Source organism: Siphateles boraxobius, unplaced genomic scaffold, assembly GCF_051911475.1.
Source record: "Siphateles boraxobius isolate OS27281-9 unplaced genomic scaffold, OSU_SipBor_1 6, whole genome shotgun sequence".
In the NCBI taxonomy this organism is placed as follows: domain Eukaryota; kingdom Metazoa; phylum Chordata; class Actinopteri; order Cypriniformes; family Leuciscidae; genus Siphateles; species Siphateles boraxobius.
This window is the reverse complement of record NW_027509186.1, coordinates 14,911,027-15,048,694: the sequence shown is the minus strand read 5'-3', so window position 1 is coordinate 15,048,694 and position 137,668 is coordinate 14,911,027. Positions and strand designations below refer to the sequence as shown.

General features: G+C 40.5%; 5 protein-coding genes across 12 annotated transcripts in view; 1 reads left to right on the top strand and 4 right to left on the bottom strand.

Moving 5' to 3' along the window:
- Positions 1-15,994: 15,994 nt before the first annotated feature.
- On the bottom strand, positions 15,995-18,800 carry irgq2 (immunity-related GTPase family, q2). The gene is made up of 2 exons (XM_077207807.1): positions 18,689-18,800; positions 15,995-17,530 (listed from the first exon to the last, which is right to left on the bottom strand). Exon 2 carries the CDS (start codon positions 17,507-17,509, stop codon positions 16,370-16,372), a length of 1,140 nt encoding a protein of 379 aa, XP_077063922.1. The 5' UTR covers positions 17,510-17,530; positions 18,689-18,800; the 3' UTR covers positions 15,995-16,369.
- Positions 18,801-20,046: 1,246 nt separating this feature from the next.
- LOC143715905 (sialic acid-binding Ig-like lectin 14) lies at positions 20,047-50,318 on the bottom strand. 3 transcript variants are annotated; one of them, XR_013195912.1, is made up of 11 exons: positions 29,423-29,462; positions 29,181-29,263; positions 28,529-28,912; positions 27,890-28,183; positions 27,408-27,668; positions 27,118-27,207; positions 26,753-26,870; positions 26,560-26,614; positions 21,942-23,640; positions 21,539-21,820; positions 20,047-21,443 (listed from the first exon to the last, which is right to left on the bottom strand). XR_013195912.1 is itself a non-coding variant. In XM_077207804.1 (10 exons), the coding sequence occupies exons 2-10, from the start codon at positions 46,041-46,043 to the stop codon at positions 23,272-23,274; spliced, it is 1,665 nt and encodes a 554-aa protein (XP_077063919.1). In that variant the 5' UTR covers positions 46,044-46,065; positions 50,271-50,318; the 3' UTR covers positions 23,179-23,271. The 3 variants fall into 3 exon arrangements, 2 of the variants coding, with proteins under 2 accessions (XP_077063919.1, XP_077063918.1); XM_077207804.1 differs by lacking the exons at positions 20,047-21,443; positions 21,539-21,820; positions 27,408-27,668; ... (2 more) ...; positions 29,181-29,263; positions 29,423-29,462 and adding exons at positions 44,089-44,114; positions 44,315-44,575; positions 44,798-45,091; ... (1 more) ...; positions 45,983-46,065; positions 50,271-50,318 and having other exon boundaries at positions 23,179-23,640; positions 27,118-27,184; XM_077207803.1 differs by lacking the exons at positions 20,047-21,443; positions 21,539-21,820; positions 27,408-27,668; ... (2 more) ...; positions 29,181-29,263; positions 29,423-29,462 and adding exons at positions 44,089-44,114; positions 44,315-44,575; positions 44,798-45,091; ... (1 more) ...; positions 45,983-46,065; positions 46,252-46,283 and having other exon boundaries at positions 23,179-23,640; positions 27,118-27,184.
- Positions 50,319-52,777: 2,459 nt separating this feature from the next.
- Positions 52,778-67,631, bottom strand: chrna10a (cholinergic receptor, nicotinic, alpha 10a). The gene is made up of 5 exons (XM_077207718.1): positions 67,408-67,631; positions 64,067-64,212; positions 63,402-63,556; positions 61,089-61,621; positions 52,778-54,043 (listed from the first exon to the last, which is right to left on the bottom strand). The coding sequence occupies exons 1-5, from the start codon at positions 67,472-67,474 to the stop codon at positions 53,331-53,333; spliced, it is 1,614 nt and encodes a 537-aa protein (XP_077063833.1). The 5' UTR covers positions 67,475-67,631; the 3' UTR covers positions 52,778-53,330.
- Positions 67,632-71,674: 4,043 nt separating this feature from the next.
- rhoga (ras homolog family member Ga) lies at positions 71,675-76,003 on the bottom strand. Its single transcript, XM_077207717.1, has 2 exons — positions 75,852-76,003; positions 71,675-72,844 (listed from the first exon to the last, which is right to left on the bottom strand). The coding sequence occupies exon 2, from the start codon at positions 72,815-72,817 to the stop codon at positions 72,242-72,244; it is 576 nt and encodes a 191-aa protein (XP_077063832.1). The 5' UTR covers positions 72,818-72,844; positions 75,852-76,003; the 3' UTR covers positions 71,675-72,241.
- A 16,230-nt stretch (positions 76,004-92,233) lies between these two features.
- Positions 92,234-137,668, top strand: part of stim1a (stromal interaction molecule 1a) — a 58,358-nt gene continuing 12,923 nt past the window's right edge. Inside the window, exons 1-7 of one of the 6 annotated variants that reach the window (XM_077207791.1) lie at positions 92,235-92,593; positions 94,519-94,649; positions 109,878-110,008; positions 120,816-120,930; positions 124,522-124,633; positions 126,237-126,352; positions 135,179-135,356. In XM_077207791.1, coding sequence (XP_077063906.1) covers positions 94,529-94,649; positions 109,878-110,008; positions 120,816-120,930; positions 124,522-124,633; positions 126,237-126,352; positions 135,179-135,356 — 773 coding nt within the window. In that variant the 5' untranslated portion in view covers positions 92,235-92,593; positions 94,519-94,528. Of the gene's footprint in view, positions 92,594-93,693; positions 93,779-94,518; positions 94,650-109,877; positions 110,009-120,815; positions 120,931-124,521; positions 124,634-126,236; positions 126,353-135,178; positions 135,357-137,668 lie in introns of those variants that run through there. The other 5 variants (XM_077207793.1, XM_077207795.1, XM_077207796.1 and 2 more) reach the window with 5 other exon arrangements.

Below are 137,668 nucleotides of genomic sequence, written 5' to 3'. Positions count from 1 at the left end.
CACAAGGAGACACCCCTATCTTCACCATGAGAGCATACCACATAAAGAAAGGGTAGAATGGCAGTGAGCATAAATCAGGATCCCAAAAGTGTGTAGGACATTGATTGTTGCTGTTTTGCAGTTAAATTCAACATGATTTACTGTAGTATTCAGGACATTTTATGTTGTGTTCATTCAGATCCATTTGACATTATTCGTTCCACCTGCATACTCACTGTAATGTTATGTTGCAACTTTCAAAATGAGGTTGTGCAACTTGCACATCACTCATAGCCTCTGTGTTTGATGACTTTGTGAGCCATTAAAGGCTTAGTTCACCCCAAAAAAATTAAATTTTGTCATCAATTACTCACCCTCATGGCCCAAACCCGTAAGACTTTTGTTCATATTTAGGCCTATTCGGACGGTAATTGTTTCTCGTGCCAGTGTTGGACAAAGAGCATGTAGGACGTGTCTCCCTTTTGCTCCGCGAGTTTGTGTTTATTTTAACTTTTTAACACAGTTTCTTTTCACTAATTTGGCCAGTGTACATTTGTGACAAGTATTTGGTCAGTTTTGGTGTGTTTTGGGGGAATTTCAAACGAAAATGTCAGCTGCAAGTGGAAACTCGGCTCGCACAGGCCGTGCTAAGGCTTCTCCCTCAACTGAGCCCGCATCTCTGCCGAAGGTGGTCACGGACTCCGAGTGTGCGCCCAATTTGGATTTGTTAGACCAGTTGAAAGGGGACATTTGCGGAAAAATAGACTCGCTGTCTTGCGAGCTTCGAGCGGACATTTCTTCGGTAAGAGAGGAGCTTAGACACACAATTGAACCGATGCAACAAAAACTTAGCTCTCATGATCAAGCTATCGCAGAGTTGCAATGCGCGTGCACTGACCATACTGACCTGCTAACTTCACTGGATTCAACCGTTTCCACGCTGAAAGCCGAGGTTAAACTGCTGGCCGACAAATGTGAAGACTTGGAGGGTAGATCGAGGAGGAACAATATACGGCTGGTAGGCGTGCCGGAGGGGGCCGAAGGTGTGCGCCCAACCGAATTTACTACCCAGCTGCTGATGCACTCCCTCGGTCTGGGGGAGTTGCCCCTACTCTTGTGCATCGCACAATCCAAGCCCAGTGATGGTAAGCCACCCCGACCCTTTGTGATTCGTGTGCACTTTTTTCTTGTGAGGAATGACATTTTACGACGGGCTAGCGAGGCACCTCTTCTTTATCGAGGCAAGAAACTGTTTCTCTTTCCTGAGTACACTTTGTCAGTTGCGAAGAAACGCGCTGCATTCATGGACGTTAAACGTCTGTTACATTCGTGTTCTGGAGTGAAATTTGGATTAAGGTTTCCCACGACTTTAAAGATCACTCTTCCCAGGGGGAGTTACACACACCTTTGAGGACCCAGCCACTGCAATGGACTTTGTCAAGGTGAACTTAAAGTCTGGTGTCTCCTCTGGAGCTACGGTTTGAAAGCGGCTGGCAGTTTGTTTGGTAAACAGGGGGTTATTTTAACCCGGTTTCTGATGTTAAACTGCCCTGTTTTCAGTTCGTGTCACTTGGAATAGTCACTTTTCATATTTTGCTACAGTGTTTGTTTATATATTTATTTTATGCTTTATTACAAACTCACATGAGCACTAATGGTCTGTGCTGTTAACGGAGCGTGTTAGGATGTTTTTGGTAGTTTGTGGGATTTGCACGTGTCTTATTTGGGAAGACGCTTCAGCTCGTGGGGTGGTGGGTGGGGGTGTGAGGAGTTCTTTTTCTCTCGTTGTGTGTTTTGTGTAGTCAGGTCGCATATGTTTTAATTTATTTCTGTGACTGTTATACATTCCATGCTGCAGTGTACACTAATACTTGACTGGCATGTAGCAGTCTAGGATGCCTCGACAATCAGGGACAGGACTCAAATTTGTTAGCTGGAATTGTAATGGTCTAAATCAGCCTATTAAACGTAGCAAAGTTCTTCACCATCTTCAACAATTAGGAGCCCATATTGTTTTCCTTCAAGAAACTCACTTAAAATCTTCCAGCCATATCAGATTAAAGGGGAGGTGGGTCAGTCAAGTTTTTCATTCTAGTTTTAATTGTAAATCTAGGGGTGTCGCAATTTTGATTCACAGATCGGTTCCTTTTATGTGCTCTAATGTAATAGCTGACCCCAAAGGAAGGTTTGTGTTTGTAACAGGTCAGCTATATAGTAATTATGTGATTCTGGCTAATGTCTATGGTCCAAACTGGAATGATGACTGTCACAAGCTGGGCTCGAACTCGGGTCTTAGATGTGGAGAGTTGAGTGATCTACCACTTTGCCACAGAGGAGGTTATGTTGGACCCAAACAAAACACTAAAGGCAAAAATCCAGGCAATGTAGATTTATTTTTAAAAAAAAGGATACTTTGCAGGTAAAAAAAAAATCCAACAAAAGTTCTTCTCAGAAAGAGGTATTCCTACAGTTGAGATAATGCAAACATTAACAGGAGATAAATAAAATAACTCCACGAGGGGAGAAAAACAAAATCAAATAACTAAGAACAGCTTACTTGGGATAGCTTGGATAACTTGGAAGGACTCGGTGGGACACAGCAGGAGACATAGCCAAGACTCAAAACCGAGTGAGGAACAAGGAGAAAAACACACAGCTAAAATAGTCTAGGGGAAACAAGGCACAGGTGACCTGGATAACGCTAACAAGGACACACGAGGAAGAACTAAGGCAGAGGGGAACACAGGTGACCTCTAGAGGCCCGGAGACAAACAACAGGAGGCAAGATGCTGACAGGACCCCCTCCTCTAGGAACGGCTCCTGACGTTCCTTCCAGAACGACCTAGCCTCAGGGTGCGAAACTCTCGGATCAAACTAGGGTCCAGGATGTCCTTGGCTGGAACCCAGGAGCGCTCCTCCGGCCTGTAGCCCTCCCAGTCCACCAGATACTGCAGTGAGTTCTGGACCCTCCGGGAGTCCAGTATCCGGCTCACTGTGTATGCTGTCTGGCCGTCAATGATCCTGGGAGGTGGAGGGGTCTGCGGTGGGGTGGGGGGGGCAAAGGGAGAATACAAGACAGGTTATAGTAATGAAACATAATTCTAAGTGAATGAGGGAGAAACAAACGATAATAAACAGGATTAACTTTCCTTGCTATGCGAAAAGGGCCGATGCATTTCTGGGAAAGCTTCGACCCGGAGGAGCAGGTTCTTAGTGGCTAACCAGACTCTTTGACCAGCTCGGAAATTGGGGGCCATCCGGCGGTGGCGATTTGCCTGGCTTTGATATCTCTGGCAGGTCCGACGGAGGGTACGCCTGGCCTTCTTCCAGGTCCGCCTACAGCGTAGGACAAATCGCTGGGCAGAGGGAACACCAACTTGCACCTCTTCCTCGGGAAATAATAGAGGGGTGTATCCAAACTGGCACTCAAAAGGGGACAATCCGGTGGCCGAGGACTGGAGAGTGTTGTGGGCATATTCAGCCCAAATGATATAGGTGGCCCAAGACGTGGGATTACTGGCCGCCATACACCGCAAGGTGGTCTCCAGATCCTGATTAATCCGTTCCGTCTGCCCATTAGACTCTGGATGGAACCCAGACGATAGGCTGGCAGTGGCCCCAATAAGCCTGCAGAAGGCCCCCCAAAACCGGGACGAGAATTGGGGACCTCGGTCAGAGATAATATCCAGGGGAATTCCAAATATCCGGAAGACATGGTTCATTAGGAGCTCAGCAGTCTCCTTGGCCGAAGGCAGCTTGGGCAGGGGAATAAACAGGGCAGCCATAGAGAACCGCTCTACAACCACCAGAATAACAATGTTGCCCTGGGACGGAGGAAGTCCTGTAACAAAGTCCAGAGAAAGGTGTGACCATGGCCTGTGGGGAACAGGTAAGGCACGGAGCAGTCCCTGGGGTCGCTGACGTGTAGACTTTCCCTGGTTGCACACAGGGCAGGCCTCCACATAGACTTGAACATCCTTCTTGATGGACGGCCACCAAAACCTCCGCTGGAGGAATTCCAGTGTGCAAGCACTTCCTGGATGGCAGGTCAAGGGCGACTCATGACCCCACTGCAAGACCCGGGCCCGAACCTACAGGGGAACGTACAAGCGTCCGGCGGGACTACCGCCTGGATCGGGCTCATAGACAAGGGCCTCTGGTACCCCTTTTTCTAGTTCCCACTGCAGAGGTGCAATTATCCTAGACCTCGGAATAATCGATGCTAAGGGCTTCTCCTGTATTTCAGGAGTAAACTCGAGAGAGGGCATCCTGCTTGACATTCTTGGTGCCAGGTCTATAAGATAAGAGAAACTGGAAGCGATTAAAAAACAGGGACCATTGTGCTTGCCGAGGGTTCAACCGCTTAGCCTGCTGGAGATATTCCAGGTTCTTGTGGTCCGTGAGAACTTGGAAAGGATGCTGAGCCCCCTCAAGCCAGTGGCACCACTCCTCCAAGGCCAGTTTTACCGCAAGCAACTCTCGATCCCCCACATGGTAGTTACGCTCGGCCTCAGACAGACGGCGAGACATGAAGGCACAAGGGTGTAATTTTCCATCCTCACCCCTCTGTGACAGGATGGCCCCCACCTCTGAGGCGTCCACCTCCACCACAAAAGATCTTTCTGGGTCATGGATCACGAGAATCGGAGCTGAAGTGAAGCGGCGCTTGAGATCCTCGAAGGCCCCCGCTCCCTTTGGACCCCAGTGAATCTTGGTTCCTCCTCCCTTAGTAAGTGCTGTCAAGGGGGCTACCACAGAACTGAAATTCTTAATGAACTTCCTATAGAAGTTCGCACTGTGGAGGCCCAGGAGAGCGCCTTGTCTGAAAGAAGGGTAATAATGTAAGCAATCTTGGAACGGTCTGTGGGAATCTTGAGGGTTGGAGCTCGAAGGTGAGGGAGCATTGGGTGAGGAAACCCTGGCAGGAACTTGGATCTCCAGCAAAGGGCTTGGGAAGTGGAAGTCGGGGCTCCGCCACTGGAGAAGGCCTATCGCCACTCGGGGGTGATCTGGACGAAGCCGAAGGACCAGGGAGGTGTTTAAAGAGCTGGCGGATGGAACTCATCATATCGGCCAGGAGTTGAGAATGACTGGCCATCAGCTCTTCTTGTCGGCTGAGAACGGCTTCATGGCGCTGGAAAGATGCCTCATGTTGAGCGATCACCGCCAACAGGTCCTTGGAACTGAGTGTCTCTGGGTCCATGACTGACTCGGTTTTTCTGTCACAAGCTGGGCTCGAACTCGGGTCTTAGATGTGGAGAGTTGAGTGATCTACCACTTTGCCACAGAGGAGGTTATGTTGACCCAAACCAAACACTCAAGGCAAAAATCCAGGCAAAGTAGATTTATTTTAAAAAAAAGGATACTTTGCAAGTCAAAAAAATCCAACAAAAGTTCTTCTCAGAAAGAGGTATTACTACAGTTGAGATAATGCAAACATTAACAGGAGATAAATAAAATAACTCCACGAGGGGAGAAAAACAAAATCAAATAACTAAGAACAGCTTACTTGGGATAGCTTGGAAGGACTAGGTGGGACACAGCAGCAGACACAGCCAAGACTCAAAAACCGAGTGAGGAACAAGGGGAAAACACACAGCTAAAATACTCTTGGGGAAACAAGGCACAGGTGACCTGAATAACGCTAACAAGGACACACGAGGAAGAACTAAGGCAGAGGGGAACACAGGTGACCTCTAGAGGCCCGGAGACAAACAACAGGAGGCAAGATGCTGACAGATGACAATTTTTTACATCAATTGTTCGCCAAATTACCTGACATGTCCACACATCTACTTATTATGGGGGGTGACTTCAACTGTTGGCTTAATCCGGTATTAGATCGTTCTTCTACCAGTCCAGGAGTGCTCTCAAAGTCTTCTAAGACCATTTTATCCTTTATGGATGAGTTCTCGGTCTCTGATCCATGGCGTTTTCTTAATCCGTCTGGTAAAATGTATTCTTTTTTCTCTCATGTACATCACTCCTTTTCTCGTATTGACTATTTTCTCCTGGACAACCGCTTTCTCCATTCTGTTCAGTCTTGCTCTTATGATACTATTCTAATATCAGATCATGCCCCGACCACACTGGAGTTATTCATACAGGAGCGTGAACGTACGTGCCCCTTGACTTTTTTTTTGACTCACTGGAGTTGGTTAAGGTAGATGCTGATATTGCTGAGCAGTTAGAGGGCCCAATCACCATAGATGACCTTAAACGGGCAACATTTTCTATGCAGTCTGGATGATGAATCAGTTCCAAATGAATCTCTTACTCTTTCTAAGTTACCTCAGACTCTAAATCAGGCCTCCATATCATTACTCTTAAAAAAGAATAAGGACCCTCTGTCCTGCTCAAGTTATCGTCCAATTAGTCTTTTACTGTATCTGTAGGTGTAAAACTTCTGTCCAAATTATTAGCTATGCGACTGGAATCAGTTTTGCCTTTAATTATATCTCCTGATCAGACAGGTTTTGTCCAGAACAGACATGGGTTCTTTAATCTCAGACGACTTCTCAATGTTGTTTATAATCCTTCTACGTCAATGGGGCCAGAAGCCGTAATCTCAGTAGACACGGAGATGGCTTTTGACAGAGTGGAGTGGAACTACCTTTTCTACGCTTTGGAGAAATTTGGTTTTGGCCAGGAGTTCATTTCTTGGATTGAGTTGCTCTATTCATCCCCTGTGGCTTCAGGCAGAACTAATGACACCCATTCAGAGTATTTCCCTTTGCCCCGCTCCACTCGTCAAGGCTGTCCTCTGAGTCCTCTTTTATTTGCTGTTGCTATTGAACCTCTGGCTATTGCGCTTCGTACTAAATCTTCGTACTAAATCTTCGTACTAAATACTAAAATACTGCGCTTCGGCTTTAAATACCTTGGTATCCGGATTTGTGACCAATTTGAAGATTTGTTTGATCATAATTTTGCCCCTTTGTTAGATCAGATAAGGATGGACTTTTAACGGTGGTCACTGTTGCCTCTTTCCCTTGTGGCCAAGGTCAATTCGGTTAAGATGAATATCCTTCCCAAATTGTCTTATCTCTTCCAGTGCATACCTATCTTTCTCCCTCAGTCTTTTTTTTTTATAAATTAGACAAATTAATCACTGAGTTTATCTGGAACAGGAAGGTCCCTCGTTTGCGAAAGGAGCTGTTGCAGAGACCTAAGACCCTTGGGGGCTTGGCCCTTCCTAACTTGAGTTTTTATTTCTGGGCTTCCATCCTTAGAGTAATTCAGCTTTGGATTTCTCTGGAGGGGGCACCAGTCTCTCCTACATGGCTGAGAATGGAGATGTTTTCTGTTAACCTGCTTCGTTGACTGCTCTCATCCACGCTCCTTTTAGGTTTTCTCCCTCCCTTTTTTGCAATAATATCTTAGTTAAATCTACTTTTAAAATTTGGAAGCATTTTCAACGCTATTTGGGTCTACAGACAGTCTCTTTCCTAGCACCTTTATCAGTTTTTCACCCTTCCTTAATTGATGGGGCTTTTTCTTTGTGGTCTGACTACGGCTTCAAGGCATTTAGGGACTTGTATATTGCTGTACATTTGTACATTTGCATCATCATTTGTACATTTGCATCCTTCAAGCAACTCTTCGAGAAATTCCATTTGCCTAGGCAAAATTTTTTTAGATATCTTCAAGTTCGAAGTTTCATTTGAAATCTTAGCCCCAACTTCCCAAATCTCCCAGAGGTCTCTCTAATTGACTCATTTTTAACCCCATTGCCTACCATTAAGGGTGCTATTTCATGTTTATACAATCTTATCTATTCTTTGCAGCTTACCCCGCAGCAAAAAATTAAAACCGAATGGGAGGAGGATCTAGGGGAGGTGATCTCGGCGGAGTTGTGGTATGCCATTTTGCGTCGGGTTCACTCCTCATCAATTTGTGCTAGACATGGTCTGACCCAGTGAAAAATTCTACATCGTACCCATCTCGCTCGAGTTATGCTTTCCAAAATCTATAATGATGTCGATCCCATGTGCATTAGATGTCGTCAGGCGCCAGCTACCCATGCCCATATGTTCTGGTCTTGCCCTTCACTACATATTGTGTGGACGCAGATATTTAATTCTATTTCTGTTTGTACAAGGGTTCAATTTGATCCAACAGCATGTACCGCTTTGTTTGGGGTTTTACCTCCAACTTTGAAGCCTTGCAACAATCCCCGTGGGGGTGCGTCACCGGCAAAAATGAGGAAAGAATGTGTTTTAGTTCAGTTCAGTTCCAAACAATTTGACTGTTCCAGTGTATTTTGCAGTAAACAAGCCAGTACCACAGCCCGCTTGCCTGCACACAAACGCCATTTTTACGGCGACCCAGATAAATCCCAAAAAGAGTGTATTTTCTGGAATTCCGGCCACGGCCGATGGTGTTATGAGTGTTGTAAGAATGCCCACGTCTCAGTGCCCATTCTCACACACAGACACAGCCTGCCACAGTTCAGGGCTAGTACAAATAAAATCGATTCATGTGGATTGTGCAACAAAAAAAAAAATGTAGTGAAGATGCCCACGACACAGTGCCCACAAACACTACACAATGCGTGTCTCACGGTTTCTGTAAAAGCGAAACAAACACACATTCAGTCAGCACAAGCCGATGGTGTTCTCAGTGCAGTGAGTGTGCCCACTGTTCCGCGCCCACATTCCCTCACAGTCACGCTCAACCCCACGGGGTTTGTCCCGCTTGCGATCTCCACAATCTGTCATAGAGAAATCGAGCGCGACCAGGCTGCCAGCTGTGATCGGCGTGCCCCCCTGCCTCGCACACTGTAAACACAGTGTTTATGTCTCAGCACACCGAAGCTCTGGCGCGGCTAGAGCCCGGATTTCATTCTACCTCTAGCTATTCACGCAGATGTGTGGGCAAAGCTTCCCGGGGTATCAGAATGGGTGTTGAACACTGTAAAAAGAGGCTATTCGCTGCAGTTCACTCGACGTCCCCGCCGTTACATGGCGTAAGTCAAAACCACGGTAAACAACGAAGTACCTCATCTACTTCCAGCCGAAATAGCGAAACTACTGAGCATAGGGGCCATAGAACCTTTATCTCAGAGCGAAGGGGGGCTATACAGCAGATATTTTCTGGTACTGTAAAAAAAGACGGGGGTCTCAGAACCATTCTAGATCTACGGCAGCTGAACAGAGCGCTTGTGAAGCGGCAGTTCAAAATGCTGACAACCAGGAAAATCCTCGCGCAAGTTCGCCAGGACTGGTTTATGTCAATAGATCTGAAAGACGCCTATTTCCAAATACAAATAGCGTCACGTCACAGGCAATTCTTGAGATTCGCCTTTGAGGGCCAGGCATATCAATACACAGTCCTGCCGTTCGGCCTGTCCCTAGCACCCCGTACATTTATGAAGTGCATGGACACGGCTCTCGCACCCCTGAGACTTCAGGGCATGCGGGTCTTGAAATACTTGGACGATTGGCTGATTCTAGCTCGATCACACTCAGAGCTCATAGAACACAGAACCACATTACTCGAGCATCTCGAGAATCTGGGTCTCACAGTCAATTGGGCGAAGAGTTCGCTGTTTCCCAGCCAGAAAATTTCTTTTCTGGGAACAGTGCTGGACTCGCTGTCTATGACAGCACGTCCGTCGCCGGAGCGCGGACTGGACATTCAGCGCGCCGCTCTATAGTCCCGCTCAAAAGGTTTCAGAAAATGCTGGGCCTCATGGCCTCAGCATCTTCGGTACTTCAGCTGGGCCTGCTTTGCATGCGCCCACTGAAGTTATGGCTGAAAGTGCGAGTTCCACCCCGGGCATGGACCTCTGGTCTGTTTCGCCTTAAGGTCGACATGGAATGCGTTTCGGCTCTGGAACCTTGGAAAATAGTCAACTGGTATCAGTCAGGCGTGAGTTTGGGGACTCCCTCGAGTGTGAAGGTGGTGTTCATGGACGCCTCCATCTCGGGATGGGGAGCGCTGCTCGAGGGCAGACCGTTCTTTGGCCAGTGGTCAGAACGGGAGAAGCTTCTACACATAAACTGTCTAGAACTGTTGGCAGTCGACAACGCGCTACGGCGCTTTTGTCCCCAGTTAAAAGGCCCCCACGTCTTGGTCTGGTCGGACAACATGTCAGTGGTGGCATACATAAATCGCCAGGGCGGCGTCAGGTCCCGAAACCTTGACAGGCTGACGGAACGCCTCCTGGTCTGGGCTCAGCACAACCTGCTTTCACTGAAAGCAGCGCATGTGCCTGGTCGCCTGAATCTGGGACCAGACAGTCTGTCCAGAAACAATGTCCCAGCAGGGGAATGGTAGCTGCACCCGCAGACGATCCAATTGCTGTGGGAGACATTCGGCAGAGCGCAAGTGGACCTGTTCGCGTCCCAAGAGAACGCTCACTGTCCGAACTTTTCTCCAAGAGCAGGGATGCGCTGGCCCACGTATGACCACGCTGCCCCCTCTATGCTTTTCTCCCCGTCTCGCTCCTGCCTCAAGTGCTGGAACGAATCAGGGAAAACGGATGCCCAGTGCTGCTCGTGGCTCCGCTCTGGACGAACCAGATTTGGTTCCCAGTCCTAAAGCAGCTGACCAGCACTCCCCCATGGCCTATACCGGTGAGGAGAGACCTCCTTTTCAGGCAAAGGGCTCGATTTGGTATCCACGCCCGGAATTATGGTCCCTGCATGCATGGGCCATCAACGGGTACCCGCTAACCTCCTGGAGGGAGTGTTAAACACGATCACCCAGGCTAGAGCCCCGCCTACTAGAGCCCCGCCTACTAGACGGCTCTATTCCTCGAAATGGTCAGTGTTCTCTGCCTGGTGTCAAGCTCAGGGCTTTTCACTCGTAGACTGCAGGGTCACGGAAGTGCTCTCCTTCCTTCAGGAGCTGTTGGATAAGGGCAGGACCCCATCCATGCTCAAAGTATACGTGACGGCCCATTCGAGCCAATCCATTTGTCAGACATGAAACATCTGTTTTTCAAAACGGTGTTCCTTATGGCTCTCGCCTCAGTGAAGCGCATAGGGAACTTACAAGCGCTCTCAGTAAGCGAGTCATGTATGGAGTTTGGGCATAATGACTCAAAAGTCATACTCAAACCAAGGCAGGGTTACGTGCCCAAATCCCTCAATACACCGTTCAGGGCCCAGGTTATTTCCCTGTGCGCCCTTCCGGTTCATGATGAGAAGGAGGATGCGAGTCTCCTTTGCCCTGTCAGGGCACTGAGAGCTTATGTATCTCGCTCGTCTGTCTTCAGACAGACCGCGCAGCTCTTTGTTTGTTCGGCGGACGCTCCAAGGGACTGGCCGCATCAAAACAGAGCCTATCCAGATGGATAGTCGATGCCATAGCGCTGGCCTACACTTCTAAGGGCCTGCAGTGTCCTTTGGGTGTCAGAGTGCACTCCACGAGAGGCGTGGCCTCGTTGTGGGCGTGGTCTAGCGGGATTTCCTTGCAGGATATCTGTATGGCGGCAGGCTGGGCCTCGCCGACTACATTTATAAAGTTTTATAACCTAGAGGTTCCCGCCTTGCAGGCCAAGCTGCTGTCGGTCTAGAATTCAATACTATCTGCCCCGCTGCAGAATGCTGAGTTTTGCTTGTGCATCACTCACTGATCGATAGAACAGCTCCATGGGTGTTGAATAACCCATACTTATACCCAGTTCAGCCTGTATGCCGTGCATACAACAGCGCTGGTTCGCTTCAGTGATGAAAACCAGTTTGTATCAGGCTGTCGAGCGTATTTATAGGCCATTTTTGCCATTGGACAAGTTGACATGTGCTTCATACTCAATCACGCAGGATCGTTCCCAAAGTTTCATCAACGCATCACGAGTTCCCTCGAAAGGGAACTGTAACTCTTCATGCTCGCCCACCCCCTGCTGGAGTCTTCCGGTACAGCACCATAAGAGACTACAGGAACCAATGAAATAATAATAATATTCTATTATTATTAGTTATACCCATTACATTGACATCCGTAAAATTAAATTTGGATGGCACCTCACTCAGTGATGAAACTAAATTGGCTTGGAGGAGCGAGTTTTGTGATCCTATGAACCAGTGGCCGCTTTCACAAAGAATTTTAAGGCTAAAAGTAGCTCCTAACTGGCGAATTTAGGAGCAACTCCTAAAAATAATAGGCGTGTCACTCCTAACTTTAGGACTCCTAATTTTTTTCACTAAGAGTAATTCACAAAGCATTTTAGCCCTAAAAGTAGCACCTAAGTCTGGGACAGCTTAAAAGAAGTCGAGAGGACTCCTAACTCACTAAGACCTATTCACAAAGGATTGTAGCGCATGCCACCGCCTCTCGCAGTCGTCCGGGGTCCGCGACACAAGCGGGAATGCTGCATTGATCTGCAAACAAATCCTCTCCCATGTCTCACGCTTAGTTTTACCTGATATCCCAGTGTCGAATTTCCCTTTTATTTTAGTTTTTATTTAGTTTTTCAGCACCAACTGGGCCAGTTTTTCAGCACTAACTGATCCTGCGTCCAGTTGGGCTTTCTTTTCGGTTTTGGCGAGTTCATAATCCACCGTCATTCAACTATTATATTACTTCAATAGGAGCAACATTTCCTTGCTTAAAGTAGTCTATTTAGGCTATGGAAGCTTGTTTCCGCCACAGAATGAAAAATAAAAAAGGTAATTGCGACTTTTTATCTCACAATTGCGACTTTATTTTTCACAATTCTGACTTCATATCTCGCAATTTTGAGATAAAAAGTTGCAATTATTTTTCTATTTTTTTATTCAGTGGCGGAAACAAGCTTCCATACTAATAGGATGTCAATTAACCAAGCAAGTGTTAATGCAAGTGTCGTTTTTCATTATTAGGCAAGTGGTGGTTTCATTAGGCTACCTTCATTTAATTTAATTCACCACTTTTCTCTCTCTCTCTGCCTTTTTATAATTACACTTCACTGTGGCCTGCACAAACATGTCATAATATATGCATTTTGATGACATTACTATTATTATTTTGTGTAGGACACAGATTTAGATGTCGTAATTCCATGATTTGTTGCGTCTGTGTTATGCTCCGCTTGATGGCCCTGTCATCTAACAACCAATCACCGTTATCATTTTGAGGAAACTCGTGCATGAGAATTGACGTCATCCATAGCAACGAAGACTCACTCTTAGTTTAGGAGTTGTCATTTTTCCTTACTAAGAGTAGGTCTGAAAGGCGTTGTGAATAACTTTTAAGAGAAAACTCCTAGCTAAAATATTTTAGTGTGATTTAGGAGTACTCCCAGTGGTAAAATAAAATTCTTTGTGAATACTGCCCCAGATGTGCTGTGTACTTGCTCAGTCACATGATTGGCTGCTGTAAATAAAATCTCATTTGCTTGGAATAAGAATAATGTCATATTTATTTTAATAATAGAAAAATAACATCATATTTATTATTGATTATTTTAATTGTTTAAAAATAAGAAGATAGACACATTAAAGTTAAAATGTTTTTATCTGTCTTGTATTTTATCTTAAAATGCCATTTTAAGAATATGGAAATTAGCGTAATAGTGGAAAATGTGGAAATAATAATACAGCCTCTTATTTACATGAGGTAAACGATGGACTTTTGGTTTGAGTGCGGCAACTTTTCCAACGGGGGGGGGGGGGGGGGGGCGGACTTTTGATTTGAGCCCGGCAACTTCTCCAACAGGGGGGGGGGGTGGGGTTGGGGGCGACGGACTTTTGATTTGAGCGCGGCAACTTCTCCAAGCGGGGGGGGGGGGGGGGGGGGGGGGGCGACGGACTTTTGATTTGAGCGCGGCAACTTCTCCAAGCGGGGTGGGCGGACTTTTGACATGAGCTCGGCGACTTCTAAGGGCCCCCCCCCCCTGCCTCGGGCCCTGGGTACTCTGTACCCTTTATCCCCCCGCTACCACGCCCCTGCTGTAGCTTGTTCAATTGGAATCATTATATAAAGATATTAAAGTTATAAGGATATTAAAGGCTCTGAAGAAGTCTAATTTTTGCTACTTGCAAAACAACGTTAATTCTTGATCATTGGGCATGTAAATCTTCCTGTTTCAGTGTTTAGTTTGTGGCTGTGACAAAAGAGAAAAACATGCATTGTGGCCTGTGGCATTGCATTTCCTCATGTATACTTACTGTAATTCAAATGAAAAGGGGTTTGATGTTGAACAACAAATTGAACTTTTGACTGTTTTGTAAAACCGAATTACCACAGCTGTGAAGTATAAAAAGGAAATGAAATCTGGTTTCATGTGTTCATGACCACTAAGACTGTGAAAGAGAACAACAAAGAGCAATGTAAGAAAACAGAACTGATCTTTAATGATTTGTTTTTTTAAGTGTACCATTTCTCTAAAACATGCTTATGGTAAATCAAGTCTTGATATAGAGTTTTTACACACATACAGGGATGCAAACTTGTCAACTTAAAAACAAAAATGTAACATTTTCCAGAATCATTAGTGTGATTTGTATAGATCTGATAGGATTAGTTTTTCACAGTACAATAGTATTATTACTATAATAATATATTTCATTGTTGCTTTGATTATTTATTTTATAATTTCATAAAATAAAAATGTTTATTATTATTATTATTGAATAGGTTGCATAAAACATGTGGAACACCCCCCCTTGATGTTTTTGCATCCCTATATATATGACAAACTAAGGAGCATTATAACTATTAAAAATTAACTGCATTGAAATCTAATTTTATAATGCATATTAATTAATTAAATAATACAAATTATATTGTTATTGACCATAGTCAGGTTAGACGCCATATTGAATTTACCGCAGATACAAACTAGGCTGTGAGAGATAGTCGTACAGACATTATAATGGCATGCACTATGTAAAGGTCTTACATTAAATAATTTTCAAGCACAAAAAAAAATTAATTTAGAATACTAGGCTAAAGTAGGCTACTGTATGTTTCAGATGTCATGCTTTCATGAAGGTTGACAGGGTGAAACGTGCATTTAATATTATTATCCACGTTGAGACATTTCCCCGCAATGTATGGAATACCAGGACACGACACACACACACACAAGTGCGCGCATACAAACACACACACACACACTGATCCACTATCTTTGTGGGGACGCTCCATAGACGTAATGTTTTTATACTGTAGCCTCAAACAAACTGTATATTCTGTCTCCTTACAGTACACTAACCCAACCCCTAGAACCTACCCATCACACAACTTTCTGCATTTTTACATTTTCAAAAAAACTTTTTTGTATGATTTATAAGCTTGTGTACCTCAATTGAGGTCCTCACAGTGACACGAGTGCCCATGAGTATGTGTGCATTCAGGTTTAAGTCCCCACCAGGATAGAAAAACATGCACACACACACACACACACACGCACACACACACACACACACACACACACACACACACACACACACACACACACACACACACACACACACACACACACACACACATACACACACTGCATAGATACTTCATTATTTAATCACACTGGCTTTACAGCAGGTTGTGTTGGCTGAAGTCAGATGAATTGAGCTGTTTTTTTGGGGGGGTGTTATGTACCAGTGGTCACTCTGCTACATTTACAGTTGAAAAAAGTAAACTAGGCATGTTTAACAAGATTGCATCTTTAATATGAATTAGTTTGTCTGATTTTTTCACTGTTTTTTCTTGTATACTTTTAAGTTCCATTTATTTGGTGCTTTGTTCAATCTCAAACCATTATTTTATTTTTATTATTAAGATGTCAAGATGTACAAGAGTTAACTGTAATCTGGGCAAACATTAAACTTTGCTGAAATTAAGCATCTCGCTTTGGTCTACACTGGAAGTGTTCTGTTTGCTCTGCTAAACTATCATTACTAAAACTAAAACTTAAACTAAATAAAATAAAAACTAAATAGAAATGTCTTTGCAAAATAAAAACTAAACTAAAACTAACAAAATCATTAATGAAACTAACTAAAAGTAAACTGAAATTTAAAGCAAAATTGAAAACGATATTAAAATAAAAACTAATTTAAAAAAGCAAAACTATAATAACCTTGGTAGGAGTAGCGTAAGCTTTGACACCTCTCGCGCTTCAAACAAACAGGGCCGGTCAACCGCGTTCGTCATTACGTTGTGTTTCAAGTTCAAGTGTTACATTTTTAATATAACTCCGATTGTATTCATCTGAAAGAAGAATGTCATATACACCTAGGATGGCTTCAGGGTGTGTAAATCATGGGGTAATTTTCATTTTTGGGTGAACTATCCCTTTAAGGTTTTTTTCTCAGTTTTTCTAAATTACTACTAAGTTTAATTTAATATTTTGCTCATTGGTGTAAGGAACCCCAACACTGCACACTTTGCATGTCTTTTAGAACCACTGGTTTTAGGAAATACTATGGTCCAATTGTAATTTTGTGTACTGCTCAATCTACTGCCCCTCTCCTGTTACCATAGTAACCACCTTCTCAGCATCAGCACCCATATCATCAATAGCAGTATTGAGCGCCTGTAGCATAACAGTAAAAGATCTGCTGACGGATCTGGCGTGTCTCGGCATGGCTAGCTCCACAAGTCTGGTGGTTGCAGTGCTGGCGTCTTTCTCGGCCTCCACAAGCCGTCTTTTAACTTCACTCTTGCTGACTTCCACAGAGAGAGCGCAGGTACGCAGAGCCTTCATCCTGTCTGGGTCGAGACCCCGCTGCCTCGCCAGTCGCTGCAGAGACTCTTCGTCCAGGCAAAGTGAGATCTGAGCCTTCGTCAAAATCCGTACACCCACCGTAGCGTCCACCATGGAGGCCACTAGGGGTATGGGAATGGCAGAAAAGCCTCCGGATAATGAGGCAGCAGCCCACACCAGTGCCTTGAAGGCATCTTTCTTCTGAGTGACCAAGGATTTGGAAAATGTTGGAAGTGCCAGAAGAAGAGCATGTGCCCTGATCTCTGGAAGGTCACCTCGCATGACCTCTAAAAACTGTAGAAAGTCCAGCTTCTCCAAAGCCGAAGGTTGTACCAGGAAAACCTTGGGGAGAGGAACACCTTCTGCCCTGAGCACTTCTAAGCTTTTCGCTTTCTTCACCTCCAGTGTTTTCTCGGTATCCTTCACCGAAGCTAATAAGACAAAGTAAACTGTCTCTTTCTGCAGCGACCTTACTTCCCTCCACACCGCCACACTGTTAACACTAGGACTCTCTGTGAATGTGATTATGATGGCGTTGTACCGCATAGCTTTGAAACGCTCTATATAATCCTTGGCCTGAAAAGTGGGATCACTAGAGATGGGTGGCAGATCGAAGAGGCGATAGTCAGGATGTTTGGGGTTCAGGAATATGGTTAGTTCCTCTGGGGCAGCAGATGATGGAGAGTGGGCTGAGCCTTCGTCGTCTTGGCTCAGCCCTCGAAGTGAGTTGATAAAAGTGGCTTTTTCTGCTTTTCTCTCCCCAGCGATTGCAATGTTGATTCTGCTGATCAGCATGTCCTCCATGGCATCTCTTATATCCGATATGTTGTTCTTCTCAATGGACTCCTTTAGCGTTTCCAGCAGGTTCAGACTCCTCAACACATCAGCCATGTCTGTAAAATGACAACTAAACTACAAATACAGAAGACACTTCATTTATAGTGTTCAACTGCAGTGTTAGAGTTATGTGCTGGATGTAATCAGATACACTTCTTTTTTGTTTTTTTAAAGAAATTAAAGGGATAATTTACCCAGAAATGAAAATTAGCCCATGATTTACTCACCCCGAAGCCATCCTAGGTGTATATGACATTCTTCTTTCAGATACATACAATTGGAGTTATATAAAAATGTATTAAATGTCCTGGCTCTTCCAAGGTTGATAATAAGAGTGAATGGCTGTTTGACTTTGGAAGTCCATTAAAGCGCATCCATTCATGATAAAAGTTCACGTTTTACTCTTTTGGCGTAAATCGATGCATATGGCCGTCTGCCGGAAGCTAGTTATTTTAGTCAATAAAGTTTTAAATATGGATATGTTTCTAACACAAACGCATCGCTTCACTTCAGACGACCTTTATTAACCCCCGCAGATCCATGTCGAGCACTTTAATCAGGAATAGATGCTCTTTAATGGACTTCCAAAGTCAAACAGCAATTCACTCTCATTATAAAGCTTGGAAGAGCCAGGACAATTTTTTTAATATAAATCTGATTGTATTCGTCTGAAAGAAGAATGTCATATACACCTAGGATGGCTTGAGGGTGAGTAAATCATGGGCTTATTTTCATTTTTGGTTGAACTATCCCTTTAATACTTTTATTCAGGGAGACATCAGATGAATCCAGTGACAGTCCATGACACTGAAGACTTGACTAATGTTGCTGAAAACTTTTTTTACTATTTTAGTTAAGGCATTCTAAAATTTTAAGACAAACATGAACAGCACATTTCTATAAAATAAATGTAATTTATTTACTGGCAAATACATTATTATAAGATCTAGTCCAATGTCCATATACAGGGTTATAATTATAGAGTTTAAATGTAGCAAATTAAGAAGGCAAATGCAAGTCCAGAGCATGAAATGCCATTTTAAATTTCAAAACCTGCATGAGAAACATACAGTACCAGAAGTAAGAGACCCTTAGAGAAAAAAATTACTTACTAACATATAACTTTCCATAAAGTATATTGTACTGTAATTAGTTAATGTAATTAGGAGCAATGCAATATTGAGAATAAAATAAAAACTACAAGTGGATTTCCGTTTCCATCCAAACACGTACCTTATTTCAGATCATTCAGGATGACAGCAAGTGTGGTGGACCACAGAAAATATCAAACCACACCAAGATAAATGAGACACTGACACTCTCACAGGCTATTTAAGGATTCTCAGTAGAGTATGGAACATTCTAATCCTGTTATCTAAGGCCTAATCCTGCTCTCTCTCTCTCACACACACACACACACACACACACACACACACACACACACACACACACACACACACACACACACACACACACACACACACACACACACACACACACACACACAAACACACAAACGTCATCACAGAGGAGCAACCAGCAGGTAAACCTATTTACAATTCTTGAGGAATCAGCAAATTTCACCCATCTGATATTTTTATGATGCCTATGTAAAAAAAAAAAAAAAAAAAAGATCATGATCCATTTGAGCGTAGTTTGCATGCACTGTATATAAAACGCTATTTCTTTTTATCAAACATACAGGCTTACAACATTGGGCAAATATAAGGAATTTGAATTATTTTCCCACGTTAGACCAACAATATTCCAGCAGACAGAGTAGATAAATTCCCATTGAACAATGTTGTTAATCTTTTAAAGGTTTTTGAGTTCCCAGCATGCATTGCAGCATACATAAATTATGCACTTTCAGTTTTAGGACCACTTTGTTCTATTATTTATTTATTTATTTGATTATTTATTTATTTATTTATTTATTTTGCTGTTTCCATACTTCATTTATGCTGTTGCTGTTGATGCCTCTGCTGTTACTTTTGTACTGTTACGCTGTACTTTCTTTTGTTACATCTTCTGTTGTCACAGTTATTCGGTTTGTGTGTTACATGTTGAGGTCTATGTGTGTGTGGCAAGCCATAGTGAGTCTGGTGGCGCAATTGCTAATGACGACAGTGAAGGACGAGAGAGAACCGTGCCTTGTCTTCATGTTGTGTTTTATGTTTTTACGCAGCAGTCGTCCCTCACTGTAGGCAATCCTCCTTTTATCTATCCGGAGCTCCTGCATGGGTCACGAGGCCGGTGTGGCGTGCAGGAGACGTTTATTAACACTCCCGCTACCGCTTCATTTCCACTGCTCTCAGCCCCTGCCCTGCTTGCCACAGTGTGACTCTGTGAAATTACTGCAACACTTCTTTACTTCACAATTTGCAGATGACACTTAAGGTCAAGTGTGACTTGAAAGAAGCCTTAGAACTAGCCAGGAACTAGTTGCAAATCCAATGTTTCATTGAGATCCTAAGATTCAGATTGACAAATAATAACTCCATAACAGTAAACAATTTAAATATGCTGAAATAATGTTTCCCCTATTTTCAAGTTTATACACCAGTATAAACAATAAGGGAGAAGGCAACTATCAGAAACCTTTTTTTATTTGCAACAGTTTCAGGAAGCTCAGAAACTTCCTTAAACACATATTTAAAACCACATGCAAAAAAAAAAAGAAAATGGAAAGAAATTGATAAATGAAAAACATTATTACAGTTTTTTACAATCACTTTGCTACTATTTTCAGAACCTTGATGTCATTTTTCAAAACTCTAGACACAAAACTCAAAACGGTTATCACTTGTAACACAGGTTGTCTAATGTTCAAAACATTGCATTGTGCATTCACATCTTTAAAGAAATCTTGCACTTGCACAATCATTGGTTCAAAAAACAAATTTACTGTGAAATACCATTGAAACACAACTATAGATCACCCACACACAAGCAACCGATAGTTTCACTCTGTCATTGTTCGTACAATCATTAACTATTGTAGAACAAAATAGGTGATACAGGTTTCATTATGGTACTACATGTACAGTAAATACCTCTGTTACTGTAAAGTACTGCAGTAGTAGAGAGAATACAGACAAAGTGGAATCATTGAACAAAGTTTGTAATATATTGATGCAAAACACTACAGTACAATCACAACATTGGTTTATTTTAATCAAAACAAAAATACAGTAATTAGCTATGAAATAGAAAAGAAAAGACAGTGCTGTAAACCATCAAATGCAATGAAATAGAAAAGAAAAGACAGTACTGTAAACCATCAAATGCAGTGTTCCTCAACTTGCTTGCACTGTAAGAAATAAAACAGCAGTGATTACTGTACTTCTACATTGTCATCAACTCTGTGTTGTGGATTTGGCCACAGGTTCTCATCTACATCACAATGGATGTTTTCATTAGCCAAACATCTTGGAAAAAACCTTCGGGCATGGCGAATCCAGGCCTGACACTGGTCTGCTGTGATGTCATTGCAGGCGTCATCCATGGCCTGGAGAAGAGTGACTTGTTCATGAGGGTGCCTATCATGAACCTTCCATCTCCATGCGGAGAAAAATTCCTCAATCGGGTTAAGGAAGGGGGAGTATGGGGGTAAATACAGGGTGGTAAATTGTGCATGGGCCTGAAACCATGCTTGCACCACATGAGCATGATGGAACCTGACATTGTCCCAGACAATGACATAGGTCACACCTTCAGCTCTACAAACCTGTTCGAGCTCATCAAGAAAGGTGACAAGGAGAGCTGCATTATATGGTCCAATATGAGGTCTGCGTCCCACCACAACATCTTCTGATATAGCCGCACACATGGTAATGTTGGCCCCACGTTGTCCAGGTACTTGGATGGTTGCCCGCTGGCCAATGAAATTCCGACCTCTCCTCCTTGTCTTGGCCAGATTAAAACCTGCCTCATCCAAATATATGAATTTGTGATGGTCGTCATCAGCATCCAGCTCCATCACCCTCTAAAAATACATTTTGGAAAGAGATTTAGAGATTACCGTACAATGTAGAATTTTTGGGAATGTTTTTACAACAGCCGTCTTGAAACTGAACTTACCTGAACATAACAGTCCTCATTTGTTTCACTCTGTCTGCATTTCTTTCGAAAGGCACATGGTTTAGTTGTTTTATAGATACCTGGTGCCTTTTCAGTATGCGTGCAATAGTCGGCAAACTTATGGATCCCACATTGTTGAACATGTCTTCATTGTCCAAGATATGCTGGCGAATTTCTGTAAGGCGAATATCATTTCTGGCCCGAACCAAATCGACCACAGCCTGCTCTTGCTGGTCAGTTAGAATTTTGCCTCTGCCTCCACTATTTGGCCTAGTCACAATTCTACAGGGAACATTAGAGTAAGAAGACACTTGGTCACATCACCTATTCTGTGATACACATTGGTATGCAGTCATTTGACAATTGAGAGTAGCATAATGTTTAGTGCATGCTGATAACTTACCGGTTCTCATTGCGGAAAGTTCTGATTATTGAGGCCACGGTTGACCTTCTCAGGTTTGGTTGTATCATTGTAGCCGCCTCAGTCATTGTCATGCCATGATTTATGACATGGTCTACAACTATTGCCCGAATTTCATTGGACACTCTTTGCTGTTGCTGCCGCTGTCTTGGTCCGTGGCCTTGTCCTCTACCACGTTCCCCCACACCTCTCAAACGAGGCCCACGACCACCTCTCAGAAGGGGTGCCTGTCCTCTACCACGTTCCCCCACACCTCTCAAACGAGGCCCACGACCACCTCTCAGAAGGGCTGCCTGTCCCCTACCATTCCTTTGACCAACACGTCTTCCTCGTCTTCCTCCCACCACTGCTTGACCTCCATTGTGACCTGGATCACCTGCTGGCTCCATGTTACGTATCACTATGCTCTTGCAATTGGATCCCAATCAACTCTTTATATACTCATTCCACAATGTGCCCTCAATCATCAGTAACGAGTTGGCAGAATTGGACAAGCAATTCCAAGGGCCTGCATCTCTACAGTGCAGTACTGTCAATACTTTAAATAGTCTGAAAAGGTGGTACAGTATTTGGGACCATAGACACAGTGTCTGATGAAGCATTACAGTATGATATAAAATATTAGGCTACATCCATGGATATTGTAGTCTAATTGGTTCATGCTCCACGCTAATTGGTGACAATGAATCTCGTTATCTTGAAACTTTCATGATTTACTGTAAACATGGAAGATTGTTTGTCTGTTTCCATACAACTATGCATTAAGAGTAACGCAACAGTTACTTATAATTTTGAGCAGTTGTATCAATTGATAGTAAGATCAGTGTAAGGAAATGAATAGACATTCATTTGAAATGTAATGTGTGAATTGCCTTTTGAAATAGTAGTACTTTGATGTTAAGTTGTGTCATATTGAAGAAGTGATTTTTGTTGAATGAACAAATGATCTAAGTTTTATGTGTATTGTATCCAAACAATTGAGAAAATGGTTAGAGTTTTGAAAAATGTGCATTTTGATAATTGGTTGTGAGTTTTGTGTCTAGAGTTGTGAAAAATGACATCAAGGTTCTGAAAATAGTAACAAAGTGATTGTAAAAAACTGTAGCATTGTACATTTTTTCCGCAATTTTAAATAAAAAAAAAAATGTTGAGACTAATCTAATGAAACATTCTGTATTATATTGCAATCACCAACAATTTTTGACAGACACATAAGGGATAAAAAGCTCTAAAGTAATACAATATTTATTTTCTTAAACATTTGACCATACAAAACGAAATGTTGTTGAGTGTAGTTAAGACGTTTAGCTCTTTAACTTTTAAGCACCTGAGAATTAGAATAAAGTTCCTCCTCTCCATCCATCTGTTTCTGGTTGGGTGTTTCAATCTGGTCATTTTCATCCTGAAGGGCCTCCCTTTGCTTCCCATCTCCTCTCGTGTCCCTCTTGATCTCAGCGTAGTCTGAGTCTGTAGGTTCCCTCTCTCCCTCTTCAGGCGGTCTGTTCTTTAGAAGGGAGTAGTCGATGCTGGCGTAGTCCACCTCTCCTGCTTGCATGTCGACTGCTTCACCGTCCTCTGCTCCATCTGTTGGTGCTGCGGGTTCTGTGGTCCCTCCATCAAGCTGTCCATGAAGAGGAGTCTGTTCATTGGTTCCACTCTGAGCTACATCTGCCTGCACTGTCTGATACATAAAGAACATATATTTATTTTTTATTTATTTATTTATTTATTTATTTATTTAAATTTAAAGGTTATTTCACCGAAAAATGAAAACACAATTGTCATTAATTACTTACCTCATAAAAAGATCTAAAGAGATCATAAAATTAATCCATATAAATTTAGCGGTTTAGTCCAAATTTTCTGTAGAGACACGATTGCTTTATATCTATCTATCTATCTATCTATCTATCTATCTATCTATCTATCTATCTATCTATCTATCTATCTATCTATCTATCTATATATATATATATATATATATATATATATATATATACAGTGGTGGAAAGAGTACTGAAAAAACATACTCACGTAAAAGTAGCATTGCATTCCAAAAAATGTAGTGTGAGTAGAGTAAAAAGTACTTGTCCAAAAAACTACTTGAGTAAGAGTAAAAAAGTAGCTTATTTAAAAGTACTCATGAGTAGTGAGTAATGAGTACTGAGCTGTGGATTCTACCCCTTATAATAAACACTTTGCACTACAATTTATAAATGAAAAAAATTGCACAAACTGTAATTCACATTCTATTTCGTCAGAAAGATTGAAGAATATCTATCATCCATCTTTTTAAAATGCATCAAATCAGTACACTCATCACCATTTAAATCATTATTTGGGGGGGGGAGCATTTAAAATGAGGCGAAAAGCCACTGGGCCTGAGCATGCTATGTTGCACATAAAATATTAACATTCATAACTGTGCAAAGAATTCAAAGACCTTTAAAACTCATATGATAGTTCAGCATCACACACCATGAGATGGGTTAAATAGAGAGATTAAAAAATACCCCATTTCTCTCCAAAACGGGATCAATGTTAGTGTTTTGATAAATGAGAATCACTGATATTATCAGATTACCTCACCTAATGCACTGAAAAAGGCTAAGATAGTGAGCTAACACTAATTACACACTTTAATTCCATGATATTAAATATGTTACAATTTAAATGTAAATGCACATTGTTCTAGAAGGGTGGCATCATCCCTTACATTTTACACGGAGCATTTACTCACATTGTAATGCTGATAATATAATTTGTAAGGACAATTGTGCATTAAATAGGGAATTTATATCCAGGAAACTTTTACAAAAGAAACAAACAAACAAACACACACACACACACAAATGCATGTCTCTTTGTAGTCTCGTGAAGCTGTTTTATCAGCAGCATCCACACACACACACAAAACAGGTTCAACATGAAAAATTTTTTTGCGCAAGTGCATTTGCCAGATGAAGACGGATTGTAATGGATCATTGTAATGGATTAACGAGCTGTAGTCACGAACTGACAGAAATGCAGTTCAAGTTAACGTCATGGTTCATAGAGTGCACTGATTCTGAATCTGACGGCATGGCGAGCGCGAGACGCGAAGACGCTGATATCTGGATTGAATTGATGCGTGAAGAATGCACTTCCACAGCAGTCACGAGTAACAGCAGGAATAGGCGGTTAAAGTTTTCTATGCTTAATTTGATTTGATGACAGTCACGAGATCGCTTACTCAATCCAATCAAGTTGATGGATAAAAATAAAATAAAATTAAAACAAGCATGTAACGAGTAACGACCACAAACAGAAGGGAAAATAGCGGAGAAAAAGTACCGATACATCACTTAAAATGTACTCAAGTAAAAGTAAAATTACACAATTTTTAAACTACTCAAAAAAGTACAATTTCTGAAAAAAACTACTTAATTACAGTAACGTGAGTATTTGTAATTCGTTACTTCACACCCCTGTATATATATATATATATATATATATATATATATATATATATATGTGTGTGTGTGTGTGTGTGTGTGTGTGTGTGTGTGTGTGTGTGTGTGTGTGTGTGTGTGTGTAAACATTACATATAACATATATTAATACATTTTAAAATATTAGAACTTATATACATAACATATAACTTTGATCAGCGAACATAAAAGGAAGGTTTATGTTCAAACATTCTGCGTAACAATAGCATGAACCTCACTGGTTCTGGCTGAAGCTCAAACTTGCTGCGTAATACGAGAATTAACCGCTTTAGTTATCACACGTCGTGCGAACATGCTTGAGGTTATGAATGTTCATATGTGAATAAATGCCTAAATTCAATCGTGTCTCTTCAGAAAATTTGGACTAAACCGCTCGTTTCGTACGGATTAGTTTTACGATCTCTTTATTAACTTTTTGAAGCGTCAAAGTGGTAGAGTAGACTGTCAATGGAGCAACAGAAATCTCTCAGATTTCATTAAAATATCTTCACTTGTGTTTCAAAGATAAAGAAAAGTCTTATGGGGTATGAACAACATGAGAGTGAGTAAATGATGACATCATTTTAATTTGGTGAACTAACCTTTAAGGAAACATGGCTAGTGATTTTTTTTTCTGTGCACCACTAAAATGTCAATCTGGTGATGTCACCTCAGAGGATTCTGTAAAAGCCTGTGTAATTGTTGGATATTATCATGTTTGAATGATGCAAAACTAAAAAAAAAACAATATATAAATATATATATATATATATATATATATATATATATATATATATATATATATTCTTTTTTTATATGTTAATAATTACATTATACTTCCACACAGATGTTTTTGAGCCTCATGAGGTATTGAAGATTGAGTTTGAGATTGAGATTCAGTTTAAAAAATGTTTGCACAAAGTGATAGTGAAATGACTTGGACTATTTTTAAAGCAATTGCATGTTTTTACATGAGTAGCAGAAAATCATCAATGTGAGTGTAAGTAACTGATGGCACAATTTTCATTTCATAAAGTAGGTAGTGCAATCCACCAGAGTGACATTGGGACATTAAGGTTGTGAAAGTGATGTTTCTATTTTAACTTAAAAAATATTTGGATTTGTCTTACCTCCAAATTAATGTCAGTGTCCGGATTTTCTTTCGGTACTTTGTGTCTTTTGCCTCTGTTAAGAAAAGATATTTAGGGAATAAGACTCGAGATTTGAAGCTGACAGTGCAAAATGTTCTAAACGCTATACATAACAAGAACAAATTAAGTTTGATGGACTGTTAGGCAGCTTTTAGGAAAATGGCTGACCAACCTGTGGCAAGACACCCAACAACACAAGATCATTGAGAAGATGAAAGCTGAACATGCCATTCCAGCCACAAATGTGAGTATCGTTGAAATGTCCAATTTCTTCATTAACTCTTCTATAACTTAAATGTAAAAACACAGAATTGTTATTTAAGAACATGTCCAATGTTGTGAAGTGAAAGTAAAATGTTCCTGAAATCCTAAACTTAACCCACACCATAAACCTATTGCTAAAATCTGATTGATTGAGAGGAATGTTGTTCAAGGACCAAAAAAGTTGTCAATCTAGGAACATTTGCTAATTGGCTAAATCATAATCGCCTTGAAATTAAAAAAAGTGTCTAAAGTGCATAAACAGCTGAGTATTACCTGTAGGTTTTTTGGTGGAATTAAGCAGATTGTCTTTCCCAAGCAAATTTTCAGGAGTGAAGGACTTTATTTTCAATTCATTTGTGTCACCTAGCATGGGATACATGTTTGATTTTATAATTAGTAAAGACATATTTTCAGACTTTAGGGCTGTCCCCTGCAAACACGCAATGAACTTTCCTAGATGTGTCACAATTCAGTATTTCAACAGTTGCTGACATGATGTCAATTTCGTAATTTGTAATGTTGTTAGGTTACCAACATTTCATGTGGAATCTGGTTCTACTTACGAATGACATTGATAGTGATGGATGCATTCAAAGTCTCGTTCATATATGTTATCTCACAGACATATATCCCAGCATGCTCCTTTCTCACATTGGTAATCATGAGATTTTCTGCAGACGTGTGGTTCCTGATTTTATCTGCAGTTCCACTGAAACTCCATACAGGATCAGAGGACGGTGGGTGACTCTCAACACTGCAGTTCAGGCGGAGAGTGTCACCTTCCATCACTTCGTCATCGCCCAGAATTCGAAGAGTCTGTACGTCTGGAAAAGAGCAACTGCATTGGTTTTGACACCATATTGACACAGTATGCAAGAAATAATCAATTTTAGTTCTACTCATTGATCAATGGTAGAAGAAGGAAGTTTCAGCAGTGAAGCCTACGCTCTTCTGAACTGCATTTCAGAATTTTTGTTTTTAGCAATTGTCAAAGAAACATGCCTTTTCAAGAAGTTGGTTAAATATGTATAGTACTTGTACTCACACATTACTTCTAGAGTCCTACTGGTACTGATGGTTTTGTTTCCATAGCTCACGGCACATCCTACAGTGGCATTGTGCATTTTGGAAGTTGGAGTCAAGGGCAAAGTTGAGAGGTAAAGGCTTCTGGAGGTGATCAGAGTGATGTCGTCACCCTTGAGATTGGTGATATTTCCTACTCTTGTCTTGATCCACCATGTTATTTCAGGTGGAGTTTCCGGGCAAGGAAAAGGAGCTGAACATGTCAGACTGGCTTCCACTCCTTCACTGAGAGGAGGAATATCCATTATAGGCTCGTCTGCAGAGAGAGGTACACAACATAATGTAGACATTGCAGATTTCCAGTGTAAATAATTGAGTCATTCTTTAAGAACAGATTCAGATCATACAAATGAAATGCATATTTTACTAAGATTAAAAGAAAAAGCAGTGTGATCAGCATAGCACAACCATGTGTTTAAGTTTATTTTTTTTAAGAAATTATGTCCAACATAGTTCCTCTGCTGAGATTATGAAATCATAACATCAGAAAACGTGCAGTGAGCTGAACATCCCTCTGAAACAACTGAGAACTGAAAGAGAACATCAGACTAGAGAAAAAGGCAGGACCTTTTAAACTTTGCCAAACACAAGCAAGCATTACCTTGAATGATGATTTTAACTCTGGATGTATATGTCATTTTATGTGTAAACTGCCCCTCCACTCTGAATGCATATTCTTTTTCATCTTCTGCTTTTATGTCTTTCATGATGATGCTGCAGTTGTTTTTGGTCAGATCAGGTTCAAGCATCTTAATCCGTTCCTTTTTGGTTTTCTTCTCTTCCCATTTGTTTTTTTGTTGTGTACTTACATTCCCCTTGAAAATACTTTTCTTACATTGACCATTTTTATAACAAGCTATCCACTGAACGTTATCAATAGGTTTTGCTTCTTCTGGATAGGTGAAGGTACATGAAATCAGAGCACATAATCCTGGAACAGCAATAATTTCTGGCGCATTGAAGGTGAGGCTCCAGTCCTCTTTTCCTTGAATAACAGAAGAATGTGATGAAATGCCTGGACACAGGACATCTCATAACTTAATAACAGTTGTCTGTTCATGCTCAATACATGTGCATGTATGAAGCTACATTAACTTCACATGTACATAGCGTGTATGATGTACATTTTACACATAGTGATGGTTGAGGAGTGTGAAGTGTTGAAGTTTAAAAAATATATATATAATTTTTTTTTTTACATTTAATACAAATATTTAAAACTTTAATGTAACTGTAAAACATGTAATACGTACCTGCACACAAAACATTTAATACAAACACAGAGAGGATTGTACAGCTTGAAATTATCTGCATTTTAAACATGTATTCCACAGATCTGCACACACACAAAAAAGAAACTGCTTGAACATTAAAATAAATGCTATGCATTCAAATTTCCAATTCAATATTTGAATGCAAATGCTTGGCAGTGCACATATGAAATATGTGTCATGGCAGTAAAGAAAACTACATTTCAAATTAAAATTGACCTTACCGCTTCAAGTCAAACTGTTCACAGTGTTCTCAGAAACTGTATTTGTAAAACTACAGAAGTAGCACACTAGTGTATAAGCAGCATCCTTCCTCTATTGGAGCACTTCCTCATTAAACTGACTTGCACAAATAAGGGATTGTTGTGCATGACAAGCATAAATATGGAAAAAAATAGCATAATTCAGTAAAACACATACATTAACCATACTTTGATTCTGTCTGGTATGGGGATGATGGAAGGAGTGAGGACTCAATTGCAGGGAAAAAGGGGCTTTATTAATAATAAAAAATAAAACAAAATGCAAAAATAAACTTCCCAGAGGGAGAAAACCAAGAGTGACTTGACCACAGGAGGAGCATAGAAGGGTAAACATATGACTAGACTAGACAAGGTGAGACTAAAATAAGCTCTGACTAGAAACTACACTAGACTAGTGATGTTATGTATGACACTGAAGCTTCGATGAGCGTATCGCATATGCGACACAATTTCCATTGAAGCCCCGTATCGGGGTGTGTATCGGTTTCCCAGAGTCATGTGATCAATGACAAATGAAGCCTCACTTTCTGTCCAGTTTCGCTTTGGGTGTCAGAAGGCTGGGTTTGTGAGGGGAGCGCTGTACTTAATCATTACATTACATTTAAATAACCAAAACTACTTGTTCTTTTTTGTCTTTTTGTTTTTGTAAAATCTTTGCACTTTTGGTATTTTTTAGGTATTATTATTGTTATTTGGGGTTAGGGTGGATTTAGAGGAGAGGGGATAGGGTGTTGGTGTTTGGTGAAGAGTTTGTATTTAGAGCAATGGCAACATCCAAAACAAGGAAGACTTCCCCTATCCGGGAATATTTTGAGCTTACAGCTTCCAATGTATGTATGCATTTCTAAAAAAGAAGAAGAAAAAAATAATTTAAAATTGTACTTATTTTATTGTTGTATGTAATTTCTTACTTTCATATAACTTTTTTCAGAAGGCTGTGAGATGCTTGGTGTGTGACAAAGAGCTTGTGCATGTAAACAGCACATCATCCATGCTAAGGCATTTCAGACCATGGCAACTCTGCTGGACCCAAGGTTTCAAAAGTTGGGTTTCCTTAAGAGGGTTCACGCTTAAGACAGAGGGTGTCAAACAGCTAAAAGCAGAATGTGGTAATGTCATCAGGGCCGAAGATGAAAGACCATTCACATCATCAAGCAGTCAACAGAAGTACCGTCATCAGCCCACACCAAGCTCCAGTATGTATTATATATATATATATATATATATATATATATATATATATATATATATATATATATTCAGTCAATGTACATGTACAGTCACTCCCACTCATATTTTTTTTCTCCTCACACTTCTGAGGTGGAAAAAGTCTCATAAGCACATTTCATAACAGATGGTCCTATCACACAGTGTGTGTGTGTGTGTGTGTGTGTGTGTGTGTGTGTGTGTGTGTGTGTGTGTGTGTGTGTGTGTGTGTGTGTGTGTGTGTGTGTGTGTGTGTGTGTGTGTGTGTGTCACTTTATATTTTATTGTCACACTGTAATGGATAAAGGAATTTATTTAATGGGCAAATCAATCACAAACGTGTAAGGCTTTTATTTGTGCACATAACATTGAAACTATGGAGTGTGTTGTGGTTGCTTCATCTGACAGAGCTTCTTACAAAGGCTTCTGGCTGCTTTATTTTAAATAAGCACTAGATCGCTGTTCTCCACACTCTCGAAACTTTGAATCTTTTCCCGGAACAGTCAGGGGAAAGCCTCATTGCTTCATGAGGCTTAATTTCCCCATCCCTACATTAGACTATCAAACAAACAATGTAGCACACAGATAGTATATAACAACCAGGCAAACCATGAGGGCAAAATAACACATATAAAGGGAGCTAAGAACATGAGGAACAGGTGAACACACTCAGGCAAAGGAGGACTCAACTAGACAAGAGGGCGTGGTATTGGGAAACAAGGAGGTGAATGATTTCAACAAATATGTTTCTGGATAAATATCTTTGTTAATCATGAATTCCAATCAACAAATCATATTTGAGTGACAAGTTACAGTTTATGTTAAGTTTATGGTTACAACCAGGGTTTGGTGCTGGTTATTTACATAATTTCCCTCTTTAGGGATAAGTTGGGGGTAGGGTTAGGGTTAGAGTTTCTGGACAGGAACTGTGTACCTATATATTAAGGAAAGCAGATGTTTGAGTTTTCAATAAATGAATAAATAAGTCAGCTCATAACTCTGTTGAATAAAGAGGAGCTTTAAAAGGAGGTTTATCTAGTGCTGTTGCTAGTTAAATATTTTCTGGCCAGCTGAACATTATGAGAGTGAAAATAAAAAGAGTTTATTAGATTAAATAAATCTAAAAACAGAAAAACTCTTTATCTCAGCCTCCTCGTCGGGGACTGACGTTTTTTCCCTATCTCCACACCACACTGAGGTGTCGAGATCGTGGAATAAGTCGGTTTCTATTTTATGTGTTTAATGCCCAACGTCTAACTATAGTAATGCTATGGGTATTAAGTATCATGGTATGACATTGCCTCGGGTTAAGAGACGCTTGCTAGCTTTCTCTCTCCCGAGTCGGCGTGTGAGGTTGTGAGGTTGTGAGGTTGTCGCTATTCAAGAATTGCGTCGTGCAAAAACAGATAAACTATACTGGGGAGGGACGGTTTCGAGAAATCGTTTCTCCTCTGCGTCCTCTGGGTGGCGACTCTCTGAGGAGGGTTTTGCAGTTCGGTTGTTTTTCCTGCTGGTGGCCACGGAGTGATATATATATATATATATATATATATATATATATATATATATATATATATACGTTTTTCTGATTTAAAAATAAAGAAAAATAAGATAAAATTATGTCTGTTCTTCTGGACGCTCCGCTTTCAGAAACAAAACCGTTTGGATATTGCCACACACACACACACACACACACACTCACATACACACACACACACACACACACACACACACACACACACACACATACACACACCATTAAAATCATGTAAAAAACAAAACAAAACAAACAAAAAAACACAGGGCAGGCAAATCCACAACTGATATAGCCTTTTTTCCTCCAGATTAGCCTGTACAATTTTGTGTCATGTAACATAGCCCATTTTGGTTTAAAAAGTATTTACGCCATATTTTCAAATGTGGGCATTTTTAGCTATACATCTCTTTCAAAGGTGCTGCATCCAAGCCAGAAATGGACACATTTTTTAGTGATATTTAGGGCTTATTTGCCCTGTCAACTGAACTGTATATTTGTCAAAAGTGGCCCTATTTGTTATTAATTAATAACTTGCCTACTGTGCCATAAGGCTTACAGCCTGGTTGACTGTTGACAGTGCCATTCATTTGCCAAATGTTGTCCAGATTTGGTGAAATGTAATCGGGCCATATTTTCTATGCCATTTGTGGGCCACTTCAGGTTCACATTCAGTGATTACTGTCCCTCATCTTTGCCAAAACTGGCCCAGATATGTTTTAAGACAACTGGGCCACAATTTTTTGCTTTATATGTGGCCCAGTTTAGGCTCACACACTGGTTAACCAGTGCTGACATTGCCATACATTTGCCAAATGCGGCCCAAATTTGGTGTAATGTACTTGGGCCATATATTGCTATGCCATGTGTGGGCCACTTTAGGTTCACATTCAGATTCGCCAGTGAATACTGTCCCACATATTTGCCAAAACTGGCCCAGGAATGTTGTAAGATAACTGGGCCACATTTGTTACATTATATGTGGGCCGGTTTAAGATCACACACTGGTTAGCCAGTGCTGACTGTGCCGTATATTTGCCAAATGTGGCCCAAATTTGGTGTAATGTAATCGGGACATATTTGCTATGCCATGTGTGGGCCACTTTAGGTTTACATTCAGATTCACCAGTGATTACTGCCCCTTGTCTTTGCCTAAACTGGCCCAGATATGTTTTAAGATAACTGGGCCACATTTGTTGCATTATATGTGGGCCAGTTTAATATCACATCTTGTTTAGCCAGTGCTGACTGTGCTGTAAATTTGCCAAATGCGGCCCAAATTTGGTGTAAAGTATTTGGGCCATATTTGCTATGCCATTTGTGGGCCACTTTAGGTTCACATTCAGATTCGCCGGTGATTACTGTCCGTCATCTTTGACAAAAATGGCCCAGATATGTTTTTAAAAAACTGGGCCACATTTTGTTGCTTTATGCGTGGGCCAGTTTAGGCTCACACTATGGTAAGTCAGTGCTAACTGTGGCGTACATTTGCCAGATGTGACCCAAATTTGGTGTAATATATTCAGGCCATATTTGCTATGCCATGTGTGGGCCACTTTAGGTTAACATTCAGATTAGCCTGTGATTACTTTCCCACATCTTTGCCAAAACTGGCCCAGATATGTTTTAAGATAACTGGGCCACATTTGTTGCATTATATGTGGGCCAGTTTAGGCTCACACACTGGTTAACCCTTTCTGACATTGCCGTACATTTGCCAAGTGTGGCCCAAATTTAGTGTAGTTTATTTGGGCCATATTTGCTATGCCATGTGTGGGCCACTTAAGGTTCACATTCAGATTTGCCAGTGATTACCACCCCACATCTTTGCCAAAACTGGCCCAGATATTTTTATTTTATTTATTTAACCTTTATTTAACCAGGAATAGTCCCATTGAGTTACAGTAACTCTTCTCCCAGGGAGTCCTGGCCAAGATAGGCGGCCAAAAAGTTGCAAAGAAAAAACAATAAAAAAAAGACAGGACAAAAAAATTACATACTACACAACAAATCTCTATACATATACAAACAGGATATTTTGTTTAACTTAAGTAAATACAAACATATAATTTAAAGGATACCTAGTTAAAAACAATTACACCGTTCAGTCAAAGTTGACTTTAAAAGGTTTTTAAAAATATGAATAGATGGAAGTGATTCTAAATTTAAGGTGTTTTGGAGTTCATTCCAGACATTTGGTGCATATGGTGAAAAAGCTTTTTTACCTAATTCTGTTTTTGTTGATGGAATAATTAATAATATGTTTTTTGACGACCTTTTTCTGTAAAAACTGTTTTGGTAAGTAAGTAAATTTGAAATGTAAATGGGTAATTTACCCATTAGTGCTTTGCCAATAAAAATCACACATATTTTATGTTTTAAGATAACTGGGCCACATTTGCTGTTTTATATGTGGGCCGGTTTAAGATCACACACTGGTTAGCCAGTGCTGACGGTGCCGTATATTTACCAAATGTGGCCCAAATTTGGTGTAATTTAATCAGGCCATAATTGTTATGCCATGTGTGGGCCACTTTAGGTTCACATTCAGATTCACCAGTGATTACTGCCCCTCATCTTTGCCAAAACTGGCCCAGATATGTTTAAAGACAACTGGGCCACATTTGCTGTATTATATGTGGGCCGGTTTAAGATCACACACTGGTTAGCCAGTGCTGACTGTGCCGAATATTTGCCAAATGTGGCCCAAATTTGGTGTAATATATTCGGGCCATACTTGCTATGCCATGTGTGGGCCACTTTAGGTTAATATTCAGATTAGCCTGTGATTACTTTCCCACATCTTTGCCAAAACTGGCCCAGATATGTTTTAAGATAACTGGGCCACATTTTCTGCAACATATGTGGGCCAGTTTAGGCTCACACCCCAGTTAGCCAGTGCTGACTGTGCCGTACATTTGCCAAATGTGGCCCAAATTTGGTGTAATGTACTCGGGCCATATTTGCTATGCCATGTGTGGGCCACTATGTTTTAAGATAACTGGGCCACATTTGCAGCAACATATGTGGGCCAGTTTAATATCACACCCTGGTTAGCCGGTTCTGACTGTGCCATACATTTGCCAAATGCGGCCCAAATTTGGTGTAATGTACTCGGGCCATATTTGTTATGCCATTTGTTGGCCACTTTAGGTTCACATTCAGATTCGCCAGTGATTACTTTCCCACATCTTTACCAAAACTGGCCCAGTTGTGTTTTAAGATAACTGGACCACATTTGCTGCAACATATGTGGGCCATATATGGTTTACATCCAGATTAGTCATTGTCAGTTGTGCCACATTTTTGCCATAGGTGGCCCACATTTGGTTTGTGATATTTGGGCCATATTCATTATTTATCTTATGGGCCACTTTAGGCTCACATTCAGATTACACATTGCCATGAGTGCCGCATCTTTGCCTAAAAAGGCCCACATGTGATTTAAAATATTTGGGCCATATTTGCCATTTTACATGTGGGCCACATCAGGCTCACATACATTTTGTCCGGGCCATAAGAAGGCCAGCAGTAACGCATCATTGCCTGAAGTGGCCCACATTCGTCTGCTATCTGGGAGGCAGGAACAGAGGAGCACATGGCAAACCAACCCATTCACACTAAATGCATCTTTATAGCACGCATGGTGTTTATCGTGCAATGTATACGGCAAAATGAGTTTTTACGTGCATATGATACGCATGGGTAGGTTTAGGGTAGGTTCAGTAGTGGTAGCGTACGTGCATATGATACGCATGGGTAGGTTTAGGGTAGGTTCAGTAGTGGTAGGGTACGTGCATATGATATGCATGGGAAGGTTCAGTAGTGGTAGGGTACGTGCATATGATACGCATGGGTAGGTTTAGGGTAGGTTCAGTAGTGGTAGGGTACGTGCATATGATACGCATGGGTAGGTTTAGGGTAGGTTCAGTAGTGGTAGGGTACGTGCATATGATACGCATGGGTAGGTTTAGGGTAGATTCAGTAGTGGTAGGGTACGTGCATATGATACGCATGGGTAGGATTAGTCGTGTGGGGTGCGTGTGTATTACACGCAATAAATGGCATATCAAATGCACGCAAAAACTGCGTATCATATGCACGTAAAAACTCATTTTCGCGTATAAATTACACGATAATACACAATGCGTGCTATAGAGACGCATTTACGTGAGAACAGGCTGGGCAAACATGTTCAAGCACAACACAACCATAGAGACATGAAACAAAGACAACAAAGACCAAGCTGTCAGGGCAGAACCCTGACAGATTCAAATGTTTCATTAGCCAAAGAATTTGTTTTTATATTTGGAAGAAATAAAGCAATTCAGTTTTGGTCTAATGGAAATGGAAGAAAAAAATATATTTTACTACAAGGCTTCCAGTAAAGCCAAGTGACCACATTTATTAAATTAATTTGCACGTTCATTCTTAAAATTATACCTAATAGGCCTAATATTTTACTCACATAAAAAAAAAAAAAAAACCTTTCCATGTTCTACACAGTTTCTCATATGTATGGATAATATACATCTGGAAGGGTATACAATTTGCTTTAGTTCTACAAACATCCTTTAAAACACAGAAAGGGTGAAATTATGAATTGGAACACTTTGAAGTAATTCATAGTTTAATTGTAAAAAATGTACACCGGAGCAAGAAGAAAACAATATGGAATGACAAAACTATTCGATTCATAATTTTTATATTGTATAATACAATTTATATTTATCAATGTATAAGTATTTTTTAATCCTACAGACAAAAAATAAGCTCAGATAGGATGAAGTTTCTGTACTGTATTTGTAAGAAGGTATAGCCTATATTAAATATAGACTAAATTATATAAACATAACAAGTGAAATAGCAGTAACTTCCAGATATTTAACAATTTTAGATTAAGCAAAACCCAACATAATGGGAATTTAAGGACCACCCTATGAGGTTTTTTAATAATAAATTTCACTCTTTCTGATGTTCTTGTTGGACATAAAAAACTTCCAGTATAACTTCAGTGTCTGTGTTTGTGTCCACCACTTCATGTATCTTGTCTCTGCTGGAAAACATATTCAGAGAATAAGACAAGTAAATGGAGTAAAATATACTGATTATCATGACTGTGAACAAATGTTTACATGCTTTCACATCAACCAGAATCCCATCTCAATAAATCACTCAGAAAACCTTCATGTAAATAGTATGCACAAGGCGCAACAAAATATAGACATTAAGCATTTCCTCACCTTTGCCAAGACTCGTGACAGCACAAAACCACAGAGAAGATGACTGCTGAAACTGATATTCCAGACAAAAATCCTATTATCATTCTAATGTCCACTTGCATTTGAAAAGCTTCTTTACCTTGAATTTAAGAACACAAATTGTTATAGTCTTGAATTTCTTACATTTGTCTAAATGTAAGATATGTAGATAATAAGTGAATTATGTTTGTAAGTCTGTGGCATGGTTATCAGCATTTCATGTGGAATCTGGTTCTGCTTAATAATTACATTGGTAGTGATCTATAGGATATAATATATATATACTTTTCTGGTCCTTGAACAACATTCCTCTCAATCAATCAGATTTTAGCAATAGGTTTATGGTGTGGGTTAAGTTTAGGATTTCAGGAATATGTTACTCTCACCGTCTCACCTCAGAACAAATAGACATTTTCAAGTTGTCAGAAACATTGGCTAACTGGCTAAATCATAATCACCCTGAAATAAACATACAGTGTCTACAGTGCGTAAACTGCTCAGTATTTCCTTTTCTGCTGGAATTAAGCAGGTCGTCTTTCCCAAGCAAGTTTTCACCTCCAGGGGCCCTATTTTAACGATCTGAAACGGCGCCGTTGCTATTTTCCCGGCGGGATAAATGCCTCTTGCGCCTGGCGCAAATCTAAAAAGGGTTGGTCTGAAGTAGCTTCATTATTCATAGGTGTGGTTTGGGCGTAACGCGAAACAAACCAATAAGAGCTTTATATCACATTCCCTTTAAGAGCATGATGAACGAGGTGCGCTTGTTCCATGGCGCAATACTATTATAACGGCGCATTAACCAGGCGCGCTTCTGAATCGGTTCACAGCCGAGGAGATCGATGTTCTCGTCAGGGCTGTAAAAGAAAGAGAAGTGAGATTGGGGAATGGACAAACCCACCCAAATTAGCTTTGGTTAAACATGCATATAATAGTTTGGGTAAATGTGTAAGCTGTATGCCTATTTTCCCAATCGTCATGGACACAACAATGATTTCCCTCGTATTTTAATATTTTTCCTTATAATAATGTATAATTTGCAAAAAGTTAAATGCATCTGTGTAGATGAGAAAATCATCTACAGTGTATGCGCGTTGTACACACTCTGTATTATGGCCAAGCATGCGCGCTTAAAATAGCATCTGAATGTACGCGCAACGCGCCATTGACTTTAGACTAGTTTTTTTCTGGTCAGTGGCGTAATTGTTTTATAGAACAGCAAAATAGCGTGAGGGAAAGTTTGCGCCGGAACACGCCTCCTCTTTGCGCTGAACCGCCCCGGGGAGGTAAGTGTATTTCTTAGTTAACCGACGTGTGTCTGTGTAGGGAAAACGTCTCGGTTACGTATGTAACCCTAGTTCCCTGATAGGGAACGAGACGCTGCGTCAAACGCTGCGGGAACGCCCCTGCGTTGTGCGTCATGAAGCACGTATGGAATCAGCCCAATGGAGAGATGAAACGTCATAGGCGGGTGACGTCATCGACCAGGAAACTATAAAGCACCCCAAAAACACAAGCGCATTAGCTTCTGATAGGCTTGAAGGAAGCGCTAACGGGAGTGCCGGGAGTATGGCGGAGCGACGCAGCGTCTCGTTCCCTATCAGGGAACTAGGGTTAAATACGTAACCGAGACGTTCCCTTTCAAGGGAACTTCGAGCTGCGTCAAACGCTGCGGGAACGCGAATACCCACGTCGCCATAGGACCAAATGACCGTCATGTGAGACTAGCGCACAGAGGACGAGAGCACCTGTGCCCCAGGGGTAGAGCTTAAGTCTAGGTCATAGAACTTAATAAAAGTATGCGGTGAAGACCATCCAGCCGCATCACAAACATCACTCAGGGAAACCCCCGACAAAAGAGCTTTAGAAGCAGCCATACTCCTGGTAGAGTGAGCTCGGACAACCAAAGGTGAAGGCTGGCCAGCCGACTCATAAGCAAGTGAGATAGCCTCAACCACCCACTTGCTCATTCTCTGTTTAGACGCCGGACACCCTTTCCTGGGTGGCCCGAAACATACAAAAAGTTGTTCTGATTTCCTCCACAGGGCAGCTCTGTGGACATAAGCGTCTAATGCCCTAACAGGGCAGAGTGAATTAAGTTTCTCCTGGTCCGATGACATAAATGGAGGAGGACAGAAAGCCTGCAGAACCGTAGGTCTAACAATATTAGTAGGAACCTTAGGAACGTAACCTGGTCTAGGATGCAGAAAAGCTTTAACCATGCCAGGTGCAAATTCCAGGCACGAGGGTGAAACCGACAGAGCCTGCAAATCTCCGATTCTTTTTAGTGAAGAGATAGCAAGCAAAAAGATAGTCTTAAAAGTGAGAAACTTCTCGGGAACTTCTTCGATAGGTTCAAAAGGAGCTAGGGAAAGACCTTCTAATACAATGGCCAGATCCCAAGTCGGCACCCTCGTACGAACTGCTGGCCTCAGCCTCAAAGTGCCACGGAGGAAACGAGTTATAAGCGGGTGTCTCCCAAGAGAAACTCCACTGAAAGGGACGTGGTAAGCAGCTAGTGCCGCCACATACACCTTTAGTGTGGAGGGGGATAACCCTGTGGAGAAGCGCTCCTGCAGGAATTCCAGCACTGCACCCACTGGGCAGTTAACTGGGTCCTGCAGGTGTTCTCCACACCAAGAAGTGAAAAGTTTCCACTTCAAGGCATAAAGCTTCCTCGTGGATGGAGCTCTGGAGTTAAGAATGGTCTCAACAACCTCGGTTGAGAGACCGGAGTCTATGAGCTGGGCCCCCTCAGAGGCCAAGCCCACAGTTTCCACAATTCTGGGCGGGGGTGAAGTATCGTGCCCCCCGCCTGGGAGAGTAGATCCCTCCTGACCGGGAGCTCCAAAGGAGAACCGTCCAGGAGAGAAATCAGGTCCGCAAACCATACTCGGGCCGGCCAGAACGGGGCTACTAGTAGTAGACTGACCCCGTCCCGGCGGACCCTCTCCAGAACTCCTGGTAACAGAGCAATCGGGGGAAAGGCGTACAGACGTGACCTCGGCCACGGCTGCACCATAGCATCCAACCCCAGGGGGGCTGGAAGAGTGATGGAGAACCACCGATGACAATGAGTGGGCTCCTTGGAAGCGAATAGGTCCACCTCGGCGCGACCGAAACTCAACCAAAGGAGCTCCACCACCTCGGGGTGGAGTCTCCATTCCCCTGGCCTCTGCCCCTGCCTCGACAGGGAGTCTGCTACCACATTCAAATACCCAGGGAGATACATTGCTCTCAGAGATAGTAGCTTCCCTTGGGACCACAGGAGGATCTGACGGGCCAACTTGTAAAGCCGGCGAGACCGCAGGCCCCCCTGATGATTTATATAAGAGACCACCGACGTGTTGTCTGATTGAACTAACACATGATGGCCTCTCAGGTCTGTTAGGAAGTGTTTCAGAGCCTGAAACACAGCCAACATCTCTAGACAATTTATGTGCCACAAAAGATGATGATCCTGCCACAGACCTTGGGCTGGGCGACCACTCATGACCGCCCCCCACCCTGTGAGGGAAGCATCCGTCGTTAGCGTTATGCGACGACAAAGAGCCCCCAGCACAGGACCTTTGGATAGGAACCAAGTTTCTCTCCACATGACCAGAGCACGAAGGCAGCGCCGCGTGACTTTGAACGTGCGGAGCGGATTTCCCCTCGGGGAGAATCCCTTGGTCCTGAGCCACCACTGTAGCGGTCTCATGTACAACAGGCCGCAAGGTATAACGTTGGACGCTGCTGCCATCAGACCCAACAGTCTCTGAAACTGCTTGACAGTGAGTAGCTGGCCTAGCTTCACTTGTTTCACAGCTGAGAGAATCGAAGCGATGCGGGTCGGAGAGAGTCGCGCCCGCATCGATACCGAATCCCAAACGACACCCAGAAAAGTGGTCTTCTGGGAAGGAGATAATACACTTTTCTTTGCGTTCAGCCTCAACCCCAACTTTCTGATATGAGCGAGGACGACATCTCGATGCCGAACCGCCATCTGCTCGGTCTGAGCTAAAATCAACCAATCGTCGATGTAATTGAGAATACGAATGCCCTGAAGCCTCAGAGGCACTAGTGCTGCATCCATGCATTTCGTGAAAGTGCGGGGAGATAAAGCTAGGCCAAACGGAAGAACCCTGTACTGGTACGCCTCGCCCCCGAAGGCGAACCTCAGGAACTTCCTGTGTTGTGGAAGGATGGACACATGGAAGTATGCGTCCTTCAGATCTATCGTGACAAACCAGTCCTCGGACCTGATTTGAGACACGATCTGCTTGATAGTGAGCATCTTGAATTTTAGCTTCCCTACCGAGCGATTCAATATGCGCAGGTCTAAAATTGGACGCAACCCCCCATCCTTCTTTGGAACGATGAAATATCGGCTGTAATAACCTGACTCCAAACTGGGAGGAGGAACCCGTTCTATAGCCTCTTTTTGAAGGAGCGTTTTCACCTCTTGTTCCAATACCAGAGCCTGCTCGGGGCCCACCACTGTGTGCAGAACCCCTCTGAATTTTGGTGGACGACACCTGAACTGGATAGCATAACCCTTTTCTACTGTCTGCAGGACCCAATGAGATATTTTTGGAAGGCTTTTCCACTCTGCCAGAAATTCTACTAAGGGTACCAGCCTCTCGAGACTGGCCTCTGGTGTAACTTGAGCAGCAGACGCAGCGCCCTGTAACGGCGCACCGGCAGGGAACAACTGGTCTGACCGCTCTGAGACCCTCCTCAGAGGGAGCGAGCGTCCCTCGGGAAAGCGCTCGCTGGGATCGTCTGTGCCCCGGCATAAAGGCGGGGTTGGCAGAACGAGCCCCTGAGGGCACCGAGGAGGAATGGGCACCGTAAAAAGAGGTGAACACCTTTCCGCCTCGGTGGGGACCACCCTCAGCATCCTGAACGGCTTGGCGTCAGGACTTCTTCTTAGCCGAAGCCTTCTTAGCCAATATAACTGTCCTCAGATCAGTTCTACTGGGAGAAGGCTTCGGCTGAGAGTGTCGCGGCTGAGCCCACTGTCCAGCAGGGGGAGCACGAGACGCGACACTCTGCCTCTGCTGCGCTCTATGTGATGAGCTCGAAGACGGCCGGGGCTGCTCCCGCCCAGCAGCCCCAGGGACATGAACTTTAAGGGGAAGAAACTTTTTAAAAGCTGCAGTTTGTTTCTTTTCTTCTTGGAATTTATCGATAACTGAATTCACAGCATCACCAAACAACCCCATGGGAGAAAGAGGAGCATCTAAAAGAAAAGCTTTTTCTCTCTCTTTAATATTAGTCTGATTTAACCACAAATGTCTTTCTGCGGCCACCAGAGCTGCCATAGAACGACCCATTAATTTGGCCGATTCTCTGGTGGCACGCAGGGATAAATCAGCAGCCTGACGCAGTTCGCGAACTACGTCAGTACTGACCTCCTCACTCTCACTCATGTCCCTTAGCAGATCAGCCTGGTATGCCTGCAAGATTGACATAGTATGCAGACATGACGCAGCCTGACCTGCTGCCGAATATGCTTTACCCACCAAAGCCGAAGTGTTTCTTAAAGGCTTGGTGGGTAATGCCGGTGCCTTAAAAGATGATGCTGCTTCGGGGGAGAGATGGCTCGCAAGCGTCTCTTCCACACGAGGCAAAGCACCATAACCATGAGCCTTGGCTCCCATAATATTAGCGTATGTTGAAGTCTGGGGACTAAACACTCTATATGACACCGGTTTTCTCCATGATTTCGACACCTCGGTGTGGAGATCATGGAAAAACGGCAGGCACCGGCGTGGAGGCTGCACACGTGACGGCAAAAATCTCTCATCCAACTTTGATTTAGAAACTGACTCCTGTCTAGTCACTGGCCATTCAATATTAAGTTTTTCAACAGCTCTTGTTAACACCTCCATAAGCTCATCACTCTCAGGAGTGTGGGGTGGCGAATCCTCCACATCTCCCTCAACACTAACAACATCAAGTTCCTCAGAACTGGATAGCTGCAGCATTGGTGCCTCAGCCCGAGCGGAAGAAACCGCAGCGCGTGCTTCCGAACCCGGGACTGAGGCACTGGATCTCACAGGTGAAGGGAGAGATAAGGCAGAGCCCGTCTCAAACCCCGCTGTGAGATCCATCTGCGATCCCCACGATAAGCGCCGCCGCTCTGCCTCGGCAGAAGCGGGACCCGAACCGCGGGGAGCGCGCACCGAACCGCTCTCCTCAAAGAGCGATCGGCGGGAGCGGAGCGTCCTTAACGGCAAACGCTCGCAATGCTCACAGTCTGCTCCCTCGAGAGCAAACTGGGCATGCTGAACTCCCAAACAAACAACACAAAGATCATGTGTATCCCCGCTCGTTAAATAACGCGAGCAGGGAGGAACACACTTTCTAAACTGCTGTTCGTCCGCCATAATCTCTCAATATATATATATATAGGGATAAATTGTTTGTGTGGTGCAGGGTATGTAAGACAGACAATATCACACAGGGACAGATTCACATGTAGCGCGACTGAAAGCACAGAAGCTAATGCGCTTGTGTTTTTGGGGTGCTTTATAGTTTCCTGGTCGATGACGTCACCCGCCTATGACGTTTAATCTCTCCATTGGGCTGATTCCATACGTGCTTCATGAGGAAGGCTCCAGGACCCCAGGAGTGAAGGACTTGTTTATTTTCAATTCATTTGTGTCACCTAGCATGTGATAAATGTTTGATGTTATAATTAGTAAAGATATATTTTCAGACTTTAGGGCTGTCCCCTGCAAACACGCAATGAACTTTCCTAGATGTGTCACAATTCAGTATTTCAACAGTTGCTGACATGATGTCAATTTCGTAATTTGTAATGTTGTTAGGTTACAAACATTTCATGTGGAATCTGGTTCTACTTACGAATGACATTGATAGTGATGGATGCATTCAAAGTCTCGTTCATATATGTTATCTCACAGACGTATATCCCAGCATGCTCCTTTCTCACATTGGTAATCATGAGATTTTCTGCAGACGTGTGGTTCCTGATTTTATCTGCAGTTCCACTGAAACTCCATACAGGATCAGAGGACGGTGGGTGACTCTCAACACTGCAGTTCAGGCGGAGAGTGTCACCTTCCATCACTTCGTCATCGCCCAGAATTCGAAGAGTCTGTACGTCTGGAAAAGAGCAACTGCATTGGTTTTGACACCATATTGACACAGTATGCAAGAAATAATCAATTTTAGTTCTACTCATTGATCAATGGTAGAAGAAGGAAGTTCTCAGCAGTGAAGCCTACGCTCTTCTGAACTGCATTTCAGAATTTTTGTTTTTAGCAATTGTCAAAGAAACATGCCTTTTCAAGAAGTTGGTTAAATATGTATAGTACTTGTACTCACACATTACTTCTAGAGTCCTACTGGTACTGATGGTTTTGTTTCCATAGCTCACGGCACATCCTACAGTGGCATTGTGCATTTTGGAAGTTGGAGTCAAGGGCAAAGTTGAGAGGTAAAGGCTTCTGGAGGTGATCAGAGTGATGTCGTCACCCTTGAGATTGGTGAAATTTTCTACTCTTGTCTTGATCCACCATGTTATTTCAGGTGGAGTTTCCGGGCAAGGAAAAGGAGCTGAACATGTCAGACTGGCTTCCACTCCTTCACTGAGAGGAGGAATATCCATTATAGGCTCGTCTGCAGAGAGAGGTACACAACATAATGTAGACATTGCAGATTTCCAGTGTAAATAATTGAGTCATTCTTTAAGAACAGATTTAGATCATACAAATGAAATGCATATTTTACTAAGATGAAAAGAAAAAGCAGTGTGATCAGCATAGCACAACCATGTGTTTAAGTTTATTTTTTTTAAGAAATTATGTCCAACATAGTTCCTCTGCTGAGATTATGAAATCATAACATCAGAAAACGTGCAGTGAGCTGAACATCCCTCTGAAACAACTGAGAACTGAAAGAGAACATCAGACTAGAGAAAAAGGCAGGACCTTTTAAACTTTGCCAAACACAAGCAAGCATTACCTTGAATGATGATTTTAACTCTGGATGTATATGTCATTTTATGTGTAAACTGCCCCTCCACTCTGAATGCATATTCTTTTTCATCTTCTGCTTTTATGTCTTTCATGATGATGCTGCAGTTGTTTTTGGTCAGATCAGGTTCAAGCATTTTAATCCGTTCCTTTTTGGTTTTCTTCTCTTCCCATTTGTTTTTTTGTTGTGTACTTACATTCCCCTTGAAAATACTTTTCTTACATTGACCATTTTTATAACAAGCTATCCACTGAACGTAATCAATAGGTTTTGCTTCTTCTGGATAGGTGAAGGTACATGAAATCAGAGCACATATTCCTGGAACTGCAATAATTTCTGCCGGATTGAAGGTGAGGCTCCAGTCCTCTTTTCCTTGAATAACAGAAGAATGTGATGAAATGCCTGGACACAGGACATCTCATAACTTAATAACAGTTGTCTGTTCATGCTCAATACATGTGCATGTATGAAGCTACACAAACTTCACATGTAGTGTATATGATGTACATTAACTGTAAAACATGTAATACGTACCTGCACACAAAATATTTAATACTAACACAGAGAGGATTGTACAGCTTGAAATGATCTGCATTTTAAACAAGCATTCCAGAGATCTACACACAAAAAAAGAAACATTGCTTGAGCATTAATATAAATGCTATGCATGCAAAATTTCAATATTATTATATATTTGAATGCAAATACTTTGGCAGTGCACATATAAAATATGTGCTAAAGAAATATAACTTTCAAATGGTTTTGTCAAATGTCAAAATTTACAGCATTAAAATTAACCTTACCGCTTCAAGTCAAACCGTTCACTGTGTTCCCAGAAGCTTTAGTTGTAAAACTGCAGAAGCAGCACACTAGTGTATAAGCAGCATCCTTCCTCTAGTGGAGCACTTCCTCATCAAACTGACACAAATGGGGGATTGTTGTGCATGACAAGCATACATATGGAAAGAAATTATTCAGTAAAACAAATAAAATAACCATAGTTTGATTCAAGTGTTTAATTAGCCAAAGATGCAGAATGAGTTTTTAGATTTGGAAGAGACGAAGGCAATTCACTTTTGGTCTAATGGAAATGTAACCACTAAAATGTATGTATGAAAAAATAAGTTATTTGCTTTGCAAAAATGTGGCCTGTCACATGGGCCTAGTTTTGTTGATTTCTGTTTAAGGACTTTTGTTTCGATTTTTTGCCATAGAAGAACCGTTTTTGGTTCCCCAAAAGAACCCTTCAGTGAAGATTTTTTTAAAGAACTATTTTTCTTTTAGTATGAAGATTATCTTGAATAATCTGAATATAATATATATATATATATATATATATATATATATATATATTTATTTATTTATTATTAAATGAATTAGGTTGAAAAAAAGAAAATACGGAAGAAGAAAAGGAGAAAAAAGAAAAGGAGAAAATACTATAAGGCTTCCAGTAAAGCCAATTGTAGGATTGAAAATAATCCAAGATATCATAAAATGAACAAAGACATTTGCTTTACTGTTTTAACACCCCTCTTTCTTACCTCAAGGACCATTTGGAATTCCTATAGACAAAGTGGTGCTGATAAGCTTAAAGCTGCAGTAGGGAGTTTTGAGAAAATATTGACTTGCCTGAAAATTTGAACAAGCACAACTTACAGGTCCAACCCCCTTGCCTCTCTGCTGTGCTACAGCCCTCCCTCCACAGCTCCTCCCCCACAGCGGAGCCTGCCGTGAACGCGCAGGCTAGTAAGCAGGACCACCGATGACGGCAGATTATAAACAGTAATGGAACATTCACTAATAGGGACGAAACATCAACAATATGCTTTATATTGACTATGGCCTGCCCATACTTTGACTACAAACTTGGTCCTCAAATCATTATGTATTTTGCAATACATGTAACTTTATAACGTTGCACTCTTTAAGTTATAAATAGCTAACGTTAAAGGATTAGTTCACTTTTAAAAAAACTTTTGCTGATAATTTACTCACCCCCATGTCATCCAAGATGTCCATATCTTTCTTTCTTCAGTCGAAAAGAAATTAAGGTTTTTGATGAAAACATTCCAGGATTTTTCTCCATATAATGGACTTCGATGAGACAGAAACAATCCGATTAGTCAGTTTGAACGTCTCACGGTCTCAGATGGTTTCAGGCATGGTCAGGGAAAGGATAAAAGAAAAGAAGATTGTAACTGTTGCTCTCTCTCTCTCTCTCTCTCTCTCTCTCTCTCTCTCTCTCTCTCTCTCTCTCTCTCTCTCTCTCTCTCACTCTCTCTCTCTCTCTCCCTCTCTCTCTCTCTCTTTTTAATTTTTTTATTATCTGGCTCTGCTTTTTCTGTCTTGTTTTTCGCTGGGTCTTCATTGCTCTTGCTCTTTCTCTCTTCTCTTTTCTAAAGCCTCTCTCTCTCTCTCTCTCTCTGTCTATCTTACAGGTAACATTTTACATATATGCTGGGTACAAAATTAATAGTATAAGTTATAGAGTAGCAGTGGGTAGTAATAGAAATGAAATGTACAGTTTTCTGTCATCTTTCTGACAACTTTGTAAAAAGTATGTAGCCTATATTAAATATGGATTAAACTATATATACATAAATGAAATAGCCGTAAAACTCCAGATATTTACCAATTTTAGAATAAGCAAAATCCAACATAATCGGATTTTAAGGACCTGCCTATGAGTTTTTTTTAAATTATTAACTTATCTCTGTCTGATGTCCTTGTTGGTCATTAAGAAAAACAGTATAACTTCAGTGTCTGTGCTTGTGGCCACCACTTCATGTATCTTGTCTCTGCTGGAAAATATATTCAGAGAATAAAACTGTGGACATGACTTTAGACAACAGTGTTCACATGCTTTCACGTCAACCATAATTCCATCTAAACAAATCACTCAGAACACCTGCATGTGAATAGTATTTGACATGAAAAATGAGACATGCAAAATGCGCAACAAAATATAGACATTAAGCATTTCCTTACCTTTGCCAAGACTCGTGACAGCACAAAACCACAGAGAAGATGACTGCTGAAACTGATATTCTAGACAAAAATCCAATTCTCTAATGTCCACTTGCATTTGAAAAGCTTCTTTACCTTGAATTTAAGAACACAAATTGTTATAGTCTTGAATTTCTTACATTTGTCTATATATAAGTGAAATATGTTTTTCGTATGTGGCATGTATATGTGTTTTTATGTCAAGGTGATTCTCCAGAGCTCCTTTCCATGGCCTTGAATAACAGAAGAATATGATGAAATGCCTGGACATGGGAAATCTCATATCTTAAAGGCACACTATGCAGGAATTCTGTTTTTGTCAAACAGCGACCCCTAGAGTCGCTGTGGAATACTTGCACTGTCGTAAATGCCCCCCACACTGGTACCTGTTCGGTCGGAAATAGAAGCGTCGGGCATACAACAGGCACAGATAGACTCGGAAGATATTGACCAGGTAATGTTTCACGATTTCATACAAATATTAGGCTACTGCATAGTCTACTGAACTACTGATGATGGTAAAAGGATAATAATAACTATATGTCAAGTGTTAGACTACTTATAATAATAAAGTAGCCGCGTTTGCTGGCTTATAACGTTTTTACATGATTGCTGCTAAATCTCAAGTAAATAGCCTATAGTCTATAGGACTACTGTATAATTTCATTTGTGTTTTTTGATTGTAATGTAAACATTACAAAATGCCAGATGACATCAATAAAGTTAAATGTACGTCGCATTATTTCATAACATTCGCCGTTGTGATGTCATTAGACATGATTATTGCAATTTATCATAATAGTTAGCAAATTGTGCTCGTTTACACTTTTTACAACCTTCTAGGCTTAACTTTATTTGTGTCCTGATAACTTTGTGAGATATTGACAACTGTTCTCATGATAATCTCATGATAAATTATTGGAATGGTCTAATTATCAACAATGGATGAATGAACAGCATCGTAAAAAATGACATACTACAAGCAAGCGCAACAACATACAATATAGAACGCAAACAAGTTTACAAATAAGATATTTACTTACTAGTCCATCAACAAGATCGGCAGGTCAGCATTGCTGTTGCATCCAGTGCTGCTTTTTAGCTCGCGCCAACGAGTAAATGCCCGACCGAGTGGGACTCTTGTCCGGTTCCTCACGCGGTCAGATTCTCTTTTCCTTTTCAAACTTTCTTCCGACCGCTTTTTCTTTGCTCGTTCCATCGTCTGAAATGCGCGCAAGTGTCTGCGTGCTTCATATGTTGTTGTTGTGTGTGACGTAGTTGCCGTAAAGCAAGTCGTGATTCTCGCGAGATTTGACGGGGGCGCTCCTCTCAAACTTACATAGCCGTTTTTTCCAGCGACGACCCCCCCAAGCTTTACTACCAGGATGATTCGTCCTACTATGAGTTTATTTACCACCGAAATTACTTTGAAGCTGTTATATTAAGGTGCAATTGTTACATAGTGTGCCTTTAAGATATGTTTTAAGATGATGAACAGGCAATACTAGTTGCCTGTTCATGCCCAATATGTGAATGTATGAAGCTACACAAACTTCACATGTACATGATGTACAAATATTTCTCACAAAGAAGTGATGGTTGAGGAGTGTGAAGTGTAGAAGTTTTATAAAATAAAATAAAAACTGCACACAAAAAAAGCATTGCTTGAGCATTAATATAAATGCTTTGTATGCAAAATTTCCAATATATTATTCTATATGCAAATGCATTGGCAGTGCATATATAAAATATGTGTTGTGCCAGTGAAGAAAACTGAATTTGAAATTAAAATTGACAGCATTAAATGTGACCTTACCGCTTCAGGTCAAACCGTTCACAGTGTTCTCAGAAGCTTTAGTTGTAAAACTGCAGAAGCAGCACACAAGTTTACAAGCAGCATCCTTCCTGTGACGTAACTGAAGCTGGTAGGTCACATGACAATAGCAACATGGCGGATATAAGTCCGAAATGCATTCATACTACAGACATTCATATAGAACATTGTTTTGTAATGGTCGTGAAGTTCAAATTCAAATGTATACCTACTCAGTATAAGGTTTCACACGCACCATTATTTTGACTTTCCTTTCATTCCATGGTTCCTGTGCTTTTAGTTCCTGCTTCCTTGGTTGTCATGGTCTCTAAGTATGTTCTCATTTGTTTCCTTGGTTACTGATTATGTTCTTCATCTGTGTCTAGTTTAGTTTATCATTATCCTATGCATTTATACTCCTAAGTGTGTTCTGTTCACTGTCGGTTACTGTCCATGTTGCGTTTCTGGCACCTTTAGAATGATCTTGTTTGTTAAATTAAAACTGCTGCATAAGGATCCTCATCTCTACTCTTCCCTGCTAAAACGTAACATCCCGAGTGCATTAATTCTTAAAATTAAGGGTATGCACAGGCCCAAAAATAGATCCAATTGTTCTGTAGTGGTTAAGCTAGTAGTAGTGTGTGCAAAGGATAAAAGGAAGATTAAGCTCTGGGAGATGTGTGGAGAACAAATACAACAATCAACAAAGCTCCACAACATCTGTCAACAGTTGTGTAATGCTTTTGTTTCAGGCATGTTGATCAGAAAAGAGGACATGATTTGCTTAGTTTTTAGTAATGAAGAATTCATTGAACTTAAACATTAACTCACCATTTATGCCAGTAAACATCTAATATATATATATATATATATATATATATTTAAAAGAAGAAAAAAAAACCGAATAATTGATTGCCGATCACAAATCATTTAGGCTAAAATGCTTTATCATAAATAACGGAAATTAACCCTTGTGCATCAATTTTAAAAAAGATCCTTAGAGGAAAAACATGTCCATGTTAAAAAACTTAAACTGTCATAAAGATTTGACTTAAATAGTTCACCCAAAAATGAAAATTAGCCTATAATTTACTCACCCTCAAGCCATCCCATGTGTATACGACATTCTTCTTTCAGACAAATAAAATCGGAGTTAGGAAAGGTCCTCGCTCTTCCAAGCTTTATAATGGGAGTCAATGGGTATATTTTTTTTGAAGTCCATCAAAGTGCATCCATCCATGATAAAAGTGCTCCACACGGCACTGGGGGGTTAATAAAGGCCTTCTGAAATAAAGCGATGCGTTTGTGTAAGAAAAATATCCATATTTAAAACTTTATCGACTAAAATAATTAGCTTTGGCAGACGGCCGTACGCATTGATTTACGGTGAAAGAGTAATCTTTGACATGGCGCATGACGCATTGACGAATGCTGAAGCGCAGAGGATAGAGCAAAACAAAAGACCATTCACAAATTAGAAGTCTAAAACAATAATTTTTAAAGAGAAATGTTGAGTTTGAGCTTGAGTTTGTTGCCCAGCCCTGTTTGTTTGAAGCGCGAGAGGCGTAAAAGCTTACGCTACACCTACATCCTACATCATAAATAGTCAAGTGTTACTCTTTTGGCGTAAGTCGACTTGTGTAGGCCATCTGCCGGAAGCTAGTTATTTTAGTCGATAACGTTTTAAATGTGGATATTTTTCTTACACGAACACATCGCTTCACTTCAGAAGGCCTTTATTAACCCCCCAGAGCACTTTATGGACTTCAAAACAGAAATGGCCATGCACTGCCATTATAAAGCTTGGAAGAGCCAGGATTGTTTTAAATATAATTCCGATTGTATTCGTCTAAAAGAAGAATGCCATATACACCTAGGACGGCTTGTGGGTGAGTAATGGGGTAATTTTCATTTTTAGGTGAACTAACCCTTTAAGTTTTGTCTCATTTTAAAGAAGACACTTTTTTGTTGCAATTTTTTTAAAGTAAAGAACAAAAGTTATAGAGGTTTAAGTTTATGAAAATTATTTATGAGCATTATTTTAAATAAAATATAATAAAACATGTTGAACTCAAAAACTGCTAGAAAATCAAAGCCATAACTCTAACAAGTTGTGTTCCAAATTTGAGGATGATATCTCAAAAAATTTCAGTAAGCTTTCAGTAAGATTTTGCCCATTTTTACCAAATATTCCCCATTAGATGCCAGCAAAGCTCCATTGGTATACACAGTGTTTTGATTTTTGATTTGCATTAGAGTTTTTCTCTCTCAAGTGTTTTTATTACACGCATACAAACCATACTCTGACATCCATACTAACACACCCACACATATATAGCTGCATATTTTATCCAGTTTGGAATATAATACGCATAAGCAGAAAACAGGAATAAAGTGAATTTTTGCTTTATATGCCAAACCTGAGAAATGGCACCATCTGTTAAACAATAGTAAAAAAAAATCATTTTGAAGCCTTGCTAACAGAATGAAAGCCTATTAACAAAGACTGCCTCAGTTTAGTTAAATGGCCCTGGGATTAAAAATGTAAGTTTTAATGGCTTTAAATGGGGATTTATTTGTTCTTAAGGTCATATAAGTGTAACTATGTTTTTGTACCTAGTGTAAAGGAAATGGGGGTGAAATAGTGAAATTCCAATAAAAATACACACTTGTGTCAAAATGTATGCAGGAATTAACACAGGCAAAATTATCAAAAAACAAAACGGAAAAAGACAAAAATGTCCACAAGGACGCACTAGGGTTAAACGGCTCTCTGGAATACTGGATTCTGATTGATCAATTGCAGTACTCTCAAGTATTTTCCATATTGAAAAATACTCCATATTTCCCTGGCAACAACTTTCCTACATTGCCGTGCTAGTTTCATGTTTTGTGTCACTCAATGGTCTCTTCTTTCTCACATAATAAAATAACAACAACAAAAAAATCCTGATATGAAATATATTGTGTATCTTAATCGCCAAATATTTTCATTTTGATCATTCTGTCTGGGTTTGTTTTGTGATAAGTTGTGTCCTTATTTCAGTCACTAACACTTTCATGTCATATGGCTTTCCCCATTATGAGCAGGCTCATAAAGAAAACCATAATGAAAAACAGCCACATGAAGAATCGATCCAGAACCTTGGCAACCTTTTTCCACTCCCCCGTTCTTCTCGCCGTAGCTCTCTGATCGCGGTAACAGTTTGCGACATACTCGATATTCCTCATGAGATGCTGCTGCTCACACTTGGACTGCAGTTTGAGCCCACCATCATGATCTCTGCATCTATCCCCTCTTTCCCCTCCTCTTCCTGTGTCTTTCCCCACCTCTGCCGCCCCATCGTCGCAATCCATGCTCAAGAATATTCCCTCCTTCCACAAGCCGTAGCGACAGGTGGGGTGTTTTCCCAGTGAGCACGCCGGGCTCATCATCTGAGACATGTCTTCGGTGTCCTCTGTGAGTTTTGGAAATGTGGCATCTTGACCTTGCTCAAATTTGAACACAAAGTCGTCTTTCCCAGCTTGCCCATTCATGTTGCAGTTGGAGTCCGGCAGTTTCTGCAGTTGAGGCTCTGGTTTCTCTGGTTGCGGCGTCATGCAGTTCTCACCGACTTCATAGACGAAGCAAATCCTAGCCAGATACTGCAGGATGAATTTCTTGGCCCAGTCTGGGACTGGTTTGGCCTCGGGGCCACAGTGATGTATGTTCATAATAAAGATAGTGAGGGCGGTGGATGCAGTGATCATAGTCATCGTGGCTATGTAGTACTTTCCTGTAGAATGTAAGATAAGGTACAGAAACTTTTAGTGTCAGTTTTTTTTTATCAATACATGATTAAATTAGATTGACAAATTAAGAATGACATTACCAATTCTGTAGAATTATATAAAGGCTCTGTTATATGTAAGAGTTTAATGAGTCTGGTTCCTTAACTGTTCCATTAATGATTGTTTTAGTCATAAAAAAATGATAAGGGTTCAAAAAAGTGGGACGCAAGCAGCGGAATAGCCCATCTTCTTCATTTGTGTCTCACGGCTTTAAGCAAATTACAGAGAGAAACCATTCTGTACTATTGCATAAAGTTTATAAGGAGTGGGAAAGCGAGAAGCGATACTGCCCATCTTCCTTATAGACCGTATTGAAATGAAAGTCATACTTAGGATTAGACAAATCCTGTCACCTGCAGGATGTCAGCTGCCTGTCTGGTGCAGTCATAACAACCTTGAGCTGAACACACTCAAAACACTGGAGGTGATAGTGGACTTCAGGAGAAACACCCCAGCACTCCCCCCACTCATCATCATGAACAGCACTGAAGCAGTGGAGTCATTTAGGTTCCTGGGCACCACCATCCCTCAGGACCTGAAGTGGGACACTCATATAAGCCCCTTTCACACAGCGCGTTGATCCCGGGAAATTGCCGGGAAATTGCCAGAACACATTCTGTGTGAACGCAAACACGACCCGGGATTGATGCCGGGTTGGGGACCTAGTAACATTGTCGGCATCAGTCCCGGAACGCGCGCTGTGTGAACAAAAGCCGTAATCGATGTAGTGTCGTAATAATGATGCTGAAGTGAAGTGAAAGCAGGCTAGTGAAACGGTACGTAATGCGCTAGTTTATGATCGAATAAGAGAAAAAAATGCACAAGCGTGGTTTCTCAAGAGAGAAAATCGCAGCTCATAAGCAAACTAAAGACGCAGCTAAAACATTACATGTCACAACGATGTCATGTGTCTTTACGGGATTTTTACGGGTTGTGTGTGACGCACTGTCTGACTCCGGAAAATCACTGGCAGTGTGAATGAACCAAAATCAAACGAACCCGAGTCAAATCCCGGGTCACTTTATCCGTGTATTTTCCTGAATCTCTGTGTGAAAGGGGCTATAGACTCTATAGTGAAAAAGGCCTAGCAGAGGTTGTACTTCCTTTGTCAGATGAGAAAGTTCAACCTCCCACAGGAGCTGCTGAAACAGTTTACCTCCGCAGTCATCGAGTCTGTCCTCTGCTCATCTATAACTGTCTGTTTTGGTTCAGCTACCAAATATAAGTGACTACAATGAACAGTCAGGACAGCTGAGAGGAGTATTGGTTCCCTTTCAGTCGATAACGTCAGACGTAGTCGACGGTCGACTGAATTGGGATCTCGCTAGAGAGCCTGTCTTCCTCGAGTACTATTGAACGAGCCAATGTAATTGGCGTGCGTGATTCGCATCACACACTCCGCCCCCGCGGCGCGGATATAAATACGGAAGTGGATGCACGCACTAGTTGCCTTTCGCTTCGGAGCCGATCGTTTGATGTCTCTGAGAGTGCTGTTGTCTACAACGAGCGAGTGTGTCGGTGTTCTTCAGGAAGACCCTCCCAGTTCTGGTGTTCTACAGTGCGAGTGCAGCGGTGATCGCGAGCTTTGAGCTCTCAACTGCTGTTTTAACAGCAACAAATTTCTAAATGTTTCTGTGTGTTGATGGCTGGTTAGAGGGCGGAAAAGTGAGTGCCTCACTGTTTCAGTTCTCTGTTCAGTGTTGCCGCGGTCATTCCCCTGTGTGCTCCGGCACTGGTGACGGTCCTATTTTCTGAAAGAGCAACACGGGTGCGTTTGCGTCTTTTTCAAGATGTCATTCCGCCCGTGCGTTTCTGGGTGCGGTCGTTCCCTGTCTCTCTCTGATGGTCACAACTGTTGTGTCACGTGTTTGGGCTTACAGCACGCTGAGACAGCTTTTGTGGACAGCTCATGTTTTCACTGTGGGAACATGACTGTCGCAGTGTTGAGGGCGAGACTCGCCTTCGTTCGCGGAGAGCGAGTCCCCATTACCATGCCCCACCCTCGGGTGCTGTGTGGGATGGGTGACCGGAGGATAGTGTTGGATGTCCCGCCCGGTAACCATTCCCTGTGGGCTCTTCACTCCTCCCTTCCACTGCAACCACTGGAGCGGTCTGTCGACACAGGTGCACTTGTGTCCGGTGGCCGCTGCCTTTTGGGGGGATCCTCGTCTCCCCCCTAAGGCCTGTGAGTTTTCGTCTGTTCCGACGGGCAGAGCTTACAAAGCCTGTGGGCAAGCCCCTTCCTCTTGCGTGCCATGGCGTTGCTGCAGGCTAGGGCACCCATGGCATGCACGAGGGTAATCCAGACCGTGCGCTCATAGGTGAGCACCGCACTGCATCCGACCTCACCCTCCGGGGTACGGGTGTCGTAGCGTGCGTGATCGGTCTGGCGATGTCCACCTTGGTGGTCCAGTAGCGCCTTCGTTGGCTCAGCCTGGTTGGTATGGCGGATGCGGACAAGGTTCGGTTCCTGGTCTCCCCAATTTCCCAGGTTGGGCTGGTCGGCGACGCGGTGGAGAACTGCATCCAACAGTTCTCTGCCGCTCAAGCGCAGACGGAGGTCATCCGGCACATCCTGCCCCGGTGGCCAGCTGCTGCCTCCACCCGCCGCCGGTGGCAGCTCCTCCGCCTGCTCGTCGCCGTGGGCGTTCCCCGGCCGCCGCTCCTGCTGGCCCTCCGCAGCAGCCTCCACCCAGGCCTCAGCATGGAGCCGGCCGCAGTAGAGACGCCCAGCCCGCTCGAGGCGCTGCCAAGCCAGGTGGCAAGCGAAAGCATTCCGGAGCGGGCCGCCCAGGAATGGATGAGATGCTCTTGGAGTGGCACGATCACTCCCTCCCCCCGGGTGAGGGCCGGGTGGAGCCTTTGTTTGTGTGTGTGTCTGTTCCGCCGCTGGCTCCCTAAAAAAAAAAAAAAAAAGCGGAGCAAGCGGTGCCCACACTTCAAAGAGAGAGCAATTTCATCTGTTCCTGGGTCCCAAGAGGGCCAGTCTGGCGGGTGTGACCCTGTATAGCCTTACACCCCTCAGCTCCCCCTTGGTCGCCAGCAGGCAGCTTGGTGCGTTCGAGGACCCGGTCATCCGCCTTCTCACGCGCCCCCTGCCGCTTGTGGAGACAGGTAAGTGTTGCACAGCACACTAACACCACTCTCTCTACTTTGCTGCCCCACCTCAGGCTCGGCTACCCCGCTCAAGTCAGTGATAGTCATCACATTAGGTGTTGAGCAGACGTGCTCCTGAAAATTCAGTGATATTCATCACACCGAGTGTTGAGCAGTGCTCCTGACTTGTGCGTGCTTATCTTATCCTGCTGGCGAAGGATTTGATATAGCCGCTCCTCCAGCCGGTACGAAGGCAAGCTGTAAACTCGTTCTTCGTGCTACTAGGTGGTGGGTCGTGACCATCTTGGCCCAAGATTGGTCTGCAGCTCCGACCTGAAAGACATGTGCTTAAGAACAGATCTCTACCTTCCGCACCGCAGGCCATCCTGTGGGTTGCGTGTAAGGGTGGAGTATCAGTACAGTGTCCTTCCCTTCGAGTGCTCCAGAGCCCGTTGGGTCTTCAGGTCAACTGAAAGAGAGTAATCTCGCCCACGGGCTTAGTATCTCTTTTTCAGTTTTGGAGATGGACTCGGTCTAACACGTTTCTCCAATGAGAATGTGTTCAGCTGGTGTTTGAAGTGAGAAAGGGTCCCACTGGAAGAACTTTCAGAGGCTCCTGGGGTATATGGTAGTTGCAGCCATTGGCTTCCTCCATATGTGACCGCTTCAGCGCTAGCTTCATGATCGAGTCCCGAGGTGACCGTGGCAGAGCAGCTCACCCTGTGTGACTATAGTTCATCCCGGTCTGCTGCCAAACCCTCTTCAACAGAGGGGCCATGTACAAGGGCGTGTTTTAACGGGGGCCTGGGCGACCCCCGACTACACGGGCATTCGTGCCTCGAGTTGTTAGACATTGCGACCGCTGCTGTCACAACTCACCCGTCACCTCCTCCTTGGAGTCAGAAGCTTCTGAGGACGCTTTGTTCCACTCTTCCTGCTTTACTCAATCGTGCCGCCATCGAGCCTCACGACAGTTATAGCCAGGGCAAGTGGAGACTCCATCCCCTGGGTCCAGCTGGGTCATGACCATTCCGGGGCCGCTCAGTTGCCCCCCCGGTTTCATCTTTCCGCCAGTGTTTGTGTAAACCGAGCGGACTACCCTTGGACAACCACTGGGTCTCAGCTGCCCCAGGGGCCCGCAGAAATTTTACCCCCGTTTAACCCCAGTGAGCCTTCTAAAAGTGACTGCGACTCACGGTCGCCTTGCGCCTGCTCAAGTCAGTGAAATCATCACACTTCATGTTGAGCAGAATTGCTCCTGAAACTCAGTGAAGTTCATCGCACTCAGGTGTTGAGCAGCAATGCTCCTGTAGCTCAGTGAGTTCATCACACTCAGTTGTTGAGCAGAAATGCTCCTGTAGCTCAGTGAATTAGTCACACGCAGTGCTGAGCAGAAATGCTCCTGGTGCTCAGTGAAGTTCTTCGCACTCAAGTGTTGAGCAGAAATGCTCCTGAAGCTCAGTGAGTTTATCACACTCAGGTGTTGAGCAGGAATGCTCCTGAAGCTCAGTGAACTTGTCACACTCAAGTGCTTAGCAGAAGATGCTCCTGAAGCCCAGTGATCTTCTCATGTTGTGTTGAGCAACGCTCCTGTCTTTTTTGCGCCCGTCGCTTGCATCTACGTGCTAAGTCAGGAGAGGAACAGGTCTTCATAGTTGCCCCTTATTGGCCCAACTAGACCTGGTTCCCGTCGACAGCCTTCCTGACTTCCCCTGAAAACTCTTTCAGGGACGGGGCACGAGGGCACCCGCGTTCTTCCCCCGGAGATTCCGAGCGTTCTTACATCTGAACGCGGAGGTTCAGGTGCCTATCACAGGGCATGTGATAGTTACCATCACTTCTGCGAGCACCCCCTAGAAATGGGTAGCGTGCTTACGCCTTTAGAAGTGGAACCTAGTCGTTGAGTGCGTCTTCTCTCCAGAGGAGATCCTGAAAGCTTTCGATCACTTCAGTGCTCTCTTTCCTGCAAAATGGGTTGGAGTAGGCTGTTTTCCTTCACCCTCAAAATGATGTTGCCTCGGTGTTTAAACGACGCTCATCGTGTTGCAGAAGTGTGCAGAAGCACGTTCTGATCGTCAGGTTCCTGAGGAGCAAGGTCTTGTAAATCCTTGCGTCCCTCTTTATCCTCTTGGGCCTTGTCCTGGTGCGACTGCACTGCAGAGACCACCCCTGAGCCACTGCAGGCAGTGAGTTAAAAATTCTGTTATATCAGTTCTCCTGCTCGCGTGGTCTCTACTAGAGGGTAGGGACTTGCTCGCTTTCAGTCAACGTATTGTGCCTGGACTCTGGGCCGGCTAACTCTCACAAGCTGAGACCCCGGCTCGGATTGTGCCCAAGGTTCCTACCTCTCCCGTAATAGGAGCAGGTGGTGAGCCTGCAAGCGCTGCCCTGGAGGAGGCAGATCCAGCCCTGGCTTCTCTGTCCGTTCGCTTGGACGTGTACAGAATGCAAGCCATAGACTTCAGACCAGCTCGAAATATCTGTTGGAATATCCACTTAGGTGTTAAGCTCCTCTATGATGAGTGTAAAGTGCTCCGCCTGGGCGTTGACGATATGCTTTGCTAAACAGATTCTAGAGTTGGGGGCTGGACGACCCCTAGTTGAACCGCTGCTTCCCGTGGGCTCCCTTCTCATGAAGCCAGTTTCACCGTGAGCCCGGTTCAAGTGTCGGCTTGCTGCGCCATTCCCCTCCTATGGACTGGATACGTGCGCCTTTCTACTCCAGTTGAGTTCCCTTAAAATTGAACCCTGTTGAGTTCCTCCACACCCCTCCGACGTCGGACGTGCGGAACGTCTGGTGTTAGGCCTACCACTCGTAAGCAGTGTGGAACCGGTGTTAGGCTGGGTCCATATGTTGCGGTCCCTACGGCGACCCCATATGTGTATTCTTCCACGATACGGCTCCCTGCGGCGAGCCCGTGTCTTCCCTCGGCAGAGTCTCTCTGCCGTCACTGTCCGGTGTGTCTCCCCCGTCTTAGGCTGGAGCCACCCCTGTGACATTCCATATGTTAGACTGCCCGGTTTCCGCCCAGTTCATATGTGTATTCTCCACGTTACCTCCCTCTGGGTTGGATGTGGCTTCCGCAGCGTCCCTTCCTTCCAATGTACGGGGAACGCTTTCCCAGTGGTCCTGTAGGAACAGCAGTGACTTCCCTGGCCTAAGCCCTGTCCTTCCCCGCCTTAAGTTTGCGGGGGCATCAGGAGGCTTTGGTTTAGGCACTGGAAGGTGGCAGCGTTAGTGGCGTGTTCAAAGGGTGATCCCAATTCAGTCGACCGTCGACTACGTCTGACGTTATCGACTGAAAGGGAACGTCCTGGTTGCGTATGCAACCCACCGTTCCCTGAAGGAGGGAACGGAGGACGTAGTCCCCTTGCCACTACCGCTGGACCACCGCTGACCCCAGGTTACTCTCGGCTCCTCAGCGAAAAGCAACTAGTGCGTGCATCCACTTCCGTATTTATACCCACGCCGCGGGGGCGGAGTGTGTGATGCGAATCACGCACGCCAATTACATTGGCTCGTTCAATAGTACTCGAAGAAGACAGGCTCTCTAGCGAGATCCCAATTCAGTCGACCGTCGACTACGTCCTCCGTTCCCTCCTTCAGGGAACGGTGGGTTGCATACGCAACCAGGACGTTCCCCTTGCACACCCTCCAAGATCTTTACACCTCCAGAGTGAGAAAAAGGGCTATGGAAATCACTTTGAACCCCACACATCCAAACCCCCTCTCTCTTTGAACTGTTTCCATGTGTCCGGCGCTACAGTGCACCGAACATCAGAACAGCCATAATGGTATACACTGGCTTTGCCTCTTTACTAATTGCGCATTCAAACGTTGTATTTGCACAAACTCTAACCATATCTATAACTTGTCAAATAGGTGTGATTCACCTATAAGAGGTACATTCTCTGAGGGAGGCATGATCTCAGCCACCAGCAGCTGAAACACGGTAAGCGCCAGCATCACAGTAACCCCCAGTGACACTTTCTCCCCAGAGTCTGCAGGCAGATAGAAGCCCAGCGGAGCCAAGAATGAGATCATCACGCAGGGAATGAGCAAGTTGAAGACGTAAAATGAGGCTCTTCTCTTCAGTTTCAGAGTGTATGTCACGTCCGGATAAGGATCTGCACAGCACCCATACAGAATGACGTTTCTCTTGGCCGGCATTCCCAGCACCTCCCATTCCACGTTGTCGACCAAGTCGGCAAGATCCGCACTCTCCATGGCGTTCAAAATGTCAAGCTGGTTACCATTGTAAGTCCAAGACCCGTAGGTCAGTCGGCACTGCTGGGCGTCAAAGGGGAAGAACGAGACATCCACTTTACAGGAGCTTTTGGTGATGGCTGGAGCATCCCACATGATCTGGCCATCATGGCGTATCACCACATTGGTGTCCATAGTGCTGGTGAAGTGATCATCAGCACTACAAGAAACAGAATATGCTATTAGAGTAAACAGTCGAGTAATTGGGCTCATTATAAAAAAGGGCTTTTCACGTTCGCATTGCTCATAATTTAGCCAGGGTTAACAATTAATCCTGGGTATTTATAAACTGACGTTTCACACTGCACTTTCCTAAACCGTGGGTTAACGTTCTAATTTGCATATGTGTCCCTGGATGAGTGTTGATATATATACATACATACACACTGCTTATACTGTGTGTGTGTGTGTGTGTGTGTGTGTGTATATATATATAAATATATATATGCATACATACACACTGCTTATACTGTGTGTGTGTGTATATATATATATATATATATATATATAGCCTATATACTTAGCCTGGTTGCACAAGTGCACTAATACTTGTTTGAAACATATTTTGCTTTTAATACATTCTTTTTTAATTGTATATTAACAGCTTCCAATCTTAATTTGTAAATGTTTTCCAAGTCTTACTTCCAAAAGAGCTCGATGGTCATAATTTAGGAGGCTCTTCTACTGTATGTACATCCCTCTATTGAGTAAATTCCTCAAGGTCTTTTTTATTATTTGTTTTTGGATTGGATTTAAAACTGGGCTCTGACTGGGCCATTTTAAAACCTTCTCCTTTGACGACTTAGATTTGCGTTTGAGGTTCTTATGAAGAATTGTTTTTATTAATAATAATAAACATCCTACTCATCTTCAGATTTTAATGGTTATTTCCAAAGAACATCTATGAATTTACTTGGATTAATTTTTGCATGACAAAAGCTGCCGTCAACACAGGGGTGTGTGGAGTTTTTATAGACACTGTAGAGTCATTAGGTTTCCCTAAAATGGCAAATAAAAGTGGTCAAGAAAGAATCTCAAGGCACAAGATTAGAGTAATTGTTTCTGTGTTTTATGTTGTTTTTTTCTACAACACGTTAAACTTAAAGAAACTTTCTGTCAATATGTATTCATCCTCATGTTGTTCCAGACCTGTTTGACTTTCTCTCTTCATTAAAAACAAAATAAACTCTTTCATACAATATAGATAAGATTTAAAGCTTTACAAAGAATGCAAAAGCATCATAATAGTGGTTCATACAACTCATGCACTATAGGCCTAGTCATCTGAAGCCATACGTTAGCTTTGTGTGAAGAATTTCCTGAAAATTCATGTGGAAATAAAAAAGTTGCAGTGTTTATGGACAAATCCGTCTTTCGAGCTGGATATTAGCAATGAATCAGTTGATGCTGTTCATCAAACTGATTTGCTTAATGAACAAATCATTCAGACCAGTTTGGTGAACAAAATTGATCGATTCATTGAAAATGGTCAATGGTCAACAATGGTTAAATGTGAGTCTGTTTGTGAGTTAATTCATATTTGGGTGAACTGCTCTTTTGATGGGTTTGTTTCAGATTGTTCAGGGTTGAGTATCTTTGAAATAGATGCCACAAAAAAGAACAACCTTTGGAAAAAAATGGTGCGGTATAGGCTAAGACCACTGCAAAATTGACTAATACATTCCAGAGGTGCTCCAAATTCACTACAAGAGCAGCTGTATCATACTTGAATATTAAGGTTTGCTCCATTTATGCTTTTTTTTAATTGGGAATAAATTATTTGCCTATTAATATACCTTAGAGCCATAAAAAACAGAAACAGACGATTTCCTAAACACTTAACCATAAATGCATTTATTAAGTGTTCAGCTTGTGCCTCTATGTGGAGAAAGAAGAAAGAGTAAATAAATAAACTCAAACCCGATACCAATCCGACCTACTTGTTATATAGGACTATATCAGGTCTCCATACATAACTACCAGGTATACGGATGGTATCAAGTCCGTCATAGTTATCCTTATTCCAGGTGAGATACTTGTCAACCCACACTTGCCGTATCCACAAATACGCCGTCAGAATCTGGTTACGCTCGTCCTGGAACAGAAGCGCATCAGTCAGGGAAAGTGACTGGGAAAGGGAAACATTAAGTCCAGGGAAACATTATTAATCATTCAAAATGCTATTTCTTGCCTTAGAGAAAATAAAACCGAATAATATGTTTCAAAGTCAATTTATGGGCAAAAAATTAGTTTGGCCAGTTTGCAATCTCAATTGAATGGCAGGCATCTTATACAGCATAGATTGTATTTAAAATCTTCACTTCACCAGTTGATTTAATAAACTTGGCATCCCTAACTCAACAAATGGGCTACTAAACCTTAAAAAAAAAACTATTGCAATATATTTTATTATATAGATGCTTTATTTGGCCAATAGCACTCCAAATATCATATCAAATATACAGTATTTAGGAAATAATAATTCCTTTATTTCCTTACTGAATAACATATCGCTCAGCATTCATGATGCTTATCTGTGTTTGGCAACACGTTCTCTACAGTGTCCTCATTTTCTGTCAGGCTGTGGTTTTATGGGGCAGATTACCATGTCAATGATTTGAGAGAGGGTGATCTGAAGCGTGACATTAAGGATATCTTCTGTGTCCTCCACTGGTCTCAGTGCATTTGTGTAGTTGCTAAATAAATCATTGAGCAGTTTCTGGGCGTATATCCCACTGGCACTCCAGCAAACTGGAATGAAAGAAAGACATTTGTTTTACAGATTCAGTGATAACATGCTAGCAGTCAAAAGTTAGGACTCATTAAGGTTTTTTATATGTTTTTTTTTTTAAAGAAATCTCTTAAGGCTGCGTTTATTTGATAAAAAAAATACAGTAAAAAGCAGTAATATTGTGAAATAGTTTTACAATTTAAAAGAACTGTCTACTATTTAAATATATTTTTAAAATGTAATGTATTCCTGTGATGGCAAAGCTGAATACATTTGTTCAACAAGGATGCATTAAATTGATCAGATGTAACAGTAAAGCCATTTATAATGTGTTACTAAAGACTTATATTTTTCAAATAAACTCTTTTGATTAATCAAAAAATCATGAAGAAAAAAAGATCATGAATATTAAGCAGTACAACTGTCTTCAACATTGATGATAATAAATGTTTCTTGATCAGCAAATCATCATATTAGAGTCATTTCTGAAGGATCATGTGTCACTGCAAACTGGAGTAATGATGCTGAAAATTCAGCTTTGATCAAATTACATTTTAAAATATATAAAAATAGAAAGCAGTTATTTTGCAAAAATATTTTACAATATTACTTATTTTTACTGTATTTTATAGTAAAATAAATGCAGCCTTAGCAGTGTTGGGAAAAGTTATTTTTTAAAGTAATGAATTACAATATGCGTTACTCCCTTTAAAGAAATTCTCATCTGGGCTGGACTTGCTTTTTTGTTTTTAAAGGTCCCATATTATGCCCCTTTTCACAAGATGTAAAATAAGTCTCTGATGTCCCCAGAGTTTGTGTGTGAAGTTTTTGCTCAAAATACCCAACAGATCATTTTTTACAGCATATTTAAATTGTCATTTTTTTGGTGCTCAGAAAAACGCACTGTTTTAGTGTGTACCCTTTAAATGCAAATGAGCACGGCACAGGGGGCGGAGCTTCAAGAGCTCTCGCTCAGTCTCAGGACAAGTTCATCTCAATAATAATATCAGAAACTCTCAGTAACGGTGTTCATTTCGACCCGGAGTCGGACAATAATGCCCCCAGAGTCAGAGTGCTGTATAGAGATGGAACAGGTATAGTTTAGTAGTTTAATTACGGTTATAACGTATTTGTCACTGCTTGTATGTAGGCTATCCACTATGAATAACCTACAAGTCTGCTGTTTCGGACCAGGTCCGAATTATGATCAAACATATATACTGATGAGTTTAATAAAGTTTATTGTACATAACACAAAATATGAATTATCAGTTTTACTTCAGAAACTCACCGTAAGAGCTGAGTAAACAGTAGCCTAAGATAAGAAGTGCGCAACTGTAGCCTACAGTCACAGAACACCTACAACGCTGGGAGACAGTCTCGTCAGTGCAGCAGCTGTAAACTCGATCAGGGGTGCGTTTCCCAAAGCCAACTATGGTCGCAAGTCGTCGTTACCAATAGAGTTCAATGGAAATTGCGATCATAGTTGGCCAATGATGCTTTTGGGAAACGCTCCCCAGGGCGGGTCTATGCTAGAACGGCATTGTCTGTCAACACTCGTGGGCGGGGCCTGTACTTAGTGACGTCACTAAAACAGCATTCTGAAAACAGGTCGTTGGGAGACACTGCTGATGATTTATGGGGATTAATAAAAAAGGAGTGAGTGGATTTTTATCACTATAGGGTGGTTGTGTACACACACTGCCAACACACATTTATGTCCAAACAGCATGCAAAAGTGAATTGTACATAAAATGGGACCTTTAACTAATAAAATATCTCTATTTCACGCCTGTACAGAAGAAGTCGCAGCTCAAACAAACCTTTCAGCTGTGCTGCCATTCTGCATTGAAGAAGACTAACATTTAGGAGAAAGAGTTCAACTCTCTTTAGATTATACATAAACTATATTTGTGTAATTGAACATATTTAATTATTGCAGGTAATCGTAATATTCTGAGTTTGCATTTGACTGTTTTTATTGATTTTGAGGAATACTGAATGTGTCTTTGTGCCAGTGAGTAAATGCATTGTCACATTTAGTCTAGAATATATCTATAGTCATTATAGTCTACAATAATCATCATGTTCACACACAGCACACACAACGCCTCTGCACTTTCTCATGATTTCTCTCAACATGAGAACAGAAGAGCTATCGGTCTATAAATGGGAAAACGAAGTAGGCCTAACTTGCTTTACTTATTTGAAAAAGTAGCTCCGATATTTTGTTGTAAATTTAAAAGTATTTTTTTACTTAGTTACTTGGAATCTGATTATGTCACTCATGTTACTTGTAATATCACTGAAAATGTCAAACTTTTGACCAGTATGTATACTTTTAAATCGAGTCTAAATGTTATAGCAAGTTTATTTACAGTGCATTTATTCATTTAACAGTTGAATACTTACAAAGGAGAAGACAAAACTATTAATTGATATCATAATCACTTTTTTCAGTTTTATCACATATTTGACATGGTTTTGTACTGTTGGACAGGAATAAATCAGAGCCACATGACAGCAGTTGTGTGACGGATAACACATGTCCACATGACAGATGGCTTATTCATGAGGAGTGGAGTGAAGAGATTTCCCACTAGATTACCCATCTGAATCTATACAACATCAGAAGAGATTGAGTAAATCTGCCATTAAGCAGTTGGTCGATATACTGCTATTGAATATTTACACCGTTATTTGCCATAAAAAAGTATATAGTTCATGAAACACACTTTGACCCTCTGTGACAACATGCCCCATAAGCATATAACATGGTCTCGTACTATATGGGGTTACATAGTGCAGTATTAAATTCCTGCGCGAGAGGAAAAGGATTATTTAACGAGTTAGTGAAACTATGAGAACATTAGACATATACAGATATGGACTTTGCCAGATGTTTGCAACCGCTTTGTCATTTCAATAAAGCTCTAAAACAGATTTACAGAAAGGATTATCATGTTGGATTGACTACGAGTTGACAACACACGGAATATAAAAATCATTAAGTGTTAGGAATCAATACATAAATACAGTAAAGGGAAAATGATGCATCAGCCTTTTGACCAAACATCAGACACATAGGCCTATTTGATATAAAACATGAATTTGCTTATAATTTTAAGAAGATTTAAGACCTAAAAATGCCAGAATAGATGTGAACAGAAACCGACAACAGCACAATGACAGATCGATGTGTAAGAATGTATTACCTGGTGTGAGCATCAAGCAGAAGACAAAAAAGGCAAAACATTGAACATTCGTGACAGTCATCTTCATTGGCTATCGGACATAAAATGACAGGTGAATAGATATTTGATTCATTGAAGATCTAGTCCTGGCAACTTCAGAGGACAGCTGCTGTATGAAAGTCAATAAAACATGGACACTAAACCGTTTAATCCTCCAAACGGAGCACATGTGTAATCCAGGCTCTGTGCATCATTTGATACCATATGGGACGTCCCTCGTGACGTCACGCCAGTTGTAGCAGCCATTTTGACGGAATAGAAAATGCTATGCTGCCGGTGATAACAGCTCGTCGCGAAATATTTCTATCATCGTTTTAACTTTTATTCATTTGCAGGATATGAATTCTTTATATCAACAATTACATTTTTGATATCAACAATTTAATTATTGATATCAACAATTAGATTCTTGATATCAACAATTGAATTCTTGATATCTGTAATTGTATTTTCACTAGTGAAATGTGACCATAGGCTGCCATTCAAAATTAATTGTTGATATCAACAATTGATTTCTTACTAGTAGAAATATAATTTTTGATATCAATAATTACATTGTTACTATAGTAAGAATGTGAATTCCTGATATCAATAATTCAATTGTCACTAGTTGAAATGTCTATTCTTGATATCAAGAATTGAATTGCTACTAGTAAAAACTTTCATTTTTGATATCTGAAAATGTATTTCTGATATCAATATTATTTCAGATATCTAAAATGGCTTTCTTACTAGTAACAATCACATTCATGATATCAGAAATTAACATAGTCACTAGTGAAAATGGAATTATTGATATCAAAAATGAACATTGTTACTAGTAGCAATTCAATTGTTGATATCAAGAATAGACATTTCAACTAGTGACAATTGAATTCTTGATATCAAAAATAAAGGTTTTTACTAGTAAGAATTGTATTTCTGATATGTGAAATTGGAATTGCAACTAGTAAGAAATCAATTATTGATATCAACAATTGATTTTGAATGGCAGCCTATGGTGACATTTCACTAGTGAAAATACAATTACAGATATCGAGAATTATAGTTTTTACTAGTTGAAATACAATTCTTGATATCTAGAATGAGCATTTTAATTAGTAAAAATGTAATTGTTGATATCAAGAATTAGCATTGTTACTGGTGGAAATGTAATTTCTGATATCAAAAATTGCCATTGTTACTAGAATAAATCTAATTCCTGATATCAATAACTATAATTTTAACTAGTTAAAATTGAATTGTTGATATCAAGAATTCATATCCTGGAAATGAATAACAGTTAAAACGGCTTGCCATAGACAGTCACTCATTTCGGTCTTTTGTCACGCTCTCCCGCCACACATTGTAGCCTATTTCTCACGCTGAAAAACTATTTGTAATATAATTAATATGCCGCGGCGCCCAAAACTCTGGCCGCGCCGCTCTCACTGTGGAACCGGCAGGAATCAAGCGCATCTCCTCTGGTGCTGTTCGTCGAGCTACACAATAGCCAATCAGAAAATAGCACTATTGTATCTGGGTAAGATTTAACACACCACCAATGAAAAAAAAAAATTACACGGTTCTAATGGTGTATGGGTTGACTACATTTTTCTACGTTTTTTTGTAGAAATGAAAAATAACCTACCAACATTAGCTAGAAACAGTATTAAAGTAGTAGTAGAGTACCTGTAGAGAAGATAGCCGTGGAATTGCTCAGTTAGCTTCAGAGTAACGTTACTGGTAAATGCATACCTAACATTCTGTAGCCCAATGTCAAAACTTTTTTATGTAATTTTATTATTAGTATAATAATATACTAATAATATATATTACCCACGGCGGATCTATTATTAGGGGTGGCCCACGCCTAATAATAGATCCATTGCCACTGAGTAGCTCACGGATGTATTCCGTCAAAATGGCTGACGCGCGGCTAGGGGTCACGTGACTGGGAGATCCCTATACAGTATAAAGTATATGCCCACTTTTTGCTGAAATTTAATATATATATATATATACTGTCTGCAGAAGACAATAGTGGCATTATTCAGCTAAAATAATCATTGCTTTACTGCTTCACTGATAAATAAAATATTTAAAACTTAATTAATGCACAAAATGATGGCCGTCAGATGGTGTCACAACAGCTGACTAATTTCACGGTTTATTTTGATTGCCGATTTGTGAGGGACAGACTTGAATATAACCAGCTGTTAACTATCAAGCAGTTTAAGCAGGTTTACATGAGGTGTTTTTCCTAATATGTCCACGGGATGGCAGTATTTGCTTATTTAAACTGGAGAACCTTCTATTGCCACAACAAACTGAAGCTTTTTTATTATTGTGTCGTCGTTATGTTAGAAGGGAGGAAGCATACGTATTTTACCTGATCAGATATATTAGAACAAAATGTATTTGTAAGTGGTCGAAGTGGAAATCGTATTTGTATTAATGAAAAAAAACAAAACATGTTGAAAGTCACAGCACAAGGTCCAAACAAAGACAGGCGTGTATTTTGTTTTTGCTGCAGGCTATAACACTGATTTCACTGTCAAATTCACTGGCTTGTGGTCAGGATTTAAGTGAATGAAGAGCAGTGTTTGCCTGAGAGTAAAACTGTAGCAGTTTCGTATACGAGTCTAGTTCATTTTACTTTCAAATCACTGAGGCAAATGCAATACCATGTAACTCTGGGAGATTGAGGATCATCCATCTCCCAGAGTATCCATCACAATATATATATATATATATATATATATATATATATATATATATATATATATATATATATATATATATGTGTGTGTGTTTTATTTACCTATTTTCTTTTATTATTTTTCCATATAGAGAGTTTCTGACCTGACCTAAGATTTTATTTTATTTCTTTCATTTTATTTAATTCAATTTAATTATTTTATTTTGTTTTATTTTTAATTTAATTATAAAATTTCGTTAATAATTAGTTAGTAGACATTTCGTTTAATTCTATTTTCATTATTTTCGTTGTTTCGTTCTCCTATCAAGATGTCTCTCCAGACATTTACTTCAAAATCGAAACTGCTGCAAACTGTGCCTGAAATAGCTGAGGATTTACAGGAGGGAAGTGAACATTTCTCGTTTATTCTGCTCCCACTAACAAGAGACTCGAAAATCAGCACAAAAGAAAGTAAATGGAAAGAATGAAAATAGCTTCATAAGCAGCCACAAACTCATCTCCCAAACGTGCAAAAAGAAGAAGAAAAAAAGAACCTGAAACTAACGAGTTTCATGTTTTGTAATCGTGAGGTAAGTGTATAAAGCACAGGTTTGCATAAACGGTTCCTCATTTTATTAATATGTGCAGAAAAAGTACTACAGTAAGCATTTTATAGAAAACCTTTAATATTGTGGCAGTGTATGTGAAATTGGTATGAAGTGGCAGATCATTTCTTTCTTGTGTTTAACTTCAACAGTATGTTATTTAAACACTAAATTCTGCAGTAAGGTTGTAACTGCAAGCAAGTCTCAAGATTAAATATGCAAAGGAACATCCAATTAAAAGCAGTCTTTGCAAAGTCGGACTGAACAGACTAAGATCTTTATATCTGTCATGATCTTTCTTGGTCCAGAATATATTTGGAGTGTTTATCATCAATTGACTGATTCACAAACTCATTAATCAATAGTTTGAATCATTGGCAACTTACATATGTTGGTTATATGCCTTTGAGTAACAAAGCAAAAACAATTAAAGTCCCCAGTCAATAATTTGAACACTTAAAACTCATCTTTGATCACCAAAATGACACATTCAAACATTTATTTTTCCTTAACAAAATATTCATGCCTTAAAATAGCTTGAATGTAACTCTACACCCCTGTCTCATTTAGTATACCTGGTTCTATGAATATGCAAATTAGCCCCGCCTCCACTCACTTGCAACGAGATCCATTCGTCGACATCACACGTTGACATGATTGGTTACAAGCTGGTTTGTGACGTCAGAAACACAACCGATTTCAAACCATGTTTTGAGACTGTCTTTGGTTCCCTGCAGTTTTAAGCAGAAAATACTCAGCAATGGTGTTGACGAATTTGCACAAGGTTAGTCTTAAAGCGTATTAAAAACACCAAATAGACATATAAACAACATTCAAAACTTGATTTTCACCACTAAAGAAGTAAGAAGAAGTGGGGAACATTAAAAGACACAGAAAGCGATTTGAAACTGAAAGCATATAAAAATGGTCAACATCATTGACACTGAATCAAATATTTACATTTATTGTAACAAATCTTTTACAAAAAATAATTTGTTTTCTTTTTTTAATGCATGTTCATGCTATATTATTCACCATATACAAAATCTACATTGCTTTGTTTATTTTAAAACAGTGAACCCTTAAAACATATTTCGACTTGTAAGTCTCTCTTAAACAAATGTTAGTTCATTATATAGGCCTAACAAAATATCTGCAAAATTGAAAAATTAAATGAAAATAAAACACAATAATTAAGAAAAAAATGCTTGCACTTGTTCCAATAGGCTTAACACCAAGAATGTGTCCAGATACTGTACTTTTTGTCATTATTTTGCATAGTATTGTATTATTTGAAACCTAACTTTTTTTATATTATTATTCTTCAATATTAATTTGTGTATTAATATTCTTGTTCTGTACTGTATTTGACTTTTTTTTGTTAAGAGAAAAAATATTTGATGTGATGTAAAGGCGTTATAACTTTTTAAAGTATGATCATCATTTACAGTACATGTGATAAACCAAATACCCCATGTAACAATGTACATATGTTTAGGTCCCATCAGATTTATAGCAGCACGCATGATTTCTTGGAGGCCTGTGGCTTGGGGTGGAGGAAGGCGTGAACCGCTGCTGTGAACACCTCCTTCACCCCGTCCTGGTTGAGCGCTGAGCACTCCATGTATTTACTGGCCTGGATTTGTCTGGCCAGCGCCGCCCCTTGCTGCTGGGACACCGCGGACAGGTTCTTCTCCTTCAGCTTCTTCAGCACCTCTGCATCATCTCTCAGATCTTTTTTAGTCCCCACTAGAAGGATGGGCACATGAGGACAGTGTTCTGACACCTCGGGGTACCACTTTAGCTTGACGTTCTCGTAGGACGCGGGGCTGGTGACGCAGAAGCAGATGATGAAGACGTTGGTCTGTGGGTAAGAGAGGGTCCGGAGACGGTCGTATTCCTCCTGTCCCGCGGTGTCCCACAGGTTCAGACTGACGACTTTAGATTCGACCGCCAGCTGTGCGCTGTAGTTGTCAAATACAGTGGGAATGTATTCTTTGGGAAAGGCGTTGGTGGTGAAGGAAATCAGGAGGCAGGTCTTCCCGACGGCACCGTCTCCCACCACGACACACTTGATGTTCTGCATTGTTGTTCTGCCTTCAGCTTCCAATAACTGAAATGTACACAAGGACCATTTAGCGCATTGCTCTTTGATGATTCCTAACCTTCCCTGATTTGGAAGCTCCCACATAAATCATGTTTTGGTAAATCTTAACTATGACATAAGTCATAATTATGACATAGGCTGCTAAGTCATAGCTATGGCATACTGAGTCATAATTACGAAATTATTCAATATAAGTTAAAAAAATGACTTAAAATGTCATAATTTTTACATAAAAAAGTCAAAATTATAACACTCATTATTATAACATAAAATGTCAAAACTTGGGAGGAAAAGTCAAAATTAGGACATACTAAGTCGAAATGATTACTTTAAAAGTCATAATAACGACATTAAAAAGTAAAAAGAATGACAAACTTATAATTATGAGATAAAAAAGTCTAAATTATATGAGATAAAAAGGCGAAATGATGACAGTCAAAGGCAAAACATACTAAGCATAAAATTATGACATTAAACAGTAAAAGGTATGACATAAAAAGTCATAATTATGAGATTAAAAGTCTAAATAATGACATATTAAGTCATTATGTAAAAAAAGGTGTTTTTGCACACTGCACCTTTAATGCCACTATCTCAATGTCATAATGTCATAAAGACTTTTATGTCTTTTATGTAACTTTTTAAGTCAAAATGTCTCTTTTTAAGACATAATCTCTACTCAGTTTTTCATAATTTCATTTTTATGTCATAACTATGACTTTTCCAGTCATACTATCTACTTTTCATCTCATAATAATGGATAATAATAATTAGCATCTCAATAATAATTTAGGATTTCATAATTTATTTTTATGTCATAATTGTGATTTACAAAAGCATGATTTTTTTCTTGTGATTTACAAAAGCATGATTTTTTTTCTTTCAAAAACTAAATGCTAGACAACTCATGTTGTGTTCTATGCGAGATTTGAAACAACAGTGAATACATCAAACTTGAGTCATCAGTATTAGAAAAAAAAGTAATTCCAACCTTCGTACGAAATAAACAAACATACTCATGCTAGAAGACCATCATGGTTGTGTAAATTATGCTTGAGTCACATTATCACGTGCATTTGAGGTCAAAATGATCTCCCTTGATTCCCACAAAACATTACATTGTTGTCAATGACCTTTATTTATATCTTTCTGAGAAGAACAGTTGCGCAGAGCTGGTGGGGAAGTAATTCATCTCACAAGAGTGCCTGTTAGCCTCTTCAGAAACAGTAATCTTGCAATATTCATCATAACATAGAAGTGCATTCTCATTAGCTTGAAAAAATCGACACTTTCCCAAAAGTGGAGTGGTGGAGTAGTGAGTTTGATGTAATTAAACTCGAGGTACTGTGGGGTCCGGACTAGATCGACTCTATTCCTAGAGCTTCCGAACAAATGGGACTGATGGGGCAGTGAACCCGAGGTTAACCCTTGAGTCAGTCCTAGAGCTCCTCCTGTCCGATTTAAGGGGGGAATCGGGTCCATCAGAGACATCCAATAGATTTCTCAGTGGAGTTCCAAAAGAACACCACAGACACAGTGTAATCACCATGGATAGATCTCAGAGTAAAACTGGGAGTTGTGAAAATATGATACACCGGTGTTTTGCCAGATGAGAAGTTTATATATCATCTTTTTACTCTTTTAATTAATTTTATAACTGTGTCATATATTTCTTTTAATTTCTTTTATAACTGTTTTAATTTTCTTTGCTTTTATTTTGTGATTATTCTAAGTCCTTTCTGTAAAGCACTTTGAATTGCCATAGTGTATGAAATGTGCTATATAAATAGACTTGCCTTGCCAAAGAACTTTTGAAAAGAACCATTTTTTCTTAGTATGAAAAACATTTTAATGTAATGTTTTACAGGGGGGTCTTGTCATGTCAGTTTATGGCTTTTCACTGTAAATTACAAGATGATTTAGAACAAAAAAAGGCACATTTAACAGTATTTTATTGTATAATTGCACAAAATGTAAGGTTGCAGTTTTTATCTGTATATAGTACAGAAACTCACCGGTTAACCAATTAACAGGTTTTTACTTTCGCACTGTTACAGTAAAAATTACAATAATTTTTTTTAGAGTATAGGCCTATATATCATATAACAGGTTTAGGGGTCTAAAATAACTTTGCTGCCAAGAAGACCGTTCCTTTTTTTAAAGAAACTAGACGAACTTAAAAGTACTGAGTACTGCTCACTGTTGTAGGGGTCACAGACCGCCCACAGTCCATTCACATATCGTTTGATTCAGACTGCACAACTGGAACATGTTAGTGTGAAAATCTTAGCTCAAATCAAATCGACTGCAATGCAAATTCCGGGAGTCGGAGTGCATATGTTTTATAATTAGTACAACTTGAAGTTTTCCAGGTGCATGTTACATTTTTGAAGATATTCACTCCACATACTGGTATAGGTCTGGATTTTGGCCTGGAGCAACCATAATAGATATTCACAAAGATATTCGCTGAATGGCACACAGAAAGAAACTGTGGTCTTCTCTTTACAAGACTGTCTACGAATAAACTGCAAAGTGTTTCAGAGTGTCACAGTCATCAAATCTGTTTGTGTGCATCTCACCATTATTTCAGCTGATCCTTTTCTTCCTCACGCAGTCTGATCTTATATATTGTAATTTATAATCTAATAAATAAAATATTGTTTATGCGAATGCTACTGTACCTACAGTACACTGTCAGCTCTACATACAGTAGCTTGCAATACAATTTTAAGTATAGTAATGATTAAGCTTAATTGCATTTTAAACATATCCAATGTAAAATACCATTACATAAATATTATTCGGTCAGAAAGCTCTGTTTTAAAACCGCACAGAGCTCCATTTGAATATAAGCAGGAAAAAAAAAGAGGTAACTATCTCCTAATGACATCATTGCATTCTTATCACTTTTCAAATGTTCAAACCAGAGATTAAATTTGGTCCCTTAAGAATGAAGGTTGACAGTAAGTTTGGGGCAGATCATCAAGGGCAAATATGAAAGAAAACTCACCGTGCATCATCCAAAAGAGCGTCCAGGAAACTGTCTCTAGTAGTCTGAATGAAACTGTCCCTAAAAACAGTGGCACGGGGACTATAGGAGGAAGTGAGCACAGCCTAGTGCACTGAGAGGAAGTCAGTGACACAAAAAGGCAAAGAGCCAGTGGAGAAGTTCAAAAGATGATGTAGGCCATAAATGAATTAGGCGTGTGTAGAAAAAGACACTTGTACACTGTAAAAAAAAAAAAAAAAATCACAACTTAAAATGTAGTGTTTTTGTTGAGATAACTCAAATATCCAATTTTAAAGCAACACAAATACTTTAAGTTGAAACACATTATTAGTTATTCTAACTTTCAATTTGAAGTGTTAACTAATTGTGATTGCAGCAGTATATATATATATATATATATATATATATATATATATATATATATAGAGAGAGAGAGAGAGAGAGAGAGAGAGAGAGAGAGAGAGAGAGAGAGAGAGAGAGAGAGAGAGAGAGAGAGAGAGAGAGAGAGAGAGAGAGAGAGAGAGAGAGAGAGAGAGAGAGAGAGAGAGAGAGGTCAGTGAACACCCATTAGAATAACATTGTGCAGTGTTATTAGAAGGCCACTAGGGGACAGTGTAATCTTTTTTTTACAGACACAAACACACTGCAGTCCCTACACAATGAGGTGAGTAGAAAAAAGAAAAGTGTCAGGAAAGCACTATCACAGCAGATGTCAATGTTCAACCAAGCAGTCAGTGCACTTATTTCTTTGGCAGCAGTCAAAGAACCACTTCCACGTGTCCTTCTATGCAATAATGAAAAATGAATTCAAGCTGTAGCCTATAATCATTGACTATTTATTGTTGATGATTAGGCAGAGTGATAGTGATCAGGCAGATTTTTTAAAATATTTTTTATGGCGATTATTAAAGGCCCATTAAGTGCCTTGAAATGCGCAGGTTTGTTCAATGTGTTGAGGTCATTTCACTGAAACAGGAAGACAGGGCGGGACATATAGCCTATTAGCTCCTTTTTAAGATAGCCAAGCATTTAGTTTATGTCACAGCTCGGCCAGAGCCGTGGAGCTCGGTAAAGCCACAGTTTCCTCCTAATCTCTAACCATTTCTAATATGGTATCTAATATGGAATCTCCTAATATCGCTTTAAAAGACAGCATTCCCTGCAGAATTCAAATGGGTTTCGATTATGGGTTAGGGTAAACAAAATTAAACTGAACATTATTTCATAGAATGCCACTTTACTGCATAAACAGCACATTAAATTGCATAATCCCTGTCTGATAACTCCCAGCAAACACTGAACGTCCCCCTAACGTTCACGTACGGTTCCCATTTGGTTATTTTTTGGGAACCAAACGAGAATGTTCCCAGAACTTCCCTGTAGGTGCACCTCCAAAAAATTGTAACTACGCGTCGAGGCGACGCAGACCACAAGGGCTGTGATTGGTCAGATGCACCGCGATGCAACTCAACCTGACGCAGAACAATAAAACGCCCACGACGCCGTAGGAGTGACGGCGTAGCTACGCCGTGGAGTTGACGCAGAAGCATAATGAGGCCTTTAGCCGCAGCTTCAGCGTATAATGTAGGGGGCGAGACGCTTTAGATTATAGAGATCATTTGATTGAAAATCTGATGAGAAGCTGAAGTGCAGAGTGATGTCATCAATCGCTTAGGCTATATCTTCGAAATGCAAATTTTCTTAGGGGTGATTAGGAACAACTTAGAACTCGTAATTTTTTGGGGGGGGGAATAGGCTACATCATACAAATAAAAAACAGAACTTTAGAGTTGGGGTAAGTTAGGCTACTCGAACTTGGACTCGAGTGCAATTTTAAATGAACTCGGACTTGTCACGCACTCGGGTGAATTTGTACTCGGACTTGACACTGACTCAGACATTTTAGACTTGGAAAATTTTCCGAGTACAGTCGAGTCCGTGCACTGGAGGACACAATATTATTATTAAAAAACGAAACGAAACTACTTGCATTGTCTTGTTTCCGCGTTGAGCATTGTAGCCAATCACAGACATAGGCTACATGTCAAGGGCATGAACGCAGTGGCCAATCAGAGACGTTTTAGAGTCACCATGCGGAGAATTTGGTCAAAATATATGTTCAGAATCAGCACGAGTGTGGGTGTGCTGTGAATCCGCTAAATTATAGTCGTCCATAGATCATGAAATTGCAATGATTGATGTAACTACTCGCTGGTTACAAAACAGTCCACGCTTCCGAAGTACTGATATCCATTTTTATTTATTCCAGAGACACCGTGAAATCTAGACACAAAAGTAAACCAAACCATAATTTTACACACAACACCACTACATACACAAACCAACATAATATACAAATTATTAAAACCTTTACTGTATTCGCCTGGTAACCAACAGTAGTTTAAGTCAGGAGCACTAACATGGGTATCTGAGTTTCACATCTCATCATTACATTGACGCTGATACGTCCAGGTGAAATAATCAGCACAGGGTCACATGACACTCAACTTAAACAACAGAATAATAAAATACAAACGGCAACCAAATTATGAAATTATCACAATAAAGAAATACACATTTAAACTATGAAGTCCAAATAAACTATAAAGTCAAAATAAACATTAACCGCTGAAATCACCAAAATATCATAACCCACAGCTGACCTTCCAGCGTCAGCTACACTCCCACTAAATTACCATTGAGTAATAAAAAAAAATAAAAGGACAAAACGAAAACAAAAAAACTTACAAATACAACCAATCAAATAATCAATGGTAATTTCCAGGCTCCAACAAGAAACATGAAAATCAACAATCCAAAAAAACAAGAAAAACACAAAAAAAACAAAATTCATATTTCATGATTACACAATCTTCTACTAAAATGAACAAATTGTTCACCATACTTTACATTCTACTATTAACCAACATTAAGCAGCACAAATCAAAATATCCAAGGTCACAGCATGGTACTAATATGATTCAACTTCTAATGAGTGATAAGATATTAATTTTCACTTTTTGCTACAAGAACTACCAATTTTTGGATAGGTCGTTCAATAACAGAGGGTTTAGTGAGGCGTTCACCCCTTTTACCCAACTTCCGATCCCCAATCCGTATTGTAACTTTCCGTACCAGTCCATCATCAGCCTTGCAAACTTCAATGACCCTAGCCAACCTCCATTCGTTGGGGGGAATTTCCTCTTCCTTGACAATGACAATGTCCCCCACTTGCACATTCCGCCTTGGTGTATGCCATCTTTGCCTTATAGAGATATTAGCAAGATATTCTATCCTCCATCTGCTCCAAAACTGTACACTCAAATACTGCACCTGCCTCCAACGTTTCTTTGCATAAAGATCTTCCTTAACAAACGCACCCGGAGGAGGAAGTGGAACCGACGACTTCATGGTAAGCAGGTGGTTGGGGGTTAGAGGCTCTGGGCTTGTAGGATCACTGAGACCATCCACTGTCAATGGCCGGTTATTGACTATAGACATAGCTTCATTGAAGAACGTACGTAAAGAGGCATCATTAAGTCTTCCAGTACTTAGTGCCAAAACTGAACTCATCACACCCTTTACGGTTCGAATCTGCCGTTCCCAAACACCTTCAGCGTGACTCGAACTGGGTGCATTCAGACAGAAATCGCACTGCCTCTCTGCCAGATATGCTGCCACTCTCTCTTTACTCACTTCTCTTAAGGCTTTCTTCAACTCATTCCTTGCCCCCATGAAGTTTGTTCCTTGGTCTGATCTAATATGTCTGACAGCTCCACGGATGGCTAAAAAACGGTCGTAAAGCGTCGATGAAACCATCAGTCGTCATGTCCTCCAACATCTCTACGTGGACAGCTCTGGAGCAAAGACAAGTAAAAAGGAGGCCATATCGTTTATATGTTTTACGACCTTGCTTGGTGTAAAAAGGACCAAAACAGTCCATGCCACAATAGGTAAATGGCGGGGAGGGATCAGTTCGGTCACGGGGCAAGTCCGCCATCCGTTGTTGTTCTGGCGGCCTACGAGCTCTCCTACAAGGAACACACTGCCGTATGTAGTGTGCTACCACCTTACTGCCACCCATGATCCAAAAGCCATTGGCTCGCAATTCATTCAGAGTCTGTCCCCTGCCTTGATGTTAAATTTTTTGATGATGGTGTGCCAATATAAGGTGTGTGACTAGACCACTACTTGGAAGGATTGCTGGGTATCGCAATTCAAGAGGAGCACATGCTCTCCTCAAACGTCCTCCCACCCTCATTATTCCATCCTGCATGAATGGATCCAGCTGATACAGAGGATGGTTTGAAGGCAGCCTACCAGAGTCCTGACTGAGTACATTCAACTCTTCTTTGAAGGCATCCTGTTGTGCGAGCTGAATGAGAGTAAATGAGGCCCTCCTCCTTTCCTCCACATTTAAAGATGTTGGTGTCTTCATCTTCTTTGCTAATCTTTGGATCCGGGCAATGACATTCACAGCTGTAGTCCATTTTTATAGTCGTGATAGTCGCTGTTGAAAATCCACTTGCGTCATGATCTCGGTCCTCAATACCTGGACAGCCTTGACCTCCGGGTCTCCCACCGACAGCTCCAACGTTCCAACGTCCACAGTGGCGGGTAGATTGTAAAACATATTTTTATTGGTTACTATTTAAAACATTCCTTGTAACGGATTGGACATCTTTTGTCAAAGAATGCTGTTGCTAAGTAAAAATAATGCACTTTTGTCGAGTAACTAATTTGATTGGTTTTCAGTGCTGTGCGTCACGGACACAGCGCACGGACATGGCGCTGAACGGACCGTGACACATATAGCTGAGCTGAGGTAGCCTACAGACGAAAGGAAAATTAAAAAAATGTGGTGATATATACCCGGTGTTAAGAGGCCTGCCGCGGAGTCAGCAGTATATGAATGTACAAACTATTGAGGGCGAAGTAAATAAAAAGTGAAGGTACTTTTCGAACAAGTGGCGCATTAATGACGAAGGGATAACGAGGGAATGGTTAGCCTACCTTCCCGTCGAACAGTCCATGCACTGTACTTACTATCGAACCTATGCGTCGTCCGAAAATGCAAACAATTCGTTCGTTAGAGGAACAACTAACCTTAAAATAAAGTCAATAATGAATGTGACCAATTCTATTCAGAAACGTCCATGCGATCGGCAAAAAGGAAAGACCTTTTCGGGACTACTTTTGGATGTGCAAGTAAGTAAATTACTAACTTGAAGTTGTGTTTTGTGATGGCTAGATAGCTATCATTTTTTTAGTTTAGCGATAGTTTTAGCCGCGAGGATAGGAGCCGATACCGTGGGTGCTCCGTAGCTCGATTATGTGTCAGTTAAACTTTTCATCTCCAATCCTATCTGTATTTGTGAGAAGTGGTGCTGTCCTGAGTTGAAAGATAGCCTACTTTACGGCTTTATTATCGAGTTAAGCCTCTGGGGTCGACAAACGCGCTGGCGCGTTTTGGTGGATTTTTTTCAAATAGCAGCAAAATACATTTAAATACTCCATCATTTATGGTCATACAGACTTACCTAATATTAAAAACTAAACTGTAAAATAACCATGCATAAAATTCTCTCAAAATACAAACATGTACATACATGTTGCCCACATATTATGGTAGCCCTGTTTGTGCTAAATAGTGCTTTTAAAAAAAAAACAAAAAAAAAAAAAAGGGCCTGCGCCCGTGAGCATCCAGGGAGAAAAACATAAATTGGCGCCTGAGTGCAGCATTACTCATGTTGTTAAATGGATAAAACGAATTACATTTTTGTAATGGACGTCAATGTTATCAAAGTCACAGTTCTCATTCATAAATTTGAATTCCAGAAAAAGTGGCTGGTAGATAATACAAGTGGCTGGTAAAATTGGGCATCCAGCAGCCACTGTGGCTGGTGGGCAAAAAAGTTAATTTCCCACCCTGAATACCACTGTCTTGGATCGGTGGCCTCCCGAATTCTCTGGACCCGGTTAGCAACAAAGACATGAAATCTTCTTGCTTCATTGTTAATATAACCAAGGACCACTTGAGAATCTGTCCAAAAATATTCTCTATCGACTCGGAGTGCCAACTCCTCTTTCAGTATAATACTCACAGCAGCAGAGATGACAGCTGCAGTTAACTCTAATCTTGGTATAGTGACAACTTTTATGGGAGAATCTCTTGCTTTACCCATAACTAAGGCACAATGTATCTTATTTCCACTCATCAATCTGATATAAGAGCACTGTCCATAGCCTTGACTGCTAGCATCAGAAAAATGATGCAATTCAATGCTCAGAATAGGTCCAAAATTTGGAGGGGTGAAGAATCTTGGAATTTGTACCTTTCCTAGGTTGGGCAGATCATTCAGCCAACTCTCCCACCTTGGTCTCAGCTCAGAGGGTAACGGTTCATCCCAACTGATGCCCTTATGGCACATCTCCTGCAAGACCTTCTTGCCAGATATGACGAATGGGGCCAAAAACCCCAATGGGTCGTAGACTGAAGCCACCATGGACAGAATTCCACGTCGTGTCGCAGGTTTCTCTTCAAGAACAACATTAAAGGTGAGTACATCATTCTCTACATCCCACCTTACGCCCAAGACATTTTGTACTGGAAGAAAGTCATGATGGAAATCAACGTTCTTTACTTCAGCAGCATGATCACACAGACTAATTGACTCCAACACTTCTCGATTGTTGGAAATAAACTTATGAAGATGCAGCTTTCCTTTAGCACACACGGCTTGAGCTTCCTTCACCAGCTTGATTGCTACCTCAACAGATTCCAGGCTTACGAGGCCGTCGTCCACATAAAAATGGTTCCTGATAAACCCAGCTGCCAAAGGATACTCACTCTCATTCATACTGGCAAGATACTTCAGGCCATAATTGGCGCAGCCTGGAGAAGATGATGCTCCAAAAAGGTGTACTTTCATGCGATATTCTCTGGGTTCTGTGTCGGTATCTCCATTCGCCCACCACAGAAAACGCAGATAGTCCCGATCTTCCCTAATAACATGAAATCTATGAAACATTTTCTCAATGTCACACATGACAGCGATAGGGTGTTTACGGAAACGGCAAAGCACTCCAGTCAATCCATTGGTAAGGTCAGGCCCAGTCAATAGATGGTCATTTAAGGCGGTACCTTCATACCTGGCTGCACAGTCAAAGACTATCCTGATCTTATTTGGTTTCCTATGGTGATAGACGCCTTGATGGGGAATATACCACACATTACCCGGGTCTGGTTGCTCATTTGCCATTTCCGCATCTCCATCTCTGAAGACATCTTCCATGAACGTCATGTAGTCCTGTCTGAATTGAGGATTCTTGTCCAATTTCCTCTTAAGGTGCTTCAACCGTCCTAATGCAAGCCTCCTATTATTTGGAAGCTGAGGCCGTATTTTAAAGGGAAGGGGCATCTCAAGATGGCCATATTCATTTTGATAGACACCCTCTTTTACTACCTGCAGGAACTGAATATCATCTTGTGATTTACTCTTTTCACCGGATGGAATATCTACAAAATCCAGCTCAAGTGCTCTAATAACAGCGGCAGGCGTCACGGAGGGGAGCTATCTGACTGATATGCGGTGGCATAAACCAGTCCCAAACTTGGAGTTTACACATCGTGGAGTTCCTCCTATGATGCTCCAGCCAAGGTCCGTCTTGATGGCATAAGGCTCTTCATCACCACCAGTGATGACCTGTCGTGGCGTCAGTGCTCTGGAGCAATCATATCCGATCAAAAGACCTACTCCACAATCCATCCGTGCAGGCATTTCATTTGCGATCACCTCTAGATGTCTCCACCGTTTAGCTGTTTCGCAGGTTGGAATGTGTGTGCGCACAAAGGGAATAAAGTCTCTCGTATAAACAGGAGGCAGACAGATAGGGATGTCCGAAGAATATCCTCTAACCTGAAGTCCACTAACTCTGTGACTCGATACAACAGAGTTTCTTCCCATCATGGTAGAAAGCTTTAGTTTTACCGGTTCCATTAATACCTGCAAGCTTTCACACATTTTCCTGGTCAATAAATGTGTGACTACTCTGGGTGTCTAATAAAGCATATACGCAGACTTCAGACTCTGAGTTAGATAAAGACAGCCATACTGGGACAATCATAGATGTTATATCACCTTCTCCACCATTCGTACAGCATGTTAGAGAGAATGCATTCTCTTCCGTCTGCAAAGTTGTCCGTGGAGATGACTTGTCTCCTGGCTGACTATCTTCATGTAATGAAGTTGGGTGGCGCTTCTTGCATACCACACACACAGCCCTATTTCTGCAGTCTTTGGAGCCATGCCCTTTTCTTAAGCATGCAAAGCACAACTTATTCTCCATGACAAACTTCCTCTTTTCCTCTGCTGCTCTTTCCATTATTTTTTTACATTCCTGAATAGAATGACGATCATCACAGAACATACATTCAACTGAATTTATGCTACCCACAAATGTAGTATTCTTTCTACAAGTCTTTTCAGTCTCACAGTCGGTAAGGTTACTGAATTCGGCCGTAGCGTATGCTGCATCTAAAGTCTTCGCAGTGGTTGCAAACGTGTTTACTCTTGAATGCTTTATTTCCTTAGATGGCTTCTCTTCAACGATCTTTAGTGCATACAATGATGACACAGGATTGCACGCTATGCGTTCTTCTTTTGATACAAATCAGGCAAACTGATTAAAGCTTGGATAATCTTGGTCTTTGTCCAGCTGTTCTGTGACATAACGGTTCCACCTGCTTGTCACCCAGAAAGGAAGCTTGGCCAGTATCCTCTGATTTTCCTCGCAGTCATTCAGCACCTGAAGACCCTTAATATGCGGCAAAGCATCACTACATGACTGTAGGAAGTCACTGAACTCTCTTAACTTGACGTACTCGGCTGCACCAATCTTAGGCCACCTATTAAGTTTCTCTCTAAAGGCACGTTGCACCACAAAGGAGTGACCATATCTGGCATTCAACTTCTCCCACGCTTGCTGATAGGCCTGTTCATCTTTCCTGTAGAAGCTACCTTCCAGAGCCGATCTTGCCTCACCATCAACATACTTCTGTAAGTAGAAGAGCTTATCTGCAGGATTTGAGCACCGTCCATCTATAAGAGCTTTAAAGGTGGTACTCCATTCTATAAACTTCAGTGGGTCGCCATAAAATACAAAGGGCTCTGGAGCGGGAAGTCGAGATAGAGCCATAGACCCTTGCAAGGCCTGTACTAAGGATACTTCACTTCTTGTAACTTGCTGATTCAAACATGTGTTAGGTACCAGAGGACTGTGGTTACTCACGTCACCGCTTACTGAATCACACTGCTGACTTTTTACCCTTGACTCCTCCTCAGTATACACTCTGAGCCTCGCTTCCATAACCTCAATGTCTCTACGATCTTCCAGCTTCTTCAAATGCTGCCTTTGTGCCTCGATTTCAGCCTCCATTTCCACTTCAGCTTTTTTCGCAGCTAACAGCGCGGCAGTCTCTGCTCTCTTAGCTGAAATGCTTGCAGACTCCGATGCAGGTTTAGAGTGGTTGCTAACGACCGTGGCTCTACCAACCGTGGATCCATTTATAGACCTAGCATACTCACAGTCCAGTAACATACGTAACCTTGCTCTCTCAGCTTCAGCATCAAATTCTATGCCATCCTCCATCAAGCGTACCCTCATTAATTTCAACAAGTCTGCCGTTACAGCCGAACATGCATAAATTTTTCTCCTAGTTTCTTGGCTTGGTGGTGCTTGGAATCGCATGTTATCATATAACTCTTTCAATTCAAACTCTTGCCTCTCAACCTCATCCATCATGTCACACAAGTCTCTTTCAGAGCACTCACGTTTTAACTTTAAACGAACATCTCTGACTTGATACTTCCATTTCTCATATACAGATTTAAACTTCCTCTCCTTTTGAGTCAGTTCTTGCTCTTTTAACTCCTGCATCTTTGGAGTTAAACGTTTATCACGGGAGGATTTTCTGATTTCAGTTGCCTCTAATAAAACAGAATTAAGCTCTTTACGCCTTGCCTCAGATTTCTCTGTGCATGATGCACATGATACATGTCGATCCCTCACAACACCATCCATATTCTCATTCTCTGCCAATAAACCTGCTTGCTCTTGTGATGGAGAATCATTTTGTTCCGCTAACTCACCCTGGATTGACATTTTTCTAAAGGATTTGTGCTTTAACAAATAGTACAAAATATGTCATATATAAATCACAATAGATAGTAGTGAAACAATCTTAGACTGAGTAACCACTTAATCAATGCCATTAACACTTGAACATTTAGCTACTTAAAAAATCTAAACATTACAATCATAGCAGTTAAGAATCAGTTATCTCCAGGACATTTTTTTCTCTCTAGTCCTGGTCATCTTTTATCTACATTGACTTATAAAACTATCCATCATTTACAAAAAAGGATCATTTGACATTGCACATCTAACCTGTTGATGCACAGCTGACACAAGGTTGCTTGATGAGAAGATCCTCCATTGACGATCATGTAGCAGCTTTCCACACTAAAGCTCGCAACGGTCCATCACAGAAGGCAAACACTGCACGCCAAATCCTTTTAGTTCACCACGGGACACAATCGAACGGCACGCGAAGTCCAAGGAAGGGCACAACAGAGCCGCGCGCTGAAGATAGCAGCATCAATCACCGTGGAAAACAGTTAATCCGCGTGCAGAGATCCAGAAGTGGCAGGCTGCACGCCGAAGCTGGAGGATCACCGCCAAAGCACATCTCGTAGTCGGTAGAATGGAATTTGGGTACGTTTTCACTGTAACTACTCGCTGGTTACAAAACAGTCCACGCTTCCGAAGTACTGATGTCTATTTTTATTTATTCCAGATACACCGTGAAAACTAAACACAAAAGTAAACCAAACCATAATTGTACACACAACACCACTACATACACAAACCAACATAATATACAAATTATTAAAACCTTTACCGTATTCGCCTGGTAACCAACAGTAGATTGACGCCGCCTTCACACTGGCAGTTGAAATCAGCTCCGTAATACGCAATACGCACCCAACGGACGTCGTACTAGACAGGGAAAAGCGTCGGAAGCGGGTATAGAACAAAAATGGCGGAGAGATTAGAAAGGTTGATTTTGTCAGTTCTGTATGATCTCTCTGATGAGGGTTATAGAGATATTAATAGGAAGGCTGCTGCGTGAGGAAAGTTGCCCAGGACGTTGACATTTCAGGTCAGCTAAAAAATGTGATATAGTGGTATAATTTATACCACTATATCACATTTAGTTCGATGTCTGCCTTCAATTTAATTGTATTAACTGCCCTAATAACGTTAGCAAATCATGAAAATTAAAAAATGATATGACAACTTCACTTATAATAAAATAAATAATGATTTTATAACGATAAGAATTCAGGTTTGTTTATCAGTATCATAGCAACGCTAACGTCCGCTGGAATTGTCGGAGGAACCGTCCGTAGCTTTTCGCAAGAGTTCAATTTTTTGAACGCATCCGGATGACCAACGGACACGATTTTCTTCGCACCGCACTCGGTCGGACCCGTTTCGGACCCATTCGCATGCGGTCTGTGAATCTCCATAGGAAATGAATGACTTCCGGTCGTTTCGGAGCCGTATCGGAGCTGATTTCAACTGCCAGTGTGAAGGCGGCGTAAGTCAGGAGCACTAACATGGGTATCTGAGTTTCACATCTCATCATTACATTGACGCTGATACGTCCAGGTGAAATAATCAGCACAGGGTCACATGACACTCAACTTAAACAACAGAATAATACAATACAAACGGCAACCAAATTATGAAATTATCACAATAAAGAAATACACATTTAAACTATGAAGTCCAAATAAACTATAAAGTCAAAATAAACATTAACCGCTGAAATCACCAAAATATCATAACCCACAGCTGACCTTCCAGCGTCAGCTACAATTGACATACATAGTAACCATAGCAACATGAGAACGCGATAACCATAGCAACATTTTGGCGTCTAATAATCTTATGATTTTTGTTAAATTTACACTTTAGTCATACGTTTACATACACCTTGCAGAACCTCCAAATGTTATTTTTATTTATTTTTTAATAAGAAGGATCATAAAAACATTGTTTTTATTTAGTAGGCTACTGCCCTGAAAAAGTAGCCGAGTCCACAAGACAAAATACAAAAGTAAAATAGGCCTACAAGACAAATTTCATACGCTTGATTTTTTTATATTGTGTGTCATTACCTGGATGTTCCACAAAAGTTTTTTTTTTCTTGTAATGGTTGTTCATGAGTCCCATCTTCTGCATATTTGAATCCTTAGCAGTGATTGTATTTTGAGATCCATCTTTCCCCAACTGAGGGACTCAAGAAAGAAACATCCATTAAGAGCCAGGGGGTGTAAACATTTGAACAGGATTATTGGTGTAATTTGTTCTTATTTGGTTTAAAAATAAATTCATTCATTCATATATTACTGCCCTTCAGAGGCTAAATAAGATATTAACATGTAAAAGAAAATAAGAAAAATTTAAACATCACCATCATCTTGCTCAACATTTTCCCCTTGAGCTTTGAAAGATGTAGGCCTACAGTAGGCAAAAATATGACTGCAACTATACATTGCAATCCTTTTGTAAAGGTAAAATATTCATTTAAGAGCTCAGTGTTGAGACTTTTCACCGGAGTTTGAATGATATGCTATCTCACCAATCATAATGCATATCCAGCATTTTCGTCTGACAAACAAACCAAACCAATCAGTGGATTTGAACTTGAAAAATGGTGTGTGTTGACAAGTTTTTAAGTTCTGATGTCATCCATGATTAATTCTAGCTATCACTAGAAGAGATGATCAGTTCACATGCTGCTTGAACTGAAGCGCTACACATTAAACACCACAAAATGGTATTTATTGTTAGAATTTCACAAAAAGTAAAAAATTGGAAAGCTGAGACTTTATTTCACCAAAGTAACCTGCTCTGTCTTTTCTGTTGGAGCATTGTCAGTGTCCTCTTTGCTCTGCTATATGTTTTCTACTGTGTGAGAACATGATGTGTGGACTGGAGTGAGAGCGGAATGGCTTGTCGGACGTAGCAACAGTAACTAAGAAGGCCGGGTCTTTGTGAAAGGTCAATTTCAAATAATTTAAATCTTTGTGGACTCGGCCGGACTCGGCTCGGACTCGGATGTTAAGGACTCGGACTTGATTGGTAAGGACTTGGACTCGACTCGGACTCGACAAAGGTGGACTCGGCACACCGATAACGCCCATTCAGTCGAGTGATAACATTTGAAGTGGGTGCACCCGAACCCAACACTAACTTTATCAACAGAAAGTAAATCAATGTAAAACAACATTAGATTTCACTGAGCAATAAGTGATTTTCTCTTTTTTTCTTTTCTCGTTTGATTTACATTAAAGGGCACCTATTATGCCCCTTTTTACAAGATGTAATATTGGTCTCGGGTGTCCCCAGAATGTATTTGTGAAGTTTCAGCACAAAATACCCCACAATTAATTTATTAGAACCATTTGAAAATGTCATTTTTGGGGCCTGTTTTAAAAAGAGCTGTTTTGGTGTGTACCACCTTAAATGTAAATGAGCTGCATATCCCGCCCTGCCTTTGGATGAGGGCTTAACTTGCAAACCTATGGCAATGAACAGTCGGTAGAAGCAGAATGGCTGAAAGTGAGAGACCCGCTGTTTTGAATGGCATTCAGCCGTACATGTTTGAACCGGAATCAGACCCAGATGATGAAGAGACTCCGGCAGAAGAAACACAAATGAGAATGGACCAGTAGGCCTACGTCTCAGAATGGTTATTTGATACATGTATCATGTATGCACTTATAGAGTTGTAATCGCGTCCCCTTTGCAATTATGGATGTGCAACACACACACAGACACACACAAACTGTGATAACGTTGGCGCAATTTTTTGAAACTACAAACACAAATACTGTGATAACGTTTGCTACGTACAAACGAGATTACATTTATGCGAGGGACCTGTTGCGTCATGTTTACATTACTTGTCGTACAGGTGCTTATGTGGCAAATGTGAGAAGATGGCTACAGAACAAGAATATACATGCTGCAGGGAGATAGAACAGGTATTAATTTATTTACATTTGTAAAGTTGCAAAAAAAATTACACGTGACATAAAACTGTCTGACGCTATTTGTTGTATGGAAGGTTACGAGACGGATGAAACAGCAATTTTGATGTCTTGTCTTTACAGAAAACATGCACAGTTTTTAATACAATATCTTTAAAAAATATATTTATAAACGTGTGGTTACACACTACACAAACCAGGTTTAAATTATTACACAGACATCCTACGACGACGACAACAACTTTAGACGCATGTGTTGTTGAATTGGCTGACATCGACTGAAATGACTATTTGCTCAAAAATCATAAAATACACATACTTCTACTGGAGGTGACGTTGGATCGCGAACAGTAGGCAACGAACGATCCACACTTGAGGATTAACTTTGAAGCAAGACCTGCTTTTAATTGACCCTCGTTCACAAAACAGTCTGTCAGAAAATGATTCGCGCAAACATAAATGTATTTTGGAAGTTTAAGTGGCGCCTTTCCTTCCTAAATAAAATCCATCCACTGCGTTTTCAGTGGCTCTGATGTCGGAAGTAAGTGAAAACTACTTTGTACATTATTACATCCCACAACAGAACACTTATGTTTCTTAGGAGACATTTTCGACAAGGCAGCACAAATCGTCAGAACACCGGCTGTCGTTGAAACAATGGAGGATGGTGTAAAGATCACCGAGGGCCGGGTCTATGCCAAAACCACAGTGTCAATCAAACCACGTCGGTGGGGCTTGCTCAATTCTACGTCACACTGAGCCGAATCTTAGAACAGCTCGTTCTGAGACAGTGATTTATTGAGATTGTAAAAAAAACACTGGGTGGATTTTTATCATTCTAGGGTGGTTTTGCTCACATACTGCCAGTGCCAACACACATTTATGTTCAAACAGCATGTAAAAGTGAAATTTGCATAATAGGTGCACTTTAAAAGCCCCCCCCCCCCCTTTTTTTTTACCTTTACTTTTACTTTTACTTTTAGTATGTTTCTGTGGACATGCTTTTTTGTGTGGAAAATCTGCAGATTATACCATTATTGAAACAAACTTAATCAACTTTTTTTTTAATTGACACTACTGCTTTGCATCACTGAATCATTATTTCCCTGTTTATCCCTGTAAAGCTATACTTTGAAACAATCCATATTGTGTAAAGCGCTAAATAGGCTAAATAAAGGCGACTTAACTTGACTTTGTGCAGAAACCGGTGTAAAAAATGCTCTACAAGCCCCCATAAAAGAAGGTTAGATAATTAGGTTAGTAAAGAATTTTCTATTATTTAGTTAGTAGCTCAAACAGCAGAGCATGGCACTAAACACCAACACCAAGGCCACTGGTTTGAATCAGGGAGCGCAGCATAACTTGTAAGTTGCTTTGGATGAAATTGTCTCTTAATGCATTAACGATAATTCTTAGAAGAGCAGTAAATAAAAAGTTAGCACATGCAGTTTTTAAATAAAAATATTTGATATAAATCAAACAAATTTGCCTAATATTAATAAATGTAGCCTATAATGAGCAATTCAAAAAAATAAAAATAACATATTTTGATATTAAAAGTATTAATATATTAACTAAATTAGACCATTATATCATCAACATGCAACATTGCTATATTTATAACAAACATGTATTTATTACTTCAATGAGCTCATTATATCTTCATTAAATTTGCATTGTTTAAATTAAAAAATGTTTAGCTAATTGTGACTTTGTATATTTACATTTCTGAAATACTTAACTAAGACTGATAACAGAACACTCTAAATTGAAATGTGGACTCATGCACTTCCTGTAAAGCTTGAAATGATGTGTATTGTGAAAAGCACTATACAAATAAATTTGAATTGAAACGTGAATTGAATATCATAATACTAATAAATGTATAATGCATGTGCCAATGATAAAAAATATATACAGACTAGTCTCATATAAAAAATAATAAAAAATTTAACTAAATTAGACCATTATATAATTGAAATTATAATATATAGTATAACAATTGTATTTAAAACAATTGTATTTAAATACATGTAACAACCTACACAGTAGATTGTGATAAATGGCTAAATAAACATACTAAATAATGAAAACATCTACTTAATGAAAAACTACAATACACTTTAATACAACAAAGTTTACTTTTAGGGGCAGGAGATACATAATATAATGAACTACATTATAATATAACTTGCTACATATAATATAATACATAATATAAAAAAAATAGAAGTCAATGTAAAGTCGACACTATTAAATAAGCGTGTGCGTGTGTGTGTGATTATGATAGTGAGGCGGCAGGCAGAGTGTGATTAGCAGGGAGTGAGTGAGTGAGTGCGCATGCGCCACGCTGCACCGCAGACCGTGAGCTCGGCTTGAAACGAGGAGGAAGCGCAGCTCTTTTGGCCTCTCTCTGCTTCTGTCACTGACAGAGGACGAGCAAACCACCGTCCACCTGCCATATTCTCTCATCGGGGGGACGGGGAACCGTGTAGAACCGTGTTGTCGTGTGGTTTTGGAGTATTTCAATACAAAGTCTCCATGGACTCTGATGGGAGTAGAGAGCAGCTGAAGACGAACCTCAAACACTAGGACGGTCTAACACGAGGACCCGAGGTAACACAGCTCATTTTAAACGCTTTAACATTTGGATTTGCTGTGTTTTATGTTACATATCTTTTCAGCGATGGATTTGGGTGTTTATAAAGGGGGAAATGTGGGTGTCAGTGGCCTCGTGCGGCTACGAAGCCAGCTGCGCAATTCAGCCGCATGAAAATAAACATAATACAGCTTTGCCGTTGGTTATGAATCAGCTATTTATGACTGATTTCGTTAAGCAAATGTGGGCAATGCAACTCATATTAGTTCAGATCTGCTCTTGAGCCATTTAAACCCATACCTGAATATAATTGCCTAACGTTACATAGGTTAATGTGTTAATTATTCAGAGGATTATTATGTGTTCGGTTTATGCTAACCTTAATATTGTGCATATAACGCTATACATTCAGACATTTTAGATGGACAGTATAGTCAAGGATAGGTTGGTCTACATAGTTTCAACTTATATGTGTTAACTAGTTGACAGGTGAGTTGAGGAGTAACTTGATAACATTTGTTACACGTCATTGTGAAAAAAAATGTTGCATACCTTATGTTTGTGGTGTCCCCAGATAAAAACATGAATACAATAATAATTAGCATTTTTTTGTTTGTTTGGTGTTTACACTCTAAAATTGTCTATTTTGATTTTTTTTTTTTACTGGGGGTCAAATTAAACCAAAATCAAAACAGCAATTATATTTTTTTAAAAACAGAAACCTTTGAACAGTGCACGTAGCTTATACGTTGAGATCAGTAGGTTAGAAGAACCTGATCATTTGAAGGCAAAAAATACAACTTTTTAGGTTACAGAAAAAGTGATTATAACAAAGTATCTCAACTATTTGCCTCAAATGACTCGCGTCATTGTTTCAATACTTTCAACACTCTTTCTTCCCCGTTTTCACCATTATATTGTTCTAATTCTGTTACCTGTCAGAAATGTGTTTAAAGCAAAAGTTTAGGTGGGGCCTACATTATTAATATATTACAATATATAAATATACTTTTATTATACATTATAGAGATACATTTAAATTTATAGGCACCATAATTTAATACTGAGCAATAAAAAATTAGGGACTTTTATCAGTATCTATCTTTTTTTGTCAGACAGAAAAAACTCCACTGAGCATGCGCAGATGCAGAATAAGTGTCATAACTAGTGTTTAAAGCGAAATAAGGTGCATCCCAATTTGCTTGCGTATAAACTTTTCTATGCTGCTTTTTAGTACCAACAAATAGTGCAAGTTGTGTTCAACTTCACATTGAAAAGCCAGAAAAGAAAAAAGTGCACTTTAAATGCACTCAATTAAAACTACGTGTGGAATTTTGGACGATTCATGCACTCAACTGTCACAGCTTTCTTTACATAGCAGAGGAGAAGGGGCTTTTAGTCTCTAACTTATAACCTTATACATAAAAATTCATACTCTACACTGAGTGCTTAGTGTAGAGGCCTTATTCAGAGCAGCGGTATGACAGGTATGAAAGAGAGGCTGTGACGGACAGACTTGCTGGGTTTTCAATGGCATCCGCTGTAAAAAAGCTGTATAAAGCTCTTAGATCACTTATCATTTTCCACAGCTCATGCTCTCTGGGTTTTTTGTCTACTGAAATTTCTCTGAAAAAAGATGTTTTGCAGCGTTTGTCAGCAGAACAATCCAGAAACACAGTAAAAAGCAGTACATCCCAGATGAGATGTATGTGTATCCCTCACAGCCTTGCTATCATTCCCGTTAAGAAACAAAGATGGTGCTGCAGTGAATAAGGTCTAAAGTGCGTCATTTGTAACAACACTGTGTAAACCGCGTAGGCCTATTCCAGTTGCCAGCATTCTCCAGGATTAGGTTAATACTTGACTTGACATGCAGGGTTGGATTGTTGATTCGGTGTATTGTAGGTGACAAGATTTCTCTCTCTCTTGTATCTAAAACCAGCTCTCCCACTATGGAGCTCAACAGACTGGTGACGTACTGGACTGTATGTATATGCTTCTTGTTGGAGTGTCGAGCGGACAAAACCAACCAAGTAATCCCAGACCCCTTACCAGCGGACAACGGTGTCTCCGGTGAGTATATCCTGGAGTTACTCTTATATTGGGGAAAAGTAGCTGTGTCATCATAGATAAGAGCTGACGGCCATTTCTACAAATAAGATGCACCTCAAAACGTTCTGTGCTTTGCAGCCCCCTTTGCAAGTGCCGTATAGACTTATTTAGAAATTGTATGGGGGTCTAAATGTGGCCCGGCTGAGAATAGGAAGGGAATGCATTCTCTGTTAAGCGCTGTGCTCACTTGAGCTGTGTCAAATGAAGGTGCCTAGAGCATCATAGCGTGTACAATTTCTTCCGTAATGTGTTTTAGGCCCTAAAAAGGTAGTCTTTACTGAGAGTTCATCCAGGTTTAACTCGAGAGAAGATTGGGATCTTTTGCTTCTTGCCCGGACACCTGATCTATGAACCAAACCAGTGAAGAACTAACAACATTTCTCATAGCTTTCCTGTTATAGTTTAACTGCTCTGATTTTGGAAAGAAGTTTATGCTAAGTCATGGATAACTAGGAAACCACAGAGTCTTTTTTTAATTGTGTTTTTTTTTTTTTAGGCCTTTACAAGATTGATAGATAGATATGTTCAGATGTGTGTGTATGTATGCAGGGCTTGACATTAATGCTTGTCCGCTTGTCTGGACAAGTGGATTTCTTTTTTAAGGAGCTAGTGAAAGAGAAGTTTACTTGCCCGACCTGACAAGTAGCCTGAATAAAACGTCAACAACCACAAAAACTAGGGAACCACCAAAAATGTGAGAATGAATCTGATTTTATTTCATTTATTGTAAGTGGCGACTGATAGTAAATAATCATATATAATGTACTGACGGTAACAAAGTTGCGCTGTTGAGGCGTGCAAATCAATGAGAAATCAAAACAAATGAGCGCAGCACACAAAGAAACTCTGTTAACACACTGTGGTAAATTAAGTCACTTACATTTTAGATGCAGTATTGATTGTTTTTGTTCTGTTTCAGCAGTGAAAATAGTTCCAAACAAAGATCACAGCAGCACCGTAGCGCATCTCACATGATCACTCAACAGTGTTTCATTACTGAAACATTCAATGTTTTGAACGAATCGCTTGTCAAAGATTCAGTGACCCATTCATAAACAACTGCCTCTTGCTTCTTGAATGAATCAGCCGTTTGAACGAATATGACTCGCTCATTTAGACAGTCGTCACCTGCTAGCAGTTTAGTTTCTTCATGTTTAAAAGTATCATTTCCAGCATTTCTTATTTGTATATTCAAAAAATATTTCAAACAAACTCATAACCTTATTTAATGCATTTGTATTTTTTTAGTGTAATTGATTTAATTTGATTGGTAACAGCCCTATAGTGTCTTATAATTCTAATTACATTTTTTGATCAAATTTAAGAATTTAAAATAAAAGATGAAGCATACATTTTATAAGATTAAGTAAAAAAAGCCATTTATAAAGGTAAAAGAAATGCCCTTGGGATAAATATCACAAATATGCAGATTTAAATATGCTGATAGAACACTGATGAGAATATTGCTTCAGAATAAATGTTTACAACAACAAAAAATACCATTTTTATTCCAGACAAAAAAATAAAATAATACACTTGTCTCTTTGACATCAATCCACTTGCCAAAGAAATGGCTGATAATTGCAGAAATGTGTTGATCTCCGGTTTTTGGGTGTCTTTTTGTGAGGTCCCATGAGACTGCATGCACATGTGTGGGGCTAACTCAACATTGCCAAATATGATTGGTATGCATTAATAATGTCAGGGAAGTAAATCACTGAATTGTTTAGAATAATTAGCAGCATAAAATATGATTTGAGTTGAAAGTGGGCTTAAAGGGTACATGGGCTTAATGAGTACACTTACAACAAGTAGCACTGTCCCGCCTTTGGTGCGTTTAAGGTTTCTCATACGCAACAGAAATGGCAGCCTATAAGTCATCAAAATGTTATCACACAGAGTTGACTGTGCTGTCACCTGTTGACATTGTGAAACTGCATAATTTGTAAATAATGCGTGGCATAACACACACAATATTTTTTAATTCCCGTGGGCCCAACTTTGGACACCCCTGTTTTATAGTCACGACTGTGTATCGCAATCTATTTGAGGAGAACAACACAAATGTTAAGTGGACAATTTTCTTAATGCAGTAAGTTACTGTTTACATAGCTAGTATTATTAAATGTGTACCTGCTGATTTTAGCGTTGGGTTTGTGTATTATCAGTCATGTTCTGGCTGAATGGCTCTTGCGTAATTCAACTTGAAGATGTAAAAGTTGTCCTTTACAATGAAAAGCTATGGCCTTCTGGTGGTCTTGCTTTTTCAGTGTTATATTAACTAATCAAACCATCTGATTTTGATGGCAGCATAATGACATACGAGCTCTTTGGGAAAACTGCCTAAGGTCCACAGTGTGTTTCAAAGCTTTTGTTGAGCTGGAATAGATCCCAGTCATGAGGTGATACTACACCATTCGGCTACTGGCTGAACGAGTTGTACTGTATGTGCTCACTCTTTTTCACACTAAATTTCGTACTGAATTGACCTGGAGAGAGTTGCATGTAACTTTGCCGGTTTCCCGACACAGGTAAATTGCAATCGAGGATTTTTGTTTTTTAAATTGAGTAGTATTCGAATTTAATCGAGGAATTGTGACAGCCCTAGTAGTATCACATTAATTCCATGTGGTGTCTTGAAATTATTTTGTATCTTTTAATACATTTTTGTGTTCTCACACTTTAGTGATAAAGATTTTTAAAATCGCAGTTGGTGATACTTCCACTACATTCATCACACTGGGAAAGGAAGTTCAAGTCTAGTGCATTGCATTGTGGGATATAATAACTTGCACTGTTCTATACTGCACAATATGGTAAAGGTAATATATATCTGGGTATCCCGTGCATACAGAGAATTTGCACACTTTGCATGTAGTTAGAGTATACATGTTTGCATGTTTTTTTCAAATTCGAACATAGCCCTGTTCTGTGTCCGATCGGTGTAAGTTATTTCACATGAAACTGGTTAATGTAAATATTTCATACAGGTAAGAAGTTTGCAAAGCAAATTATCATGTACGCAGCTCGTCTCCTTCCTGACCGTTTATAATGTATATTTTGTGGTTATGGCTTATTATAGGTGAACTATGCATCATTTTAGTTACTCTTAGTACACTTGTGTGTGTGTGTGTGTGTGTGTTTGTTAGATCTGTTCGATTCTGGAAAATTCGAGAATTGACAATTATTTTTTGTTTAAAATAGTTCACAATTAACGGACAGCGAAACAAAATAACATGTAACATGTTCTGACTAAATGTTAATTGCTGCAGTCTATTTAAATTGATTTTAAATTAAAAAAAAAAATGGTTTTAATGCTTGATTCTGTGACTCACAAATAATTACTTTAGTCAGCATTTTTGAATGAATCCGTTGAATGAATGATTCAATGACAAATAGCCTACTTTTAAATCATTTGTCGCCACATACTGGTGTGACGATGTAATTGAGACAATCTTTTGAAGCAAATATAGTTAGTTATAGCAAAAGGTGATTTACTCTAATTTGATCTACCGTAGACATCAGTGTTTATATCCGAGCTATAAACTTTTATCCCAGTACTTCTGTGATATGAATTATTGTAAGACAGAAACAACAATACTGTGTGGTTCAAAAGACTGTTTGTGAATCTGTTTCATACATATTCAACACACACACACACACACACACACACACACACACACACACACACACACACACACACACACACACACACACACACACACACACACACACACACACATACATATATACATACAGCAATTGTTAATAAAATGAATTCTCAAATATTATTTGGGGTGATATTCGACAAGGGCTACTTAAAAACTGACCTCAGAATCATGTATGTGTTTTACAATGCTTTAATAGCTGTATTCATTAAGATGTTGTTACTGTTGTTCTTATTCTTTGCATCAAGAAAATTGTATTTGTCACTGAGTGTTTTAAAAATTTGAAGCACGCTGAATTTGACAGCATAAATTAATAATAATTCCAGGCCGAGTTGCATGATCATTTCGAAAGATTTTTAAGTGGCTATTATACTAGACAGGATGAAGTCTTAAGAAGTAGCTGAAATTAGCATTAGATAATGGTGTTGTTCTAGCTTTCCCAGCACTTATATTAACAGGCACATGGGAAATGTGGCAACTTTGCCCTTTATCAAATTTGGTCACAAGCTTTTAAGGAAGTTTGGGGTTACAAGCTTTCCTGTTCTTTTTTTCCTCTCACCATATAATGTGGCTTCAAACTCATGACAAATTTAACATCAATTCATGAACAACCATTTTGGATGTAATCTACTGACACCATCAATTATATCTGGAGGAAGCCATAGGCCTACATTGTGTTGTCTATGGGTAAAATGTTCTATGTACACAACCGTTCAAAAGTATGGGGTCATGAGGTTTTGTTTAAAAATAAATAAATTCTGCAAGTGATCAAAAAGGACAGTAAATACATTTATAATGCTAGGAAATATTTCTATTTCAAATAAATGTAATTCCATCAAATAATTCTGAAATGTATCAGTTTGCACAAACATATTAAGCATTTTCAACATTAAAGGGTAACTAAACCCCTGGTCAGAGCCTGACTCCACCCACTGGCAATATTTGGAAAAAATGCTGGAAAAGTGGGCGGAGCCCAGCAGAGGGAGGGGGGGGGGGGGGCGTGCACCTGAGACGCATCTCTCTGTAGGCAAGGGCGTGGTTAGCTGGTACCCTCTGACGTCAGAGGGTACCACAACCTCCAATAGGAAAATTCAACTGCAGTAGCCACCGTTCAACCTGAAGAGGGCAGCACTCGGATGTTTTTACACCATTTATTGTTGAATTAAAACACTTTAAACCCAAATGTACTCGAATCAATGAACAGCATTTATGAAGCTCCATTCTTACAGATCATTAACTAAAAAAAGTTGTTTTAGTGTTTAGTTACCCTTTAAAGGTGCAGTGTGTGATTTTAGCGACATCTAGTGGTGAGGTTACGAATTGCAATCAGCAAAAGTTACGGTGGCCGACAGGAATACATGTCATCGTCTGAGACAGCAGAGAGTAGCCAGTTCAGCAATGAGGTTTCTTTACAAGGATAAATTAAGAAATTATGTTTAGCCTACTTAATTATTCAGTAAAATTGTTATTGTGAATATTATTGTTACTTGTTCATAGGGCTGGGTATCGTAACAAAATTTTCGATACTGATACCTTGACTTCGATACCGGTTCCTGATTGATACTTTTTTCGATACCAATTTTATGAAACCAGTTTTAACAATATAACATTACCTAAAAAAAAAAACTTTTTATTTTTTCAGTCAGTTTGTTGACTTTTTTACACATATTTTGAGTATGTGAAAAAGCATCATTCTAAAGTTTTCTGTGTCCTAATCATTTAACAACATATATTCTTTACTTCAATTAGCTCATTTTTCTTAATGCATTGTTTAACAATGAAACTGAATGAAAATGAATTGAAATGCATTACACACAGTCATCTCTGATAACAGATCACTCTAAATTGTAATTTAGACGCATGCATTTTCTGTAAAGCTACTTTGAAACGATATGTATTGTGAAAAATCCTATAATAAATGTGAATTGAGTTAAATATAGGCTACTGGGGTGCGGGATATATGCCTCGTGCTCAGCACACATGAAGCTTGCGCAAAGCACTGGCAAAAGTAGCCTAATGATTATTGATGTGTCGGGAAACGATAGCAAGGAGATATTTTAATTGTTTATTAATTAACAAGTGTTTACAGTGTGTTGGCGGCAAAGATGATTATTGCGATGCTGACTCGTCATTCCTGCAGTAGTGAACGCGCACGCGCCTATATGGATTAGGTAATCAAACTATTTATTTAGAATTGTTTCGTTTAAAAATAGATATATTTTGACCGTATATAGGACTATTCCTCATGTCTGTGAGGCAAGTATCCTATACACTGAGTTTCGGTTCATTTGTGACGCGCTCCAGTTCTTGCAGTCGAAGACGGATAAACTTTCTACTCTTAAGTGTATTCTGTGCGCTTTTAAGTGCCTTATGATTTATCGTGTTGCCTTCTGACATAGGTAGGTACACTTTTGATCATTTCCACATATTTTCTATCTGGGTTGGGACGCTTACACACGCACACACACACGCACACACACACGCACACACACACACACACACACACACACACTACAGCCTCACGTGCGACGAGCCACGTCTCTAGGCAGCCGCGTAAACTAGTGTTTTTCCGCCACAGCCAATCATGCTGCATGCTTAGTGTTTCACTGACGTTGACGAGATTAACCACTTAGGTACCGAAACTTGGTTCCGAAAAACAAGACATGTTTCGATACTCGGTAGCATCGAGGCAATTCGGTCGGTACCTAAATAGTACCGAACTCGGTACCCAGCCCTACTTGTTCATCATTGTGTCAGTGTTTTATTCGCTTAACTAAGCTTTATTCCTTGCACGAAGAGCAACATAGTAACAAAACGCGTTTGTCCGTTTAGGGCTACTGTAGAAACATGTCGGCGCATTGCAATGTAAGGGGACCTGTGGTGTATGTAGATAGAAACTGCTCATTCTAAGGTAATACAAATATAACGGTTCATTAAGTAAGGTCTTTTTACACCACTGAAAACTTATTTTTCAAGGTAGTAACGAAACGTGCTCTGTAGCGCTGTTTGTTCGCTGTCGGCTACGGTAGAAACATGACGACACAATATGTCGACCTCCATAGAAGGGGGTGCCCGCGGTTATGGAGACATAAATGTCTCATTCTAAGTTAATAAAAACATAACGGTTCCTTATGCAAGGTCTTTATACACCGCTGACAACATAGTTATGGATCTTATATTGCATTTCTGTCAATAGATCCTCAGAAATATTACACAATGCACCTTTAATAAGAAATTCTTGAGCAGTAAATCAACATATTAGAATGATTTCTGAAGGATCATGTGATAGAACCACACCGTAATAAGAGAATTCTATAAAAAACATATTAGCCTCAAACTTTCGTACAGTTTTGTTTTTCCTAAAAATGCAGCTCTTATCCAGCACTTATTAAACCTTTCCTGACCACATCATCCTCCCCATGACCAAAACCTCTCTCAAGGTTCAGTGGAGAGGATCTGTACCCGCCACGCCTCCACAGGCCTTGTCTGTGTCAGGTCTGATAGAACCGCACCGATAGAGCTCAGTGTCTCCTGAGGCTGCTGGTCGTGCTCCACAGAGCAAACTACACTGATGCCACTGGCCTGCTTTTGTTTACAGCCCTGTTGGAGAAGACAATGTACCATGAGCTTCATTTGGGGCTCTAGTTGTCAGACTCTCCAAAAAGGTCTGTTATATAACAGCAGATTGACAAAATAACTTGGGGTTTGTTGTCCTTTCTTTCAGAGATGCATACTTTTAGGTAATCTGTTACATGAAGTTTGTGATGCAGGTTTATAATGACATCTCTTGACTATCCGTTCTGTAATAATTGTAATAAAGAGGACTGAAGCATTACATAACACTGTATTCACTGAACCCTGATTTGATAGAGTGAGTCATGTTTCATACAAAGGCGCTGTCTGTGGCTTTGACCAATGCTTTTGATCTTAACCCTGTTCTGGTGATATAAAACACTCTTTATATAGCTAGGACATCAGTTTGTAACCGAAAGCCAGGAAGATGCTCTACACAACATTATGCAAACGCATTTGCAAGTGCTCTTTCCAGTTGTATGTTCTTGACAAGAATTCTCATGATGCTGTGTGACTTTACTCAGGGCGGCGACAGATTTCTTGCTCTTGTTCTGGTAGCTAGCTATAAACATGTCAACACTTTATAAACTGTTGCTCGCCATGACTGTATTAGACCTAAAATGCAGAACTGACAATTTACGTTATGCAATGTATACTTGCTATGATTTGCAATGTGTATCATGATGGTATGCAATCAAGCTTTTGCTTTTTTTGCTAGGGTAGAGTATGATTTGGACCTAAAAAATATTTTTATTAACGTTAAACCTGTCATTTTTTCATCAGCCGATCAGTCTTTCTGTTTGGAAGCGGGAATTTTATTTTGATTGCGCTGAGGACACCAGCACCTGAGCACACAGCACTGTTTAACAGTTCTGTCAGTCGGTCCGTGCTTATTAACTGCAGACAGGAGAGTTCTGCTGTCACTGGACGTGCACTGTTGACAAACTTTAAAAGGTGCAATAAGCGATTTCTAAGAATCATTATTGAACACTGTTGATATTTGTAATCAACCTAAACAAACACACCCCTCCCTTCTTTGCTCCGCCCCCAAAATGCATGAAACGCAAGAGTGGATATCTCTTTATAATAGCAGAAGTGAAGCAAATAATGAGGAACAAAAAATGAACATACAGTACACAATGTTACTCGCGTATGGAGCAGAAACAATGCAACCTCTACATCCATTTTCTGGCCTTCCCGCTTGGGTCTCTCCAGCGCTGGACAACTTTTCTAATATTAATGCAGGTCCTAAAGCTCTTGTCTGATCATAACACTTCTTTTCCCACTGATATTCCTCTGACCTTTTCTCTTTTGTAATGTCTCTCAGCCATCTCTCTTTCTACAGTATTTCTTCAAATCTTGCTCACACTCTCACTCCTTCCGCATCATGCGTGGACGCGCCCCCTGCTGCTGATTGGCTATTAGTGTGTTGTGGTTCTCAGTCTGATCCACTTTCAGCAGCGTTTTTCAGAAATCACTTACTACACCTTTAAACCCTTGATTTCAAACTATGCTGCACTAAATCCAGTTAGCCACACTGAGCGCTTTAAGAGAAGTCTTCTCTTAGGTTTCGAAATGGCATGCTTGTGTTATGAAAAGACAGACGCCAAGGTTTATTTTTGGAGCTCATGGGTCTCTTGGACAAGTGCCTTTGAGTTATAATACTCTGATATTCACAAACACAACCGTATATATCACAGCCTACATCAGACTCTCTAATACCACACACTCTGATCTGATAAAGTTCCCACTTGTGAATGTTCACACAAACTACTTCAGGTTCTCTCTCTGCTTTGCAGCACAAACCATAGCTTTCTTAGCCTTCAGAACCTCGAGTGTGGTAACACAACAGCTGGACAGATTTTCAGCCTAAAAATAGTTGCTTGCTAGTTTTAGTTAATCGCACAGCCAGGTCTATTTTTAGCCCCACCTCATAGTTTGAGCTGGAAACCTCCACGGACACGGTGTGATTTTAGGACAGCTGTTTGGAAGCACCTCTGAATTCTAAAATTGGATCTGGTGCTATCTTTTTAAACGCTGACAGTCTTCATTAGCACACAATGTTCTCATTAAAGAGTGCTTTGTGACCCCTGGACAGTTAAATTAACTATTACTACAGCAACAGTTCAAATTTATCTCACCTTTATTTCCAAAGATTGCTCTCTCTGCTTGATGTGATCCTCGATTTGAATGCACTAGTCCTCAATTTAACGCCAAGAAAGCCTCTAGGTTCCCTTTCGAGAGGTCTCTCCTATTGCGTAAGTAGCTTACGCTATGGGAAAACTCCTTTTCTCGAGAATATTGAAGTCTTTATGTAAAACGCATTGCAGCTGCACAGCTGACAGCAATGAACGAAGGCAGCTCGGTCATTGGCTGTGCTGCGGCAACTTGCTCGAACCAATGACGGGGCGACTCTGAATGCGCGACCAATGAGCGCGCTTCGCGCCCGCGCGCGTCAGAGCCCGCCAAGATGGGCGTGGCCAAGAGCTATATATTGGGCGCCCCGTCATGAGAGTTCTTTAGATTTAATCTCCTTCAGCGAACACCTTCTTCGCTGGATCCTCCGGATTATTGAAGCTTCGCCGTCGAAAAGCATACCAGCGGGATTTGCTACGAGGACGTCGGCACCTTCAGCCGCCTTCTAACGCGATCCTACTGAGCCATCCGGCGTACTGCTCACGCAAGTATTTACATCTGTTCGCTCTGCGACACTTGTAAAAGAGCAAATTTTCCAAGGCGTTGTTTCAAATGCCTTCCTGCGCGTCGTGCAGAGACCTTCTCCCGGACGGGGATCGTCACATCATCTGCGCTCGCTGCCTGGGCCGGGACCACGCAGAAGCTGCTTTGACCAAGGGCGGATGCCCCGAATGTGACGACCTGGGTCTCTCCGCACTGCGGGCTCGCCTCGCCGCTTTCGCCGTGAGCGAGCCCATCGCCGCCATCCCTCTGTTCGAGCCGCGCACTAAGAAAAAGCGCCGCTCACAGAGGCTTCCTGAACCTGAGCTCAGTGACGTCACGCCGAGCCAGTCTCCGCGTGCTTCACCGCCGCTCTTGCCTTCCCCACCGCCGGTTCAGTTCACCCAGCCGGACCCACACCCCTCTAGCAGAGCGGTGGGCCTTGTGACTTTCGGCGCGTCCGAGGACGACGGGGGAATGGATGACAGCTTGTCAATCGACGCTGCATCGGACGACTGGCCGGGCTCCACTCTCCACTCTTCTCGAGCGCCATCTGTGGTTGACTCTGACTGAGATGAAGGACGCGGATAAGGCGCCATTTCTCGACGCGCCTATCTCCACCAGCGGGCTGTTTGGACCGGCGGTTAAGGGTTTCGCCGAACGCTTCACTGAGGCCCAGAATGCTTCACAAGCTATGCGGCATTTCCTGCCCAAGCGCTCCAGCTCATCGCAGAGCAGACAGAGGCCGCCGCAGCCGCAGCGGGCTAGAACAGCCCCCACCGCCTCTCAGCCCGCGCCTCAGGCTGACGCTCGACGCCGCTCGCGCTCTCACAACCGCAAGCCACCTTCTGAGCGACGGGGTCCTCGGCCCAAGATTGTGCTGAACCCCGAGCCTCGAAAGCCGTCCTAGCCACAAGAATGAAAAGAGAGAGTGCGTGTCTCGCAAAAGCCGGACCACTCTCTCTGCAAAAGCTCAAGCATTACCCAGTCCCCTTACAGGCGGCTGGATATGTTCATACAGCAGTCAATGGGCCAGTCACAGAGCTCGCTCACCTGCAAACAAACGCCGTTTTTACGGCGACGCACAGAAAACACAAAAAGAGTCTTTTTCTGCCTGTGTCACTAAGGGTTCACATGTCCACAAAGTGTGCATTCCCAGATACTGTCAAAACAGTGCCAAATTCATTCCCAGCTCAAGCTGCGCACCCCATGAATGTAGATCACGTGCCTACGGTCATGTACGCACCACTACACACAAGCACTGTTCACACAGTTATAAATTCATCCCCAGTAAAAGCGGGAAACATTATAAAAGTGACGCGTGTGCCTACCACTGTTTATGCACCCCCACTTATAAACACTGTCCTTACAGTGTCAAACACAACCCCAGCCCAGGCTGCGAGTTTTACAGACACAGCGCGCGCTGCTGTAATCACACACGCGCCCATCCACTCAGCTGCTCAGCGCGCGCCCGCGCCTCTGAGAGCTATGAGCTCAGGCGATTCGCTGGCCGGGTCCCTGCGTCACAGCGGCCCGCCCCTAGCCTGTATTCAGCCCATAGCTGTACACGCAGCGGCATGGGAAAATATTCCAGATATGCCGAAATGGGTATTGAATATAGTAAAGCACGGATACTCGCTCCAGTTCGCTCGCAGACCACCACGTTTTACGACTGTGGTCGAGACGAAAGTGAGAAAAGAGTGCTCACATGTTCTACGCACCGAGGTGCGCAAACTAATAGAAAAGGGCGCTGTGGAAACTGTTCCCCCCTCTCTGAGCGAGGCAGGTTTTTACAGCCGCTATTTTCTCGTCCCGAAAAAGGATGGCGGTCTCCGCCCCATCCTAGATCTCAGACACCTGAACAAAGCACTAATGATTCGCTCGTTCAGAATGTTAACAACCAAGCATATCCTCGCGCAAGTACGCCCAGGAGATTGGTTTCTCTCAGTGGATCTGAAAGATGCTTACTTTCACATTCCAATAGCGCCTCATCACAGGCCGTTTCTAAGATTCGCTTTCGAGGGACATTCACGAAATGTATGGATGCAGCACTTTCCCCCCTAAGGCGAAGGGGAGTGCGAATACTGAATTATCTCGACGATTGGCTGATTCTAGCACAATCAGAGAGTCAGTTAATAACACACAGATCTTGGATTATCAGCCATTTAGAATGCCTGGGTCTAAGAATCAATTTTGCAAAAAGCATACTATCTCCCAGCCAGAGGATTTCTTTCCTGGGAATAGTTCTAGACTCGATGCAAATGACAGCGCGTCTCTCATCAGAGCGCGCGCTCACCATCCGGCGCCTTGCAACATCATTCAGAGCGGGCGCGCTCGCCCCCGTCAAGCGGTTTCAGAGGATGCTCGGTCTCATGGCCTCAGCATCGGCCGTACTCCAGCTAGGATTGTTGCATATGCGCCCTCTCCAACGCTGGCTCAAGAGCCGCGTCCCTACTCACGCGTGGCGTTCGGGCCACCTTTTAATCAGAGCGAACCACGGCTGTATAAAAGCCCTGACGCACTGGAAAGCCGCCGACTGGTACCAGTCAGGCGTGAGTCTGGGTGTGAACACAAGGAGAAAGATGATAATGACAGATGCCTCCAAAATAGGTTGGGGGGCCCTTTACGAGGGCAGGCCTGTCTCCGGCTTTTGGTCAAACCCGGAGAAGCGCCTACACATAAACTGTCTGGAAATGAAAGCGGTCGCTTTGGCTCTCAGAGCCCTGCTCCCACAGCTGAGAAACCAACACGTCTTGGTCCGAACGGACAACATGACGGTAGTATCGTACATAAATCGCCAGGGTGGACTCAGGTCGAGCTCCATGCATTCAATGGCCAGGAGACTCATTTTATGGTCCCAGCACAACTTGCGCTCGCTAATAGCAGCGCATGTGCCAGGTGCCCTGAACCAGGGGGTGGACATGCTATCCAGAGACAAAATTCTCCCAGGAGAATGGGCTCTCAACCCGCTGACGATTCACTGGTTATGGAAAACCTTTGGCAAAGCGGAGATCGACCTCTTCGCCTCCAAGGAGAACGCGCACTGCCCTCTTTTCTTCACGAAAAGCATGGATGCGCTCGCCCAGAGCTGGCCGAGCCGTCCCTTATATGCCTTTCCCCCGATCGCGATGCTACCGCAGGTCATCAGTCGGGTCAGAGAGGAGAAAAACGCAGTGCTGCTGATAGCCCCACTCTGGAAGAACCAAACATGGTTTCCAGATCTGATGCAAATGCAATCTGCACCACGGCCGATTCCACTGAGGCCAGACCTCCTCAGTCAGGCCAACGGGATGATATTTCATCCCCGCCCCGATCTGTGGGCCCTTCATGCATGGCCCCTCAACGGGTTCCCAGGAACCTCACGAGCGGAGCACTAAAAACCATCGCTGAGGCGCGGGCGCCCTCCACGAGACGCTTATATGCCCAGAAATGGAAAGTGTTCAGTGTCTGGTGTAATGCCAAGGGCCTGAACCCTGAAACATGCGAGATTACGAACGTACTCGCTTTTCTACAAGGGCTTCTGGAGGCGGGCCGCGCCCCCTCCACGCTCAAAGTATATGTGGCGGCCATCACAGCATCACACGACCCTGTAATGGAACGTCCATTGGGAAGAAACGACCTAATTATTCGTTTCCTAAGGGGCGCTAGGAGGATGAACCCTTCACGCCCCCCCTCAGTGCCGATCTGGGACCTAGCTACTGTCCTAGACGCTCTTAAAGGGCCTCCGTTCGAACCACTCCGAACCGTGCACCTTAAACAGCTCTCGCTCAAGACTGCGCTCTTGCTGGCACTCGCCTCGGTCAAGAGAGTGGGCGACCTGCACGCGCTTTCGACAAGCGCTGCCTGCCTAGAATTCGGACCTAACGACTGCAGGGTCGTCCTTAGACCGAAACATGGGTGTATTCCTAAAGTGCTCACCACTCCCTTCAGAGCACAGGTTATCTCCCTAACTGCGCTATCGTCCCCAGCAGACGAACACGACGCTAATCTACTCTGCCCCGTTAGGGCTCTCAGAGTGTATTTGGAGCGTTCTGCCCTATTCAGACAGACAGAACAACTGTTTGTATGCTTTGGCGGCCGTACGAAAGGTTCCGCCGTTTCAAAGCAGAGAATCTCTCACTGGATAGTTGAAGCTATAGCGCTGGCTTATGAAGCTAAGGGACTTCAATGCCCCTGGGGAGTCAAAGCACACTCCACCAGGAGTGTGGCTTCTTCCTGGGCATGGTCGAGCGGGATACCGATCGAGGATATTTGTGCGGCGGCAGGCTGGGCCTCACCGTCCACATTTATCAGGTTCTACAACCTACAGGTCCCGACACTGCATTCCAATGTACTATCAGCATGATGCTAGTTGAACTACGAGTTCGTATCTAGATTATGTATGTGCTTGTGTCACACTGAGCGCCTTCTAGCCGCTCTGTATTCTTTCCCACATATAAAGCTCGCCTCTGCCGGCTAGTTGGATGATAACTTTGCTTTTTTAGCTCAGGCACCTGCCTCTGGCTATCATAAGGCGAAGTTCAGCACGCACGGCGTTTTGCATGGTGTTCCCATAGCGTAAGCTACTTACGCAATAGGAGAGACCTCTCGAAAGGGAACGACTCGGTTACTAACGTAACCTCGGTTCCCTGAGAGGAGGGAACGAGTATTGCGTAAGCTGCCGTGCTTGTGCTTGGTTAGTTCGCTTCAGTCGTTTTAACCTAAAGAACTCTCATGACGGGGCGCCCAATATATAGCTCTTGGCCACGCCCATCTTGGCGGGCTCTGACGCGCGCGGGCGCGAAGCGCGCTCATTGGTCGCGCATTCAGAGTCGCCCCGTCATTGGTTCGAGCAAGTTGCCGCAGCACAGCCAATGACCGAGCTGCCTTCGTTCATTGCTGTCAGCTGTGCAGCTGCAATGCGTTTTACATAAAGACTTCAATATTCTCGAGAAAAGGAGTTTTCCCATAGCGTAAGCTACTTACGCAATACTCGTTCCCTCCTCTCAGGGAACCGAGGTTACGTTAGTAACCGAGTCGATTGTGTGATGGCCAACTGATTGTTGGTTTGACCACTAAAAACAATGACTTAATAGCTACTGGTTATCATTGTCAAATAGGCTTCATGGCCTTAGTGACATCATAGGAAATGTCATTGTTTCAGAGAAAGAGTAAATTATTAGTTTGATTAAAGATCACGAAGATCAGGAACATGCGTTATAAGAATAAATGAGGTGTTTATAGCCTGGTTTGTTTTAGTATGTTGCTAACTGTGACGGTTTCTTTTCTTCAGAGCTTTGCCGCATCGACGAGCTGCTATGCCTGGACGAGATCGCCATCCTCAGTTTTGAGGCCATCCGCAGCATTCACAAGCAAATGGACGATGATGCCAATGGGAATGTGGATGTTTCTGAGACTGATGGGGTCAGTGAATTACTTTTAAAACTGATTCTTAAGTGGCTAACATTTGGTTAACTAGGCAGTTGATATACCTTTGCTCTCTTCACATTCAAGTCAGCAAGACAGTAAATGAGTAATCTGCAGCAGGTTAATAGAACTCTAATACTTGTCGCCGCTTGTGACTTGTGTGTCATTTTACCCCATGGGCTACAAGAGTGACTGCCTTGGTTTTCGGAAGTATATTTAAAATATGTTCTCCATAGGCATTAAAAAGTCATGAAACAAGACAACTATCTCTGCAGGGGTGGCGCCAGAGAATCGTTAATGGGGCATTCGGCAACTCTAGCTATTTATGCGCAGATTTTAACTTTTGTTGCATTTTTTGTCAACGAGCTCCCCCAACAGCTGTGGGGCGTATATTTCACAACAATGTCGTAAGAGCTCACTTGCGGCACCCTCCTCTCGCTTTCTACCACTGCTCATGTGCATTTGTTATTATCGGAGCCAGCCAACTTTATCGTGTGGAGCTATGTCTACCGAGGTGGGTAATCCATCATACACATTGAGGGCGGCGTGTGTGTTTATGTCGAATTGCCGTAAAGCAGTTTGTGTTTCTCGATCGTTATCGCTTCTCACGAGATTTCCTATTTCCAACTTACCGGGACGTTAATCCTCATAAGTTGCAAGGTTAGTTTTTCGCCTAGGAACGTTGGAGGGAGCGGGGAAAGTCACCATTCTCACCAGAACGGGTTATTAAACCATCCAAAGGATTTCTAAAAGGTTTTATTAAGTTGAAATAGTTGCCGAATGCCCCTTTAACGCAGGTGCTGAGGGGATGCTAGATCATTGACAGGGGGAGCTGCACAATTATATAGCCTATATATTATGTACAAATACTATTAATACATGAGCAAAACTTGGCCACTCAATATTTAATATTCAATTATTTTATTCATCACAATTAAAGTTTTAATTTTACTAAATTGAACAAGCACAACATTCAGCATTCAATAAAATATTCTTAAAGGGACATTATGTAGTAATTTCTCTCATCTAGCGGTTAAATTGTATTTTACATTCAAACGAATTGTGTTCTCCAGCGCCTCGCTTTTTCAAATGCGTGTTGCATCCATGGTAGCTGTTATGTACCAAAAAGCTATGACAGGATGTCTTCTAATAGCACTTCGTCGAGTTTTCCTTCGGGTGAAAAGGTTTGTTATTTCAAACAAACTGCAACTTGACACAACGAACAAACGAATGTGACCGTATGAATTACTGACTGACTTGCCGGGGCAGTGAAGCGCCTCTCACTGCTCTGCTCCTCCGTTTCGGCTGCTTTCAGTTACGTGACGCTGGCTCTGAATGAAAAAGCGTTGTGGAAACGCGTTGGCCTAGTACTTTTTGACCCTCTCTGCTATTATAGTTTTTCAAGATGGCGGAACTACATGGAAGCATCCATGGACCTACCCGTCACATGTATATAAAGATAATAAATTCTTCGTTTACGAGGATAAGTCAGGTAATTGGCAGAGGTATTTGTACACCATTGAGGACATATTTATGAATACAAATATTGATTTTAGATAATAAAATACCTAAAAAAAATACACATTGTCCCTTTAAAGATTTATTATTATTAATGTTATTTCGACAAAATATGTGTGTGTGCAACAAGCAAGATGTGCATTTGTAAATCCTGTGACACGCTTGCATTAGGGATGTGACGGTGAGGATATTTTCCCACCGGTTAATCGACGTGTGATAACACCGGTAATACCGGTATCACCGGCGGGGGCTTTTAAATCACTAATTTAAAGGCAAACGTATAATGCGCGTTTGCACAGGCATGAATAATTGGTGGTCGTGCGGAGCAACACTGTTTTGTTATTGTGCGCTGTATTGGTGCTAATTTGAAAACTAAACAATTTTTTTTTACATCGCTTATAAAAAGCTGGTGCAGCAGTGTGCACTTCACTTTTAAATTAGTGTCAATTCATCCTTCGCATGGAGTTTGATGCAATCTGACAAATCAAAATCCACCATATGTTGTCCGACAAAGCGGTCAGGAGAGTTAGTATATTAATGTCGGTGGATTTGAACTTGGCTTTAACTGAGGCAATCTCTCACGTCACGACACATTAGAGCCACAAAACGGTAGGCCTATTTATTGTTTCATTTTCTTTGACTGACCCAATTTGAAAGTTGAGACTTTTTTTCATATTAAATATTACCTGCTCGGTCCTGTCTGTCAGCGCGTTGTCAGTGTCCTTGTAGGCTACGTGAGTTGCACGTATAAAATGAAGTCAACGAACAAACATGATCCATCAGGAAACGCCATAGATCGCTGAATTTCACTGCACTTCATGAAGAGTTTTTCTTTTGCGTGAAGAAGCTGCTCTCCGGAGATGTGTTAAAAGATAGCGGAGTGCATTCATGATTATTAGGCTACCGGTATAATAATCATCCTGGCTCCGTGTCTGAGTGAGTAATTTACTCTTACCTTTGTTCCTTTATTAACATTTGTGACACTTTAAGACCAGCCGCTGCTGAGTGAGACGCGATCTGACACGCGTCCCATTTTCTCACAAATCTCTACGTTAATTTAAGACTTAAAATTAAAAAATCATTTAATACTGATCTTATGAGGACACTCGACAAAACGGACATTTTGGCATAATTTGTGTGTTATGGTTTGTTCAAGCCCAAAAGAGAACTCTATACTGACGCGCGTCTTTTCTGTGTGTGTGTGTAATAGGCGTGGTCTCTTTAGTGTTTCCGCACTTTAAAGCATTCATATTAATAAGAGCGTGATCATACAGCGCTAGTCAACGGGTCACATAAAAAAACGGATACTGCGTAATTGCGTTAAATATTATAACGCTTAAAAAAAAGTTTTTGTTTTTTCACTGCGGTGTGCAGTGGGCAAGTGATAAAACCGGTGTTGGGACTGAACACCATGTAACACCGGTAACACCGACTACCGTAGCAAGCCTAGCGTGCATTGATTTTAATTAAAAAATTCACAAATTTCAAGCTTTCTATAGATATATTTCTCATGTCTGTGAGGCATACGCTGAGTTTCGATTAATTTATGATGAGACACGCTCCAGTTCACGTGCAATGCAAGTGATCGCGCCGGATCCTCCATGTCATGATTATATTGTCTGCTATATTTGCTTATTTATTAAATCCAGGCAATTGGTTGATGGAAAAAATTATTAAAACATTTTTAAACAAAACAAAATTCTTTTTTAAGAAAGGCTTTCTTCAAAACAAAACTTAATGAAGTGGTCAAAATCATGTCTGACCCACTTCATGTCTCCTGATATACAGTATTTCACATCCTATCTTACTCATGCCGTTCACTTTTCATAATCAACATAGATGGAAAAAAAATATTATAATATTTTAACAAATATGAAACTAATTGCGCTTATTTAATGGCTACAACACGTATAGTAGGCCTACAGACTCTCTATTTGTGCAAATTGCCACACATTCATTTAATTCTGAATTTTGCACACACGGATCTGCAACACGGATAATTGTGCGTGTATTTATTAATCATTATGATACTAAAATCATAATAAAGTAGGCTATACTGTGTACATAAATTCAATCGAGCTCAGAATAAGAACGCAACTCGTTTAATTACACACATTAAGCATTACACACATTTACTAAAGCATTCACACTTAACACATTAAGCATTTTCCTCCCATAGAAAACCATTATAAGAACACTTGGCTTAATGCAGATTGGAATGTCCCAACAGTTATGATGTCGAAATAACGAGATATGATGTCGAAATAACGATATATGATGTCGAAATAACGAGATATGATGTCGAAATAACGAGATATGATGTCGAAATAACGAGATATGATGTCGAAATAACGAGATATGATGTCGAAATAACGAGATATGATGTCGAAATAACGAGATATGATGTTGAAATAACGAGATATGATGTCGATAACAAAATTACAAACTTTGTTTTTGGAACGTCCCAACAGTTATGATGTCGAAATAACTAGATATGATGTCGAAATAACTAGATATGATGTCGAAATAACGACATATGATGTCGAAATAACGACATATGATGACGAAATAACGACATATGATGTCGAAATAACGAGATATGATGTCGAAATAACGAGATATGATGTCGAAATAACGAGATATGATGTCGAAATAACGAGATATGATGTTGAAATAACGAGATATGATGTCGATAACAAAATTACAAACTTTGTTTTTGGAACGTCCCAACAGTTATGATGTCGAAATAACTAGATATGATGTCGAAATAACGACATATGATGTCGAAATAACGACATATGATGTCGAAATAACGACATATGATGACGAAATAACGACATATGATGTCGAAATAACGACATATGTCGAAATAACGACATATGATGTCGAAATAACGACATATGATGTCGATAACAAAATTACAAACTTTGTTTTTGGAACGTCCCAACAGTTATGATGTCGAAATAACGAGATATGATGTCGAAATAACGACATATGATGTCGAAATAACGACATATGATGTCGAAATAACGACATATGATGTCGAAATAATGATTTAATATCTTGAAATTTTCTCCACCATGTGGTTCAGGGCTTCCCTAGAATACAGCCTGAATATAATTGCTTCCAGAAATTATTTTTGGGGATGCTATCGGGGTGCTTTGGTCTTTCTTGGGGGTGCTGAAGCTCCTGCTAGCCCCTCCCTAGCGCCGCCCATAATCTCTGAGATTAATCACAAAATTACAAACTTTGTTTTAAAGCATACAAATATATATAATAGCTATATAAAATATAAAACCTATATATATGAAGAAACTGATTTTTGTATTAGGGAATTAAATACCCCATGATGTATTGCGTAATGTAAAGGAGAGTACTATATTCCACGCTCATTCACTGCGTCATCAAGCTATGCCTTTGTTATTGTTTATAATAAATAATATCTAGTGGCTAAACTTACATACTGTGCCTTTTATTAGACAAAACATTAAACGGTTAATAATAATATTTGCCGGTTAACAAGGTTTGTTATATTAGTCTTTGTGGTGACTGCAGCTTCTTTGGGATTATGGGTATTGTAGTTCTTCACTTGGAATTTGGCATTTTAACAGTTTAAAAAATAAATAAAAAGACATTGAAATCCTATTGACATGTTTTATTGGTTAAAAATAATTGTATGTATACAGAATGTATATGTATTTTTAGAGTGAACAGTCATAGCCTCAAAACTCACAGTTTCACTAAACCCTAACAATTTCTCTGGAACGACACTGTTTCCCAATCAAACTATGACGAAACAAACAAAGGCGAAGAGAAATGCAATCAATGAGGAAGAAAGTAAAGCACAATGTCAACAAGGCACGAAGGCAGTGTTTGGGGTGGTCCTTATATCAGGGTCAGGTGCTTAGCAGGACCAATCACAATTCAGCATATTAGCAGAGGTAACGCTTATCTGGAGCAACACAGAGAGATCATAAACGCACAAGGAAGTTGTATAAACACGAAATATCTCATGGTCTTAACACAAGAGTATCATGCTCAAGTCAACTGCATCCTTCCTTCCTCCTCTAAGGATGTCTGTAAATAATAAGATTTGGCTAATTCATCCTGTCTAATGCTCTTTCCAATGATCTTGGCTTGTTAAAGCATTAGTACACGATGGGTTTTATCAGCCTTTGTGACATTTACATTTACATTTTACATTTATTCATTTAGCTGACGCTTTTATCCAAAGCGACTTACAATTGCTATACAGGTCCTTCTCAAAAAATTAGCATATTGTGATAAAGTTCATTATTTTCCATAATGTAATGATAAAAATTAAACTTTCATATATTTTAGATTCATTGCACACCAACTGAAATATTTCAGGTCTTTTATTGTTTTAATACTGATGATTTTGGCATACAGCTCATGAAAACCCAAAATTCCTATCTCAAAAAATTAGCATATCATGAAAAGGGTCTCTAAACGAGCTATTAACCTAATCATCTGAATCAACTAATTAACTCTAAACACCTGCAAAAGATTCCTGAGGCTTTTAAAAACTTCCAGCCTGTTTCATTACTCAAAACCGCAATCATGGTTAAGACTGCCGACCTGACTGCTGTACAGAAGGCCATCATTGACACCCTCAAGCAAGAGGGTAAGACACAGAAAGAAATTGCGGCGTGGCATGGAGGCAATCAGCCTGTGGCACTGCTGAGGTGTTATGGAGGCCCAGGATGCTTCGATAGCGGCCTTAAGCTCATCCAGAGTGTTGGGTCTTGCGTCTCTCAACTTTCTCTTCACAATATCCCACAGATTCTCTATGGGGTTCAGGTCAGGAGAGTTGGCAGGCCAATTGAGCACAGTAATACCATGGTCAGTAAACCATTTACCAGTGGTTTTGGCACTGTGAGCAGGTGCCAGGTTGTGCTGAAAAATGAAATCCTCATCTCCATAAAGCTTTTCAGCAGATGGAAGCATGAAGTGCTACAAAATCTCCTGATAGCTAGCTGCATTGACCCTGCCCTTGATAAAACACAGTGGACCAACACCAGCAGCTGACATGGCACCCCAGACCATCACTGACTGTGGGTACTCCAGTGCTGCTTATCTGTAGCCCAGGTCAGGCGCTTCTGCCGCTGTTTCTGGTTCAAAAGTGGCTTGACCTGGGGAATGCGGCACCTGTAGCCCATTTCCTGCACGCCTGTGCACAGTTGCTCTGGATGTTTCTACTCCAGACTCAGTCCACTGCTTCCGCAGGTCCCCCAAGGTCTGGAATTGGTCCTTCTCCACAATGTTCCTCAGGGTCCGGTCACCTCTTCTCGTTGTGTAGCGTTTTTTGCCACACTTTTTCCTTCCCACAGACTTCCCACTGAGGTGCCTTGATACAGCACTCTGGGAACAGCCTATTTGTTCAGAAATTTCTTTCTGTGTCTTACCCTCTTGCTTGAGGGTGTCAATGATGGCCTTCTGTACAGCAGTCAGGTCGGCAGTCTTAACCATGATTGCGGTTTTGAGTAATGAAACAGGCTGGGAGTTTTTAAAAGCCTCAGGAATCTTTTACAGGTGTTTAGAGTTAACTAGTTGATTCAGCTGATTAGGTTAATAGCTTGTTTAGAGACCCTTTTCATGATATGGTAATTTTTTGAGATAGGAATTTTGGGTTTTCATGAGCTATATGCCAAAATCATCAGTATTAAAACAATAAAAGACCTGAAATATTTCAGTTGGTGTGCAATGAATCTAAAATATATGAAAGTTTAATTTTTATCATTACATTATGGAAAATAATGAACTTTATCACAATATGCTAATTTTTTGAGAAGGACCTGTATATGTCAGAGGTCGCACGCCTCTGGAGCAACTAGGGGTTAAGTGTCTTGCTCAGGGACACAATGGTGTCTCACAGTGGATTCGAACCCGGGTCTCTCACACCAAAAGCATGTGTCTTATCCACTGCGCCATCACCACCCCTATATGATTTATGGATAATCAAGTGAACCTAAATTGCTTCAGTCCAGTAAATGTTAGATGACATAGTCATGGTTGGTGTTATCTTGCTATTTGGGTGGCAAGATCCAGGAAACCAGAGCCTCTCACTATGCTATTCTGAATCAGGTGATCTGCAGAGGCCATAACCGCTATTGTAGACCCATGTGTAGGTGTCTGGAAGAAATAATGCTCATAGGATCAGCCTAACCTGTTACTAAATAAAACCACTGATTATAAGCGATTAAAAAGAGAAGAATTTCTAGTCAAAATCTACACTTGTGCATGTAATCTGAACAAGCTTAGAAAATCGTCATGTTTATGTCCCTCATCTTAAAGAACTTTGCCCTACTGGTTCTGAGGTAATGCAGTTGTAAGCATTCTACCGCCTATGGATATGACGTGCAGATTAGTCTTATGACTGTACATAATTGTGCAAAATGTTCTTTTATCATTACTCACATCTCAGATGTCATTGAATCCATTCCCAGGAGGCTTTCACTAACAAATAAATGTGAAACAGTGGTTTCACAACTATTTAGGAGAAATAATAAGTCAGGATGTTTATGATACTAGTCCAAGAACTAAATTATCGATTAGTTTATCTAGATGTTTTCATATAATAGTTTAGATGCATTTATTTAGCTTGCTATGTAATTTCTTTTGGAACATTTGCATCCTATTCACGTTATTTTTAACATAAAAATGGGTTCAGCCATTTTTAACTTATAGTTTTTCCATTATCAGCTGCTACTTTATTTTAGCTCTGCTGCTTGATGTTGCAAACCTGTAATTATTCAATCAATCCTTTATCATAATCGTAATCAAGCGGGTTTATAGTTTTACTGTTTACTTCCACTTGTAATTCTTCTAGTTATTTACCTAATGAATCAGAGACGTCTCGCACATTCTCAGCAAATAGCTTAAAATTCCATGTTGAAAAAACCCTATCAAAATATTTGTTTTATTTTAATTTCTTTTGAAGCGACATTGTCACAGCCATACACTTTTTAGTTGTCAAATTGCATTGCATCTAGTGATGTTTTTGTTCATCCTTCCATTAGCCAAAACTTGAAATTCGAAAATGAATTACGATTAATCGCACAGCCCTGTAAGTTATATTTCAAGATTAACATTTACTGGACTGAAGCAATTTAGGTTCACTTGATTATCCATAAATCATATATTTTTTAAAAGTTTTGTTAAAAAGTAATGCCAAATATGATACAACGAACTTTTGAGAAGCATTTATTTGTACATCTCGTAATCATTATTGTGTTGCATTGCATTTTGTTTTGCCCCCATCACACACACACACAATTAAAACTTCATGGCTTTGTTAAACTCCGCATTTAAATGTCTTAATGATATTTATATGCATTTTATGTAATTATTCTTCTATGCTGTTTTAAAAAGCACATTGATTTACAAGTTATAAGAATTTAATCTTACTTTTTGGCCATATAAATAACAAAATCTGCACCAAATTGAATATTTTTCTTTTACTCCATATTTTCCTATCATACTATATGAGCTGTAAAAAAGCCTGATTTATCAAATATGATACAAACATAAAATACGTATGTACTTTTTAAAAAAAAGCTTAAATATTTTGTCTAAATGTTAAATTAACTGTACCATCTGAAATTAGATTGCTTCGTATATTAGACTTTACAGGGTGAAGTTTGTCAGGTACCTATTTTTTATATTTTTTATTCTGTTTCACCCACATTACGTTAGCTTAGCCACTACAAATTTGATTTACCGCACCAGTTAATGTAGAGCAACATTAGCTAGCTCAAAACCCCAAAGAAATTCCTAACAGAACAGGCCTGTTCATTCTCTCAGCAGTATTGTGTTTTGAGCAATAAACTCAGACATTTGCCTTTTGTACCATCTTTCTTTTATGAATGATGTCCAACATCTTTGATGCTGCTTGTGAACCGGTGGCCCTTTGCCCAAGGCAAGCCAGTCCCCGTGTTCGTTGGGTGTCGGTTTGGAAGCATACGCAGCGGAGCAGAGCCAGCCCCTTCCTGGCATCATTTCAGTCGAGCGATATGTTGTGTAGGCGTTCTGTCCTGCCGCATCCAACCTTCTCTAAGCAGCATCAAGGCAAATCTGAGGGAATGGCAATCATATTTGTAAAGATCCTGGTATTCTTGTGAGAGTCCAAAATTTCAAAACAACGATTTGATGGCATTTCAGAATTAAACCGTTAGATTAGGTTGCGCTACTTGCTGTGTTTGTTTCCTTTGAGTGGGTATGTCGAAGAATATCTTGGCCTGTGTCTGAAAACCATGACTCATTTTCATTTATAAAGGCTTGGGAAAGTGAAGCGTTTCAAGTGAAATTATGTATTTAATTATTGCTGCTGTGACATTTTGTCGCAATCGTTTGTACATGTCTTGATGTGTCAGTCGCAACAATGCTGTTAACAAATTTGATATAGAAAGCAGGTGTGATTGATCTCCGTCTAAATATGTAAACATTTATGATACATCTCTCTCAGTGGTTGCAGTTTAACCACAGTTTGAAGCTCTTTACCATCTTAAATATCCCTTGAACTGCTCTCTAACCTTCTGTTGCGTTATGTTGTGTAATCATTTTTGCCATCTGCTATGTCTGAGCAAATTGAGCCTTTGCTCCGCTAGATGTTCACAGCACTCAACGGCATTAATAAACCCAGAATATCTTAAAACATTACGTCTACCTTTGAGGTAGACGTGTGTATATATATATATATATATATATATATATATATATATATATATATATATATATATATATATATATATATATATATATATATATGAGATAGAGAGATGGATGGATGGATGACTGATAGACAGAATGACGAATGGATAGTTAGACACACACATTTGTGTATATATTTTTTTTGCATTTGTATAATTTTATTTTGTTATTTTGTATCATTTTCATTAACATTTTTGCATTTTATTTTTGTATTTATATTTTAACTTATACATTTTATTTTACACTTTATTTATTTTTTTATTATCATTTATTTTATTGCCATCAAGATACCATCACTGTACCATGGTACCACTATAGTAATTTAAGGGCTACGATAAATGTCTGCTTGAGTTTGTGCAGACCGTGTAATAAGAGTACAAGAAATTGCGAAGAGCTCCTGTACAACTTCATAATAGAGAGAAAAATTATGTCTGCTTTATCAGCTAGTGGAGAATATAGAGATTGCATTTGAAAATCTTCATTTTCTCCTGAATTCTCTGGGATCCTTGAGCTGCTAATTGGAATAGATGTCTTTTTGTTCCCTGTTATCTGACAGTTCTTAAGAGAGGACCTCAACTACCATGACCCCAAAGCCAAGCACAACAGTTTCCACGGTGACGACCAGCTCATCAGCGTGGAGGACCTGTGGAACGCCTGGAAGAGTTCAGAAGGTGAGCGCGACAGTTTCATAATGAGCCATTAGCGCAAAAAGCCGTGAGTCATGGTTTTCTCAGATGCACAGTGCTTATGTTGTACCTTTTAATGAAAAACGGCTCATCAGTTGACCTTTGCTAATGCTCACATTCTTACAAGGATTTTGCTGACTTTAAGATCAGGGACAGATTTTTTTTTGTGTCTAGTTTTTTGGCTGACTGCACAATGAATCTGAAACTAATCAGCTTGGCGAAATAATGCATTAAAAAAATGGGTTAAATATTTCAAATCTATCCCAAATTCACGATGATACCGCACACTTTTACCTGGGCATTTTTGGACATAGTAAGAATACATTTTTATTTTAAGTTACCTCAGTACCATGATAATATGAAGGTAAATGAATATAGAAGATTAATATATTTTTGAAAATAATATTATGATTATTTTTTTTTTCACAGTTATTTTCCAGTTAATAAATAATAATAATGGATCAGTCAAGCAATTAAAGGAACATGGTATAATCATACTAGTACATTGTACTTTTTGTTGGGCATGTTGTTAAGTGGTATCTTAAATGGGCCTCTTAACAGCGGGAGTGTCAACACTTAGGGAGACAATTTCACGGTTTTCAACACCTCCTCTAAATCCAGATAAAGTCCAGATCCGCTCCACAACACTTCAGAATGTACAGCTGTGAATGAGATCTTGGTAAAATGAATGCCATGTTCAGAAGGGAATATCAGCATACACTGCTGACTGCAATGTATATACTTCTGCACGGTGTATAATGCAGCGATTCTGATGGATTATGGGCCAAAATGTGTTTCAGGTTTGTTTCTGAACAAACAATGCTGTATGCAATCAATAAGTAACAATATATTAGTGTAAAGTCTGGACAGCACAATAAATTAGTTCAAGTTCAATTTTATTTATATAGCACATTTACAACAGCCACTAGGCTGACCAAAGTCCTTTACAGAACAACAAGATTAAGAAAAACATGCATAACAAATAAAACAAAAAAAATAAAAGCAACATGACTAAGAGTAACCATAAAACAGGAGAAGCAAAACTGTATCAGACTCAAATATAAATTAGTAAAACCAACTGAGAAAAATAATCAATATACTGAAGAAAACAGGTAGGTTTTAGCCTGTCAAGTTTCAAAATGAAGGGTAAAAAGCTTCCCAATTTTTTTGTTGATAAGGTCAGCAGCTGATACCAACAGTTTGTATCAGCTGTCATCCTCAAATCATTAACACAAGTATGCAAGGTAAAAGAAAATATACTAGTTATTCAACAACTAGCCTAGTCAGTTTATCGATTTCATCTTTGTCAACACTGGAAGCGAGTGGCATATTGTGATGTTTCCTCCCATTGTAATCAATGATGCATTGATAATTTAGTGCAATAAAATATTATTTATACTACCATTCAAAAGTTTGGGGTCAGAGATAAAAAAATAAAAATAAAATAAAAACACTCTTATTCAGCAATGATACATTGAATTTATCAAAAGTGACAAGAAAGCCATTTAATAATGTTACAAAAGATTATTTTGTTTGAAATGTATTTGAAATGCTGTTCTTTCTATATATTAAAGCTGTTAGTTGTACTATTTAATTATAAAACATTTTTCTTTTAAATGGGTTGCGTAAACAACTAGTTTAACAGAAATGAATGAAGTTAAAGTCAGACTTATTACTTGCACTTCATTCATCTGAAAATGAACGGTCAGGTCAAGCACATTGCATCATGCATATGCTTTGGGTGTGCACTACACAAGCATTATAATCTTGGATCTGACCATAATGGTCTGTCTTGGGTTTTCTCCTCCTTATTTTCTCTCTTTTATTTTGCTCTTTGGTCTGTTTTATTCTGCATTGCAGCTCTTCCTCAAAGCACAGCTGAAGAGCCAAGGTTATGAAAGCTGATCTGTACCAGCCAAGCCCCCCCTCCCCGCCACACACACACACACACACACACACACACACACACACACTCTCTCTCTCACACTGAACACCATTTTGTGCCAGGGTCAGGCGAGAGATATACCCTTACAGCGTTTTCTTTGAGAGTTGGCAGCATCTGCTTTTTTCAAAGGTGGTGTGACAGTAAATATCTGTTATTTATGCCAGTGTAATATTTATACTCCAGTAAAATCTGACATCTATATTGGATTGTTATCATGTTAGCTGTCACTCTGCTTAATATGCTTTATTTTTGGTGGGATGGGGGTTCATTCAAATATCAATGGCGACGAGACACATTTTAGTAATCGTTTTAGATTTCATTCATCATGGGCCGTTTTGATCGCTTGGTGTGTCATTCTCAATGACCACTGATTAATTGCAATGATCCAGTATCTGTTGTTTGTGCAGTACTCATCATCAATGTGTTACAACTGGACACATAGTCGATGCTTGCAATGTTTAAGACTGTTTTGTAAATATTTTTTTTTAATATTTACTTGAAGTATCTCCTGAGATTTTAGGTTAATATTTCAATAATTTAACAACACGCTTGCTTGTTCACAGTTCTCTGATATTACTTAATAGTCATGCACCTTGCAGGTAAACAAATAAAATATTTAATCTTTTTAGTAAGAGTTTTGCCAACTCCCTGCATTTGCCTCATGAAAACCAGTTTGAGAAACCTTGTTGTAAGTAGGGATGTGCCAATCACATTCACTTTCAGCTGATTGCAATGAACAAATCAAACAGAAGTAATTGAAATAGCTCAACACAACAAATGTTTCAATTGGTTTTCCCAAATTCAACTGAAAATTCAACTTTTAATGACTTCTGAAGAGAGTCCCTCACAACAGCACAACTCTGTGCAAAACAGGTGTTGTCAAGCACACCTGATGCAACCAAGGGCTTCATTAGTTCCACCAGGTGTGCTAGAGCTACCCTGAAATATCTGAACTGGCCATGGGTTTGTTGTCACGTTTGACTGCATGTTAGAAAAATGGTTAAGTCAAACCTGTATTTTATATGTACAATGAATGGGCAGAATAATTGCACCAAAAAGAAAGTTTTATTATGCCAGTTTGTCAGTCAAGGCCGAAGCAAGACGCAACTCCCCATCTCAGATAGACTGACGGCAGATAAAAATAAACAGGAACTAAACTACTTTTGAGTGATTCGTTACAAACGTGTGAATCAAATGTACTAAACATGGAGGCCCGAATGTACGTGGGACACTAGAACAGACCTTTTCTGGCATTCTTTAAATGGCAGTTCGCCAATCCACTAAAAGCTGCATTCCGTCAAAAAAAAAAAAAAAATCACAGTGTGCTTTAGATCATTTATCAGAGATCAAGACCAATGCATTCACCATGAAAGAGTCATCAGAATCAAATACTGAAACGTTTAGTCACACTGCTCTATTCCCAGCAGCAGACCTCTGATGTGACTTTTTGTTTTTTAAAAACAGTCACGATTATTACTAAATTAAAAACTCCATTAGTATACACATTTAAGTCAAAACCACCCACTTTTGGTCACTCATTGTGTTTATATAGTGTTTATTAGCTTGTTTTGAAACATATTCTGATTCATGATGATGTTTATGAGGTTGGCTTTTGTGTTTCTGTTCCCCAGTGTACAACTGGACGGTGGATCAGGTTGTGGACTGGATTATCAGCTACGTCGAGTTGCCACAATACGTGGAAGCCTTCCGGAAGATGAATTTCAATGGTACCGCAATGCCTCGGTGAGTAAGTACACACACACACACGCGCTGCTGTTCAAAAGTTTAGTAAGAATTTTGTTTTGTTTTTGACGTCTTTTACGTACATAAAGGCTGTACTTTGATCAAAACTACTGTAAATAAAAAAGTAGTAATGTGATAAATATTTTTAATTTATGATAACAATTTTCTATTTTCAAATTTAATTTATTTCTGTGGTCAAAACTGAATTTTCAGCATCATTACTCCAGTCTTCAGTGTCACATGGTCCTTCAGAAATCATTCTAATATGATGATTTGAGCCTCAAGAAACATTTCTAATGATCAGTTTAGAAAACGGTCTTCTGCTTAATATTTTATGAGACATTGGGTCTCATTCATGAAACATTCGTAAATATACGGGTAAATATGCGAGTGATTTGCGCGTAAAGAGACCTTCCCGAAAACTCTTCTCCTGATTCACAAATACTTTGTAAACGTCAGATGTGATCGTGAAATGTGTGTGTGTGTTAATGAATTCCAATCAGTCGTAAATGGGATGCGCGTGCACGTTCATTCTCAATTACCATAAATCCCGCCCATTAAATCCGACTGACAACTATATATGGGCATCATATTATGACATGAATGCGAATGAAAAAGAAGAATTTCTCAGATGCAGAAATTGAAGTTTTATTAACAGAAGTTCATTCAAAACGCCACATTTTATTTTCAAGCGTACATAGTGGCGTATCGGATCCTAAAAAAAAGGAAGCTTGGCAGCATATTACAGATGCAGTCAATGGAGTTTGATCTGTTAATCGAACATTCCCAGAAGTGAGAAGAAAATGGTTCGACATTAAGCTTGAGAGCTTGAGATAAACGAATTAGTTCACTTCGGAAAAATCGTATTAAAAGTGGAGAAGGACCACCATCGCAGATGCTATTACTGGCTATCATAATAAGAAAAACCGTATGTAATTACTATATATAATATTTTTTCAAAATGCGATGTAAATATGTACCCGATTAAGGTGAATTAAAATGCAGCCTTATTAATGAGCAAAACGTTCGGGTGTTAAGCGCATTATTTACGCGTGGCTGGGAGCAGGTGTAGATTTCTTGCGTACCAACTAACATTTGGAAAATACAAACATTTTAATGAATCCGAAAATTTATGCCAGAACCACTTTACACACGATTTATACAAATTCGTTCTGCTCGTGTTTCATGAATGAGACCCATTGCATCTAATTTTCTGTCATCTTTTGAGTTTTATTTCTTTAAAAAAACCTTACAGACATACTCTAAATGGTATATACTTGTACCATTTGCTAGCTTGTGTTAGTACATGCGAGACCGTGCTTCTAACATGCAGGTTAAATTAGTTTGGTCCGAGTGTGACAGGAAACACTTGACATTTGTCCTAACCAAGCATTTTTTCCACTTTTGGTGAGACAAGAATCACTTGACCCTCAAAACGTGACCACTGTGAGCATCATCCATGGATTAAGGACCTGTTTATGTCAAATGTTTTGCTCTGAAACTCATTTTTTCATTTTACTAGGTTGATGAAAACCTGGCCTCATGAGTGCTCGTCTGCTGCACTTTTTCTTTTATGTATTTATTTGTTTATTTTTCTTTCTAGATTGGCAATGAAGAATGTCACTCTGACACAAAGCGTCCTGAAGATTCTGGACCGGAGTCACGTTCAGAAACTACAGCTTAAAGCTCTGGATACGGTTCTGTTCGGAGCCCCAATGAGTGAGTGTGATTTCATGCCTAGAACAAATGTCATAAATCTAAAACATTGTACTTAAATCTGTCTAATATGGTGTTTAAATATTTTCTAGATCTGTTTTTAGAGATCTGTACCACCTTGTGCCTGCCTTGGTGGAGTTATGTTTCACAGATGTAATCTATCTTCTCTTTTAAACACATTCTTAGTGTGGTGTCTTTTGCATCAGATGATTGATAGTTCAACAATGCATATAAGCTCAGAATATCCTGCTTAACCTTTTGGTCTTCAGATGTCTTGTAGTTAACTATGAGTGGCTGTTGCTTTATATGTGAGAGGAGCAGTAAAAAAAAAAAAACTTGGTAAAGTTTAGATTTGCCATCTGGACTTTTCTGGAAACCTCTCTATCATCCAACATAGCATTGCCATGGAGGATGTATCACTGTTAAAAGCCTTTGTATGTGAGAAGGTAACTGCTGTACAATTCAAAAGTATTCTTAAAGACTCTTAAATGTTTTTGCAAACTCCCTTATGCTCACTAAGGCTGAATTTATTTGATAAGAAATAGATTAAAAACAGTAATATTGTGAACTTTTTATTACAATTATATTAGTCAAATAGAAGAACAGTTATTTGAATTGTATATTTTAAAATGTAATTTGTTCCTGTGATCAATTGTTGATCCTTCAGAAATCAATCTAATATCTGATTTGATGCTAAAGAAACACTTCTTATATCAATGTTGAAAAGCTGCATCATTTTTTTTTGGAAACCTCGAGGTCTGCAGTGTTAAAGATCAGAGTGCAAATAAAGTTATTGTCTCCCAAAAGAAAGAACCGATTCTGAACTGCCGAAACGAGTCATCAGTAATCCTACTGTTACTTCCTGCTCAAACCTATGTAGGTTTGTAATAAATTTGCATAATGCCAGCCTATAGTCTTCATTGGCTGCCTATGAACAGCGTCTAGTTTGACTTGCTTTCAAACACTGTACTTGTAGCTGAAGCCTGGAAGAGTTTAGTTCTTGTTGTCGACATGTCGAGAAGACACTGTTTTCTGTGCTGTGAATCCACTTTGTATGTACTTCAAATGAATGAGAACTCGGACTCAAACTGACACGTTAAAACCGACTCCGTCACTGTTCGTATCACAGGGTATCAAGCGCTGAGGAAGCTTCCAGAGCTGAAATTCAGATATTGTAATGGACATTTGTTTTCCGATGCGCATTGTAAGCAGTAGACCAATCACAACAGACTGGACCGTCTGACCAATCAGAGTAGACTCGGAAAGGAGGGGTTTAGAGAAACCGAATCCTCGAATCTTTGAGAATTTAGGTGATGTGCAATGTATATTTATGAGAAAATGAAAGTGTTTCTTGACCTTGGATGCATGTAAACCTATTGTAAGAGCATAATAGGGAAACCTGAAAGGTTCCTAATTTTGTCTATTACACATTTGAACGGTAGGATAGAGACCAATTTATTTTTATTAGTTTGGTCCAGCTGGTCCTAGTTTAAAAAGACCTCAAAACATTGCCAATTTTCTGTGATTATTAATTAATGCAATTTCTTCCATTTTATTCTTTTTACCGTGGTCTGTCTCCTCCTTTTTAAATGGTCTCTGAAACCAATTAGCCAATATCCACAGGTCTTGAGGCTCGTAGTCATCTGCTGCAGGCCGATGGGAGAGCTCCAGGGGTTGGACAAGGAGGGTGTAGACGTTACTCTGTATTCTAAGCACACGTCTTTGGTGCACTGAAACGGATGCAGCCAGTGTCTAACACTCCAATATGCTGGTGAACAGGTTCAGCAGGTTTAGAGATATTTGTAAAATGTGCAGGCTTTAAAGAGAATGAATATTTTTTTTAATTATTCATTGACTTCCTTTTGTTTCATCAATGCCTTTTGTATTTGCACAAATATATTTCCCCAGGAACACATTCTCAGACAATCTGTTGCAGTCCTGGCAGCGTTATCTGAAAAATTTGCCTTGACCTGGAAACTGGTTCAGTCTGTGATTCATCAACCTGTGTTGCATGCCTCAGCTCGTACTGTAACGCTGTGATTTGATTTACATCCCAGAATACACCGGGGCTGACATAACAGTGTGCTTCACATGCCTTTTGTTATGAGAGAGAACGGTCGTAGAAGTTGTTTTTGCACTAGAATGAGGGTGTTTGACATTATGGACGTGATATTGCGCTGCACTAAATGCCTCGTTCAGAATGCTGTTCCAAATCTGTCCAAAGAGCTTGTTTGTATTAGCCTTGTGACATGGCTTTCCTTCTTTTATTGGCATTGTTTATATTTATTATGAATTGGACGAAAAAAGCTGGGTCGACCTGTCAGAGATGTTGTGAACTGTGCGGTGTTCTGTTTGTATGTTATGTAAATGTTTTTTTCTTTTTATAGAAAAAAGCTTGCCCTTTTGAACTTTTAGTTTGTTGTAGACTATGCAGGCTATGCAGACTATGCAGACTTCTATTTTGTTGTAGACTATGCAGACTTCTAGTTTGTTGTATACAATGCAGACTATACTCAAAAGTTTAAAATTGGTTGCATCCCTAGCAAAAATGTCTCAGGAATGTTTAAAAGAAATGTGCAGTTTGAAGTTTTTTTTTTTTTCTCATTATTTTTTTTACTGTTGGTTTATGTACACTATCAATCAGTTTTTTATTTTATTTTTTTCAGCAAGAATTCATTAAATTGATCATAAGTAACAGTAAAGTATCATGTGACTGAAGACTGGAGTAATGGTGCTGAAAATTCAGCTTTGTCATCACAGGAATAAATTACATTTTAAAATATATTAAAACAGAAAATGGTTATTAGTTATTATAAATAGTAAACATTTTAATTGTCAAATAAATCCAGCCTTGATGAACATAAGAGATTTCTTTTAAAAAACACGACTTTTGAATTGTAGTGCGTTTTCATTAATGAGTTTTTTTAAATGCATAAATTAAATTGATGAAATTAAAACACCAAGGTTTTATTTTATTTTATTAATTTAATTAATCTATTTAAGACGTCTGTCTCTCTATTTGTCCGAGGATGGAAAACTTCAAGTTTTCGGTGTAAGAGCCTGCACTAAAAACTAAAATGCTACAAAATGACTTTACACTAGGGCTGAACGATTATGGAAAATAATCTAATTGCGATTTTTTTTTAACAAATATTGCGATTGCGATTTAATAATAATAATTTAATAATAATGATTTAATTTACTTTAAATTCTTTACCATCTGTATTAGTCGACAAGGACAAACAATAAATCATTGTACAGTAGGGATGGGAATCTTTAGGCAGCTCATGATCCGATCTAATTTTTTTCTTATTAATTAATCTTAATAACACTTAATATATGTATTTAATTACATGTGTAAATACATACTTTAAAAAAAATATATATACAGGTCCTTCTCAAAAAATTAGCATATTGTGATAAAGTTCATTATTTTCCATAATGTAATGATAAAAATTAAACTTTCATATATTTTAATTCATTGCACACCAACTGAAATATTTCAGGTCTTTTATTGTTTTAATACTGATGATTTTGGCATACAGCTCATGAAAACCCAAATTTCCTGTCTCAAAAAATTAGCATTTCATGAAAAGGGTCTCTAAACGAGCTATTAACCCAATCATCTGAATCAACTAATTAACTCTAAACACCTGCAAAAGATTCCTGAGGCTTTTAAAAACTCCCAGCCTGTTTCATTACTCAAAACCGCAATCATGGGTAAGACTGCCGACCTGACTGCTGTCCAGAAGGCCATCATTGACACCCTCAAGCAAGAGGGTAAGACACAGAAAGAAATTTCTGAACAAATAGGCTGTTCCCAGAGTGCTGTATCAAGGCACCTCAGTGGGAAGTCTGTGGGAAGGAAAAAGTGTGGCAAAAAACGCTGCACAAGGAGAAGAGGTGACCGGACCCTGAGGAAGATTGTGGAGAAGGACCGATTCCAGACCTTGGGGGACCTGCGGAAGCAGTGGACTGAGTCTGGAGTAGAAACATCCAGAGCCACCGTGCACAGGCGTGTGCAGGAAATGGGCTACAGGTGCCGCATTCCCCAGGTCAAGCCACTTTTGAACCAGAAACAGCGGCAGAAGCGCCTGACCTGGGCTACAGAGAAACAGCACTGGACTGTTGCTCAGTTTTGCATGTCATTCGGAAATCAAGGTGCCAGAGTCTGGAGGAAGACTGGGGAGAAGGAAATGCCAAAATGCCTGAAGTCCAGTGTCAAGTACCCACAGTCAGTGATGGTCTGGGGTGCCATGTCAGCTGCTGGTGTTGGTCCACTGTGTTTTATCAAGGGCAGGGCCAATGCAGCTAGCTATCAGGAGATTTTGGAGCACTTCATGCTTCCATCTGCTGAAAAGCTTTATGGAGATGAAGATTTCATTTTTCAGCACGACCTGGCACCTGCTCACAGTGCCAAAACCACTGGTAAATGGTTGTCTGACAATGGTAGTACTGTGCTCAATTGGCCTGCCAACTCTCCTGACCTGAACCCCATAGAGAATCTGTGGGATATTGTGAGGAGAAAGTTGAGAGACGCAAGACCCAACACTCTGGATGAGCTTAAGGCGGCTATCGAAGCATCCTGGGGCTCCATAACACCTCAGCAGTGCCACAGGCTGATTGCCTCCATGCCACGCCGCATTGAAGCAGTCATTACTGCAAAAGGATTCCCGACCAAGTATTGAGTGCATAACTGAATATAATTATTTGAAGGCTGACTTTTTTTTTTGTATTAAAAACACTTCTTTTATTGGTCGGATGAAATATGCTAATTTTTTGAGACAGGAATTTTGGGTTTTCATGAGCTGTATGCCAAAATCATCAGTATTAAAACAATAAAACACCTGAAATATTTCAGTTGGTGTGCAATGAATCTAAAATATATGAAAGTTTAATTTTTATCATTACATTATGGAAAATAATGAACTTTATCACAATATGCTAATTTTTTGAGAAGGACCTGTATATATATGTGTGTGTGTGTGTGTGTGTGTGTGTGTGTGTGTGTGTGTGTGTGTGTGTATATATATATATATATATATATATATACTGTATATATAACATATTTAATTAAACCAATTACATGTTAAGAATTTTAAATGGGCTACAAACTAATATAGCTTCAAAATATACAAGCTAGTAAATAAAGAGGAACAAAGAAAAACATTACAAGCAATAAACAAAGAGTGATTTCAGTATTTAAAAGTAGGCTGTCTGAACATTTTCCATTCAAGAGCTGGAGTGATTTCCCCCCTATACGATAAGCTGCATTCACACTAATGCACATATCTCTTTTGAAATTGTAAATGTGGTTTGTCCTGTTGGTTTAAGATATAACTGAACGTGTTTACATTAATTTCGCGTCAAAAGCATTTTGAGATGCAAGTACATTTAATCAATGAGTCGCTCACAGCCACATGCACGAGCGCTCTTCACAAGGCGCGCGTAAGTGTTTTAAAATGAAAGCAGCTTTCTCAGTGATTTTCATATTTTTAATATATAAGCCAACTGCATTCCAAAAGACATAAATAATGCCTTTGTGGAGCATTTGTAAGGAAAATTCCGGCGGCCAAGACTTCAAGAGTTACATCAAAGCGGCAAAACCTGTGTAATGAAGCCCGCGACTGGCCTTGTAATTCGCTTAAACCCCGAACTTTATGAATGCTTATTTTTCGGAAGGTTCGAGCGGTGTCGTGTGTGTGTGGGTGAGAGAGAAATTAGAAGCAAGCAGAATGCGGTTGTTTCTAAAGCACGCGAAGCGTCATCACACATCCGTGTTTAAAAACTAAGCTCAGACTCAATTCTGAAATTCTCTGAATCGATCCAGAATTGTTGGAGAGAGACTAAATAACACAATATCACATACATAAAAAATAAACTGTTCTTTCCTGCATGCCAGACCTATGCGTAGCGTGCCAAGTTGATGCTTGATCTGCAGACTGCTTTTCTCTCGCTTACCACGTGACCAGTGTAATCGCAGCTTTTGCGGTTACAAAATCGCATTTCATCATATCGCAATATTATCGCAAATGCAGTTAATCGTTCAGCCCTACTTTACACCCAGCGGCCTTAATGTCTGTTGGCATTTGGATATGACGCTCCATACTCTGGCTCCTATTAGAAAATGTTCTGCTGTCAGCCATTATTGAGGCCATCTTCTCAGAGGTCCTAACGGGGAGTCAGAGACAGACTCGATACTGAAGAGTGTCTGTATGTGGCAGGTCTCATTGTTTAAGTTGACTCTGAAGAGGTCTGGCTCCAGGAAACCAGGGAGAGGTTGCATGCTGCATGTGACAGCCCAACACCACCCTGCCGATCTACTGACACAGATTCAGCTGCCCTGGTACCTCGGGACAATACCTCCATCAGAAACACAACTCGGTTTTTGTTAAATCGCTGTCACAGTTGACAGGTTAAAAAAAGCCTACGCTTCAGTGGTTAACAACAACATTTGAATAATCTGTCTCACGAGTGTTCCATCAAAGCCTTCTGCTTTTGAGATTTGTATTTAATGTTAAAGCCATTGTGCAGCTGTTAGTGCTCGTTCTAGACATTTGGCTAGTGGTTCGCATGTTGGTGTTGCAGGTTTAACCAAGATGTGGCTTTTCGTTCTCAAAGCTGTGCAATGCAGACCAACTTTTTGTCATGCTCCCTAGAGGGTGAGGAGTTAAGAGTGTTATTTTCCTCAACTAAGACTTAATTATATTTAATCTTGGTTTTGTACAGATGCAGTAAGAAGTTGAGTTAGCCAGGGTCAGGACGGGGCGGTTGTTAGGTTAACTGTCTTACACAATGGCACAGCAGTGGTAAGTATTGCTGGACTGTGACCGCAGAAGCCAATGCAACCCTTCAGTTAGGGTTGTGAAATGACTGATTTCTGTACCAGTAGTATGGAGTACCGGGTATATTTGATAGCCGCTGCTTTCAAAACGCTCTCGTTCATGTTTGTTTGAGCGGTTCTATTTACAGCATGTTTTTATAAACGTTGAGCATTGTAGATAATCACAATCATGTCTGCTGAATAGGGCTGGAATAAACGAATATTTTTTAAACGATTAATCTAGCGATTATTTTTTCGATGCATCGATTAATCTAACAATTCATTTTTCGATTCGATTATCTCCCCATTAATTGACTAATAGCAATTTTTACATGTTGATTTACATATCTGAATGAAAAAAAAACATGAATTCCTTAACATTGCAATATTTGTTTATTGCTCTTAAAATTCCAAAATAAAAGACTATACAAGTGCAAAGTGATGCATTCTTAGTCAGAGGTAGCATTCAATAAAACCTTGAAGCCTTGAAAACACATAGGCCTAGTTTACTGAAAAAAAGAGCAATCTGTCACGACACATTAAAGAGCCACAAAATAGTAGGCCTATTTATGGTTTAATTTTCTTTGACCAAATTTGAAAGCTGATACTTTATTAAATGTCACCTTCTTGGTCCTGTCTGTCAGCGCGTTGTCAGTGTCCTCTATGTATTTTTCACATTAATAGCTATAAGCGCATACTTGCAGCAGTCTCGCCACACGCTTAGAGCTCGAGTGAATTGCACGTATAAAATGAAGTTCAGAAACAACCTCGATCCATAACGATCTTTGTTTTGGGTCTGGCGAATCGAGGCGCATATTTTGCGCCAAAGTATTTTTTGCGTAATCGATGACGTCGACACGTTGTCCCAGCCCTGCTGCTGAAATTTTGGCTCTGTGACAATTGTGCATGACTTTTTTTTTAAACTGAAATGAGCTGTTCTAGCTACCAGGGGGTTCCCAGAGAACTAATGGTACCCCTACAAATGTTTTCCTGGTTGAATTCGCACCGCCAGTAGGAACTCTGAAGTGACATAAGCCGCGCTTATTGTGACTTTTATTTTGACGGCGCTGAAATCCCAGCCAGAGCCTGAGCCATTCTCGCATTCTGCGTGTTCATTAGTTTACGATCTGTCTAACTGTCCTGTCTAATACGTTAATAGATAGAACTGTTATACATAGAAAGTAGACAGTATTTGAAAAGGTATTAGCGTATGCCGTGTGGTTGATGTCCAGTGTTGCTAGCTGAGCAGAAATACATAATCATGTTTGTCTTGGTCCCCTCAAAGTTGCGTTGGATTTTCTCCTCAGAGTAAAGGTTAAGAGGCCCATCTATCACGGTTTTTCCATGTTCGAGTTCATTTCTGGAGTAAATATATATGCTATAATCTGTTTACACAGCTTTTTTTTTTTATTGCGGTTGCTAGCGTTTCGCATGCATTCGGCCAGCCACTAACGTCACTGGTGGTTCCTATAGTGCTGGTTTAGACCCTACTCTGAAGTAGGAGCTAAATTAGTTCCTCCAAAAGGAATTCCTAGAACTAATATTGTTCCTAGTTCCTGCAGTGCGATCACGCCAAAAAACAGGTACTTCCACTAATAGTTCTAGGAACTATGAAAAGGTTCCTCTGGTGCAGAATGCAGATTAACATCTAGTACTACAACCGACAGCTCAAATTCACACTCTTAAACCGTACATGAGCTTTGTTCTGAAAGCTGTTGAACTGCCTACGTAGGTAGCATTTTAAAGCATCATAGACACACTCGCGATGTGATGGCTTTTGCTGAATGTATCCTTTGTAAATCTCATTCAATCCTGAGAAGTATCAATTCCAAAAATATTGTCTAGTTTTCAAAGGCTATTTTACCAATTTTTTTGTGTGCTGTATTTTCATGCTTTTTAGAGTTGTGCATCACTAACTTGGCAACATGAAAAACACTTAACCCTGGGTTATTCACTGGGTTTGCTGAATAAGTACTGAAGTATCTGCTGGTTTCTGTCTCTCACAGTGAACAGACATAACCATCTGAAGGACTTCATGCTGGTGGTGTCTATAGTCATCGGAATGGGAGGTTGCTGGTTCGCTTTCATCCAGAACAGGCACTCTAAAGACCACATGAAGAAGATGATGATAGACCTTGAGAGCCTCCATCGGGCAGAGCAGAGCCTTCACGACCTACAGCAGAAGTGAGAACCTGTTCTGCACTTTCTTTATTTTTCGATTCTTGAACAAGTGTGAGAAACTCTGTGGTGGCTTTAAAGCACTTGGCTCAGGCGTAAGGCATTGTTTGGTCAGTCGACTTGGTCGATGCAATATGTCTAATGCCATAACCACCACAGTTTTAAATTGCATGATCTTAAACTTTTTTTTTTTTTACTTTTGGAAACGTGTGCAATTACTTTGATATTTAAAATAACCAGGATATGAAGTAACCTAGACCTCCAGCTGAGCCTTGTACTCCTGTTTATGGTGGACAAAAATACTGAAATATGTATTGTGCACAGGAGCTCATAAAGTGAGGATGGCATTGTGTATGATTTGCAGTCACTGTCTGAACTTGAGTGCCTGTGACATTTGGTGTCAGATAGATTTGTCACTGTTTTTATAGTGTTTAGAGAACCAGGCTTTCCCTTCTGAGGGAACAGGATATGGAGTCGCATGGGAATAATCTACAGGAGAGAACATCTGTTTGAGGAAGAGAGGAAGTAATGGCTAGAAAAAGCATGAACATGCGCAAAACTTTTGTTTACTTTGATAGCCGCCAGACCACAGAGAATGCTGTGAGTACATGTTAGAAACAGGAAATCTTGGTACTTCAAACCAAACTTAAATCTTCATCCAACCAAGTTTAAATCCGGTCTGGCCAGCGTGCCTCCCATAATGTTTACGCATTAGGTCAGTAGGCCAAGAGGCGGTCTTTTGAGGCATTCGACCACATGAGCGTTTCCACTACGAAAGCAATCCAGTCAAATGAGTTTTCAACTACCTCTCGAAGTGGTCAAAAGTGGACAAGCTCAACCTTTTAGACACCATTTACATGTGGTTAAATATCTTTCTCTTACTGGCGAAAATGCTTCTTTACACCAGGCTATAAACAGGGCAAAGTTTGTTGCTAGCAAATTAACTTTTTATTAAAATAAAATTATTTATTTTAATTGATTATATTCTGAAAGACTTGAAGTTATGTTACCAAGCTCTGATGATTTTATAGTTGTGTATGGTAAACTAACAAATGAAAATAGCATATTTGTTGAAATTATATTTTGCACATTGGTAAACATTAAAGTAGTACCTGTGATACTTGTAATTTCAAATTAAACTAAACATTATTATATCCCAACATACACATATTTATTTTGATAAGGCATTATGCAGTTAACACTTGTTGTTTGAAAGACATCTTCCATTCCATAGAATGACCCTTTGCTATCTGTGAATATTTACCAGCAAGTGTTGAGGACGTCAGATGGCTGTGTTTGCTAACCGTTACGCGTATACTGAGAGTCTTTATGAATGTGGTAAAGCGGATAGTGCTCTAATCCCTCAATCCCAACCGTCTTCCGCTAGCTTCCTGTTGAAGTCCTCATGCAGACTCATAGTCTGTCACTTTAAGAGAATGACACAGGAGTGTATGTGTCCAGAGGGGTCTGTGTATCCCTTAAACATGTGAATGAAGTGTGAGCGCGTGTGTGAAGGGGACAGGGCAGTGGAAACTATGCAGAGTGTGTTTGTTACAGTGGAGGACGTCCAGCATGTTGTGTTTTGACAAAACCAGTCGAGTCACTGGGTCACGTCTCTGGTGGTTGGTGGGTGAGAGGCCTACAGTGCTCCGGTCGCCCCTGAGGGAGGTGATTAACCCCGGGATACTTTGAATCATCTCAGCTTAACTCAAGGATAAAAATAAAATAAAAGCCAGTTATGTCACACATGAACTCAAGTCCTTGTGGGCTGTCGTTGCATAAAAGTTCATTTTATTTGATGTAGGCTTGTTTTGGGAACATTTTGAGATGAAATGTCAGTTCGCCTTTTAAGGAAGTTACATTGGTCGTTTGTATAGGCATTTTCTTTTCTTTTTTCTCCATTTGAGACATATTGTAAATGCTTATCAAGGCTGTGGCAGTTGAGTCTGGCTTTCCAACTGTTTAATGTGTAGGTGTGTTGATGCATTTTGCCAACAGGCAAAACTCCTCTCGAATGCTGCCAAATTATCACATCACATGCACATGAGTCATAAATGAGGCTTAATGTAAACTGCCCTTTCTACATGGCAGTTAACAATTCAATTTGATTAGAATCACGTTATAAAGTAGTAGTTTACAATTGGGGAAGAAAATTTGTGATGCTTTCCCAAAACGCACTACCTTGTGTGTGAGTGCCATTGCTTTCCAACTGCTATAGTGCTATAGTGCCACTGTTTAAGTGAGGTTGTCAGGTCATTCTGGGTAGTTGCAATGGCTTTGGTAGGTTTAGATCTTTATATTATGGCCCAAGCCAAAAA

What these genes read in the sequence shown, in the direction of transcription:
- irgq2 (XM_077207807.1), bottom strand. Translation starts at nt 17,509, where the DNA reads ATGGCTGATGTGTTGAGGAGTCTGAACCTGCTGGAAACGCTAAAGGAG.
- LOC143715905 (XM_077207804.1), bottom strand. Translation starts at nt 46,043, where the DNA reads ATGCAGATCATTTCAAGCTGTACAATCCTCTCTGTGTTAGTATTAAAT. An exon ending in TAGGACTCTAGAAGTAATGT is followed by an intron (nt 44,576 to 44,797) that starts GTGAGTACAAGT and finishes GCTCTTTTCCAG; the next exon opens with ACGTACAGACTCTTCGAATT. An exon ending in TTCCACCAAAAAACCTACAG is followed by an intron (nt 26,871 to 27,117) that starts GTAATACTCAGC and finishes TTTACATTTAAG; the next exon opens with TTATAGAAGAGTTAATGAAG.
- chrna10a (XM_077207718.1), bottom strand. Translation starts at nt 67,474, where the DNA reads ATGAAGATGACTGTCACGAATGTTCAATGTTTTGCCTTTTTTGTCTTC. An exon ending in CTGCTTGATGCTCACACCAG is followed by an intron (nt 64,213 to 67,407) that starts GTAATACATTCT and finishes CTTTCATTCCAG; the next exon opens with TTTGCTGGAGTGCCAGTGGG. An exon ending in AGAGAATGTACCTCTTATAG is followed by an intron (nt 54,044 to 61,088) that starts GTGAATCACACC and finishes TACATTCTACAG; the next exon opens with GAAAGTACTACATAGCCACG.
- rhoga (XM_077207717.1), bottom strand. Translation starts at nt 72,817, where the DNA reads ATGCAGAACATCAAGTGTGTCGTGGTGGGAGACGGTGCCGTCGGGAAG.